The following is a 144,179-nucleotide window of genomic DNA, read 5'->3' on the forward strand; positions in this document are numbered from 1 at the left end:
GACCTTTGACCTACTGACCTCAAATCATTAGTGGTCATCTGCTGGTCATGATCAACCTCCCTCTCAATTTTCATGATCCTAGGCCCAAGCGTTCTCAAGTTATCATCCAGAAACCGTTTAACTGTTTCGTGTCATTGTGACCTTGAACTTTGACCTACTAACCTCAAAGTCAAACTTAACCTGTATTTCATGATGTTACACCTGTGTACCAAAATTTATGATCCTAGACCTATGCGTTCTCAAGTAATCATCCAGAAACATTTAAATATTCAGGGTAATTGTGACATTGACCTTTGACCTACTGATCTCAAAGTCGAACTTGACCTGTATTTTATCATGTTACACCTGTGTACCAAAATTTAAGATTCTATGTCCAAGCGTTCTCAAGTTATCATCCAGAGACCGTTTAACTGTTCAGGGTAACTGTGACCTTGACCTTTGACCTACTGATCTCAAAGTCGAACTTGACCTCAATTTTATCATGTTACACCTGTGTACCAAAATATAAGATCCTAGAGCTAAGCGTTCTCAAGTAATCATCCGGAAACCGTTTAACTGTTCAGGGTCACTGTGACCTTGACCTTTGACCTACTGACCTCAAAGTCGAAACTGACCTGTATTTTCTGATGTTACACCTGTGAACCAAAAATATTTAAATCTTTCATGAGTTATCGTCCGGAAACCATGAAAACCAACGGACCGACCAACAAGCTCACTCCTATATACCCCCTAAACTTCGTTTTGTGGAGATATAATAAGGTTCAAAATGGCTAACAGTCAAATAGACAAACTGGTTTAAATGAGGCTCGATTGACATACACGTTTCAAGCAGAGTAAGTATTCATCTCTTGCTTTTTAACTACAATACTATGATATTAATTCAATACAGACACTTTTATTCTGAAATGCGTTTATTATTGAGAATCGGAAATAAACAACTAAATTAAATCTTTTCAAATTCAATATACACAGTAACTTTCAACGAAGATCCATCAACGTAATGCAACAGATATGTCACAAAAATGTTCCAATCAATAGACATAATGTAATGAATATAATGTAACGAAAAGGTTTCAATCCATTGGCATAATGCACTGATAATATAAAACACCTCCGAATTTTCCGGCGTAAATCCTCAGTTCACATCTTCCTCGGCTAATATTTAAGCTGTAAAGAAAATGGTTAGAACCTGTATCAAGCGATCTTTATTTTTTTATGTTATGATATTATGATATTACATAAACTTATGTTTCTCCGGAAAAATCTGCAATTTTGCCAAACATTTAATGAAAATATTAAAGTATTAAAACTATTTTTAAATAATCTGTATGAATATACAACAAATGACTTTGATACTCCGGTTTTGAATTACATTGACACGGTGTATGTGATATTTATGCAGACTTTTTAAGGTTTCTTTGTTTGTGGAAGAGAATGAATTGCTTCCTGTGTGTACATGCACATATCATAGCAAGCCGGTGTAAGTGCAAGTTTATACTTTTTTACCCTCCTACATAAATACAGGGTTATCATGGCTAATTTGAAGAAAATTAGATGAGCTAGAAATGATCAAGTAAGAAATGACTGACTTTTAGTTTCTACTTTTTCTATTCCATACTAAAATTAACTAAATTAAAACATGTTTAGACATGTTTAGACTCACAAAGAACGCCAATTTCACAGATGTATCGGAAATATTGATAGCAATCAGTCACAATCCAGTAGTTTAAATAACCAAACGTCAAAGCAACACAGTTTCTATATTCACTGTTTGTTCCTTGTTGAAAATTGGTGAAAGATGCATTTTTCCTCGAATTAACCGAGTTGAATTGGCCCTCTTCATCAATGTCATTCAGGGCACTCCAGTAGTCATTAAAATCATCTGCAAAATATTAATCATATTACATTGTTGCAACTAATATGTTACGCATAAAAATGTGTTCTTTTTTCTACATATTACAATACTGAGATAACAGAAATTTTACTTTTAATTGAAATTTAGATTCTGTGTTTAAGTCTTTTTTTAACTTTTAACCTTCACCCTGCTAAATTTCTAGAATGGACTGGTCCATCATTCAATTTGGGCAGCACCACTTATTATCCAAAGGGGTGTTCACTGAAAATTTTCTGACAGGAAACAGTGCTCTCTGATCTAGGTCTGCACTGGTCGCAAAGGCAGAACCACTTGCCTCCAGCAGGCTAAAGGTTAACAAGAGATCACAGGGTGATCTTGGCGCCCACCATTGAGCCATTTGTGAATGTTCCAAATTTCAAGACTAGCCCAAGGTCAAAATCATTTCCGTACACAAAACTGTGCATGTGGCCCATGCATGTGGTCCAAATTTGAAAATTGTAGCTTGAGAAATGTGGAAGTAGGTCACTAGATCAATTTCAAGGTCAAAGTTCATTTCGGTACACAAAACTATGCATGTGCTTCAAATTTAAGCTGTAGCTTGAGAAATGTGAAAGTAGGTACTAGGTAAAAATCAAGGTCAAATTTCAATTCAGAACACAAAGCTATGCAGGTGGTCCAAATTTGAAGACTGTAGCTACAGAAATGTAAAAGTAGGTCACTTGGTCAATCTCAAGGTCAAAGTTCATTTCGGTACACAAAACTATGCATGTGCTTCAAATTTAAGCTGTAGCTTGAGAAATGTGAAAGTAGGTACTAGGTAAAAATCAAGGTCAAATTTCAATTCAGAACACAAAGCTATGCATGTGGTCCAAATTTGAAGACTGTAGCTAAAGAAATGTAAAAGTAGGTCACTTGGTCAATCTCAAGGTGAAAGTTCATTTCGGTACACAAAACTATGCATCTGGTCCAAATCTAAAGGCTGTAGCTTGAGATATGTGAAAGTAGGTCACTAGGTCAGAATCAAGGTCAAATTTCATTTCGAAACCTTAAACTATGCAAGTGGTCCAAATTTGAAGCTTCTACCTTCAAAAATGTGAAAGTAGTTCACTAGGTCAATGTCAAGGTCAAAGATTATTTTAGTACATAAACCTATGCATGTGGTACAAATTTGAAGTGTGAAAGTAGGTCACTAGGTCAAGATCAAGGTCAAAGTTCATTTCGGTACACAAAACTATGCATGTGGTCCAAATTTGAAGGCTGTAGCTTGAGGAATGTGAAAGTAGGTCACTAGGTCAAAAGCAAGGTCAAATTTCATTTCGGAACACAAAACAAAATGTGGTCCAAATTTGAAGCATGTTCCTTCAAAAATGTGAAAGTAGGTCACTAGGTCAAAGTCAAGGTCAAAGTTTACTTCGGTACTCAAACCTATGCATGTGGTTCAAATTTGAAGGCTGTAGCTACAGAAATGTGAAAGTAGGTCACTAGGCCAAGATCAAGGCAAAGCTCATTTCGGTACACAAAATTATGCATGTGGTCCAAATTTGAAGGCTGTAGCTTGAGAAATGTGAAACTAGGTCAAAATCAAGGTCAAATTTCATTTCGGAACATAAAACTATGCACATGGTCCAAATTTGAAGCCTGTACCTTCAAAAATGTGAAAGAAGGTCACTAGGTCAATGACAAGGTCAAAGTTTATTTGGGTACACAAACCTATACATGTGTTCCAAATTTGAAGACTAGCTACAGAAATGCGGAAGTAGGTCACTAGGTCAAGATCAAGGTCAACTCATGTCAAGGTTCATCTAGCCATTCAAAACTATACATGTGGTCAAAATGTGAATGTTGTAGTATATATGGACAAGAAGATTTTCAAAGTTTTTCTCTGTATAAGTCTATATAAACCATGTGACCCCCGGGTCGGGCCATATTTGACCCTAAGGCAATAATTTGAACAAACTTGGTAGAGAACCACTAGATGATGCTACATTACAAATATCAAAGCCCTAGGCTTTGTGGTTTTGGACAAGAAGTGTTTCCCTATATAAGTCTATGTAAACCATGTGACCCCCAGGGCGTGGCCCTATTTGATCCTAGGGGAATAATTTGAACAATCTTAGTAGAGGACCACTAGATGATGTCACATACAAAATATCAAAGTCCTAGGCCCTGTGGTTTTTATACTTCTTAGGCAAAATCAAGTCATAAAATTTATAAAGAAATGAATATTCCTAAAATTTTGAGCTATTACTAAAAATATAATTCTACGTTTGTCTGCCAATTTTTAAAAAGAAGTATTTATATTTAGTATGATTTTGGAAAAGAAAAACATATGTATACAGGTGTTGATTTCGCCTATCATTTCACGGAAAACTCAAGTGACAAGCAAAATGAACTCATAACTTAAAGTATAGAATTATTTATTTTTAAAAATCTAACTTTGACCCTCATATTTCTACAATATTTCCGTGCGCCGCCATTAATATATCGTTTAAGATTATACTAACCCAAAATGACGGACCGATAACACAAAGTAATGCGACAGGCATTAAAAATCGCTATTTTAAGTGAAATAAGTATGTTTACAACACCATTTATGCATGTCATAACATATATTTTATGCCTCTTAAATACTTCGGTATTCCTAGCCTATCCTCATAGGGTTGTCTAGGAATACGGAACTTCCGTAATACTAGAATCGGAAGCTAGGATTACGGAACTGTAATCATAGCCACTGCCACACAAAAAGTAGGAAAAAACTGAAGGTTTGCGGATAAAAATGTAGGAAAAGTAGGAGGTTATTAACATAACATTTGCAGCCCTAAGGACAGGAACAACAAAGGGAAGAAATTCCAAAAAAATTCTAAGTCCACAAAAAAATCCTTACCAGGTACAGGTATGTCAAAATACACCTAAAAACTGGAGGTATCATCCATGTTGTACCACAGAAAATTGGTCTCGGTTTTTCCCTACGGCCGATAATAAAAGTTTCAAAGTAACATTAACGGGAAGTAATTCATTTTTTAAATTGTAAGTGAACAAAAAAGGGATCTGCCAAATAGAAACAAGTGCACTGCAATGCAGAGCAATATACACAAAGAAAAGTCATATATGACATCTGACCTCTAAGTGTGACCTTGACCTTGAAGCAAGTCATCCAAACTTACGCTTTGCACGTCGTCTCGGTGTGCTTAACATTTGTGCCAAGTTTCTTTGAAATCCTTCAAGCAGTCCAAGAGTTGCAGAACGGACACTAAACAAATTTATATGACCTTTGACCCCTAAATGTGACCTTGACCTTCAAGCGAGACATCCAAAACATACGCTCTGCATGTCGTCTCGGTGTGGTGAACATTTTTGTCAAGAATCCTTCAAGAGTTACAGAGCGGACACGAAATTGCTAACGGACAGACGGATGCAAAGACGGACACCGGGGGTATTATCAAAATACGTCTCTTCGGGTGTATAAAAAACAAAGTCTCATAACTCTGCAGATTTTTTCCTGAAAGAACGTAACATGCACCATGTACAACTACTGTTGTGACTGATCATTTGTGTAAAGTTTCATTACATTCTATCAAGCGGATAAGGAGAGTTGGTGTGCACAAGATTGTGTCTACAGACAGACGAACGGACAGACAACCTGAAACCATTATCCCCCCTCCCCACCTTACAACTTTGTTGCCGGGGGTACAATAAAGATTATTGTACTATTTATTTGAATTGTCAAAACATGTTCCCGCACCGGCTTTCATTATATTCTGTTCACACTAATATAAGATTAACATGAAAGCCAGAAACATGTTTTGACAGTTCAAATAAATAGTAAAATACATAGAAAATGTGGCCTCCTGACTGTAAACAATGGTTTTCTATGACTATGGACATCATGGCCCTCTTGTTTATATTCACTTTCTTTTGAATTCGTAATCATTACAGCAACATATCTGGGTATGGAGGTAATCCGTAGCTACAGTCCGTGTCTGATAACTTCGGAGTGATGTCACGTTTGTTTATGTTTTCTGGACTTATAAAACTAACAAAATAGGTACTAATCCACCGACAATTTTTGACAGTGACGTCATTTTGTCAACAAACTATAAATAACCACCGTATATCCCCAAACGGACGTATACCTATAATACTTATCCACCGACAATTTTTGACAGTGACGTCATTTTGTCAACAAACTATAAATAACCACGGTATATCCCCAAACGGATGTATACCTATAATAGATGGAAATATGTATTTATTTTCGTTCGTATAAGATTCTGTCAGTACAGAACGGGTTTCTCGTGTTTTAATTTAAGTAACGTGGTTACTATATATAGCGTAACGGTTCTTTGTGGTCATTCGAGGTTTTGACTGACTACGTACAAGATGTATCAATCAGCTGTGCTAAACTAAATCTCTTCTTAGCATTTTCGTTTTTAGCTCATCTGATTTTTTTGAAAAAAATATGATGAGTTATTGTCATCACTTGATCGGCGTCGGCATCGGCGTTGCCTGGTTAAGTTTTATATTTAAGTCAGCTTTTCTCATAAACTATGAAAGCTATTGCTTTGAAACTTGGAACACTTGTTCACCATCATAAGCTGACCCTGTACAGCAAGAAACATAACTCCATCCTGCTTTTTGCAAGATTTATGGCCCCTTTTGGACTTAGAAAATATCAGATTTCTTGGTTAAGTTTTATGTTTAGGTCAACTTTTTCTCTTAAACTATCAAAGCTATTGCTTTGAAACTTGCAACACTTGTTCACCATCATAGGCTGACCCTGTACAGCAAGAAACATAACTCCATCCTGCTTTTTGCAATAATTATTGCCCCTTTTGGACTTAGAAAATCTGTTTTCTTGGTTGAGTATTATGTTTAAGTCAGCTTTTCTCATAAACTATCAACGCTATTGCTTTAAAACTTGCAACAGTTTTTCACCATCATAAGCTGTCTCTGTACAACTAGAACCATAACTCCATCCTGCTTTTTGCAAGAATGATGGCCCTTTTTAGACTTAGAAAATCATGGGTAGAACAATATTTCTATTATACAAAAAAATCAGATGAGCGTCAGCACCCGCAAGGCGGTGCTCTTGTTGTCTATGGCTTCTTATGACGATTGTGGATTGGAGAACACTTCTCAGACTCAGTCAGCTGTAGAAGATGACCACCAGCGTTCTGTTGAAAATTCCGACGATAAGCGTTTTCTGTGTGGTTCAGATAGAGAAAGTGCCGGTTCAAGTTCTGCACGTGTTACAGACAGCCTTCCTCAAGGTAAGCCCCCGGGGAATTCTCAAGGAGAAGTTTTTGAAGCTTTTGGCTTATTCAGAACTTACTTTGATCAACAAATTAAAGAACTTAAAAAAGAAAGTGAGAAGGATAAACCTAAAAAGCATCAGCTAAAGACTTTAACACATAAAATTCAAGTTGAATTTAATCAGGAAATAAAAGAAGGTTTGAATAAAGTAGCACGCATTGGTGGTGCTCGTGTGCAAGAGCCAGTAAATGACCTCATAAAGAAGATACGTCATAGAAACAAATTAATAAGAATTGCAGATAGTTCCCCCGGGGGCTGGACCACATTAGAAGAATATGAAACTCCCTCAGTCTGTGGAAGTGATAGTGAAGATGAAAAAAGGCTTTAGCAAGCCGAGACACGTGCTATCAAAAAACTCAAAACTAACAATATTAAGTCTTTTATTCCTGACAAAAGTTCTTCTTTTTTCATGCAACGTTCGACACCTGGATATCAAAACTAGGGGTTACAAGATCCCCAACGTTCAGCTGCTGTTTCTACACCTGCCTTCACAGGAGAACAGTCCTTTTGTGGAAGAAGTGCCTTTCGTTGGCCAAGACAAGCCGGTGCCAATGATACCTGCTTCGCATGTGGACGGAAAGGGCACTTTAGAAAGGATTGCTACCTCGCCACCGGTCGTCTGCCGCCCCTGCCAAACAGTTCAGAGCCCAGTTTCACAGGAGGATTCTATTTCAAACGAGACAAGATCAGTAGAGACTCTACCAGCAATAAATGATAAGTATTTATTTCTTACTGATGATTATGAATAGTTTTTTGAATTTTTTTGACAAAGAAATTCAAAGTTCATTTGAATCTAGTAATGATAACGTCAAAGGCAGACTACGTCAACATGTTGATTTTTGGGAAAAAATAGGCGCAAATCCTGAGATTATTGATGCTCTTAGGAATGGTTATAAAATTCCCCTTTTAAGCACACCGGAACATTCTATTTCCAAAAATAACAAATCTGCATTAGAAAATATTGATTTTGTTCAGGAATCCATTTCAGACATGTCAAAATACAAATACATTGTCGAAACGCCTTTCATTCCCCATGTTGTCAACCTGTTGAGTGTTTCGATAAACAAACTGGGTAAAAAGAGACTTATTTTGGATTTGCGTAAGCTTAACAGGTTTATTTGGAAACAAAAAATAAGATTTGAAGACTGGAAAATAGCTATCGAATATTTAGAAAAGGATTCTCATTTTTTTCGTTTCGATCTTACGAAAGGCTATCATCATCTGGATATATTTCCAGCCCACCAGATATATCTGGGATTTAGTTTCAAGGGGAATTACTATTGTTACACTGTGGTACTTTTTGGGCTGAGTTGTGCCCCTTTCATTTTTACAAAAACATTGAGGGTAATGGTAAAATATTGGCGTTTCAATGGAATCAAAATAGTTATGTTTCTAGATGATGGATGGGGATCAAATAAGAATTACACCCTTGCTTTAAAAGATGCAGATTTTGTCAAAAATTCTTTAATACAGGCGGGTTTTATCATAAATGTTAATAAATCCATTTGGATTTCTGTGCAAGAGCTCGAGTGGATTGGGTTAATGTGGAACAGTTGTGGTTTCAGTATTGCCATTCCCAAACGTAGGATTGGTGAATTTCTAGGTAACTTGACCTTTCTCTTAGACAATGGTCCTTGGGTCTCGGCTATGCAATTAGCGGTATGTACGGGAAAATTAGTATCTATGTTACCGGTTCAAGGAAATGTTGTACGTATCATGACGCGTTTTCTTCATATGGAAATTGCAAATAGAAAATCTTAGGACAAGTTGTACTGCCTTAGTGCTGATAACATGTGCTGGTCTGAACTACAATTTTGGAAGACAAATTTACATTCCTTGAATATTAGAAAACTATCGTCTTATTCCCTAGTTCGTACAAAGGTTTTCTCAGATGCTAGTAGGTTGGGCTACGGAGCTTATATAGTTGAAACACAAGGAAACATTTTTCATGACAATTGGTCGGTAGAAGATTGAAAAGCTCTACTTTTAGAGAGATTAAAGCTGTAAATCACGCTTTAAAAGCCTTTGGTACCTTTCTTACTAATAAATCTGTAAGATGGCTTTCAGATTCCCAGTTATGTGTTCATATTGTTAAAGTAGGTAGTATGAAACCTGAATTACATCACGAAGCTTTAGAAACGTGTTTAAAATTGCACATTGATCTAGATATACAGTGGGTTCCTAGAGATAAAAATCAAATTGCAGATAATATCAGTAAAATAGTAGACATTGATGACTGGGAAGTATCCTCAGACTTCTTTTCTTTCATTGATTCTTTGTGGGGACCACATGATATGGATAGGTTTACTAGTTTTTCCAATAGAAAATTGAAACGGTTTAATTCCAAGTTTCAAGATTATGAGACCGAGGCTGTTGACGCATTCACACAAGATTGGTCAGGTTCTAGAAATTGGTTAGTACCGCCGATCTTTCTTGTGTCCAAAACTATATTTCATTTGTTAGCGCGTAAAGCACACGGAACACTCATATTTCCTAAATGGCCAAGCGCTGCTTTTTGGCCCGTTCTGTTCAATTCCGAATTTGAGAAAAAAGATTTTGTGGAAGAAGTGATTGAGTTTCACTCTGGTCAGAACATTTTCAAAAACAATATAGTGACAGCAGGCATTTTCACTAATGAAAATTAGTAAGATTAAAGTAAGATTCTTGCAGTAAAATTGTAAAATAATAGTTCAGTATAGAAATTATAACTATATTTTACACGTAACAAGATATAAAAGCAGGTAAAAGTTGTATAGCAGAATAGCTCAGTCGGTAGAGCTTTTGCCTTAAGAACCTGGGTTCCATGGTACGAACCTGAAAAGTATATATATTTCTTATTATTTTTTTTCTGGACATATAAATATACTTATGTATAATTTGCGCATGATAAGTTTTTAATGAAATTTCGATGATGATGAGAAAATATTTTGAAGCTATAGTTAGCTTCTTTACTGTGCTTCACAGTTGAAAGATTAAGTTGAAAGAATTAAATATTATATAATTTGTTTACGTCTTATGAATTTATTCATTTAGGCTAAATTGTAAGTTTTTGGATAAGAGTAATGTGGTATTTAATTTTGTACATTTGACAGATGCTTTTAATAAATTCCGTGCTGCACGGAAGAGCAAATGATTGAAGGTTTTATTTATATATACTATATATATATTATAATGTGCCGTATGCACCTTGTGCATGACGAAGAACTGTGCTTCACAGTTGATAGATCGAAAAAAATAAAATAAAATTGATGTATTCTTTTGTTTTGCAAGTTTTTGGCTAACAGGATTATGTGGTATTAAATTTCTATACATTTGACAGATGCTTTTGAGACTGGATTATGGAAGCATTTAGAGAGCGAAGCTGTACCGGAAGATTTAGAATTATGTCATCAGAGGCTCAAAACACTTGTTAAAAATCTAAATCTGAAAACATTTTTAAGACTTATAATTCAAGTTTTAAAGCTTTTTGTTGTTGGTATAACAAATATAGTTTTAGACCTTTACCAGCAAGGGATTTCCATGTTGGTCTTTATTTATCTTCTTTAAGAAATTCTAACCCTTCAGATGCCAAGATAAACAATACTATTTATGGAATTTCCTGGGCTCACAATATTTCTGGTTTACCAGATCCTTGCAAATCTTCTTTTGTACAACTCGCTAGAGAGGGTTACTTAGAGATACAGGCAAACCAGTTAACCAAAAGGACAATATCTAGAAGATATTCATAAGATTGTTGCTCATTTCAGTTCTGATACTAATCTTTCAGACTTAAGGTTTGTTACTATGCGTTTGCTTTCTTATGCAGGTTTCCTAAGGTTCAATGAAGTAGTTTCAATTAAACGCCAAGATATTGTCTTAGCGCCCGATCAATTAAACATTGTATTTCGCTCAAGCAAAACTGATCGATACAGAAATGGAAAGTCTGTTGTTATTTCTAGAACTGGCAAGGTGACATTCCCGGTTATGCACTTGGAAAAATATTTACAGCTAGCTAATATTGATACGTCTGATGATGTATTTATTTTTCGCAAACTTTGTTTTTGTACAAAATCCAGTAAGTATGTATTAAGAAAAATTGATCATCTGTCTTATACCAGAGCAAGAGAAATTTTGTCAGAAAATTTACGAAAAATCGGTCTTGACGAAACCAAATTTGGCCTGCATTCGTTCAGATCAGGTGGGGCAACCACTGCTGCTTCTAGTGGTGTTCCTGATAGACTTTTTAAAGGGAATTCCGATAGTTTTTTATGCGCATCTTTCTGCGCAGCCGACACTTTCTATGAAAAACTGAACTGAAATCAAAATTTGTTAACACATATTACAGACAGTCTTAAATATGAGGAATCTTGAATGAAATAACATTTTTGATAAGTTTTATCAGTAATAAAATGTTGATACCGGTTTATGTTGTATTGACAAGTATCATGCCTGACAGGTGTCTTGCTATTTTTGTGGTTGTGTTTTCACAATTCGCATTTTAGTACAAAGACAGTGTTGTTCATATAATGTAAAATAATTGACTTAGTACTGATAAGACATTATCACCTTTCAGATTATTTAGTATTCAATTATAGAAAGAATTAAGAATTTTTAAAACTTTTTTTAACTTCAAGCAAACATACATGTAATCAATTTGGCCAGTTTCGCGCCATTTTCCGTCCGAACAGGTGTTGTATTATAGCGGTCTTAACATTAAAATTAGCCTGGTGACCCATATATTTTTAGCCATTTTTATGCTCACAATAAAATTGTCTATACATAAGAAAAACAGGAAAAAATTCTATGAAAGAGTTTTTTCAAAATTTAAAAAAATGTTCTTCACTATGGGTATTTTTCACTGAAAAAAGTTCACAAAATAAATATGAAACAATATTTTTTTTTCATTTGTACCCATTATTGTAAGGATAGAGTATTACAAATATGACTATGATATCAAATAAGTATATGATAAAATCTGTAAAAAGAAAAAAAACTTATTGTGCTGCCTTGATGTATATTTTGGTTGGTATTTTTAAAAAAGCCGAAAATTATGAAAATGTTGAAAAATCGCTAGCAGTTTCAGCAACAGTGGGTGTGTTCAAAACAATTTTTCACAAAAACAAGCCTAATGACCTATTGTTTTTATTTGTTCATTGTTTTCAGCACAACTTTTCCTATCATATATGTGAATTTAAAAAAATTCTATGAAAGGAAAAAAACTATAGGAATTCTCTTTAAGAAACATGGAAGATGGAAGTCAGAAAATTGTAAAGACCGATACGTAAGATAATCAGACGAAGTAAGAAGAAGTGTTTCGAAAAACTTAGGCATTTAAATTATTAAAAAGTATAACCAAACTGCATATATATTATAGTATAACTTTGGTCGCAATTTACAAGTTTGCCCGTTCTTTTTCTTTTCGATGAAATGTTTATGAAATACAAAGTAGTCCGTCATACCTCTCCTAATTGTGTTCAGTTGTTTTTCTAGTAGAATCTGGTAGTAAAGATATTAAATAATTTATGTTTGGCTGAACGCAGTGAAAGAAAACATAAATGTATTTTTCGTTCGTATAAGATTCTGTCAGTACAGAACGGGTTTCTCGTGTTCTAATTTAAGTAACGTAGTTACTATATATAGCGTAACGGTTCTTTGTGGTCATTCGAGTTTTTGACGGACTACGTACAAGATATATCAACCCATGCACCCACCCTTTGTGCTTTTCCTTATCAGTTGTGTTCATATTTTAACTGTACTTTTTCTTTTGCATACTGGCGATTTTAATTACCTGTTTCATGTTTTAAAAGAGAGAAAGAAGTGTGCTTTGCGCAGGAATTTCACAATGTTTGTTAAACATAGAACATAGACTGGAGAGTGTGAAGTAGTTCCGGACAGTTCAATAATTGGAATATCATTAATTCCAGTTATGCTTTTTCAGTGTATAATGTTTGTGACTGTGAATGTCCCAAGTTAATAAGGGGCTATAATTTTTTTTGTGGAACTATCTTGTGTGATAGAGTTCTTATTGAAATGATGTGTTATGAAATGTTTATGAAATACAGAGTAGTCCGTCATACCACTCCTATATTGTGTTCAGTTGTTTTTCTAGTAGAATCTGGTAGTAAAGATATTAAATAATTTATGTTTGGCTGAACGCAGTGAAAGAAAACATAAATGTCCTTATCGTATGAGAAACTTATGTAAGGTATAGCCCAGTGGATGTGTTGGCTACTTGTCACGCAGGCGATGTAAGTTCGAAACCAGTGATAGGCGATGTATATTTTATGTATTTTTTGTAGCAAAAAAAAAATTGTTTGAAAGACCAGTTACATTTGCTTCCTTGATTTGGAAAAATGTTGTTTTCATATATTTTTTTTTGTTAGTATTTTTTTAATTATCAATCATTTATTATAGTATGAAGTTTACAAAATGTTAATGCAACATAAGCCTGTCTCACCGTCCGTCTATTGTGTTTAAGAATGGATATTGCTTTCTCGTTATTCTCCAAAGGCTCGTTACAGTTAAAAACGTGTTCATAGCCATTTTGAGTGAAATAACGAACGTTTTCTACACAATTTATTCTGTACGTATAATTCGTGATGCACTAGAAAATGAAGATAACTATATAATTGAATAAAAATATATCGTGCGGGAAAAAAAGTTCCGCCGACCAGATTCGAACTCGGTATTTTTTGGTTATTACGACATCGCCGTTATCCTCTGGGTTACGTATCCATGCAGGCTTTGGGTAAAGAAACATAATGATATATGGTAAACATCGAAAAGTAAACACAATATGACGTCACTGTCAGGTATCCCTGGTCGGATAGTAGAGCAGCTTACATAAACAATAATATTGGGTATATTTTATTGCAACACGTCTGTCAGTCCCAGTAGCTCAGTGGTTAAGCATTGGTGTTTGAATTTTTGTCGAATTATGCGGGCCGTAGGTTCGAATCTAGGTAGGTGTGTTTTTTTTTTCTCTTTCAGGGTAAACCACCATAATCATTCATTTTTCCTGCAATATATTAATATATTTAGATAGAAATATTATTAAATTAACTTCTGTTTAAATGGCGACCAGCCATCAGCTCTGTGTAAACACACCGTATTATGAATGCATAGTCACGAAAACACTCGGAAATTTCGTGCAGGTTAAATTCCTCTCTAGTATATTGCCAGTATTAGTGTAGTTAACATGTCAGAGGCGTCCACGTCTGTTGTTGCAAAGAAAAACTTTGTTCAGTATAAGAATGATGATAAATGCATACTACAAAATATTCTGAAGGTTATTTCAAGCAACATCATTTTTCCATATTTCAGTTGTCATTGTATACCGTAGTGCTGTATTACTGCATTTTGAATATTTTCAATTGTCTTTCAAACAATGTAATTAAAACATAAATAAAAAACAAAGATTTAAAAAAGTATAAATCACAGTGGGATTCGAACCAACGCGACAATGGAAATAAAAAGAATCGCACATGTATGGCTAACGCTCTATGTACGGCTGGTACTAATCTTCTACTTCAAAGTAATTGTTGCAGTTAGTATTATTATATAAAAGTGTGTACTTAGATAATGATAATTATCGATGACACCCCCTGACTTGGACTCGTCCAAATAGTCACTCCGAAGTTATCAGACACGGACTGTAAAATGGATGATGGATAAAACATTTTCCCATAGTCACCTACATCTTTTTGTATTGATTGGGACTGATCAGTTTTATTTTATAAATCTGAAATACAGGTTCAGAAGATGTTGTTTAAGGATTTTTTGTAGCTCTAGTGGCCATGTTTTTAACAAGTTGGAATCATTTGAATAATCTTGGTGTCACCAAAGAATCATTTGAAATTGGGTCAGCAGTTTCTGACAAGAAGATTTTTTAAAAGTTCTTACAAGATAATTATATACATTTGTGTATTTAGGAAAAGGTGACTTCTGGTCGCAATGTTTTCTAATGAGTCAGCTTAATTTGAATATTTGTAAAGGGTCACCTACTGTTTATCCACAAAATGTGTAACAGGTTTTCCTGCGTATGGGTAGTGTAACAGTAGGATCTTTTTATGATATCTTTTAAAATGTCAATTTCATGGCATATTGTATTTAAAACAGAGTAACAAAAGTGCCTCCCTTACAAGGCTGATTGAGTGTCATTTCCAAAAAATTCTGTTCTGCCTCATCATGGACCTCCACAAGACCTCCACCGGCAGCTAGGGTTCTGCAGGCATCCTGTGTAAAACATTAATGTTAAACATCAAGTTATCAATTTGATAACTTTGGAAAATCAGATATGTCAAATAAGCATTTGTTTAACATTTCTTAAAAGAAGCATTTTACGAGCATTTATTTCAATATCTTATATTGTGTATTATATAACACACTAAAGTTACAATAAAACATAGCTATAAAGTTGCAAAATCCATTCAACTATCTACAATTTCTTACGACATAACTTATGTTGATTTACATATTCCAGAAAAGATAGTTTTGTTTTTTTCCTTTCCAATACCAATACTATATATATACTGCACAATAATCATACAGCAATTTAGATGTAGAAGAAAAACTTATGTGTACAGTACTATTTATTTATTAACTTTTTCATCATAATTGTTATGTACAATTTATTTAAATGCAAAATACAATGCATAATGCTTCGTCAGTGGTATCTGTAGTTTGTCAGCTACTAGTACGTGTCTGTGCAGTCCTGTGGTCACATTCCACAGTCACAGTGAAAAGCATAAATTTTTCTAACCATTAGGCCACACCAAATTGATGTCTTTGTCATAGGACGCCATTTTAACAGTACATACACTCAACTGATATTTTGTTATTTTCAGCGTTCTATATGAACGTGTAACCACCAATGATATACCAATAGTCTAAAATCATGAATAACTGCTTAAATCCTATATTTGCCCTATATGTCAGTCCATTATTTTCTCAAAACCTTGCTCTTTGGTCTCCTATTCATCATTAACAATTACTAACCTGTCACCCGTAACTAAATCTCCAATGCTCGGATACTATGTGTAACGCTTCATTACACATGATACCTGGTCATTGTAGTGATTTAGTTACATGTTACTGAGGAAATATTATATATTTGAATAATAAGTATTTAGGATATTTATACTTGTTTCAGGTTAGTACAATTTTCCTATATGATAAAGTAAAGTACATTAATTATAATAATTCATAGAAACTAAACTTAGCTTTCTATAAAGTATACAGTTGCACTGAAATCTCGAGTAACAGATTTTTAGTCTGAATAGATACATGTATATATGAACTTTGACCTCGTTTGATACATAATTTATGTTTACATTTTACTATCATCGTATATTTATTAAGATCATAACGCTTCATTACACATGATACCTGGTCATTGTAGTGATTTAGTTACATGCTACTGAGGTAACATTATATATTTGAATAATAAATATTTAGGATATTTATACTTGTTTCAGTTGTCTATCTGGCATTGACACTCTACAAAATAAATCTATGCCGACTGGGCTACGTCGACATTGGTGGTTAATCTGTGAGGAACTAAGTCGTCTTGAAGAGACACCAGTTTCCAGTGATGCCACTAGATAGTCAGCTTTGATTATTACAAACATGGAATTCTACACGTATATTACGTAGATATTTCTATTTGGATGTTTACAACATACATGTAGTGTTGCAGTGAATTTGAATGGTTAATCGCAGAGCGGCATTTGAATATTACCAATGAATCTTTCTTCCCGCCATAGTGTACACTACTGATTGGATGTCACATGTCATATGAATTACCTGACCTTGGAGGTCACACCTGTTGATTGGATATTATATCCGCCATCATAACTGTTTATAAACATAGACACGTGTTTACATTCTTACCTTACCGGACCGGTCCATCTTACGTTACGTTTTCCTAGGAACGTTCAACTCGAGACGTCGAGTTACTTTGTACGTTTTCGTCAGAAAAGCTAGCTTTCTTCACGAGGAGGATTACGTTTTTCATCTTCGTTGGAGTATGACACGGATATATGGAACTTTTACTTAAAGTAGAGCCAGGAACTGACATTTGAATTACCAGTGCTATATAAGTTAGTTTATAGTGTGAGTGTTTAGTTTTATATGGATTAATTGGATTATTATGCCGACTGGGCTACGTCGACATCTTGTTCTTCGGATTTTTTTTTCAAAAATATTTGGGGCGAGCGAGCGAAAAATTTTTTTTTTTTTTCAAATCATCATTTATTGAAGCGAGCGAAGAGCGATGAATTAAAAAAAATCGCTTGTGTCATTTTTATCACCAAATCAAGTGTATTTCTATTCATAAGCCGGAAAAACAAATGTGTGTGAAGTAACATTCAGACTGCATTGCTTTTGGAGTATTGAATGTTTAATGTGTGATGCATACAATAAAAAGTAAGAAATATATCAGCGCTTTTATTATTCTGAAATATCTTATTTATCCCATATCATTTTACAATTTTCTCTGCTCGTGACATTAGACCTTTTAACCCTTGAAGTGCTGGACAACATGTATCTATTACAAATGCAGATCACACAGCACTCTACTGAACCTGTTAATCTGTGGTGGTACTATTCGGTGCCAATTAAAGTCTGCATGCTGGGTTTTACTGTCAGAAATCAAATGAAAATCCAGCACTTTGAGAGTTTGACTATACAAAGTAAACAAAAACAAATGTTGACACTTTTGAGTGAAATATAAGCAAATGTCTAGAATTCCTGATGTATTGTCATGTACCATCTTTAATATCACTCAAACCAAATAAAGAATTGTATCTAACAATCAACAAAAACAAAAACCTGCGTTTTAGAAACACACATAACCCCGGCGGGTTTTACACGACTGTATCTGCGGAAAGATTCACCTTATTGTATAGTGCAACAGCCCTAACATCTCTGTAAAACTGCAGCTTGGGGAAATCTCAACAGCTGTTGCTGAAAATACCTGCCGTTCGTCATCTCGACATGAGATAAAAAAAAAAAGACATAGGGGCTGCCATTTTGTTATGCCCGATTTTTAAAGTAATCGAATATTACAAAATTTAATCGAATAAACTCATACTACCGGGGTAGGTATCCCTTCTGTGCGGTAGGGAGACTACGTAGTCGGACCAGTGACTTTATTACATGTTCTTCCGTTGCTCCGATAAATTACAAGCAAGGTGCGTTTAAACTTCGGAATTTCCACTTTTTTTCGTTCCTACTGATTTCGACCCAGCGCAAAAAAATACGCCAGGTGTGGGCGGTCAAAAAAAAATTAAAATATTTTTTTTTCATTTCCTTTCAAATTGGTGCGGGAAATCCGACGAACAGGTAATCAGTTTGGTGTGGCCTTAGCATTAGATAATTCTTTTTTATCTTATTTGCATATGTATACAGCATTCTGTGTGCTGTATATATATAAACTATTTTCAACTTGACAAGAATTTGTAACAGAGTTACTAAGGTCCCCATCTCCTAAGGACATACTTTCAAAAAAAACATACTGCATGCCAATACTGCATCTTCTAAATAATAGGGCAACATACTAAAAGTGTATGTAAAGTCGTAACTATATAGCATATCATTTATGAAGTTTGAAAATGTCTGGAAATCTAAAATAGGTGAATGCTTTCAAATGCTAATATAATGTATCTGTATTTTAAAGATTTAATTTGATATCATTTTCAAATTGGTAAAGAAAAACAAATAGATTATCATAAAAGAGGACCAAATGGTTCTAGGTCACTCACCTGAGAACAACTTGATCAAATTTAATGAATATCCTGCTTAAAGTGCGACGCCTTTTGCATAGGCAAGGTATTTCTTTGATTTGACCAGGTGACCTTTTGTTGGGTTTAACGTCGCACCAACACAGTTATAGGTCATATGGTGACTTTCCAGCTTTGATGGTGGAGGAAGATCCCAGGTGCCCCTCTGTGCATTATTTCATCACAAGCGGGCACCTGGGTAGAACCACCGACCTTCCGTGGCTTCCTCACATGAAGAATTCAACACCACGAGTGAGGCTCGAACCCAAATCGGTGATTATGGCAAGTGATTAGAAGTCAGAATCCTTAACCACTCGGCCACAGAGGCCCCTCCAGGTGACCTAGTCTTTGACCCAACATGACACATATTTGAACTCGATCTAGCTTTCAACAAGACAAACATTCTGATCAAATTACATGAAGATCCACTGAAAAATGCAGCCCCTATTGCATACACAGGGTTATTCTTTGATTGGATCAGGTGACCTAGTTTTTGACCCAACATAACCCATATTTGACTTGACCTAAATTTCATCAAAGCAAACATTTTCATAAAATTTCATGAACATCATGCCTAAAATGTAGCCCCTATTGAATTCACAAAGTTTTTCTTCGATACTACTGTGTGACCTAGTTCTTGACCCCAGATGACCCTATTTGAACTCGGCCTAGATTATATCAAAACAAACACATAATGCAAACCAAACCTGCCTAGTCATTACGGTCTAGTCCTCTGAAAAAGTTCACCACTGCTGAACAAAACCGGTCAGGGAAGATATCTAAACCAACAAGTGAGCATGTCTTCCATGGCTCACGCCCAGCCACATCATACTAGAAGCAACCCTACTTGGGCCATGGAGACATGCTCCGCAGCAACTCCAACTACGAATCCCACCTCTGGGAGTAACTCCAGCATCGGCAACTATCTATGCAACCTTACACTTGCCTCTAGCTACGCCAGCACGACAGTTACCGCGGGCACTAACAATACAGCTCCGCACAACAGAGAGTGAAAGTGGAACAACTCCAAATATGAGGATAACCTTAGACATATCCAATATATGTATGTTTCTTTAAAAATAAGCAACATAGATCCTAAGTATACATGTAAAGTCTCAAGTCATTAAAGACTACACACAAAACGTGAAGTAATAGTATATCAAATAAAATCATTGAAATCATGCAGAATGACCCAGAGACAGCAAATAACACAAAAATATAAGATGTAACAGGTAATACTCTTGGATCTACGAGCTTCGTACTCAACCCAGTAGGGATCAATATTTACGGATAGAATGGGAATACTTAGCCATTTTATTTATCTTATATCAAAAGAAACATTCTGATCAAATTTCATGACGATTCACTGAAAAATGCAGCCCCTACTGCAAACACAAGGCTATTATTTTATTTGACCCGATGACCTAGTGTTTGACCCAACATGACCCATATTTAAATTTGACATAGATTTCATCAAAGCAAACATTGTGATCAAATTTCATGAACATCCTGCCTAAAATGTAGTCCCTATTGCATTTACAAGAGGTTTCTTTGATTTTACTGGGTGGCCAACATTTTTGACCCCAGATGACCCCTATTTGTACTCAACCTAGGTTTCTAGATTTCATCTAGCCAACCATTGTGATCAAATTTCATGAAGATCCGGTAATGCAGCCCCTATTGCATACTCAAGGTTTTTCTTTGATTAGACCTAGCGGCCTTTGTTTTGACCCGAGATTACCCATATTCAAACATGACCAAGATTTCATCAAGGCATCATTCTGATTAAATTTTATGAATATCCAGTGTAAAATGCAGTCCCTATTGCATACACAAAGTTTTTCTTTGATTTGACCGGGCGACCTAGTTTTTGATCCGAGATGACCTATATTCAAACCTGACCTAGATTTCATCCAGACAAACATTCTGACCAAATTCCATGAAGATCAGGTGTAAAATGCAGTCCCTATTGCATACGTAAGGTTTTTCTTTGATTTGACCTAGTTTTTGACCCAGATGACCCATTTTGGAACTTGACCTAGATTGTATAAAGGCAATCATTTTGACTAAACTTCATGAAGATCAATTGAAAAATACAGCCTCTATCGCATACACAAGTTAAACGTTGACAGACGACACACATCGAACGATCACAATAAAAGGAGGTAATTAATAAAAAAATGAAATGTAAGACACTTATGTAGTACTAAACAACAGGGCCATGAAGGCCCTACATATTGCTCACCAGAGTTGATCTGGCCTACTGACCTTGTTTTTTAACCAACATGTGCCAGTTTCTAATTTAACCTAGAGATCATCAGGACAAACATTCTGACAAAGTTTCATCAAGATTGAGTCACAACTGTAGCCTTTAGAGTGTTCAAAAACCCTGTGACCTAGTTTTTGACCCTAAATGACCCAGATTAGAACTTGACCTAGCGATCATCAAGACAAACATTGTGACCAAGTTTCATAAAGATTGAGTCAAAACTGTGGCCTATAGAGTGTTCAAAAACTTTTCATTTGATCTGGCCAACTGACCTACCTTTTGATCCCGCATGATCCAGTTTCAAAACTGACCTAGAGATCGATCATCAAGGCAAACATTCTGACCAAGTTTCATAAAAATATTGGGTCACATCTGTGACCTCTAAGAGTATCCACAAGCTTTTCCTTTGATCTGGCCTACTGACCTAGTTTTTGACCCAACACGACCCAAAATTCAACCTTGACCTAGAGATCATCAAGACAGATATTCTGACCAAATATCAGAAAGATTGAGTCAAAACTGAGGCCTCTAGAGTGTTCACAAGCTCTTCCTTTGATCTGGTCTACTGACCTACTTTTTGATTCAACAAGACACAGATTCAAACTTGGCCTAGAGATCATCAAGACAAACATACTGACCAAGTTTCATAATGACTGGGTCACAAATTTGGCATCTAGAGTATTCACAAGCTTTCCCTTTGATCTTGCCTACTGTCCTAGTTTTTGATCCCACATGACCAAGTTTCAAACTTGACCTAGAAATCATCAAGACAAACATTCTGACCTAGTTTCATAAAGATTGGGTTACAAATGTGGTCTCTAGAGTGTTCAAAAGGTTTTCCTTTGATTTACCCAGGTGACCTAGTTTTTTACCCCACATAACCCAGATTCAAACCTGACTTATAATCAAGACAAACATTCCGACTAACTCTAATGAGTTTCAAACTTGAACTGTGGTCTCTAAAGTGTTGACAAGATTTTCCTTTTATCTGGCCTACTGATCTAGTTTTTGACCCCACATGACCCAGTTTCAAATTTGATCTAGAAATCATTAAGGCAAACATTCTGACAAAGTTTCATAAGGATTGGGTCACAAATGTGGCCTATAGAGTGTTCACAAGCTTTTCCTTTGATCCTACTGACCTAGTTTTTGACCCAATATGACCCAGTTTCGAACTTGACCCAGATATCAAGACAAACATTCTGACAAAGTTTCATAAAGACTGGGTCACAAATGTGGCCTCTAGACTGTTCACAAGCCTTTACTTTGATCTGACCTACTGACCTTGCTTTTGACCCCACATGACCCAGTTTCGAATTTGACCTAGAGATCACCAAGACAAACATTCGGACCCAATTTCATAAAGATTGGATCACAAATGTAGCCTCTATAGTGTTCACAAGTTTTTCTTTTGATCTTGCCTACTGACCTAGTTTTTAACCCAACATGATCCAGTTTCAAACTTGACCTAGAGATCATCAAGACAAATATTCTGACCAAGGTTCATAAAGATTGGGTTACAAATGTAGCCTCTAGACTGTTCACAAGCTTTTCCTTTGATCTGGCCTACTGACCTAGTTTTTGACTCCGCATAATTTAGTTTCAAACTTGACCTAGAGATCATAAACACAAACATTCTGACCAAGTTTCATAAAGACTGGGTCACAAATGTGGCCTCTAGAGTGTTCACAAGCTTTTCCTTTGATCTGGCTTACTGACCTAGTTTTTGACCCAACATGACCCAGCTTCAAAGCTGACCTAGAGATCATCAAGGCTAACATTCTGACCAAGTTTCATAAAGAGTGGGTCACAAATGTGGCCCGCTAGAGTGTTCACAAGGCAAATGTTGACGGACGACGCACGACAGACGCCGGACAATGACCGGTTTAATTCTACTGTAGGTCAATACATAGCTACACTACATATCAACCTAATGTTTTGCAACCACAGTAATGCTGCATTACCTATATATATCATTAAGTTAAAACTTGTGTCTGGGTTTGCTTTCTACAAGTCTACAATTGTTAATAGCTTTTTATATCTATCAAATTATCAATTATCTTACTTTGAACATAATTTCATTTTTAAATTAGTGTGAAAACTGATTTAAAAACACATGTATTGCACTTTATCATATAAAAGGGAGGTAATTTCATGTACAAAACAAGACAGTTAACTTGAGTGCCTGTTACCTTGACTTTTGCACATGCCACAATGTCTTGTAATGGTGAATATTTATGCCAAGTTATTTGAATATACAACAATGCATAAAAAAGTAACGGAACAGACAAAACAAGAGCTGTCACTAATGGTGACAAATGCCCCCGCAGCACCTTGACCTTTGACCTGGTGACCTTGACCTTTGACCTGGTGACCCCAAAGTCAGTAGGGGTGGTGTACTCAATAAATACTATCAGCATGTAAAGTTTGAAGGTCCAGGGTGCAGTGGTTCGTGAGTGAAGTGCCTTCATGCAAAAAGTTAACGTTGTGACGAACGAACGAACTAATGAAGAACGAACGGATGGACAGTTGAAAACTAATATGCCTTTCTTCGGGGGCATAAAAATACCGATAAATGTCCAAAGGTGACCTTGACCTTGGAACTAGAGGTCTGGGTTTTGCACAAGATAAATTATCTCATTATGGGGAACATTTGTGCCAAGTAATTTAAAATCCCTTGATAAATGGCAGAGTTATGGACCAGAGAAGAAACAGACCATGTTAACCTTTGACCTCTAAGTATGATCATGACCTTAGAGCTAGGGATCTGGACCTTGCGCACGACACATTCTCTCATTATGGGGAACATTTACGCCAAGAAATTTCAAAATCCCTTGATAAATGGTAGAGTTATGAACCGGACACAAAACAGACCCTGTTAACATTTGACTTCTAAGTGTGACCTTGACCTAAGAGCTAGAGGTCTGGGTCTTGCGCAAGACAAGTCAACTCATAATGGTAAAACATTTATGCCAAGTTATTTCAAAATCCCTTCATGTATGGTAGAGTTATGGACCGTACACGAAGTGTTGCAGATGGGAGGAATGAAGGAAGGACTCAGCCTATTATGTTCCCCTAATTTTCTTTGAAAAAGGCCTGGGACAAAAAAAAATATAACAATACCCAACTGACTTCTATATCTTTTACATTTTACCTCTCATAAGTTTATACAAAAATGTATTAAGTTACACAACATTATGTTAAAGATGAACATTCAAAGACTAAACTACATGTATTTATATATTTATTTAGCTTTAGTGACAAAAATAAAACCAGGTAAAGTGTGGGAGAAGACCTTATAATGATGCTACGGATCAATTTTGAAGAAGATCTATCAAGTGGTTCGTGAGAAGATGTTCTACTTAAATTAAATTTCGAGAGGTCCTTCTAATTATGCTAAGATAAAAGGTTGATGAAAATCCACCATTCATTGTTTAGTTTTGGTCTAGGGCCAGTGTAGATAGAGTTCTGGGACAAAATATTAAAATATTAAATTTTGCTCCGAAATTTTTTGTCAGATTTTTTTCATATCATTTTTAGCTCATCTGATTTTTTGAAAAAAAATGATGAGTTATTGTCATCACTTGAGCGGTTGTCGGCGTCGGCGTCGGAGTCGGCGTCGGCGTCTGCGTCGGCGTTGCCTGGTTAAGTTTTATGTTTAGGTCAGCTTTTCTCCTAAACTATCAAAGCTATTGCTTTGAAACTTGGAATACTTGTTCACCATCATAAGCTGACCCTGTATAGCAAGAAACATAACTCCATCTTGCTTTTTGCAAGATCTATGGCCCCTTTTGTACTTAGAAAATATCAGATTTCTTGGTTAAGTTTTATGTTTAGGTCAACTTTTCTCCTAAACTATCAAAGCTATTGCTTTGAAACTTGGAAACTTGTTCACCTCATAAGTGACCCTGTACAGCAAGAACATAACTCCATCTTGCTTTTGCAAGATTATGCCCCTTTTGGACTTAGAAAATCAGTTTCTTGGTTAAAGTTTTATGTTTAGGTCAGCTTTTTCCTAAACTATCAAAGCTATTCTTTAAAACTTGCAACACTTGTTCACCATCATAAGCTGACCCTGTACAGCAAGACACATAACTCCATCCTGCTTTTTGCAAGATTTATGGCCCCTTTTGGACTTAGAAAATATCAGATTTCTTGGTAAAGTTTTATGTTTAGGTCAACTTTTTCTCTTAAACTATCAAAGCTATTGCTTTAAAACTTGCAACTCTTGTTCACCATCATAAGCTGACCATGTACAGCAAGCAACATAACTCCATCCTGCTTTTTGCAATAATTATTGCCCCTTTTGGACTTAGAAAAATCATTTTCTTGGTTGAATATTATGTTTAAGTCAACTTTTCTCATAAACTATCAAAGCTATTGCTTTAAAACTTGCAACAGTTTTTCACCATCATAAGTGGACACTGTACATCAAGAAACATAACTCTATCCTGCTTTTTGCAAGAGTGATGGCCCTTTTTAGACTTAGAAAGTCATGGGTAGGACAATATTTCTATTATACAAAAAAAATCAGATGAGCGTCAGCACCCGCAAGGCGGTGCTCTTGTATTTAACTTACCGTCGAAATATTAATATGAGAATTTGTAAAAATGATACTTCATTCCTTCATGAGCCAATCATCTGTATTAAATGACTCACAATGTCATCAACATTAAAAAAGCTGTGAAATAATGGTCAGTGGGGGTATAACATTGTAGAAAGTTACATTAATAGTTTTATGAAATTGGTCAAACAATAACAATATATATATTAAAATTTGAACTTACATTGGCTTCTATCCACAATAGAACTGTTTCACTAAAAAAGTAACAACTATCTTTGTTGAGGATCCATCCTGGCGGGCATGGTGCAACAGCTTCTATAAATAAGGAAAGAAAACAAACAAATGACAATTATGCTCTTAAAGTTACTAATTACAAATAACCGTATATGTCACCACTAGTGAAAACAGTCCAAGTCATTTATAGTAGATAATGCATTTAATTTATGAGTTAAAAGGTTGTGTATAACGCTTAATTTAATTTTATTCGCTTAAATAGTCAAAGCTATACATTTAGGAAAGGTCATCCAAATCAAGGCCAATTATCTTGCCTTCGGTGGTTGCAAAACTGAGTACTATTAACTTTCTTTTAGTAGTTGCAAAATTGAGTTTTAATATCTTCCCTTTACAGCTGGCAAAATTTATGCCTTTTATCTTCCTAAAGTCAAGTCCTACTATCTTCCTTTCATTGGCAGTGATTGACAAATTCTTTGAAAATAACTTCTCCTGCAGGACGAGCTGCCTAGAATTTTCAATCGTCCTGTTACAGTTTTTATTTGTCCTGCAATTCACTTAGCAAAAATGATTTTTACAGACATCGACTTTTTCAATGTCTATTAAAATGATATATGCTATAATCTTGTTCGAAACTATCCGGTGTCTAGCTAATGCGATCATAGTGCAGTACAGTAAGGTAGCGAGAGGAATTTTAGAGTTGCAAACAATAATCATCTTTAGCTACACTTCTTCTGCACAGCTCCCGTTCTTAGATCTGATTTATTACATTTTTTGTTAAACAAGAGTTGTCGGTAAGACAGCCAATGCTTGACTGTTCGAATCGTTGTCCCAGAGGCAGGAATATTACCCTAAATGTTAAAATATCTATAGAGTTTCAATTCAGTATCTGCATTAGTTTTAGAAATAGTAACTTGCATGCAAAACTTTAAACTGAAGTTTTAAGATCAAAAGGGGGCATGATTTGGTCAAAATACATGTCAGAGTTATGAAACTTGATGCAACCATCTAGTTTTATAACCCCGAGGACACATGTGAAGTTTCAATTTTATATCTGCATTTGTTTTACAGATAGTAACTTGCACAAAAAAACTTTAACCAGAAGTTCAAAAGGGTGCATAATTTGCCAAAAATACATGTAAAAGTTATGTGACTTGACCCAGTGTGGTTGGTAATTGATCTAGAAAAAGAAAAAAATAAGTTTCATATCTATATGCCTTTATTAAAGTAATCGCTATTTGTACTTGCACGCAAAACTTAAACCGGGATTTTCTAAGGCCAAATGGGGGCATAATTTGGCAAAAATGCATGTAAGAGCTATGGGACTTGATGCAATCAACTAATTTCATAACCCTGAAGACACATGAGAAGCTTCAATTCAATATCTGCATTAGTTTTGGAAATAGTAACTTGCATGTAAAACTTTAACTAGGATTTTCTAAGTCCAAAAGGGGGCATAATTTGGCAAAAATACATTTCAGATTTATGGGACTTGACCCAGTGAGGATGGTAATTGATCTAGAAAAAAAAAATAAGTATCAAAGCTATATGCCTTTAAATGATAGCCATATGTACTTGCATGCAAAACTTCAACCAAGGTGTGACGCCGACGCCAGGGTGAGTAGAATAGCTAGACTATTCTTTGAAGGTTGGAAATTGATCTAGAAAAAGAAAAATAAGATTCAAAGCTATATGCCTTTAAATGATAGCCATATGTACTTGCACGCAAAACTTTAACCAGGATTTTCTAAGTCCAAAAGGGGGCATCATTTGGCCAAAATGCACGTAAGAGTTATTGGACTTGGTGCAATCAACTAGTTTTATAACCCCAAAGACACATGTGAAGTTTCAATTCAATATCTGCATTACCGGTAGTTTTGGAGATAGTAACTTGCACGTAAAACTTAAACCAGGATTTTCTGATTTTCTGAGCCCCAAAGGGGGCACAATTTGGCCTAAATACATGTCAGAGTTATGAAACTTAACCTAGTGAAGTTGGTAATTGAACTAGAAAAAGCAAAAATAAGTTTCAAAGCTATATACCTTTAAATGATAGCCATCTGTACTTGCACGCAAAACTTTAACCAGGATTTTCTAAGTAAAAAAAGGGGGCATAATTTAGCCAAAATGCATGTCAGAGTTATGGGACTTGATGCAATAAACTAATTTCATAACCCCGAAGACACATGTGAAGTTTCAATTCAATATCTGCATTAGTTTTGAAGATAGTAACTTGCATGTAAAACTTTAACCAGGATTTTCTAAGTCCAAAAGGGGGCATAATTTGGCCAAAATACATGTCAGAGTTATGGGACTTGACCCAGTGAAGTAAGTAACTGGCACAGAAAAAGAAAAAAAAAAAAAAAACAAGAGCACCGCCAAGCGGAGCAATATACACCCGAAGGGTTATATCATAGGATGGGAGCAAAACTTAAAGAACTTGTCTGTTGTAGCCCAAAGGACTGAAACAACAAAAGGAATACTTCAAAAAACAAATCTAAGTCCACCAAAAAAATATTCAAAGTCCACAAAAAAATCCTTATCAGGTACAGGTATGTAAAAATACACCTAAAAATTGGAGGTACCATCCATATTGTACCATAGAAAAGTGGTCTCGGTTTTTCCCTACGGCCAATAATAAAAAAGTTCCAAAATAAGCTATTTATAGTAACATAAAAGGGAAGTAATTAAAAAATAATTATATTAAGTGAACAAAGAAGAGATCTGCCAAATAAAAACAAGAGCACTGCAATGCAGAGCAATATAAACAAAGCAAAGTCATATATGACCTTTGACCCTTAAGTGTGACCTTGACCTTGAAGTGAATCATCCGGAACAACGTCGTCTCAGTGGCGTGAACATTTCTGCCAAGTTTCTTTGAAATCCTTCCAGCAGTTCAAGAGTTACAGAGCGGACACGGAACAAATTGATATGACATTTGACCCCTAAGTGTGACCGTGACCTTGAAGCAAGTCATCGAGAACATGCCCTCTGCATGTCGTCTTGGTGTGGTGAACATTTGTGTCAAGTTTCTTTGAAATCCTTCAAGGGGTTCAAGAGTTACAGAGCGGACACGAAACAAACTGATATGACCTTTGTCTCCTAAGTGTGACCTTGACCTTGGAGAGAGACATCCAAAACATATGCTCTGCACGTCGTCTCGGTGTGGTGAACATTTGTGTCAAGTTTCCTTGAAATCCTTCAAGGGGTTCAAGAGTTACAGAGCGGACACGAAATTGCTAACGGACAGACGGACGAACAGACGGACGGACACCAGCGTCATTACATAATACGTCCCTTCGGGCGTATAATAAGTTTCAAAGCTATATGCCTTTAAATGATAGCCATATGTACGGTACTTGCATGCAAAACTTTAACCAAGGTGTGATGCTGATGCCAGGGTGAGTAGAATAGCTAGACTATTCTGCGAAGGTTGGTAATTGATCTAGAAAAAGCAAAAATAAGTTTAAAATCAAGTCAAGTCAAGCAAATTTTATTTACAAAGTCGGTGCAAATATAACAAGTAACATAAGCTCTAGTGAGCTTTTAAAACCGACTTAACATAGCACATAATAAATAGCTGGCATTTAAAACTATTATGCAGGGCATACATTATATACATACATCAATACGAACAAACTAAAAAATAAGAGATCAGCGAGTATTAAAAGTCCATCAGTTAAATAAGTAAAATACTGGTTTTTAAATTTAAGATTAAGAAAGATCTAATTATCATAGTATTATCTATTCTATATTCAATATCACAGAGAGTACCATCACATTACACATGAGTATCAGTTACATATCACATAATTATCACAGAACATTATTTAAGTATTGATAATCTAGACTCAGTTATTACTCTAGTGATAATATTTATAACCGAGAAATCCATATCCATAAAAGTGCTGTTAAATGTTAAAATAATGACCACAAGCATACAAAGGATGGCACAGTATGCAATTTACAATTTAGCAAAGTAAGCTTAATTAAATACATAAAGTGAGCACCCGTACATGAATTCAGACATCATGACTGCTTATCTACCACAAGAACTGCACGAACAGTCAGGCCCATCCCAGCTAGTGATTAGGGAGCGGAACTGAGTAAAACTTGACGTATCTCTGAAATCTTGAGGTAGAGAATTCCATAACTTACTAGCACCAAATCTGAATGATTTTCTACCGTAACGTTCTGTTTTAGGTTTTGGAAGTGATGTCATATTTTTATGCCTAAAATTAAATGACGAGTGTTTGAACTTTACTAGATCATGCAAATAACTTGGATTTTGGGCATAAAGAATTTTGAATGTTGCCAAAGCAATATTCCTCATTCTACGAACTTTTAACGTTGGAAGTCCAGATTTGACTAAAAGCTCCTCATATTGACTATGATAATCTTCATAAATGAACCGGAGTGCACGCTCCTGATTTTTTTCTACTTTTTTGGTATTACTTTCCCTAGTGAAATGCCACGTTAATGGATAATAGTTAAAATTTGATAGGATAAATGAGTGGTACATAGTTAATCTACCTAATCTGTTCAAATATTTGCCAATTCTCTTCATAATATTTAATTGCCTTGAAGCTTTCCTACAGATATTAGCAATGTGATTATTAAAACTTAACATAAAATCAAATGTGACTCCAAGTAATTTAACTTCATCGACTTCATCGTGACAGTGAATTTCTATGTCTTGAAAGTTAAAAGTAAGATTTAGCGAATGCGTCTTTTTGCCTAGAGCAATAGCCTGAAACATTTCAGGGTTTGCTTTCATATGATTTTTTGAAAACCAGTCAATAAGCACAAGACTTTCCTCTTCCAACGTTTTTACAAGGTCACTTTCTGAGTTACTTGCATATGAAAGAGTATTATCGTCTGCATAATTGTACAGACTACTTTTGTGAATAAAGTTGAAAATATCGTTTATGAATATCGCTTAAAAATACGGGCCTAAGATAGAGCCTTGCGGAATACCCTTAATTAATTCTTGAAAGCTACTTAGGTTGTTGCCTATTTTGACACATTGGTTCCTGTTGGACAAATAACTTTTAACTAATTGTAAAGCCTGCTCAGACAAATTGTAATGTTTCAGTTTAAGAAGCAATAAGTCACGAGGGAGACAGTCGAACACCTTCGACAAATCCATTAGAATAGCAGCTACATATTTATTGTTATCTAAGTAGTACTTCCAGTCTTCAGTGATTTTTAAAAGAGTGGTGTTACATCCATAGCCTGGTCTAAAAGCATTCAAAAATGGATTAAAAATAGTGTCAAAGTGTGACAATAGTTGTTGATAGATTGTCCGCTTATAAATTTTGGATAAAATGGGCAAGAGACTAACTGGCCTATAGTTACTTTTATCCAGAGTACTGCTCTTCTTGTACACTGGGACAACCTGAGCAATTTTTATGTTGCTAGGAAAAACATACTTCTCAATTGATTTATTTACCAGCTTAGCCAATGGTTGTGAAATTGCAGGGCTAGCTAGTTTAACCATCTTAAACGAAATCTTATCAAAACCTGTGGCTTTTTTAACATTCATTTTATTAATCTGCTTGGACACAAAACTATCATTTATTAGTTTAAAACACAATTGATCTGGAATATTCATTTCATTTATTTTTAATACTGTCATGATTTTCATCAAACTTTACACAAAGGTCCCCTATGTTTTGGGCAACATTAATGTAAAAACGATTAAAAATGTCACAAATTTGTTTTTGATCAGAGACCAGATTTCCTTTTTCCTGTAGAACAAAGTTTTTATGGCAAAAAGAGCCCTTATTTGTAATAAATGGTTTGATCGTTTTCCAAAAATCTGTACTCTTTGGACCACCAGTACATCGTTCAAGGAAATAGTTTTTAATGGACTTCCGTTTTATAGAAGTGACGTAATTGCTAGCTTTCCTGTATTTTTCATAATGTTTAGAGGTTTTGAACCTTTTGTAATTGTTGTGTAACATACGTTTATGAAAAATTGCTTTCCTAAGAGCATTATTCATGAAAGGAGCTGGACTCAGTGGTAATCGTTTCTTTTTTATAGGTGCATGCTTATCAAAATTTTGAAGTAAACAATTCGTCAGATTTTCAGAGGCAACATTTGTGTCTTCTTGACTATCAATATTGTCACTGAGATTGCAGCTCTCTTAATCTGTCAAAAAGTTTTCAAGGTTAAAATGCTTAAAACTTCTATAACTTATCCATCTAGCCTTAGTAGTTATTACAGATAGTTTTAACTGAAAACCTATCATATTATGGCAGTCACTAATGCCGCAATCAAAATTGAGAGTAGAGCTAAAAATATCAAACTTATTTGTCAATATTACATCAATAAGACTAGGTGTTTTGTTTAACTGAAAACAGGTTGGAGTGTTGACAGTATTAGTTAGATCAAAAATATCTGAAATTTCTGACAAAACGGTACATTTTTCTGGTACAATACAATTGTAATTCAAGTCTCCAATAAATATGAAATTATCATAGTGAAAGTGATAGTGACAGCTATCTGCCTTTAAATGATAGCCATATGTACTTGCACGCAAAACTTTTACCAGGATTTTCTAAGTCCAAAAGGGGGCATGAGCTAAAAATGCACTCACCCTGCAGGACAAGTATTACAGTAAATTCCAGTCGCCCAGAGCCGATTTCCAATCATATTTACGAGTGGACGAGTCAATTTGTCAAGGCCTGATTTCGTTGCAAAATCATGTCCTACAATATTCTCTTTTGTGGTTTGCAAAACTGAGCCCTACTACCTTCCCTTTGGTGGTGGTAGTTATTGAGTTATCTTCTTTTCAGTGACTGCAAGGTCGAAGCCTATTATATTCCCTTCATTTGCTGTAAAATTGACACCTATTATCTTCCCACCAGCGGTTGCAAAATCGAAACCTACTATTTTCCCTTCAGTTGTTGCAAAATCAAACCCTATTTTTTCCCTTCATTGGTTGCAAAATCAAGTCTTATTATCTTCCCTTCAAGCCTTATTATCTTTCCTTCAGTGTTTGCAAAATCAAGCCTTATTATCTTCCCTTCAGTGTTTGCAAAATCAAGCCTTTATTATGTTCCTTTTAGTGGTTGCAAAATCAAGCCTTATTATCTTCCCTCGTTCATGCCTTATTATCTTCCCTTCAAGCTTTATTATCTTTCCTTCAGTGGTTGCAAAATCAAGCCTTATGATGTTCCTTTCAGTGGTTGCAAAACTGAGACCTTCTACCTGCCCTCCAGGGATTGCAAACTTGTGCCCTACTATCTTTCCATCACTGTTTTACAAAATCGAATGATACTTTCTTCCATTTGTTGATTCAGAATCGAAATTTTGTATCTTCCCTTTAATTGTTGCAAAATCGAGTCCTACAAGCTTCCAGAAAGTTGTTGCAAAATCTAGTCCCATTATCTTCCCTTCAGTGGTTGCAAAATTGAGTCCAATTATCGTAAAATTGTTGGCTGCAAAATTGAGTCCTGCTATCTTCCCTTTGGTGTTTGCAAACTGGATGGCTACTAACTTCCCTCCAGAGGTTGCAAAATCATGTCACATTAAATTCCGTTCACTACTTGCATTTTTCTAAGAGTGTCAAATTATTTTATGGGAAGAAGCCATCCAGCTAACTTACAGATGGTCAGTGGTTCTACAAAGGTGTCTAAAATAATGCTTGAAGGGAATCTTTGGGTCTTCATCCACTTTCGATAATTGGAAATTCACTCTATGACATATAATTGTGTCAATGTGATGCTAAGCCAAACAAAAATATAAAGTTCTTATACAGAGTTCTTGTACAGATGAAAATGCAAAAGATTGTGTGTAAGAAGACGGACATGATTGCCCCAAACCGCTCAATTGATCAAACAGGTAACACTTTTGGTAGATATTCAAAATAAACTAGTTTTAAGGCAGAGTGGAGAGCCAAAACTGAAAATTATATCAACACAAGCATGGACGTAAATTGATCTGCTTGACACAAGTTATCGAAACATACCCATCTTTTCTTTTTCTTTTTTATTTTTTTGGTACCTTGCAGAAAAAATAATCTAAAATTTTTTGAAAATTTACTGAAATTCATTATATGAACAAGAGCTGTCACTAATGGTGACAAATGCCCCCGCAGCGCCTTGACCTTTGACCTGGTGACCTTGACCTTTGACCTGGTGACCCCAAGGTCAATAAGGGTCGTGTACTCAATAAGTACTATCAGCATGTGAAGTTTTAAGGTACTGGGTGCAGTGGTTCGCGAGTAAAGTGCCTTAATGCAAAAAGTTAACATCACCCCCTGTGACCTTGACCTTTGACCTGGTGACCCCAAAGTCAGTAGGGGTCGTGTACTCAATAAGTACTATCAGCATGTGAAGTTTAAAAGTCCTGGGTGCAGTGATTCGCGAGTAAAGTGCCTTCATGCAAAAAGTTAACATTGGCCCCTGTGACCTTGACCTTTGACCTGGTAACCGCAAAGTCAGTAGGGTCGTGTCCTTAATAAGTACTATCAGCATGTGAAGTTTGAAGGTCCTGGGTGCAGTGGTTCGCGAGTAAAGTGCCTTCATGCAAAAAGTTAACGTTGTGACGAATAAACGTACGAACTAACTAACGAACGGATGGACAGTTGAAAACAAATATGCCTCCCTTTAGGGGCATAAAAAGAAGTCTAGACTGAAATTTCCTTTCCTCAGGACGTTATGTGTGTAATTTATTTTTTTTAAAAAATTGTTTATTACAGTGACATGTTCATTAATAATACAATTATAACAATATGTATAAATACAAAAGAGCATCAGACACAATCGGGCTATAAGTCGCCTTAATTCATTAAGCATGTAAAATGTAACTGATAATATATATACATTGTATGTATATAAATAGATATGGCAGAATTCATTGTATCTAAACAAAAGACGAACCAACAGGTGCGTTCAAAACATGTGAGGAAGCCATCCGGCTAGGTCGGTGGTTCTACCCAGGTGCCCGCTCGTGATGAAATAATGCAAGGAGGGGCACCTGGGGTCTTCCTCCACCATTAAAGCTGGAAAGTCGCCATATGACCTATCATGCTGATAGCTACTCGGAAAAGAGTTAATTTTAAAAGTCATCTGACAACCTGTCATACTGGCAAAGCTCATTAAATTCCTTTACGTTTCAAAGTTATTGTTGGATGAGAATGCAATCAATTTATACTGAAAAGCGTTATTTAAGCTAAGTTACGATTCTTATACTTTGCACCGATATTCATACATCATTTGTTCTATTTCCTTCAGTGGTTTCAATTTTATTGTCCACAATACTACATGTATATGATTCTATTTCACCCATTTTTTTCAAAATTTAAAATCTGTTTTGATGATAGCACTAGTGCATAATTCAAAATTTAGGATTAGAAGCGTATTAATTTCATAATAATAAATCCTGATCCCTACCTCATCACATGTGGAAAGAAACTGATGTAAATTGCAAATGAATATGCTTGCTTTTAAAAAGATATTTAACGTCACATCAGTGCAAAAAGTGGATAACTCCATAGACTTAAAGGACGTATTAAATTTTTACGCTAAAGTGACAGTTAGATACAATTCTAACAATAAAATCAATACCAGTCAATACCCAGTCAGTTAAATAAAGGTTTCATAAAAGACAAATACCTTCAAAGTTTAAGCCTCTGAAACCATCAGTACAGATGCATGTGTAATTGACTGTCCCGTTTATACATGTGCACACACAAAATCCAGAAATCGTTTAAGCGAGAAAAAGAAATATAATACCATGTTGGATGTTAACTGCAAGTGAATCTATTTGTTTTAAATTTTATAAAGATATTGCACAATTTTAACAATACTACATGCCCATGGGCAACATGTCGAGCCCACCAGCTGTCAACATCTGACATGACCTTTGACCTCCAACTGTGACCTTGACTTTTGAGATAGGAACCTGGGGTTTGCACATGACATTCCGTCTCATTTCATGCCAAATATAAACAAGATTGCTCCTCGCATATCAAAGTTATGGTCCAGACAAACAAATCCGGAGGGACGCATGTACACGCCCATAAACCGAACAGCCATTTGGACAATTATGTCTTCGCTTCCGCAAGCGGGCTCGACAAAAATGAAGTATATCTCATCCAGACCCCGTCAGTAAATTAAATGTTACATAAAAGTACAAATACCTTCACAGTTTCGGCCTATGAAACCATCTGTACAGATGCATGTGTAATTGTTTGCCCCATCTATACATGTGCCGTTATTTCTGCAAGGGTCTGTGCTACATCTGTCAAATTCTACATGACAGAAATGAAATATTATTTGATTACCTAGAAATTGGAATTATGGATGTTTATAAATTAGTAAGTGTCAGGATACTGGTTATATGACCCAGGGAAGTGCCCACGCCTTTAGTATCTTGAACAATGGTTTGGTTCCAATCGCTAAGGTGACTATGTCTTAGACTAGCTGACAAACGATGTAGAATGTCCTTTGTTAAAACGTAGAGCTGGTGAGACCAAATATCTCATAATTTTCCTCTGGCTACCTTGCCTAAATGATTCGTGTACCTATGATTCGTAAATGATTTCTTATCATGAGCTAGACAATTTCAGGGATCAGGCAAATCACTAAATGTTTCAAACTAACAATCTCCAATTAAAAATGATTAGCTCAAACTGCTCTATACTTGACTAGTCTTTTTGTTGAAGTTCCCGTCAGACAATGTCTTTGAATCAACAACATACGAGTCCTATCGCATAGATGCTCGGCCTCTGTCCTCTCAACTCTATATGATTGCCCTGACTCCTGGATGCTCAGCGCCTATATGCTATCATATGTAGCATTCAACTACCATATAGGTATATCCCCGATGCCTTGGCTGTACTTCGCTGAACCGTCTATAAGCTGGAACTCTCTTAATATCTCAGTAGATTACCAAACTCTGGGTCTCTGTCTCAGCTTCCCGATGCTCAGCCTATATATGATATCGTATATAGCATTCGACTACCCTTAAAGTAAAACTTCTATGCGCTGGCCCTATAACTCGAAACCTGGTTGAAATTCTGCAACTCTTCTTTAGTCTACGAACTTCCAAAGTCTTCTTTTTAATAATTTATCCGCCCTGACAGGGTAACTGCAATAGTCTCCTTATCAAGGTACTGGGATAAATTATTAGTTGAATCCTCGATGTGTCTTCTTCAACCGCTGGATACCGAATGAGCTCTCTGTCATCCATCTACCTATTTATACCCCAGCAGACGTGCTATTTTTAGAACTTGTTTCTGATTGGTCCAAATTTAAACATAACGTTTTACAACAAGTACTTGCTCTATCAAATATCTGGTTCCCTTTAACTTTTGTATATGACATAATGTGCGAAGCTGGTACCCAGTCATCCACATAATGAACCCAAATCAGCCACAAATGACCCAAATTCTATTATTAACAACAATTCAACAATAATTATAGCAATGATAGCATAGAAAGGGAGTCAAGCACTATCTGTGCTTAATGTGTTACGTTATCAATAAATCAAACATACAAATTATTCTGACAGTAAGTACTTTATATTTTGTTAACACCATATGCATACAAGCAGGCATGGATGCACGCACACACACACACTGCAAATTGTTTAAGTGAGTAAAGATACAAAATACCATGTTGGATGTTAACTGCAAGTGAATCAATTTGCTTTTAAAAATATATTAGACACAATTTTAAAAACAAATGCAGTATCTAGACCCAGTCTTTTGTTTTGTTGGGTTTAACATCGCACTGATACAATTATTGGTCATATGGCACTTTCCAGCTTTGAAGATGGAGGAAGACTCCGGGTGCCCCTACGTGCATTACTTTATCAAGTGAGGGCACCTGGGTAGAACCACCGACCCTCCATAACCAGCTGGATGGATTCCTCACATGAAGAATTCAACGCCCCAAGTGAGGCTTGAACCCACATCGGTGAGGGGCAAGTGATTGGAAGTCAGCGACCTTAACCACTCGGCCTAAGAACCCATTCAGTAAATTATCTGTTACATAAAAGTACAAATACCTTTAAAGCTTGAGCCTCTGAAACCAACAGTACAGGTGCATGTTATTATGCCATAAATTAACCTTCAGCCTGCTAAATTTCTAAAATGGAATAGCCTATCATTCAATTTGGGCAGTACCATTTATTATTCAAAGGGTTCACTGAAAATTTACAGACTGAATAGCAAAGAGTACAGACCAAGACGAGCAGGCTCTTCCTGGTTTACTCTGGTCGCAAAGGCAGAATCACTTGCTGCCAGTAGGGTAAAGGTTAAAAGTTACATAAAAGTACAAATAACTTCACAGTTTCGGCCTCTGAAACCATCTGTACAGATGCATTTGTAATTGTTTGCCCCATTTATACATGTGCCGTTATTGTTGCATGGGTCTGTGCTACACGCATCCAATAATCCTTAATCATACAAATAAATTATTAGCTGATTCCCTTTAAATCGAGATTTACGGATGTTGATGAATTAGACAGTATTTCTATATTCTTTTATTTGCTTGTACATATAATGATGTCAAAGTATGTAAGAGACGCTATCCAATTCCTGGTCAAAGTTACTATCTCAATATAGATTTCAATGTTTCCATGAAAATGAGAAATGCAAAGAGTAGCAATAACACGAGCTGTCACTGCAGACAGCACACTCGGCTATTTCGATGTGGGATAGTGAAACTGGGCACATCTGAGGAAGCTGGAGCTGTCACTGGAGTGTTTAAGGTTCATTCTATCGGAAAAAGATTGGGTCTAAATAATTTAGATTTGCGGGTTTGTTACTGAACAAAAGTTATAAAAAGTATATACCAATGGATTTGTCTTGGAACGAAGTATACGTTGAGATAGTCAAACTACGACTACGACTCTTACATAAGTCGTACGATAACGAATTTGATAACAAAATTGGTCATGGTTTTTCAAAATCAAGGGCTGCTTCAAAATACGTGCGGAGTCCGTTTAAAATGTATTTACAGACAGACAAGACATGTACCTAGTTCCTGCCACCCTTTAAATTACCTTAATTGTTTTCAAAAGGCTGACGATTTACGTTTAAAAAATACACTTTAGAATGCTTCAAACGATTGTTTTCATTGTCCTTTGTTGACATGACAGACTGCTTTTTAGTTGCTATAAATATGAAAATTGCACGGAGAAATCGTGTTCGATTCCCGCCAAATATAATAAAGGATAGTTCTTCACGACATTTACCTTAAGGTAGAGTTCTTTATCCCGTTAATCATTCTCGACAGGTGTGAAAGATCCAATAACACTTTTCAAATAGTACAGTGAAAATGAAAAAGAATAATTAACATTTTTTTAAAAACATTTTGTCAAAATATTCTACAACCTCAATTGAAATCTAAATCATCTGCTTCATTGGACTATCTTACTTTTTTCAAACGGTCTGTTTAATTTAATAAAAGTGTTATCGTTCCAAACTTTGTAAAATTTCTTACTTTCAAGACCATTAGGTCCTTTGAATAATTCGACTACCAGACTAGTCATTAAAACCTTTAGTCTGTACACAGAAATACATATCGCAGCCATTTAAACTATTCAAACGTGATGGAGCTCTATTATTTCAAATAAATGTAATTATGTCAATAAAGGTCTTCATTTAGGGGTTTTAGCACGCTTGAATCTTAAGCCTGACAACAGATTGATTTTATGATCTCCGCTAACTTCGTTGATAAGCTAAAATGTTGTAAAACTTTGCTAGATCCCTCGTCCGAGTTATATGAAGGAGTGTCTATCTGAACATTTTGTGTACAGTTTAGTGCACCTTACGGTTGGATAGCTTCTTCACAGGAAATATATTGCAAATAACGTTTCCGACACTTGAGGTTATGAGAAGTAATTCGGACACTAGACAGCGACCTAAAAGACCTTAGTCATGCCTCAGGGCAGGTCCGGATCCAGAAATATCTTTATTTGGTGGGGTTAGGCTCTAGTTTATAATGAATATGCCACCAGCGAGATACATAGCTCCGATCGAGAGTAGGTTTCAGGGTGTTCTCCCCCGGCAAAAGTTTGAAATATAGATATGTAATGGTAGCCTCTGGTCTAAATTTTGAGAACATATTATTGCCAAAATAGCTGGGTGCAACTTTGATGAATACAGGACACTCCGCTGTTAAAACATACGCATTACTTTGGACGGTTTTTCAAGGCCTTCGGGTTTATCTCAGAAATTTCACTGAACACTGACAGAATAAGTTTTGGGAACCAATATCGTTAATTCTTTAGCTGTTCCTCTACATAAACAAATACTGTCGAGAAGTCACGAAATCGCAACATTTATAAACTACCGACAACTGAACTGAAAATACTTTTTGCCTGACTGCCTAGCTGTGTTCCTCTTTGTGAATTTGTAATACTTTGCATTTCTGTTTGTTTGTTTTGAGTTTAATGGCGTTTTTCAACAGTATTTCAGTCATGTAACGGCGACCAGTTAACCTAACCAGTGTTCCTGGATTCTGTACCAGTACAAACCTGTTCTCCGCAAGTAACTGCCAACTTCCCCACATGAATCAGAGGTGGAGGACTAATGATTTCAGACACAATGTCTTTAATCAAACCGTCACAAAGAAAATATGCCTCGCGATCCGTAGACCAACGCTCTCCCTACTGAACTAAGCGGACGGCCTTGCATTTCTATACAAGACTGATGATAGACACACTGATGTAGGATTTCTATTTACACAAGGTCTTGGAAACAAGATTACCTTTTTAATAATTAGGTAGAACATATTCACAAACAAAAAAGTGTTAGTATATAGCATCTTCTGTTAATGCCTGTGCTATTAATGATAAAAAGAATGAAAGGGACAACAAGTTAGGTAATTTATGACCACAGTTTTATTTTGCAGCATACCAAATTCATGCATGTCCACACATATAAAAGTATATATTATCAATACACAATCATGCATAGGAAGTTGTGCTACAAAAGGAACCGAACTCCAAAACAGTGTTACTTCCCCTTATCTCTACAGTTTGACAATATTCCTTCATGGAGGTTGCAAAAGGAACTAGAATGGTGTTGAAAGAAAATGTTTCATTCAATCATGCAGTATACCGACGGCTCAATAATATTACTTAGTAAAACTGACACAACTAAAACAACTGAACACAAAACAAATGCACATGTCTACATAATGTCCATGATGCTTAGCAAGTTTTAATTAAAATGAACAGAAATGTAGAAAACTACAATGTAGTTGTCATTAGTCGTCAAAGAAGGGCCACAACTCCAGACAAAATAATCGATCATAAAAGTCAGGACAACATGTACATATCCACTTCATGCCGTTGATATATACCAAGTTTCAATTCAGTTGGATGGAAACTGTAGGACTTAAGTTTACTGTGTGATGGAATTATTTCGAGGTCCAAAAGGGCAACAACTCCAGAAAAAAATAATTAGGCATAGAAGTCCCGTTGCATTCATGTTGATGATGTAAACAGAGTTTTATATGAATTTGATGGCAACTATATGAGTTAAGTTCTTTGACACCGTAGACATAAAAGGAGTTTATTATATATCTTGGAATAAGTATGCTTTAAAAGTTTTCATAAAGTAGTAAGCTTGTTTCATTTTAACCTAGTTTAAAAGGAGCTTCAATATATATCACTAACCTAGAGCTAGAAGTCCGAGTCATGAATTTTACATACATGTCATCTTGTTATGATGAATATTTGTGCCAAGTTATGTGATCTGCAACACATTCATAACAAGAGGGCCCTGAAGACCCTGTATCACTAACCTGAAGAAAGTAGGTCAGTAGGTCACATACATGGCCACTGAAGTCAGTTTTAAGATCGGTGTGCAAAACTGAACACGTCATCCAAATTTCAAGGCTGTATCTTAAAAAACAAATAAAGTAGGTCAGTAGGTCACAATCCACATGACTCAGATTCAAACATGAACTAAAGTTCATCAAGATAACATTCTGATCAAGTTTCATGAAGATACAGTGGTCTCTAAGGTGTTAACAAGCTTTTCATTTGATTTGACCTGGTGACCTAGTTTTTGACTCCACCTGACCCAGATTTGACTTTGACCTAAAGATAATCAAAATTAACATTCAGACCAAGTTTCATTATAGTATGATCATAAATGTGACCTCTAGAGTGTTAACTAGCTTTTCCTTTTATTTGACCTGGCAACTTGTTTTTGACCCCCTGACCCAGATTTGACTTTGACCTAATGATCGTCACGGTTAACATTCTGAAGTTTCATTAAGGTATAGTCATAAATGTGGCCTCTAGAGTGTAACAAGCTTACCCTTGATTTGACCTGGTGACCTAGTTTCTGACTACATACTTGAACTAAATTTAAACTTGACCTAAAGATAATTAAGGTTAACATTCTGACCAAGTTTCGTGAAGATACAGTCATAAATGTGGTTTCCAGAGCTTTTCTTTTGATTTGACCTGGTGACCTAGTTTTTGATCGCTCATGACCCAGATTTGACCTTGGCTTAAAGATCGTCAAGGTTAACATTCTGACCAAGTTTCATTAAGGTTTAGTCATAAATGTGGCCTCTAAGAGTGTAACAAGCTTACCATTGATTTGAACTGGTGACCTGGTTTCTGACTCCACTTGACCTAAATTTAAACTTGACTGAAACAATATCAAGGTTAACATTCAGACCAAGTTTCATGAAGATAAGTCATAAATGTGACCTTTAGAGCGCTAGCAAGCTTTTCCTTTGATTTGACCCAGTGACCTAGTTTTTGACTTCACCTAACCCAGATTCATAATAAACCTAAAGACCATCAAGATTAACATTCTGACAAAGTTGCATGAAGATATATTCATAAATATGGCCTCTGGATTGTTAACAAGCTTTTCCTTTGATTTGACCTGGTGACCTAGTTTTTTTACCCCCAGTTGACCCAATATCAAACGCGTCCAAAATTTAATTGAGCGTAACATTCTGACCAAGTTTCATTAAGATTGGGCCAAAATTGTGAGCTCTAGAGTGTTAACAGTCAAATTGTTGACGACAGACGGACGACGGACACAGAGGGATCACAAAAGCTCACCTTTGAGCACTTCGTGCTCAGGTGAGCTAAACGTTAAAGACAGAAAAAGTTTAGTTTTTGACTACTTAATTGTGACCTTGACTACCATTTGAATCTAGCATGTGTCATATCGAAATATAACATTTAATAACCCTGCCAAGTAATTTGAAAATCTACCCAATCATGGAAAAAATACTGACAATGAGAAAAACATTATTTGAATCTCACTTTCCACACCGCAGAAAAAAGCAATAGCACATTTACATTGAAACAACATGAAACGTTTTCTATAAAACAGGTACGGATAACTTATACATTTTCAAAGACTAGATTATTAAGTTAATACATTGTTTATGTAGAACTATGCTCAGTGAATTGAAAAAAATAATGTGCCAGTAGATGATTTATCAAAATGCGCGTTTCTAATCTTCCATATGTATAATATCATTAACAGTTTTGAGGCTTCAAAGTATTTTGTAAATTTATATAAAGCAGGTTCCTGGTGCATGACAGATATTTCTTTTTCCCTAATACTTGATATTTCTTCTCTGATTCTCCAAATTTGTGTCTGGAAATATGATTACACGTCTTGTATTATTCATGTAACCATGTTACAATTTTTATGTATAATTATTATGAAGAATTATGCTCAGAAAATTAAAAAAAATAAACAATGTTGTTGCAGTATTGTCTGGACACATATTTTCCAGAAGAGTACACCATTCTTAACTTCCATTAGCAATTGTGAGATTTCAATGTATTTTGCAAATTAATCTAAGGCAGGTTCTTCATGCATGATGCATATTTTCCTATCTCCCTAACACTTGATACTTCTATTTCTCTGATTCTGGAAATCTGATTGTACATTCTGTATGATCCATCAAATAGTTCAGTTTCTTTTCTTTTTGTTGACCAATGCTTCTAACACTTGCGGCCCTTTAGAATCTGAAATGAGAAAAATTAGTGATTTTAACACTTAGTATAAATCCTACATGTTTCATTTGTTCATAACAACTATAAGTTTTAGAATACAAAATCTAAAATGTTATATCTTAGAATTATAACAATATCAGTCTGACAGATATTATTAAGAAAATGTCATGACTTTATTAAGAAGTGGTAAAACAGTACCCTATACAAGTAATGAAGACTAAAACCTATGAATTTTAACAGATGATATATATTTGTCTATAGTTATATCTTCATACACCTTCATTTTCATCTAAATCTATGCACATGATCACTTCATGCTGATAATATAACTATTTCTTTTGAATTGTTTGAAACTGTGAGTAGGCATACACAATGCACAAGTGTATTTGTGATATTTTGAAGATAAAGGACATAACTCAAGAAAAAGTAACCTGAAATTGTAGTCTGGCAATATGTGCATGCCTACTTCATGTTGATAATTTCATTTCAACTTACATTTCCATTGTGACACAGTATGAAAACTGTAGGAGGAGAGGAGTACATTAAATACAAATATAACTGTTATATGTTAAAAGGGGGGCATAACATCCTTGAAATAGATAAGAGCCCTGACATTTATGGTAAATATGTATAACAAGTTACAAGGGTATTGGATAGAAAAAGGGGGAGGAGCTGAGTACATACTGTAGAATGTATTTAATTCAAAGTCCAAAAAGGGCCGTAAGTTTAGAAATGGGTCACCAGATGTAAAATTCACTATAGTACGTGTATGTCTGCTGCCTGGCCATGAAGTATACCACGATTCATTTGAATCTGACTGAATTTGCAGAAGGAGTTTTAATACACAAGGTATCAAGGTAGCTGTGATATAATAATTTAAAAATAAACAAATGGCATATTAATTGAAGGAATAAATAATCAAATTTGATAGCCCTGTCCGCTTAATGCTGATGTTGTGTACCATGTTTCATATGAACTGATAATTAGTATATACATGAAAGAATTTAATAAAAGCAGCAACTATCCTGTACCTTTTTGATGTCTACTGTTCATGGTATAGCCAAAGCTCCATAAGGCTGCATTGAGGTAGTGTTGTTATATTTTCTGGTCCTTCGGGATCATTGATTTCAACTCATTTAGATTTGAAGATTGAATACTGCTTAAGCCGGTGCTAGGTGGCGTGGGCAGTGTTGCATTTTCCATTACTGCTCATGAACAGACTCAATCAAACCGAGTCTGCAATTTTCACTGTTTGCCTTGTTTTCGGTGCTTCCGAGGGATCTACTTTTCAGATTTTATTTTTTTCAACTGCAATAAAAGACCAACATGCACATTTATGTATACATAAATTTTACTTTCACAATAAATGTGCTTTCTCTTAAAAATTCAATTGTTGACACTTTATATTAAAACAATTTTGAGAAATATATACATCTAAAATCAATTATTATAATTAGTTTAATACATGCTTTAGTAAATGTCACATTTATTTTCAAAACACTGACACATACCTGTATGATTGCAGTCTTCTTCTTGGTAATTATAACATTCATTGTCCCATTGTTTATTTGGATCAATTTTCTTCTTCATCTGAAAAAAGTACAGTATAACAAAACTATGAGTATAATGCAATTAACAATATATGGCATCTTGACAAGTGTGAATTTATGTATTTTGAAACTACTCATGTAGCCTCACTTCTTTAATTAGGCCTACATCACTGTTGATGTACAAACTTTAATGTAGTTGTACAATTCATGCATGCCATATGAAAAATAATTATTAATAATTAACATTACACTCAACAAAATTCCTAACCGGTCAGTTTTATTGTATTACTATTTTGTTAATAATGCATGTATTTACACGAAATTTCACATACCGACATTTGAATAGGTACTGCAGCTAATTAGTGATTTATTTTTGACCGACTCACCACCAAAGTAACCGCATTAGGCGTTTTGACCAATTTAGCGTATTTTGCAAGTGCAGAGCAAGTGCACCAATATTCACGTGTTAATGAACACTCTTGGCTTTACTGATGAAAGTCATACTAGAAAAACACATATTATCGTGAAATTGACACAAGAGCAACGCGTCCGGGCTGTCGGAATTATACAACAAAATTCCAAATCGGTCACTTCAATGAATTGTACTTGGGTTAAATTTCGCCAAAAGAGCGCGGATGGTAGATAACCATCGATTGAAAGTTTTTGTTAACGGAAATAAGGTTACAAATGGAAATAACCATCAAAGTAACAGCTACAAATAAATTACAGCAAAATTCTTTTGAAATTGCAAAAATAATTACACACGTGTCGTAAATGTGTCCCAACTAGCAACATTCCGACAGCTCTATCGAGTTGCTCTTGTGTCAATTTCACCATGATATGTGTTTTTCTAGTTGGACTTTTGTCAGTAATGCCAAAAGTGTAAACGAACACGTGCATGTTGGTGCACATGCCCTACACGTGCAAAATATCCAATATTAGGCAAAACGCCAAATGCGGTTACTTTGGCCAATAGTCGCCAAAAATAAATTAATATTTAGCTGCAGTATCTATTTAAATTTAGGCATGTGAAATTTCGTATAAATACATGCATTATTAACAAAATAGTAATACAAATATAAACTGACCGATTAGGAATTTTGTTGGGTGTATATGGAATCTTGACAAGTGTGAATTCATGTATTTTGAAACTACTCGTGTAAATCTAGCTTCACTTCTTTAATTAGGCCTACAGCACAGTTGATGTAATTGAACAATTCATGCATGCCATGAAAAATAATTATTATTCTACTAAATCTACTTATTAATCTGGTGTAATCTATGTTATTGTCAGTCAGCTTGTATCAATTTGTTAATATTTAAACCATTCGTCATTCAGACCTTTGACCTTTTCAGCTATGCAGAGGTATCCTTTCGTTTGCTTACTTACAGACATCGTTTCTTTTTCATACAAGAATATTGTAGACTCTATGAATATTCATTGACATTTACCTTTCTGTACTGTTGGTCTCCATCATGCATTCCTGTTGAATAGGAAATGTGCGAGCCGAACACAGGTTCCACGACAGTTTACAAATTAGATCTACAATATTTCCATGGTGCAGGTATTCATCTGAAACAAACATAAGACGTCATAGCTAACCGTATGATTTAGGCTCACGTCCAATCATACATGTATTAATTTACGCAAAGGGTTTCTGGCCGTCTTCTTTCTAAGTTTCAAATTATGTCAATTTGAATGCAACAAGTGCATAAACGTTTTATTTGCTATGGCAATGACCCAATCTGATCGATTTAAAATCTATGAGTATCATAAAAAAATGGGTCAGTGCGTTAATTCTGCATCTAATGACTTATCTGTAGAAACTCTGGTGACAGTAGGTTGCATGCATATATATACCGGTCTGCTATGTTCTCCACCCGTTTAAATGACTGGGCAAATCGTTTCCAGGACTTGAAATACAGACAACTGATTATCATCCTTGTTTTGTACTCGTTGCAAAATAATTAACTTTATAAACTTACCTTATCGTCGTTCCAGCAAGAGCAACTCGACCCGTCAAAATAAGTAAACATACGGGAGGCCTTTTGACAGCACAGTCATGTAAACATCCGAAAGAAATAGTCCAGATTTATTCCAGTTACTTCCATATGCAATACTATCGTGAACTAAATTCATATGCATAATGTATCGCATATACATTTAAGCATAAATTGAATGTTTGTGAATCTTGTCCTTATTATGTAATCCATAAGGCCATGTGCTCAGCCTGATCACATTTCTACGCAGAAACACATTTTTGTGTGAAAAAATATGCTGAAATTTACATTTAATTCTGGCAATTACTTTGTGACCGCAACCGTTTTTAAAAATAAAATTGACACATCTGACTTTTATGTGTATTGGCCTTTTAATGATATTATGGATTTTTATCATAAATACACAATGTCATGTTTATTTCAAATCAATAGTGAAATGACGATGTCTGTATGAAAAAAAGAGAAAATAAAAATTATCTGAAATGATCGACTCTAACAGGCCTTTCATCAAATTTATTTAAAAAATGATTGCTCGCAGGAAGTAGATCTTTTATCTAGGTGGGTTCTGGTCACAATTTTAAACAGAATACTGCTTGCGTGTAGTAGCTGTCGATTTTGAAAAAACATGACCTCCTAAAAATATTTTTTTCTGTCTTCTGTCCGGATTTTCAGGTAAAAGTTGGCATCTATTTTTCAAGATATATACTTCAAAAGAGAGCTTCATCAATTTCAATAGGCGTTTCATTCATCAAATTGTGAAATTCTTCAGTAAAACCTCACAAAATGGTAGTAAAGAAAAGCACTTAAACGTCGATATTTTGGCTATAGAATGTACCTTAATGACTCTAATATGGATGAAGATATTGGGAGTTTGAGTCTGTGTAGTAATATGAGAGATAAAGTGTATCAAAATATTAAATAAGTATAAAAGGGACATAAAAGGGACATGGTGAAAAAGCATCAAAAATTGAAATTTGTAGCAAAAAGGGGGCATGATTCATGAAATATTGGTGCATAGAGTTATGGAACCTGTGCAATGTCAGTCAGTTTATCACAGTGAATAAGTGTGTGAAGTTTCAATCCATCCCACTAGTGGCTACTGTGATATCAGCTTACATACAAAAACTTTACCAAATCGGGACGCTGACACACAGGCGAGTCTTATAACTCTACCTATTCTTCAAATAGTCAAGTTAGAAATTCATTTTCCTCTTTGGAAATTAATCAGTTGCATACCATTTAAATACTTTCCAACTATCTCGTTTGAGAAAGCATACAGCTTTTGAAACATATATTTCTGAGTTCATGTCCTCTTTTATGGTATGCTTAACAACCTGGATTATAACCGGTTCTTTCCAACAAATACAAAGCAGTTCATATTTGTTAACATTATAATGTTAGAAACATCAGCTTACCATCGTCTGACTCTCCATTTTCATCACTAGATGCACTTCGAGGGTTAGGCACTATTCTGTGAAACATTTTCACAAGTTTTATTTAGTAGGCTAGCTTTAATTATCTATAAATCTTTCTTTTAATAAGACTTAAAAATGTTTATTCAGTTTGTTTCTAGCATAATACCAAGTTCGCGGCTGACAGACCAAAGGCGGAAAATAAAAAATAACATTAAAATATCATCTACATCTAAAGATGCTCACAGTTACTTATGTTTCATTTACAATGAAACTAGACAATAAATCCAGTCTTGATTAATAAAATATTTGCTTCATATGTTGGTCTGCACTGGTCACAAAGTCAGAATCACTTGCCACCGGTAGGCTAAAGGTAAACCAGTCCAGAAGAAACAAGAGCTGTCAGTGGACAGCGCGCTCGACTATTCTCAGTGCTTGATAGTATAATATAAGCAATGAGTAAAACTTTAACATTACAATAAGCATATTCTAAGTCGAAAAGGGGCCATAATTAAGTCAAAATGCTTGATACAGTTGCCTCCTCTCTTTACAGACTGGGGTCATGATGGTAAACAAGTATGCAAAATATGAAAGCAATATCTCAATGGACTTCGAAAATATTTTGGATGATACGCAAACTTTAACATTTTTTCTAAGTCGAAAAGGGGCCATAATTCAGTCAAAATGCTAGATAGAGTTACCTCCTCCTTTTCACAGACTGGGGTCATGATGGTTAACAAGTATGCAAAATATGAAAGCAATATCTCAATGGACTTTGAAAATATTTGGGGTGGTACACAAACTTTAACATTTATTCTAAGTCTAAAAGGGGCCATAATTCAGTCAAAATGCTTGATAGAGTTGCCTCCTCCTTTTTACAGACTGGGATCATGATGGTAAACAAGTATGCAAAATATGAAAGCAATACCTCAATGGACTTTGAAAATATTTGGGGTGGTACGCAAACTTTAACATTTGTGTGACGCTCACGCTCACGCAGGGGCGAGTAGGATAGCTCCTTTATTCTTCGAATAGTCGAGCTAAAAATATATGTTCACTGAAACTATGTTTTGGAAGATTCATCGTGCAGCAGCTGTGACATGATATAGTAATACCTACCCTTTCTTCAAATGTTCTTAAATTTTTATATACTGTTTTGTTGGAATTCACACTGTCAAATGATTATCAGGACTGGGAAAGAAATCAAGGTGCTAGAGTGAACATATTTTTGATAAGTCAGTCTAGACATCCTGGACCAAACAGGCTTATAATTAACTTTGACTATATTGTCATATGGACTGATGAAAAAATGTTGCTTGCATGCACATTCTACATAAATTTTTGGTTGAAGAACTGACTTTGTCATTAAAAGAATACCATTGTTTGTTAAAATTTTCATATACTTATTAGGATAAGTAAATATTGAAATGAATAATATCTATTGGAATGCCCCTTTACAAGAACTCTGAAAGTAAGGCTCCTACAAAGCAGTGCAGATCACATTTTTCCTGGATATTCGTTTTATACTCAAGTTAGTACTTACTCGGGAATACATTGTTTCAGACTCCGCTCAGATTCCTGGAAGACCAGCCTCTTACAAATACGTCCTGCTTGGCACTGAAGTATAACATAACATAAGGAGAGTTAGTACATTTGAATCATGTGATAAATAGATGATATTACATAAGAGTATTTATTCGAGGAGTTGAATGTAATAATAAAGTGTGAAGCTCTGCCAAGCATTTCTCAACGTTATTATTCAACCAGTTTAATAAATACAATGTTGAAAGACACAAATGTTATATTCTTTCTATCACTGTGAAAACTTTTTTTGCTGAAACATCAAATTTTCTCCTTTCCATACAAATTACAGACCGAGTCAATTCGATCAGTGTCTCCTATCCTTAAAACGACAACATCAAAGTTTTATTAAACTAGTGAAATACCATATTTATGTTATGGCTTTATTTTACTCCCACAGCATCAAATGTGATAAATCCATACTTTATTAAAAAGTGTCTAAATTAGTCAATAGTAAAAGTTTGTCTTTTTAATAGCAATATTTATAAAGATGTTATTATGGTTTAGACCATAATGCCAATCTAATTATATATTTTATTTTGTTGGGTTTAATGTCGCACAGACACAGTTATAGGTCATATGGCGACTTTCCAGCTTTGATGGTGGAGGAAGACCCCAGGTTCCTCTCCGTGCATTATTTCATCATGAGCGGGCACCTGGGTAGAACCACAGACCTTCTGTAAGCCAGCTGGATGGCTTCCTCACATGAAGAATTCAACGCCCTGAGTGAGGCTCTAACCCACATCGATGAGGGGTAAGTGATTTGATATTGCCGATCTAAGTAGTCTTATTGTTCAAGTATATTGTAAATACATACCTCTTCATCTGAGACACAACCTCCATGAAACGACGGCTTGGCATTTGTAACAATTGCAGGCCCTTTGATAAATGAAGTAGAATATGCTAAGCATATAACCTGAAATATAAATAAATATATATGAAGCATGGAATAATGTAGTGTGTTTGTGCTTTTGTGTGCACATGCCCATGTGCATATCTGTCAGATATGAAAAGCCTACTCAGAAGAGATATCGTTATCCCTTTCCATGCTAAATTTCTATAATGAACTGTTCCATCTCCCAATTTGGACAGTACCATTAACTGTTAAAAGGGGTGCTTACCAAAAGGATACTAACTGATTAGCGAACAGTGCGGATCAGGATCAGACTCCACAGATGTGCAGGCTGATCATCATCTACACTGGTCGCAAAGGCAAAACCAATCGTGTCCAGCATGGTAAGGATTATTTTGTAATTTCAGTAGTTTTCTGGTCATTTATAATCATACACTTTTCAGTTTCATTTGAAAACGAGTCAATACCAGTATGTAACCGATTGAATAATATTATGTAACCTTCAAATTAACAGTTTGTAGTTTCAAACTTTGTACAAGGCATGTGTTTTCAATGAGGACTGACATAATACGTGCAAGAAGATTTGCTCTCAGTCTCAAGTTATTCTCCCGCATTGAGTGTACGCATGAATTGAATGTACACTATTAAACCCATGTTAAACCTAATCCTAACCTTAAGTCAGTATTTTGTATACTCAATACGTGCGTACATCCAATAGGGGTGATTTAATGTTGGCATCAGTTAATGGCGGGTGGGCTGTGATAATGACATCCATAAAACAAATAAACTCTGGTGAGTAATTCAAGGACACTGAATATTACAATCCTCAACAAGCTGCCTCCACAGAGGATCTGCCTTCATTCAACTGGTTCCATACAATACTTTCATCATTTTCTAAATGACTAAATGCTAACTACATGTGCATTTAGTGCAAGTATAAAGAAAATGTGTTGCAACATCAGCACAATTAACTCTATAAGACCTGAATATTGATAAAGCAATGCCCAGTTAATTTTATTCAGATATTTGTTCATTAATCAAATTATATAAACAAGAGGGCCATGAAGGCCCTGTATCGCTCACCTGACCTATTGACCTAAAAATCATCAAGTTTAACATTCTGACTACGTTTCATGAAGATACAGTCATAAATGTGGCCTCTAGAGTGTTAACAAGCTTTTCCTTTGATTTGACCTAGTGACCTAGTTTTTAACCCCACCTGACCTAGATTTGAATTTGACCTATAAATCATCAAGATTAACATTCTGACCAAGTTTCATTAGGATATGGCCATAAATGTGGCCTCTAAAGTGTTAACTAGTTTTTCCTTTGATTTGACCTGGTGACCTAGCTTTTGATTCTACATAATTTAGATTCAATCTGAACCTTGAGATTATCAAGATTAACATTCTGATCAATTTTCATGAAGATACAGTCAAGTCATAAATGTGGCCTCTACGGTGTCAACAAGCTTTTACTCTGATTTGACCTGGTGACCTAGTTTTTGACCCCAGATAAACCAATATCAAACTCGTGCAAAACTTTATTGAGGATAACACTCTGACTAAGTTTCATTAAGATCGGGCCAAAATTTTGACCTCTATACTGTTAACAAGCTTTTCCTTTAATTTGACCTGGTGACCTAGTTTTTGACCCCTGATGACCCAATATTAAACTCTTCCAAGATTTTATTAAGGGTAACAATCTGACCAAGTTTCATTAAGATTAAGCCGAAAATGTGACCTCTAGTGTGTTAACAATCTTTTCCTGTGATCTGACCTGGTGACATAGTTTTTGATCTCAGATAACCCAATATCAAACTCGTCAAGATTTTATTAAGGGTAACATCCTGACCAAGTTCCATTAAGACTGGGCTAAAATTGTGACCTCTAGAGTGTTAACAAGCTTTTCCTTTGATTTGACCTAGTGACCTAGTTTTTGATCCAAGATAACCCAATATCAAAATCATCCAAGATTTTATTAAGGGTAACATTCAGACCAAGTTGCATTAAGATTAGGCCAAAACTGTGACCTCTAGAGTGTTAACAGTCAAATTGTTGACGATGGACGGACGACGGACGACGACGGACGACGGACACAGGGCGATCAAAAAAGCTCACCTTTGAGCACTTCGTTCTCAGGTTAGCTAGAAACACAACTTACAGCAAAATATAATGTCAATTTCATGTCCGATTGTGAACCACCAACTTCAGAATGTAGGATAGCTGCCAAATGATGTACAGCTGAAAAAAGAATGCAAATTACCATTTATTGCAATTTTCTTCTTAAAGGTATATTGAAATAGAAACATGAGCTTAACGCATTTTATAGAAGGTACGTATACATCGTCCTTTATCAATGTGTGTGTGAAATTTTCATGATTTTGCTAACAATAATATATCGTTAGTAAGGATAGTTCCTGCAAACTACTACAAAATATGTTACTTCCGGAGAACATGTTTGTACTGATACAGAATCCAGGAATACTGGTTGCCGTTACATAACTGAAATACTGGTGAAAAATGGCATTAAACCCAAAACAAACAAACAAACTTTTCATACACCTATGTATTCTACCCAATGGTGTTATTTGGAAACCTGCCGTTAAAATAGTTAAAGATATCAAATATGTGAGCCTTCCTCAAAGCCAATTTTTTATTAGGTTGTTCTTAAGAACTATAAATAAATTTGGCCTGGCCTTAAAGTAACGAGTATTGATCAGAATATTTTGTGAAAATGTCAGGTCTGCAGGTATAAATTTTGCAATCGTGCCTGAGGTTAATGTTTTAGCACCATTTTTTTTGCTTTGTATAAAAGTCAGAATAATATTTATTTCAGAACTTGAAGTCTATAATTATTTTTCAGAGTAAACCAAAGACATTCATTTTTTTTTCTTCAAAATATGCTTTTTACTCAAAAACTAATAAGCAAGGCAAATTATACATTGCATAAAATTCACCACTCAAATAACGTTGCAACCACTTATTTGATAAAAGCTACGGCCAGTGTGACATACTGCTTAATCTTGCACTCTTCTTCAGCAGTGTTTAATATTTTATCTCAGTCAAAATTTAATTTTACATTAAAAATGCCAGGCATTCGACCTGGTTACCCCGTCCTCAATGCAGAATATTAAAACATATATTGTAAATCAAAACTGTTTTATTAGCATTTATATGTGGAAAAATGTTTTCAGCAAGCCAAAAACTGCAAAATAATTTACTTTATTTTTTTGCCAAATTATGCATCAAAATGCATCTTCAGTAGAATCTGTTTATTTTATTTTTACACTAGAAATTGTTTGGATTCAGGCAGGTCAGAGATGATTCACCTACAGAACAAAGTTTGAATTCATTTAAATTTATATCACATTGAGATATATGCCACTCGAATTCATTTAAATCTACATCACATTGAAATATATGCCACTCAAGTTCATTTAAATCTACATTACCTTGAAATATATGCCACTCAAATTCATTTGAATCTACATCACATTGAAATATATGCCACTCAAATTCATTTAAATCTACATCACATTGAAATATATGCCACTCAAATTTATTTAAATCTACATCACATTGAAATATATGCCACTCAAATTCATTTAAATCTACATCACATTGAAATATATATGCCACTAATCTATTCCGATTTACTCATGTTTAATACAAGATATTTCCTAAACTGAACAAAAAGAAATATTTACCATCTAAGTAGCTCATAAACCTCATTTGCAAGAAAAGGGAAAATGATTTTTTAAAACTATATCTTCTTATCTAAGCATTTTATTACCTTACTTTTAACATTTATTTATGTTCTTTAGTTTTCATAATCATGACACTTTGTCTATTTTTTCTGTTTAAAAGAATATCAATGACATTTTTTACTTCTTTAAAATGGTACTTTATCTTGTATTTGTTTGTTTTTCTACTACAAACTAATATACATTTATATTTAAGATATATTCACCAGAATCTTAGGTGCAGTTTGGCAAATGTTTAGCAAGGTATTAAGAGAGAAGACAGCATTTTCTCCGTCATCCCTAGGAACTTTCTTAGTAATCAGTAAGATTGCAAATAATATTTTGTACAGTTTGTATGAGTTTACTAACTCTACTGATGTTACATTGTATGAAATATAATAATATAAAACATACTGCTTTTTCCCCATTGAACTTTCACAATATTTGTACTGACTGTATTTATGACATGATTTACATGAATTAGTTCTTTTTATCATTGGATATGATTTTTCACATATTTTTGTGATTAAAATTCTGACCCATCCTGGGTTTTAAATGGCAAAACTTTGTTTAAAGGGATTGGCCTCCAGATCGTTCGACAACAAAAAATAAATATATTTTTTTTTACAGATATCTGGAAATAAATGCTATATTTCTGAAGAAGGCTTTAAAACTTAATTACTGACGAACTATATATTATGGAAACACATGAGAATTTGCAGTTTTTACTTCTTTTTACGATGAAAGTCGAAAAGCGTTTGTAATGTTTCGATTATAAATATCTATATATTTCGAAGTCGTAATTCACAATTCCGCTATGGCGCTATTAGTTACGATGACAGGAAAATGTCTTTATTGCCATTGTGGTCCTGGGTTCGATTCCCAAACCGGTCATTCTTCTTGATTTGGAATTTTTAAAATATTTAAAAAGCAAAAACTCATAATCTAATGTTCATAATATGACCAAACAGCAATTTGAAAGAAAAATTATTTTTAGCCAAATCTGGAGGCCAGTGCCTTTAAGAAAGCTTTCAAAGCAACAATTTTCGATTGCCTTTCATTCAGTAAAATGGTGAAGTTAAAGCCAGTCACATTCCTGTTAAACTTCAAACCTATCATTCACATACTGTTTTCCATTTAATGATATATAATAAACTGGTGGATTTGACTTTTGAATTTGTCATGCATTAATAGCCGCTGTCACATTCATTTTCCAAATTCTATACCATATGCTTGCTTAATTATTTGCATTTCAAATTTTGTTTTACTTAAATTCATTTTTGGTTAAGAAGTGACTTAATGTCTTTGATGCCATTATAACATAATGCACAGTCTACATTATTCCTTGAATATCTTGTTATTTCGATTTGTTGGTTAAAGATCCATGCATAAAATGCAGATTATTTTTACACTGTCAATAAATAATCTTTAATGTACAGATTAAAGGGAAAGTTTTAAACATCTTAATTTGTATGCCCGCGAAGGGAGGCATATAGTTTTTGAACCGTCTGTCAGTCTGTCATTCTGTCAGTCTGTCAGTCTGTCCGCAATTTTCGTGTCCGGTCCATATCTTTGTCATCGATGGATGGATTTTCAAATAACTTGGCATGAATGTGTACCACAGTAAGACGACGTGTCGCGCGCAAGACCCAGGTCCGTAGCTCAAAGGTCAAGGTCACACTTAGACGTTAAAGGTCATTTTTCAAGATAGTGCATTCGTGTCCGGTCAATATCTTTGTCATCGATGGATGGATTTTCAAATAACTTGGCATGAATGTGTACCACAGTAAGACAACGTGTCGCGCGCAAGACCCAGGTCCGTAGCTCAAAGGTCAAGGTCACACTTAGACGTTAAAGGTCATATTTCATGATAGTGCATTGATGGGCGTTTCCGGTCCATATCTTTGTCATTCATGCATGGATTTTAAAATTATTGAGCATGAATGTGTACCACAGTAAGACGACGTGTCGCGCGCAAGACCCAGGTCCGTAGGTCAAAGGTCCTAAACTCTAACATCGGCCATAACTATTCATTCAAAGTGCCATCGGGGGCATGTGTCATCCTATGGAGACAGCTCTTGTTTTAATGTATTATGATTTTCAAACAGATAGCAAGTAATATTAGATATTGGAAATAATACAGCATAAAAATTTGGTTGTTTCCAGTATATCAACCTATCTTAAATTTTTTGCCCGATCCTAAATTAATGTTTTTATGGCCTTGGAGAATTTTTTTTCAACAATTTAACAAAAAGTTGCAAAACTGCACTTTCTATGCTTTAAACATGGTAAGTGATGTTAGAAATCAACTTACTGATGCTCTAAAGGCATAACCCCCTTATTTGTATTCGTTTTTTGACACAAAAAATATTTCCGAAAAGTCTCACTTAATAAAAAAGAATCCCCCCACTCTGAAAATTTTCCGACCTACCTACCCTATTTTTTTTTAGCATGTTACCGGAAACAAAGAATTTTATTAGTCCTAAACCCGTATTATTTAAATATTCTAATGTGAATGATAAAAAGTACGGCTAAGTAAATTCCTTCTATTTTGCAATAAAGTTTTAGTAGCGTGACTTACACATATTTTATTGACTAAAATAGTAAGCAGTAAGACCAAAACTTCCCATAACATTCAGAATCTTTTTATAATCATTATAAAATATATTTTAATTTTACATTTGAGCGGGTTTCAGCTATTTGTCTGAATGAGCATTATGACTGTATTTTTGTTGGAAACTTTGCATCTCTTTGTTATGAATTATAACTGTATTAAAATTTTGACTGTTAAGAATCATCTGCCAAGTTTGTTCAAGTTTTGATTATAATTTTAATACATTATAATATATTATTTTATGTGAGCTATTTGATTCATTTCATCATATGCGTAACTTTTATTAAAAATATTTTACTTTAAATTCCTTTGAAAGAGGATGACTTAAATTTGTTATCTATCCTTTATAAAAAATTTAATAGTTTACACTTAGTACACATAGATAAGCAAATAAATTACAAGCTTCTATATTATACTTTTGTCTATCATCATCATTATTAATTGCATTTGAAATAGTTTTTATATTAAAATATTAATTAATCATAATTAAAGATTCTGTCAAATCATTAAAATAGAAACTCGCGATAGGATTTGTAACTTTTCTTTAGACTGAAGTTTTTTAAATAAAATAATATAAATCCTGAAAAAAGGAATAGTATTTATCTAAATAAAACTTTGAACAATTGAACACAAAAAAAAAAAAAAAAAAAAAAAAAAAAACACAAAAAAAAAACACTTATCCGAGTTCTTAAACACAGATATAATTAAAGCAGCTTAAGCAAAATAAATATTCCAAATTTTAACCATACTCCTGTTCCTACATATTTTCAATATAAAGACTTATCACATGTTTGACGTCGCGGGAGTGTAATAAAGCCATTAAATAAAAATGATGATACACTAGGGTAATAAAGCGTTGACGTCGACGTCGTTTATAGTATAGGAGACGTTGGTCAAATTGACTTGTTTATATAGTAAAAGAAAGTAGATTTTTTGATGTTTCTACATAAAAGGCTAACAGATAATAAAAAGAATATTACATTTGTGACTTTCCACATTGATTTTTATTAAACTCGTTGAATAAAATTGACATAATGCTCGGCAGAGCCTCGCATTTTATTAGTTTATTCAACTCGTTTAATAAATTCAATATGAAAAGACACTCATATTATATCCTCTATATAGTTACACATCAGCTTAATAATCCTCACAACTGCAAATGAAACTCTAACCTATTAAATCGATCAAAGTGAAGAAAAAAGACAATTTTTTTTTCTCCAAATGCAATGAATTTATAGCAAGAAAATGTTAATTCATATGCAAATGCGCTTGGCTGGTAAAACTGACAACGCATTTCCGTTTCTTCAATCCTAAAAAATCCAAAATCGACCAATTAAAAAAAAAAATTTAATAAATAATTTATTAAATTTTTTTTTAAAATGAAGAAAACATTTATTTATTTATTTATTTAAAAATATTTAAAAATAACATCCAGAAGGAAAATTTAAGAGATTCTATATTTAAACCCCACACTTAAAATAGTTTAAAATAATTTATAATTGTTTGTTCATTTACTCTTTGATTGTTAACTTTTAGTATTCTATACAATAAATCATACAACGGTACTTTGTTTTGTAACATTTTAATGAAAAATAAACAATAATAACCACAGAGTGTACTTGTTTTATCTTGATATTGGACATTGTTGTACTTTGCATTTGGTATATATTCAATTACCTCCTTCGGCGGAGGAAGTCCAATTGGATCAAAATACATATTATTTAAGAAACAACCCAATGTGTTCCAGGCCCAAACGAGTCGTCCAATTTATAATTCCACATTCATATTCAACTTTGATTTTAATAAAATATTTCTACTAAATCACCCCCAAATTTTTAATTTTTTTTTTTTTAACCCATTGTTCAATTTCAAAGTTAGAAATGGTTTTTATAAAATTATTTTTTTTTTCTAAGGAATTCGTCTGTACGGCCTCCGTTGGGAATCAATCTGTAATCCTTTCCCACTTAACAAAGATGTAATCAAAGGTATTCCTAGACTAGCAGCCAGCGTACCCAAAAAACCACCTTTTTTGTCTCTGTTTTTGTTTTAAATTTAATCACCCCGGATCCTACTAGTTGCTTTCTTTGATTAGGTGTAAGTTATGGTGATATCATATTTTTTATCATTAGCTACTGAAGTATACCATTCCAAATAACTTACTAACACGGTACTGGCAAACCCCAGAGAGGGCCCAATCCCTAGAGGGGTAATATTTTTGGAGCTATTTTGCTGCCATTGGAGAATTTTTTTTTCCTAAAAAAACCAGCCAAAGCTCCTAAAAATCCACCATTTTGACCTTGACTGGACATTGTTTTTTTGAAATTGTAATTTCTAACCTCTTATTATTTCTAATAGATTTTTTAATTTGATTAATTTGTGTTTTTGTTTAAAAGTAAAGAAGTTTTTCATGTAGTTGTTATATTTTAATCTAAAAGTATTTTGGAATTTTATTATTATAAGCTTGTGCTAAATTTTTCTTTTGCCATCTGTTAGATTAACCTTATATTCAATATAATTTGATGACATTATATACTTTATATTTATTTTATTTTAATTTTATTTTATTTAAACAATAACAAGTTCATTTCCAACAGTATTTATTTCAACTGTTTCCTCATACAATACAATTGCATAAACACGAATATTAGCTCCCGGGTGCAGCATTTAACTTAACTGTAATGTAATTAGCTTAGGATCTTCTGTTTTTACTTCCTTTTTATTTTCCCAAATTAAAATGAACCAAATCCAAATAAATATTAAAAGTTTGATCTATTTAGCAGACTTCCAGTGGTCTTATATTTTGTTTATAATAATAATTAATTACATCATCATAATATCTTGATTACTTGTGTATTCTGTTTGGATAAAAAAAACACCATTCCCAACTTCAAGCAAACAAGATTCTAATGTACAATCATCATCTGCTGCATTAGCTTTAAATGTATCTAATAAATGTGGGTTATGTTCTTGTGAATTACTTTTGTCAGGTCGTTGTAAATAAACAAATACATGCTGTGGTTTTGTTACACCACTGTTATTCTAAATGTTATATTATTTTGTTGTGTATCAGTTGATTGTGTTATCATTTCCCGAAAAAAATGACCATCTTGATTTTGTAACTTTCATAAATTAGATAAACCTAAATTCATAAAAATTAAACGTGGACCCCATAGAATTATTTTGTTACAATTACTCTACCAGCACAGCAGCATTAACTCAAAAAATTTAATTCTTTCATCATCTGTCAGCTGCAGTGTTATTGAATTTGACTTGGAGGTAAAATATTAGTTCTAAACCCGGAAAAAATGATAAATTATTTAGTGAATTTTAGCATTTACCTCATTCCCACCCTGGATTGATAACTTTTAGAAGCAAAACCCTTTTATTATATCCGCTTGGTCATCCCTACTTTCGGCAACAGCAGTAGTGTCTAAATAGATAAAATTCATTTTTTCCCAGTTGATTCTGCATAATCATTAGTTTAATTCAACTAAATTTTTTATATTTATTACTTTGTATAAATTAATTCAATCATATACAATTTTCCCATTTTGTTTAACCACTAACTGATCAATTAATGAAGCTGCATTATTAATTAAAGCAATTTGATCTCCGCCGGCAAAATTTAGCACCATCAGCAGGTTATTAACTTTAAAACTTACTTCAAAAAACCATTAAACCAATCAAAATATGAGCTTCTGTCATAATTGTAAAGTGATATCCGTTTTTTGTTGCTTAACATTATTTCCAAGACAGATATTAAAGCTGTATCTAATTGAATAGGAGTTAGTTCGAATCTTTCACAATATTGTTTTGTTCTAAACATGTATATATTATTATTATTTTATTTTTTATAAATTAATCTGTTAATACGTTTACGCGTCCCCGATCCTGACAATATTCTTTTATTCTTATATTAATATCCTCCTTCTTATTATTTTTACTGTTATTCTTTTCTTGTAATTCCTTGAAAATTTAAAATTACCAACTGCCGGAGCAGGTTTCTTTTTAAATTTTTCCCCAATTTTATTAGCAGCAAAATTTCCAATTTCTGTTCCAACCTTTTTTGTTCCCTTCTAACGCGGCTTTTCCTGCTGTTTCCAGAGTTTTTTTCCCAGCTGTGCTAATTGAAGATGCAACTCCCTTGAAAAACATTTCGTTAAGTGTCAAGATACCGAACCAGTATATTTTCTTCTCCCGTGTGACAAAACAAAAAATAATATTCCTTTATTTTTATCATAAACTTTCTTGTACATTATATAAAACTAAATTTTAATTAATTTCTTAAATATTAATGTAAAACTTGTTCAACCTCATTAGAATTATTATTCTACCAAATATGTCTGTAATATATATTCTTATCGAATTTATATATTTTATTAATTTCAGAAAAACCCAACTCTTGTGGTTCTTTTGTAAACGGATAAGCTTTTGTTAAATCTGCAGTACTTAAAGCATAGATAATATCACTGAAATTACCATCAACAAGTGAATTATCAATAAGATCACAATGAATATAAATTGTATCACAGAGTTAGTTATATTTGGTGTTGTAGTTCCCCATTCAGTATTTCCAATGCTTTTTCTCAAATCCAAGCAATGTATGAAAATTTGACATTTTTTTTAAATCCAACAAAAAAATTATTTTTAACTGAAATCAAAATCTAAAACTATTTAAAAATCAAATTCCAAACTTATGGAGCAATGTCTGATTTATCAAATTCATAATCATCTTTAAACTTATTAATGTTTCCCTTATGTAATTATTAATATCAGTGTAACTGTAAGAACCATTTGTAAATATAATATTTCCCAAACCCCTTACCATTATTATAACGAATTCTTTTATTATCATATTCATCACTAATATTATCCCAAGATAAGTCATAGTGTTAATACTATCCAAACCAACAGCATAAGATTTATTTTTATCTAAAATTAAGAACGACCAAATCTGATTGTAAAATCACTCGGAGTATTTTTATTATCATCTTTAACTGTTTCAGAACTTAATACTATTTTTTGTTCCATTTATTTTTTCAAGAAAAATATTTTTTATATAACATTCATGTTGTTCTGGTAAGAGTGAATTCATTTTTTAAATTGATCTACTACCTAATACCTTCATTTTTTAGTTCTTCATTATTAGTTCCAGCATCAATCGACCACAAATTAACTCCAAGTCATTAACCCAATTCTTTGGATTACATGGACAAACGTCATAACCCTGTCCCTAATTACTTTTTTAAATTTCATAGATCTTTTATTGATAGGCAATCCTGATTTTTCTGTTAATTCTTTAAATATTTTTCTAGAATGAATTGAATGTTTTTTATTATTATTATATCTTTTATTAATCAAATCAATTAAATCATTATCCACTTTAGTGTTAATTACTTCCTTTCCAGTTATTCTATCCTTAGCAACTAATTTGTTTTGACCATAAAGTTTATTTAAGTTAATAATTAAATTACCATATTGTCCATTTGGTGAAACTTTATATGAATTATAATATCTTATTCCCTTTCCAAATACCTCTGAGTCATTAATCATTTTTGATAAGCGTTCACCATATCTTTTAAGATTTTCTTTGTTTGTTTTTAACTCCGAAACATACTCACCTGCAGCCATAGGTTCTGCATTTGTTAATTCAATTATTTCATCTGGATTTATTTTACTGTGTTCATTTATTTTACGAGTACAATTTTTTAATTTCCTGGTAACCTCTTTTCTTGTTTCTTTCCAATCATCTTTATCTTTGTTTATTGCTAACTCTGGTAATGCGGGCAATCCATATTCTGTTAATACATCTTTATCGATATTTGTATCTAAATTTACCGCAAATTATTCAGGAAATTCTTTTTCTCTACTATAATCCTCTTCTATTTCTCTACTATAACCCTCTTTTTCTATTTCTCTAAGATAATCATTATACTCTTCGTATGTTATTGGTGCTGGTTTTTCAGTTATTTTCATCTTTTCTCTTCCATAATCTTCTAATTTCTTAAATTCATCATAAGAAACCCATTCAGCAGGTTCATCTTCATTTTCCCAATCTATCGATGAATAAGGAGTCAATTTTAAAGCTTGTTGTTCTTTAGTTAATTCGGCAATACCTTGTGACAGATTTTTTGTTATACTTTTTGGAAGTAACGCTAATTGTTCCTTAATTCCAGGTAATGTTTTTTAACTGACTTGCAATTCTTCTTTTTGACTTTTTATTCCTTCAGTATTGGCTTATAAATTTCAGTGTACATATCCGATTTGTAGCTTTTTTAATTTTTTCTCTCATTATTCTTCTAGACCCCTCATCTTTTGCCCGCTAAGTTTTTTCTTTTCTCATTTCATTAAGTTTTGATTGCATTTATATAATAATGTAAGATAATATATAATAATGTAAGATAATGTAAGATAATGTAAGATAATGTAAAATAATGTAAGATAATTTTAATAATGTATTATTATATTAAATGGAAATTCAAATTATGATACAAAAAGTAATAAACCAATACTTTAAACAACGTTATCCTTTTATCCCGGATTCATGTTTAGAATGTAATTGTGGATCTTGGATTGGAAAACAAATACATAATGCATATAATACGAAAACCCTCTTATATATTATGATAAATTATACTTATATGCAAAAAACCCTAGAACAATCTAAATATCAGGATTTAATTAAACTTTTAAATGAATTGCAGAAAAAATAAAATAAATCCAAATGAAATACTTGAATATTCAGCTGACCCCAACCAAATGAACCTTGTGAGAATCTTGAATCAAAAAAACTAAAAGTAGTAATATTGATGATTTGTATGTGAAGATAAAAGGTTCAGAATGAAATAACAAAATACTTCATTCAAGGACGTCACAAAAACTGTTGTGCTATTTATTTAAGTAAAGCTTACTATAAAACACCAAAAAATTCGGATTAACTGTTCACATTATATTTATTTGAAAGTCCGAGTAAACGAGAAATAATATGATTTGTAATGAACAAAATATTAACCCTAACTCTTTTGCTAATGCAACAAATAAAAATATGATTTCTTATATATTGAAAAACCCAAGGAAGTTTTTAAGAAAAACTTTGCTGGTAATATATAGATGGGAGTTTTTAATGATGTAAAAAAAAATTAATAAACCCTGACAGTATAAGTAAAATAAATTTGATATTGATTTAAGTGATTATGCTACTAAAAAACAATTCAAAAAATTTAAAAAAAGAATCGGAATCATATCTTCACAGAAATAAGGAACTTGATAACACAATGAACAGAGCATTGGATTATGGAGGTAATAACCTTTTTAAAACCTAGGAAATCCAGAAAAACCCCAAACGATGCATTTTTCAAGACGGTTATGTTTAAAAAAGTTCAAGGTGTAATAGATGATTATAATCTTGAAGATATTAAAAGTATAAAACAAACATAGAAACAAAAGCAAAGAATATTAAAGAATTAAAAAAAGTTTTTAAAAATAATTCATTATTATAGTTCAATTACAAATAAAATGAAAAGAAATGAAGCTATGGTTGATTCAAATTAAGAACTGAAGAGAAATCTGATTTGACAGCGAAAACATAAAAGAAGTATTTCGAGTCAATTTAAACATTTTATTCACTCAAATTCAAGAATTAAAAGATAGTATGATTAACATAAAGAACTAAAAGCAAGTATTAAAGGGCCGAGAAAAGTTACAAAATATGTATCAATTAGAAATCAGAACAGAAAAAATAAATAAAATATGAAACTGAAAAAAAAGCATAAAGATTTAAATTAGAATTAATTTAAAATAAACTTGCAGAATATAAATCTAAATGGAAAAGGCAGTTTCACAAAGAGGTGTAAATCATGACACAATATTAGATAACCTTAAAAAGAGCTTAATTTAAAATAGATGACTTTAAAAACAAATTCGCTTGGATTAGTACTGTTGACAACCGTCAAAATTTTAAAGTATGCAGACTTAAGTAATATTACAAAAATTTAAAAGAAGATATTAATGAATTTAAACTAAAGTTGAAGAACATAAAATGAACTGGACCTTGTAGTTGAAAAATCAGTTAAACAAAGAGAAGCAATTAACACAAAAATGATCGGCTAGAAAATTTAAAGAAACAACTCGGATCTTGTTTATACTGTTGCCCACACGCAAAATTTTAAAAGTACGCGGAATTAAGTACACTTACAGAAATATTACAAAAGATATCAACGAATTTAATGATAAAATTAAAAAAATAATAAATGATCTGGATCTGTAGTTGAAATATCAGCTAAACAAGGAGAATCAACCACTGTAATACCCAAACAATTTCTACTAATGCAGAAGAAATTACAAAAGTAAAAAATGTTTTCCTAAACAAGAAACACCATTAACCAGAACAAAGGGGGTTGTTGACAAAGGGTCTGCTTTTTAAAGTTGCTAAAACCCAAACGGTTGATGATTTGCTGAAGTAATTCTCGAACATGAAAATAAATTTGTAGAATATAAATCTGAACTGGAAAAAGTAAGACGTGAATTGTTTCTTTTTGAATATAACAACGATTATAAAAAAGGAGAACCAACATTTTCATTTATAAATATGAAAAAGTATTTTGATCGCCACGGTGTCTGGATATATTCATTATATGAAATAATAAATAGAAGTGATGAGGGATATTTTAATGCATTTAATTTGGAATCTGGAAATGTCGTAGATTATAGAGATTTTATAAACATAAACCAAGAATATAAACTAGCTGTACCGGATGTACTATTAAAAAATGTGTTTTCAGCCAAAAAGGCTGGAACTTATATAATAGATATTATGTTTTATTTAACGCCGGTTATACAGGGGAAAAAATGCAAAATATCACATTTTCTTTTTAGGTGGTGGCAAGATGGTTTTACAGGTACATTTCCCGGTGGGAGTGTAAATATAACATCCGGTTTGATGAAAAAGGGTCCGTTTTTGAACAATATGTGTGTATCAGAAAAAATTAAATTCATTAAACAGAAAGGGACAATGTTTGACATTCACCCTTTTATGCGATTCATCATCTACAGAAGTATCATTTATTTCTTAGGGAGGAGAGTCATGTCAAATTCTACATATTGGAGGAATATAAAAATTTATAAAGAAAGTAAACTTTTGAATTAAAACTTTAATTTACTGTTTTTTTATTTAACTGGAATAATTAATATAATGGGAATATTTAATAATATAATAAAAAAGTAAGTAAAATAGAAGAAAAATTTAATAAGAAAGCCCCTTGTTCTTAACATGTTATACCGAAGATACTGATAGTGGATTATTTCAGTGGAAAACTGTAAATTGCTAGTCCTGGTTTAGTTCAAAATGGTAATAATGTAAGAATTAATTTTAATTGTATTTTAATTATTCTTGTTGATGCAATTAAATTAGATAAAGGAGAAGCTAAATTACAACTAAAAAACAAAGAAAATATAATTCTTCAAAGTTACGATGTAAAAAATAACAGAAAAAATGAATCTATTTCTATTAATTATGCTAATAAATTTAACATGAATGATGTTATTTATATTAATTCTTTGAACGTTAAAATATTCAATCAACAATTTATGGTTCTATTATTTAAGTAGAAACTTATGTTTCTCCTAAAACAATTATAAAAAATCACATCATAAAGATGTTTTAAAAATAAGAAACTATGTTCTTTATAAAATTAAAATTAAATCATAAAGATGCTTAAAAAATCAAAAATCACATCATAAAGATGCTTAAAAAATCAAAAATCACATCATAAAGATGTTTTAAAAAATAAGAAACTATGTTCTTTCTAAAATCACATCATAAAGATGTTTTAAAAATAAGAAAACTTTTGTTCTTTCTAAAATTAAAATTAAATCATAAGATGCTTAAAAAATCAAAAATCACATCATAAAGATGTTTTAAAAAATAAAAAACTATAAATTTTTGTAAAATCACATCATAAAGAGCTTTAAAAAATTACATCGTAATGATGTATAAATCTTTTTTTATTTGTAGGCTTGGGTAGTAACCCCGTCCTCGAGGATATATCTTTTATCATCATAACATGATAATGATGTTTTATTTATAACATAACTAGAAACATTATGTTTTTTCGATTTATAACTTTAAATTTATGCATACTTTGGTAGTTTAACAAGTATCTTTGTAATCTTTATAAACTATTGTCCTTTTTAACAACCACTTTTTAATTCCTTTACATTTTTTAACATTAACTTCGTTTTTTAATAGATATGAATACATTTACTCCGCAATCCAACAAACTCAACTATTGGAATGCCGGCAGCTTCATCTTTAAATTTTCCTATTACTTTTTTATTATTACCGAAGTAAAATTTTGAATTAGTTTCGTAATCACTATTATCAAATAATTCTTTATCTTTATAAAAGTCTTTATACGCATCTTTAGTTTTAATTTCATAACACAATGAGTCTGTGTCAGTAAATAATAAATTTGCTGAATCTCCATACTTTTCTTTAATGTAATTATAATGGAAATCATACATTAAATATTTTGATAAGTCAGAATGCACATTCCGCGTAACAAGGTCTATCTAATAATAAAACTTTCTTTTATCTATGAATCCCAAAAAGATTCTCGTTAAATTTTGTTGCACTAATAAATGATGGTTTTGGCAACTGTTTTAATAAAATATTTTCGTCATGAGTTAGATTAATATTAACCCTCTTGCGTAAATTTCCATCGTCTTACCGAATACAGAGTTGTTCATCAACTTAAAAAAGTCCTTTTCAAAAGAAATTTTTGCTTCAGATCTTTTTGTGTATTAAAGTCAATTTTTCTTTTAACCAGGGACTTTTATCAAAGTTAATACTCTATGTATTTTGGTTACTTTTAAACCGAGTTGTGTTACAGTTTAAGATTTCTATAATGAACTACATAATTCTTCTTTTTCATTAAAGTTGGAACCAACTTCTTACATTGCTTTTTCCTATTTCAAATTTTTTTAATATTTTTACGTAATTAGATAACCATTCATCTGGTATTTTAATTTTTTCTGGAGCTAATGATAATCGCTGTGAACAGAATGTAATTCTTCTGGATAGTCAAGATCACACTCAACTATAAAGTTAGTTTTACCTTTTGCAATTAATTTCTTATATTGTTTTTCGGTTTACCCCTTTAAAATTCCCAGAGGGCAAAGGTCGCGACATGGCCCAACCGTAAAGGTTTTTGGCGTCAAGGTACATAATGTATTTTCTTTTTTCTTTTGGATTGTAATCTTTCATATATTTATTATTTGCTTTTGCTATATCTGTTCGAAATATAGCTAATTCCCCCTCTAAGGCCCCTTTTTAATAAAAAAATACATATCGATATCAGTTATTAAATCTAATTGAATTCGGTCATTTTAAGCATTGCATCCAGGCTAACCCAGGATACTAAAATATGGCACGGATTAATTTATAATATGATAAACACAACCTTCTAAATTTTCAAATACCCTCTGCTAGAAGCAGTACGTCAGTTTTTAGGTAGAGATCATGGTAAACTCCCATTGTTTTTATTTTAAATTTTTTCCAGATATTTTTAGCATTTCGTATTCATTATCAGAAATATTAGTTTCATTAACACTGAATAAAATTCTTCTTTTGGTGGTAATTTAGTTTCTTTGAATTTTTTGAATGAATCCATGTAATCTATGGATAAACACCTTTTGTTTTTAATAAATTAGTTTATTTTTAGGAAATTCTTGGGGTAATATTTAAAATCTGGGATGTTTTTTACTAAGTTATCCAATGACTGCGACATAAATTGGGAAAAATGAATAAAATTAAATCAGAAATCATAAACGCCATGTATTTTTCCATATTGTTTGGAATGACGTTAATTTCTTTTTTGAATTTCCCCATTTTTTTGCATAATAAAGTGGGAATCATAACCTCTTAAATTATGAAAAATAACAGGAATTTATGTGTTAATCTAAAAATTAAAATTGCTCTCTGAATGAGCACTTCCTCTGAATTTTCCAGTTATATGACAATGGTCTCTTACTGGTGTTTCATTTTTCTTATATTCTTTACCACAGATGTGGCAAGATTTCTGCTTTTTAAATACAATTTCGTCTTTTTTAGACATTCTTAATTCTTTGTTAAAGTGCTCTTTAAATATTTCTTTACAATATTCCTCTTCCTCAAGCATTTTTTTCTATAAACTTATAAACTGCGTTAGGTCCTCTGTAAATCTGAGTTGGTTTAGTATATTTGTCGTCATAACAACAAACAACTTTATAACCATAGCCGCAGTCTATATGTTTTTGATACGGCTCGGTAAATGAAGATTCTGGGTTTGGTTGGTACTTGAAACTTTTTTAGTTATTGCTTCAAAATCAGCATAGAAAACAAAGGGTACTTCTAATTGTTTGTGGTAGTTTTTAATTCTACTTACTACCTTCGGTGGCATTTTAACACCCTTTGGGTACCTTGATAGCTAAACAATTTTCACATGTTTTTTAAATTTTTTTTGGGAAAAATTTTGTAAGCTGATTTTCAAAAATGTTTTTTTTCTTTATGTTTTGTTTTTTTAAACATTAAACTATTAAAGTCTTTTATCCAAACTAATGTGATTTTTTATCATTATTAATTAATAAAAATATCAGTGTTCTTCGTATTGATATTTTGATATGTACAATGGATAAATTCCCCTAGGTTCTTCATAACCAAATATATTAAATGATTTTTCATTTAAAACTTCTATTTTAGGTATTTGATTTAATGTAAAAGGAAATTTAATTCCAGTATAATCAAGATCGTTTATATGTTTTTTATAATTTGAAACTCTCACAGAATGTTTTGTTGCAGGAAATTTTTAAGCTAAATGACACCATCTTAAAACATTCATTATCATCATCTTTATATTTATTAATCCTTTTTTTGGATTCTGTAATGGTTTTGGTAATTTTAAATAAATTGAAGCAGCTAATGGACTATACTTATATTATTCATATAATGAGCATCAACTGACTCTATTCTCCAACCCACTTCCCTTTTGAAATCCAATTACCAATTTTTATTTATTATTTCATCAAAAGCTTGACGTTTAAAAATTTTTTTTTTTTCGTTTGTGTTAATAATTTCTAAGCTTTGATTGAAAATAAGCTGATTTATATATTGTATCAGTTTTATCCATTTTTACAAAAGTTATTTTTAAAACAACGTTTATTTTTATACCTTTTAAAGCTTTAAGTTCAGCTTTAAGTATTTCATAAGAGTCGTTTATAGTTAAATATAGTTGATTTTTTGGATCTTGTCTATATTCAATTTTAATTTCAAATTTCTGATAATATTGTTTTGTGGATCTCTCGGTTTCCATCTATATATTATATTTAGAAAAAAAATCTTTGGACAAAACGCACACGCGGTAAAAACTTATATATTAAAAATATTTCAATTTATATCTTTCTCCGTTGTTTTTTGATTTTTCCAAAAATTTTTCCCTACCTCTACCTTCACACAATTTGATATCGTTCTGAATTAATATTAAGATTTTTAGATGTTTGATAATAAATTTTATATATTTTTTCCTCGTTTGTTTCTACAATTAATTGCAATAACATTTTTAGGATTGTTTCGATAATTATTTGGTATGGGACAATCACATAACCTTTCAGTATTTTTTTCTTCAGTTAATATACAACCACAATCCCATTCAAATAAATTCCTTTCTAATAGATAAGGATCTCTAACATTTTGTAATTTATCAATGACATGATTTTTACATTCATCACCAGCTATTTGATTAAGTTTTGATTTAATAACATTTCTTCTTTTAAGAACTTTTCTATATGAATTTTTATCTGGATTTTCTATTTCTCCTAAAACGTTAGATAATTTTAACATAACCATTCTATCTACTTTTCTATTAACCATTTATATAATACTTATAGAAAAAATCTTTACACAAAAAACGCACCTAAAGAACATTTAAAGAACGAGTAATATTATCTATATCTTTTGAATAAGATTTTAAGGTTATTTTTTCTAAGTTGTTATCAACTGTTAAAATTTTAATACCTTCTTGAGACATTCTATTTAACCATTCTTCGTGCAATTTGTGTGTTTTCTAAAAAAATATAAAAGAACTTTGTTTTCTTCAGTTCTGTTTCTTTTTTGAAGTCTTTGAAGACATATTTTTAGGATCGGTTTTAACATAAATAAAAGCATCAATCGGGTTTTTCATGTATTTTAATAAATGATCAATTAGAAAAGATTATTAAATGCCCATTCGGGGTCATTTATAAAACCGTTGTCATGATATTCATTTGTAAAAACGTTGTCGTTAGTTAAATTAAAATCGTTCCCAAAAAAAGAAACACCCAAATTTTTTAGCAGAATTTAAAAATTTTTATGTGACTGTTTTTTAAATTTTTAATTGAAAAGGAAATGAATATTTTGGAGGTTCTTGAGCAGCAAGTTCAAAAAGATTATATGAATTTCCGCTTGGGTCCATAACATTTTGCCATTCATGAATTGGTTCTGGAATTATTAAATTATGAATTATTATTATTAAAATTAGGATTATATTCTTTAATAATACCTAAAAACGTACTTTTTCCTGAAGCAATATTACCTTCAACTGATATAATTTTTCTCATTTATATAAAATACGTATAGAAAAAATCTTTAATTAAAGTTAAAGTTAATTTAACTCTTCTTCTTTTTTACTTTTATATCCGTTAAGTTTAAATTCTTTCATATATCTTTCAAAAGGGGATTAAATAAATTTTTTTCTTTCTGCCTTTCTAACAGTATTGTAAAAATATCTTGAATAACTTTTTTCTCTTCTTCTTTTCTAGGATCATTAGGATTATGAACAGCTAAAGCCGCAAACCGTGCTTTTTTTTATTAGTTGTTTTATTTTGTGGTGATGCAATTTTAAAATAGCTTTCTTGTCGTTAAGTTTTAGTCTATTAATAAATATGGTAATTACTGATGGAACAACACCGAATAGCTGCTACAAATATAGGAATAGCCGGAAAAAAGTGCTAATTTCAGTGAACAATAAAGATATGTGTTGTAATTATAGAACCCCGTACTTACTCTCCCCAAAATTTTTAATTTTTCTGTAAGCAGCAGCTAGTTTTAGTTAGGTGAATAATTAATTTTAAACTATTGTTTCTATTCCATTATTAGAAATTAAATTTTATTACTCATTTTATTTTAAAATATTTTCAATTTAAATTTCTTCTAATTCACTAAACGGAACCCAACTATTAAATTTTTCATTGTAACCTTTCCTTTACTAAAGCTTGTTTTTCTTATAGTCTCGTCTAATAACTTTTTCTATTCTAAAAAACTTCTTGTGTAGTAGGTAAAAGTTCTTGTTCGTTAAAACGAACCTTGAACTATTTCATTATTTAATCTTTAATAGAGTATGTTCTTGGGTTTTGTATTATTATTTTATAAATTATAAATATTTCCTCTGTCCAGTTTGGTGTATATCTTTTTCAAAATGTCTTTTCAGTTTTCTTAAGCGAACACGATCACCCAAATTTTTAAAATTTTTTCTTTGCTCTTTGGTATCTTTAAATTACCAATAAGTTAAAGTAAACAGTACCTTTATTTAAGTTTTTACTGGCTTTGGTTGGTGTCATTTTTATACTAGAGTGTTTTGTTTTGTTATATTTATCAATCATAACCTGCAAATTATTTAAATAAGTATAAGTATTATTTTGCTGTAAAATATTTCCAATTATTCTTTTTAAACTTCTATTAAATCTTTCGATTACTACAGCCTTACCTTCTTTTAAATGTATGGTACATGTTAATTTTATATTTATTCAAAAATGATTCAAACTTTTTATTATAAAATTCTTTTCCTTCATCTACCCCTAAATTTTGTGGAATCCTTGCCGTCCTTCGGGGACTTTGTCCCTGTTCTATCTTTTAAAATTTTTTTTTCAAAATGCTTCAGTAACAGATTCTCCGGTTTTTTATTTTTTTTTAATGGAATTTTTTAACCCCCCGCATATTTACTAAATATATCAATACGGTTAACAAGTACTTTACTCCTTTTTATATTTTGAAAAAGCTTGCATAATCAACTAAAACGGCAGACCAAGTATCATCAATATCATTGACAATCACTCTTCGTTTAGAAATTTTCTTTTAATTGGTTTGTGTAATTCTTCTGCTAATTCATCACTCCAGTTTATTTCGGGGGTAAGGTATACCCCTTTTCCCCTTTTTGACTTTCGTTTTTGTCCAAATCAAGTTTATATTTCGTTTTAATTATAGGTTTTACAACTAAATGTTTTGCAATCTTTTCTCCAAATGTTTTTGATTTTTGTGTTTTTTAGTTGGAAAGCATTTGTTTGTCACAAAATACCTTTTTTACCCGCCGTCTAACAAAAGTCGTGGGTCTTAGATACTGCGTCCAGTTCGTCGACAGGAGGTCCATTATCTAAAGGATTTCCTGGTCCACAATAGTTATATCCTGGAAGTGTTAACCCTTTTTTAGGTAATAAAGGCAAACTGCTTTATGGATGTCTTAATTACTGTTGTCATAGTACTTTTTTAAAAAACTTTGATTTCATTCTTTCCGCAAGACGAAAGTAGCCATTATCATTTTTCTCCCGTTTTTGTTGTAACATAATGAGGATTTATATTATCAGTAAATCTTCTTTTTTCAAACAATATATTTTATTTTGTAAATCATCTATATAATGTATTTTATTTAAATTTACAAAATATCAAGTCAAAACAAGTACACTCTGTGGTTATTATTGTTTATTTTTTATTAAAAATGTACAAAACCAAGTACCCTTGTATGATTTATTGTAAAGAATACTAAAGTTACAATCAAAGAGTAAATGAACAAACAATTATAAAATTTTTAAAATATTTTAAGTGGGGGTTTAAATAAAGAAACTCTTAAATTTTCCTTTTGGATTTTTTTTTAAATATTTTTAAATAAATAAATAAATAAATGTTTTCTTCATTTAAAAAATTTTTTTAATAAATTATTTATTAAAAATTTTTGTTTTTTTAATTGGTCGATTTTGGATTTTTTAGAAGAGGGTGGCTAACTAAAATTGAAAAAAGTGGCTCAGAACCCCCATTTCTTATACTACTAACAATGAAATGAATTTGCTGGATAGTCAAAATAGTGAAATATGAAAGTGTTGATAATCATGAATAGTAGACAACTCTAAAACTAGGGGGTAGATCCGGGGCCCAGTATCAAATTCCTAAATGATGACAAAGATATACATCTTCTGTATAATTATTATGAGCATTGGGTAGGAAATGAGGCCGCCAGAATTTAAACATTGTGAAAAAAGCAATTCTTCTTATGAATCAAAGGCAATAACCTGTTCAGAATCTAGTAATTGTTTATGAACTGTTCAGGGTGTGTGTGTGTGTGTGGGGGGGGGGGGGGGGGGGGGGTGTTGTAAATGTGTAAATGGTGGGTAGAGGAGGTCAGAATAGAATACTGTAAACCTAGAAATGTTCGCGGATACTATATTTCGCGTTTTCCAAAACATGAACATTTTCGCGGATACAAATCTTTGCGGAATCATATCCATCGCGAATCCCGCGAATATGAAGTCGCAAGTGAACATATTTAGTATTATAAGGTAAGTATCACTACATAGTTGCATTTATAGTATTCTCGAAAACATTCAGTTTTATTGTATCCTTCAATTATAAATGAACCCTAATCCTTTTCATCCATATCAACGGTTATTCACACCTCCAATTATTGACAGTCAGTAAATTGCTGTTATTACACTGTCATTTGTTTGCCATTTAAATAGGCGATTAATCCACACTTTGCAGAAATAGACACAATATTTTACTTACAAATAATATATCGTATTGGCTGCCGACTGCAAATTGCATGTTTATGTCGTTCGATAGATGCATATTGTTTTTGTTTTTATCCCCTGTTTGTCTTACGGATCGATATTGAAAATGCTGTTGCTTCATAAATAAGCAAATTGTAAATCAATTGAAATAATGTGGATTTCTGCACTCATGTTATACAATTACGGTGCTAGAATATGAATTATTAATATCCAGGTATGTGTAAGCACAAAACCATTTTATAGCGATCTATATAAGCTGAAGCTAGAATCTTTCGCGTTTTTGTTAGAACAGAGTTTTTCGTGGCTATTTAATTTCACGGAAATATACTACCCGCGAAAGGCGCTTATTAAAAAAGCGCGAAAACAATTCTAGGTTTACAGTAGTAGAGGGCATTTCAGAAGCAGTACGAGATATAGAGCTACATAAGTGTGAAGAATGTAAAAAAATGTTTTAATATTTGTGTATGTTTGCGTGTGTGTGCATGTGTGTGTGTGTGAGGGGGGTGGGGGGGGGGGGGTTAGGGTAAGTGGGGGTGTATGTGAGAGATACTTAGAAGCCATCTGAGAAATATGATATCAGTAATTGTATGAAAAGTAAAAAATTAAAACCACCAACTTCCAGCAAACGCAAAACTAAGTAAACTTTTACATTACCTTGGGGAGGGAGAATGATGATGCATGCATGAGCCATCAGTGGGGTGGGGTGGGGTGTAGATAGTACAAAACAACATCAAAAAAAGTATGAGAAAAAACTGTCATTTTGGAGGAGTGGGGGTAGAGTTTGGAAGTAGGAGGGGTAAAATCCCAAATTAAGACCCCAGGGACAAACCTTCACATCCTGAACAATATTCCTATAGTTTCTTGACACCAGGTCAAACACTTTTTAGATATATGCAACACAAAATTTTAAGGCCATTATGCATATTTTGTACCAAGTCAAGAACCACAACACCATGGTCTGGCAGAGTGAAATCCAAAACAGAGAATCTGGTGCACAACTTGACATGCTACATAACAATTCCCTAATGTTTCATGTTTCTATGTAACATACTTTTAGAGATATAAGTGATACAAAATTTAAGCCGATTAGGTCAAGGTCTGTAACTCTGAACTGGCTGAATGAAAACTGAAACAAAACCCCGGTTGCACAACTTCACATGCTAATAAACAATCAACTGATGTCTGATGACTCAAGGTCAAATACTTTTTTAAGACATGCATGACACAAATTCAGAAGGATGGAACTATGTCTGGACAAATCTTATTGAACTCCAAAACTTTGGGGACATTTAAATATGGGGAAGGGATGTGGGGGGGGGGGGGGGGGGTGCTGGTGGCAGCGGGTGCATGAGCGGATCTAAAAAACAAACAAATTCAGTGAAATGGTATCTCCCGCCAAACGTGGTAACAGTTTAACTCTTGAAAAAGCATTCTCTGCCTACAAAAAGCACGTAAATACAATTGAATTTGGGTCTCCAAAAAAACTTCCCATTCTTAACTAAATTACTGATCAACAAGAGCTGTCACTAATGGTGACAAATGCCCCCGCAGCACCTTGACCTTTGTCCTGGTGACCTTGACCTTTGACCTGGTGACCCCAAAGTCATTAGAAGTGGTGTACTCACTAAGTACTATCAGCAAGTGAAGTTTGAAGGCCCTGGGTGGAGTGGTTCGCGAGTAAAGTGCCTTCATGCAAAAAGTTAACGTTGGCCCCTGTGACCATGACCTTTGACCTGGTGACCCCAATGTCAGTAGGGATGGTGTACTCAGTAAGTACTATCAGCATGTGAAGTTTGAAGGTTCTGGGTGCAGTGGTTCGCGAGTAAAGTGCCTTCATGCAAAAAGTTAACGTTGGCCCCTGTGACCTTGATCTTTGACCTGGTAACCCCGAAGTCAGTAGAGGTAGTATACTCAATAAGTACTATCAGCATGTGAAGTTTGAAGGTCCTGAGTGAAGTGGTTCGCGAGTAAAGTGCCTTCATGCAAAAAGTTAACGTTGGCCCCTGTGACTTTGACCTTTAATCTGGTGACCCCAAAGTCAGTAGAAATGGTATACTTAATAAGTTCTATCAGCACGCGAAGTTTGAAGGTTCTGGGTGCAGTGGTTCGCGAGAAAAGTGCCTTCATGCAAAAAGTTAACGTTGGCCCCCGTTACCTTGACCTTTGATCTGGTGACTTCAAAGTTAGTAGGGGTAGTGTATTCAATAAGTACTATCAGCATGTGAAGTTTGAAGGCCCTGGATGCCGTGGTTCGCGAGTAAAGTGCCGGCGAAAAAAATGGTTTGCAGAAAATTATATAATATTTCAAGCTCTTATTGTTGATATTACCGATTAAAAGTTTGCAATTTATGGTAGTTCTAATAGAAGAAACATTATAAACCAATACAAATTTTAAGCCATATATAACCCAATTTTAGACCATGATTTTAAAAATTAGGAGACAAAAACTCGCACCCACTTTACATTTCGGCAAAGATGGTCATCGGTTTTTACTAAATTATTTTTAACTTTAATTTTAGAACAGAATTCTAAAGATATTTTGGTACAAATAAAAGTCAGAAATCCGAGTCTTTGTGTTTCCATTATTTTTCGTAAAGCCTTTCGGCTTTTCGCATGTATATATAGCATTCCATTCTGGACGTTTAAACCTTATCTCAAATTAAAAGGTTTCAAATATACCGCCTGATGACGTCGTAACCTGAGCATGCGCTGCTCATCACCCACAATACAGCAAATCCCACGAGATTCAATTTCCATTTTGCGGCGTGTTAAAATAGACGTGTTATAAACAGTTTTAAAAATTTCTATTTTTATGACCGTACCTTTCGGTCTTTAAGTAATTTTCTGTTAACCATACATATATGTAAGTATGTCTGATGATGACCGTACGAGTCTACACCCCTCTGAAGAAGAATTTGAAGGGTTTCCAGCCGATGACCCTCCCCCACCCACTGACTTAAACAACAACGAGACTAAGAGTAAGAAAACCCAGGCTTCTACAAAATTGAAGTCGGTAGTGATTGATACAAAAAAAGGTAAGGGTCCTGTAAAGGGAAAGGCTGCTGTTAAAACAAGTGTTAAACCTTCGGGCTCTAAAAAATCAAAACCCTCGGGTTCAAATAGAGATTTTCAGCTTACTTCGACGCGTACTGCGGACCATGGACTACGGACTTACTATAGGGGTTTTCTCAAACTGTATATGAGGAAGTTATGCATACCTGAACAGTTGCATAATTAGCATCCGGTACGAATGCCTTAATACTGTTTTCATTTAAAATATCTGAGAAAAGACAGCTATAAGATTTATCAATATCCGTTTTATTGTATATGAATTACCAATATTTCTTAACAGTGTGGGGACATTTTTAAAATTGTTCAACCTTTTACCTTTTATATCGCTTTTTGATTAATGTATATATTCAAATCTTTCGACTACCGTATTTATGAACAAAATCTGTATCGCAAACTTCTTTTTATTTGAAGTGCTGCAACTTATTTATATGCTTGCTGTCAATTTCGTGAGGTTCTAGCTAGTATTCGCTAGCAGTGAAAACGGCTGTTGATTCAACGATTAATATACCCTATAAACCAGAATTTGAACCAATGACCTTCTGGTGAGGAGAAAGACGCTCTTCCCCTGCACCGCAAGAGGTTCACCGACCCTTACGGTAGGGGATCACAACAACATTTTTGGTATCAAAAATGTATATAGTGTATATGGAGCATGAGCTTTCGTATTATAGCACGCGCGACGCTGAAATGCTATTGTACGACGCACAATTTTGAATATGCACGATACGATGCGTGACATTGTAATGCATCGCGGTAAAAATATGCCGCGCGTGGTATTATATATTCTTAACCATTTCAAACCCTACACATTCAAATTTATACGATACTGAATTCATTCAGTATTCCCGGTCACCCTACCATGATATTCATGATGGCTACATAATAAATTTTTAAACCAATATATACCTTGAGTTTTCATGAGTTTAAATCTTTGTTCAAGTTCCCTGAAGACAAGTATCTACACATACCCCTTTTTTGCATGTGTTCGACTAAAAAGGCTTTGTAAATAATGATAAAAGGCTAGTCTCGACTTCAAAGCTTGTTGTATCAAATGACCACACAGAATTGCTCAAATGGCGTCATAGGAGTTGACTAATTCAAAAATATAATCTCGTTGACAATTCTATGGATTTACTGGCCATAAAACATTTTTGGAATATGATCGGAATTTTGACCTTTGACGCTTCACAGGCCCTTTCTTCACAAAACAATTTTCGGTCTCAGCTGGGTTTTAGATTGAAATGATGACAGCTAGTTTTGATGGTACTTAAAGATTAAATTCCATTTGAGACTGACAATCCATACTGAATAGTCACTTGAAAATAGTCATAAATTTAAATCTTAAATTTTAACATGCAATATTGATATCAATGACAATGTTTCATTATCAAACTCAACTGAGACCCAAAATGTTTTGAAAACAGAAGCCCAGGAATTCAGTCTTGGCGTGATCTCAGTAATCAAGATCGAGCCTGTCTTGATCATTTTTCAAAATCTGATATCAGATTATGTTAATATGAAGTGGATATTCTTTTTTTAATTTTCAAACATGCTGATACATAACTAATTCAGGATGTTGCCGCTAAATTATGGTAATATATCGGATCTCGTTTCGACAGGGATGAAAGATGCATGTATGAGAACTTCCCGTATGTTTTGACAAAGTGTTGAACTAAATCATTTAAGATATTTCATTAAACTTCTCATGATTTTATGTAACATTCTACAGTTATCAAAATTAATGAAAAACAATGACTTTTTCAGTACAGAAGTCTACGAGAACACGGTAGTTATACTATGCAACAAAAATTAAACGGACGTTTGTTTTATTCAAAATGTATCAATTTTTTCACAATAATATTTTGTACTGCCTTTTTCTTATGTTGTTGCTAGGAAATACAAGTCTAGGAACCGTATGGACGGACACAAATTAAACCCAAACTGTTGTTTTTTTGATAGAACGCGTTATTTCAATCATGTTTATGACTTTTAATGCATGAACAATTAAGTGAATATATCGTTGCATCGGATTCGGAAGTCTTAGGTCGGCAGAGAAATGTCTAAAGTATCAACAAAATTGTTAAAGCTACGATATTTGAAGAACATGCTAAAGGCAAGTAATCGAAGATCGTATAACTAATCTAGAGGCATCACATGTAGACATTTATGTGCCGACTCGTTTAAATGTGACATTGAACAAAAAGTAATAGGTATGACATCTGAAAATTGCGATTACGTGTTAATGTAGCCTTTCACTATCCATATATTTCAAGATCCTGTTAGCAATAATTTATCACAATACACTAATTTCTAAATGAAGGCAAAGTAACACACATGTAAGAAAATTTACAAGCATGTCCGCACTTAATTTGAAACCCCTACCTAGTAAGTAGAGCAGTCCGCTTCCGCAGTCCGTCGAAGTAAGTTGAATGTCTAAACAAGTGGGTACTGGACCACCTGGTGAGTCTACAGAGTAAAAATGTAATATTTGACATTTCCAAGTTGTCGTCAGAAGATTAGGGACTTCGTCAGCGCTAGGAATTGTGATCAAAATGACCATTTGTCGTATGACATGAAGGTTTATGATGATGTATTTGTTCTATGAAAATTCAGGTAGTCACCTAGTGACAGTAGATTTAACGATATTTCTTCGGATGAAATAGACAATTTTATCTGATAAAGTTAGATTCCAAATAGCATCCAGATTTGATAAAAATTCTGTTAGGGGATACTAACAACACCGACAACTGTGATTGTGGTGATCTTAGCCAAGTAATTAACATGCGTGTACACAACATGTGACACACCCTTTGTTCTCAAATACCATTCGCAAATTGTGAAAAAGCATTCGCTAGTGATCAGAAGTTGGCGGTTTTGATAAGAAAGGTCATTAGTACAAGCATTGGTAATCAGAACTGTTGATACTATTTGTGCTCTCATTAAGTTGGTGACTTCAAGAAAGAATAATATATGACAAAAAAAATAGTATTTCAGATGTATTACTGGCTTAGGTCAGTTCAGTACAGTCACTGAAAGAATACCATATAGACCTACTTGGAAAAGAATATCCCCTTTGCAACATACATCTATCACAACTAAATGTTCGTGATGATACTTCACAATGAAGTCTTTGACAATATTCTTAGGAAAGGACCTTACTATCAGTATTTCAAGGCTATTCGTATAGAGGTAGATTTGTTCGTCGTGGATGTGTAACTTGGTTCGACCGCAGGACTTAATGTCCTCATATGGTGTTATCAAGACAGATATCCACACCTACCCTACAAGGTGTTCGTACGGTACGACGTCTGGACGAAAAGGCTCCTAGAGACGTCCACACTATGTTACATCTGCGTCACTAGTCGTGACCCAAACGAGGATAACTAAAGGTAAGTCCTGTTGAAACGAACAAATTTGTTTAGATACAGGGACAAGATTTACATCTGATCCTTGGTTTTAGGTGCAGTTCAGTACAAGATGATTTGTGACACTGTTCAAGATAAATTCCTACAGAGATTCATTGTTGATCAAAAGATACTTGTAAACATGAAGTTATGGAACTTTGAATAGGGTGCGATTGTAGAGTTTGAATGGAAAAAGATCAGTATATTCTACCATTTTTATGCGATAACGCGGAAATTAAGCGCATTATTTAAACCCTCGTAGCCTAGTGTAAGCTCCGCTTCGAGAGCGGGCTCGATGGGTTCGATCTGGCCGCGTCATCCCAAAGACTAAAATGGACTAAGCAGCTTCCTCCTTGGGCTCACATTGAGATAGTGCAGGACAGGTTCATCCGGTGTACAGATAATGTGACAAATGGGATGATATTCCATGAGGCAGCACTTTAAAGTTGGCATGTGCTAACTGTCAAGTAGAACCGTCGTTTATATGACTGAAAAACTGTTGAAAAAGACGTAAACCGAAAACACACAACACACATCTACCATTCTCTACACTACACACACACACACAACACACACAACACACACGCACACAATCTTTTGTAAGTATATATTTAGCAGAAACATTAAATGTACTTGCTGTCCAACAGAAATATGACAAGAAATATTTGTCAGATGCATATTTTCAATCCAATACATCTTCACACAGAAGTATCTGGAATTCTCTTGGACAATAAGTTAAATTCGTTGTTTGCCTACCATTTGGCTCAAGATGACTATCTGTTTCAAAATATTACGTCGGAATTTTTGGCTTGTTCAGCCCACAAAATATTCGTTCGTCATATATATAAGATTCAATTAATCTAAATCAAGAAAAGCTTTTGTCAAATAATTGCGTCCTATTGTAGACATTTAGAAGCTAGGATTCACTTTAATCGCAAAAAATCTGTTTTGATACCATGTCAAAGATTAGTATTCTTTGGTTACATTCTTGTAAAAAGTGTATTTTTGTTGCCTTTAAAGATGCTATATATACATGCGAAAAGCCGAAAGGCTTTACGAAAAATAATGTGCCCCCATCCCAGCTTTAGTGCAGGATGGAGGGCATTATTTGAGTAAAGCCGGAGGCTGAGCATGTATATACCCTGCCCTTAGTGTAGTGAGTTTGAGTCACATTGTGATGGAAGCTTTTTAGATTTTGTGTTGTTGTATGCCCTCCCTTTTTGTATTATGTTTTTAAGCAACAAAACTTTTCTTTAAATTGTGAATATCGTGGGATTTTGTGTATTGTGGGTGATGTGCAGCGCATGCGCAGGTTACGACGTCATCAGGCGGTAAATTTGAAACCTTTTAATTTGCGATAAGGTTTAAACGTCCAGAATGGAATGCTATATATACATGCTCAGCCTCCGGCTTTACTCAAATAATGCCCTCCATCCTGCACTAAAGCTGGGATTGGGGCACATTTTTCGGCAAAGGCCGACTTTGATTGTATCAAAACTTACCAATTTTATCGAACTTTACTCAGTTTTAGCAAATTTTAAACAGTATAATCTTTAATCTAAATAGAACTAATATAAATGGCTTCAAAATAACTTTTTGAAGGACACAATTAAGAACATTACAAAATAAACATGTGTGTATGTGTTAGGGACCTATGGTGGCATACAAGTGCACGGTCCGGGACACCGGTCACCATAGGAAAGTCCAGTAGTGATGATGTACACACCGCAAAATTTCGGCGTTACTTACACAGTGATAATGTATTCATTATTTAATATTATCACCTGAAACGTTCAGCACCGCTAGAAAATTTAAGGCAATTTTGATAAGATAATAGCAGAATGTTAAGCAAAAATAAATAGAAACAACCGATTTTTTTTTATACAATTTCCTGTAAAATTTCATATAGCGCGATCGTAAATAGCTATTTCGTTTTTATAGTAAATAAATGTAATACATTACGGGCAGAAGATATCAAAAACAGAATAGAAAAATCTTTAATAACTAAAAAATGGCAGCATTTTAAAAACATAGAGTGAACAGTGTTGTCAAACAAATTTCGGTTAAATTACCTATAGCTGCATCGTGCGTGTAAAGTTTATAGCGGATTTTAATGAGTTTTAAATAAATCTTTGTTCTTAATTTTATTATGTTGTTTTTAATAATAAAAAGTAGAGTATAGACAGTCCATGGCCGTGGCTGTTGTCCCCTTGGATGTATTGTGTGTAAGTCAGGAAGGGAAACCGCGGGAATCCTTGTGTTTGAATTCGTAAATTAATAACTTGCAGTATAACAGTATTAAATCATTTTTGTAACATCTATTTGAAATTTGAAACTCTGGAAAGTAACACCTAAAACATTAAAAAAAAACACAATAATACCACCACCAATACCCAGACATCATAGCATGGCCGTAGCGACTACTGAGGCAACCGAGGCACTTGCCTCGGTCAATTTTTCTGCCTCCTCTGCCTCGGTCGATTTTTTCTGCCTCAGTTACCTCGGTGGATTTTTTAAGGCGTCTATTTTTGGTAACCAAGTTTTGTTTTGCCTTAGCTGTATGAATTACCAGCCGTTCTTCAAGAATCTGATCTCGGTTTGGAAAGTATTATTCGAATAGATGTGTTATAAAAACTATGGAACAAACTATAGCATATATCTACGACGTCACAACTGTGTGACGTATACATGTGAGATATGTCAGTATCTTACTATGGTTGTTCAAAGTGCGCATTTCAAATTAGTGTTTTCAATATTCCCAGGCTCAGCATCATCCGAAAATACCAGCCTGTAGAGGTCACTCCCGGATGCGTAGCGTGGCACACTCACTCTGCTCATTGCGCTTATAAATACGGGTATAAAGTACATTGGGACTTCCTGCAAATTCATGAATCACACAAGCGATACTTGGCCATCCAGTGTGGTTCATAACCATATGAACGCACACAAAAATAGCATTCAATTCTTATATTTATATTTTACGATACCTTGCTACAAAAATAACTGATTTGCTTTCTAGAAGTATCAGAAAATCAAAAGAAAGATATCCTTCCGTCATTCTATAACAGAACAGTTAAAAAGGCCCGCCCACGTTCAACGATAATTCGCCTTCCGATAAAAATAGTTCCTGGTTTTGGTTTGAAATATATTAACTCCAGTGAAAATTCATACAGTCGTGTTCTATGATCTTTGACACCAGAAATATTAGTTAAAGCTATAATTAAATGTTCTTTTTCAAAGTTTTGGCGTCCAATTTTGAAATAATTTTTGGAAAATGACCATTCTGTTCATTGGTAAAGTATATTGATGTTTTAATGTATTAAAAAGTTAATGCCTTATGTAATACAAAATTAATGATGCTTGTTCTACAGAAATTAGCCTTGAACATTATGCCATTCTGTTATAAAACTTCCATTTGGCAAGTGATTTGAAGTCAGCTACCTTATCGTAGAATAACCCGAGTTTTTCGTTCTTATGCGTAAGAATATATCACTCAGGCCGTAGGAATTCAATCATAATCACACATTAAACTCGAATGCTAACTAAGTTAATTATAATAGAAAAAAAATCCCGAAAATTCACAGCTCAAAACTAGCCGGGACTTCATTTTTCTATTATAATCCGAATTATAGGCCTATGTGTTACTTAAGAAATAATAAATCTGTTCCTATATTTTATCAGTAAATAAAATATGGGCAGGAGTTTAAAATTATTGGAACATATTTATTATTTCGATTCTAACAACGCAAATTATTTGCATTTTACAGTACTACATTTTCAGCGTAATACGTCATTCGGAACATATGCTGTTATAATTTACCCCCTATGGTTAGAAAGAGTTGCATAGCCAATGGAACGTATAGATATTTGCTATATAAATATATAGCAAAATCGCCTATAAATGAATCTACGATAAAATATGGTTGGCTGTTACATTTCACCCCCTATGATTGTGGCATAAGAGATTCTACTTCAGTTCCATTACATACAAATTATTTAAGGGCCAAACGGTTGAAAACAGCATTTCAAAAACATAAATATGATAAAAAGTCATACTGACTTATGTGTAGGACCGTAAAACACGTTTCGATCTCTACGAGCGAATTCAATGAGCTTAATTAAGATTCAGCGGTGACGTCATAAATGTATGACATAAAGTATGACGTCATAATGATGTGACGTCATATAAAGTTAAGCTCGTAACTTGTAACACAGGGTCAACTCGCCTAATTTGATGATTCTCTTCATAATTAGCTTGCGAGCTGTTAGATTACTAAATTGTAAATACTTCTCAAAATTCTGATAAAAAGAAACAAATATCTATACGTTCCATTGGCTATGCAACTCTTTCTAACCATAGGGGGTAAATTGTAACAGCATATGACCCGAATGACGTATTACGCTGAAAATGTAGTACTGAAAAATGCGAATTATTTGCGTTGTTAGAATCGAAATAATAAATATGTTCCAATAATTTTATCAATTAATTAAACATGGGCAGTCGTTTGGATGCTACGCACTCGTGATTTAATTATTACGCATTCAAACTCCTGCCCATATTTTATTAACTGATAAAATATAGGAACAGATTTATTTTTTATTAAGTATATGCTTTCATTGAACGTATATTTTTACGATAAAATGTCGACAACTTGTACAAGTTTTCCGAAATCGTCCGAAACTTTAGCGTAACTTTAAAAATACCACCAAATAACGTCGCATTTTAGCTCGGGGTGGGGAAACACAATCGGTCGTACTGAAAAAACGAATTCGGTGACATGCAATTTTTTGTTAATCAAACGCAAGTAAATATACTTGCGCATTTATGATTGAAATTTACACAAAATTCCCCGACCAAAAAAATGTTATACTAAAAAAAACGGACAATTTTCCAGCTAAACTCTACGTTACATTTTGTGTAAGTCTGACGCTTTAATGCGTCATAATCTTAAGGTACGTCATAGATCATTCACGAAATCTATATCACAGGAAAGGGAATTTTAAATCTTTTAAAAATATATAAATTTCATTCGTGTCCGCTTCCAACTGAAATAGGGATATGCTGAAAACCTTACAGAAACAATGAAAATGACACAAAGAAATGACGCCCAAAAGTGCCGTTAGTGGCCAAGTTTGACAGCGCACCAAACAAATGTGGCTTAAATAGGAGCCAAACGGATAACGGGAATAAATCAGAAATATCCGCAATTTTCTTTCGTTAATTTTTCATAGATGTATTTTTCTTTTTAAATTAAAGGTCGCACTCCACCTTAAACTAAAAGCAACCATAAAAGAATATTTACAATGAAATTAAATGTTTCATTCAATTTTAAAACAACCAAAACAACTACTACTGTCTCCAATATCAGCTCACATCTTGATCTTCAGGTTGCATTCAGTCATTTTTCAGCTGTATATCGCCTCGGTAGCCTAGTAGTAGAGCGTCAGCTTTGAATGCGGGAGGTCTTGGATTTGATCCCCGGCCGCGTCATACCAAAGACGTAGAAAATGGTACTAGTAGCTTCCTTACTTGGCGTTCAGCATTAAGAGGATAGTGCTAGGACTGGGCAGCCCGGTGTCAGTATAATGTTACTGGGTGAGCTGTCATGCCACATGTCTACGGCGTGATATTCCAGTGAGGCAGCACTATAAGGTTGGGCATTGTGCTCACTGCTACAAGTAGACAACGTCGTTTATATGACTGAAAAATTGTTGAAAAAGACGTTAAACCCGAACACAGATACACACACACGCACGCACAAACACACACTAGATTAATGTAATATGCCTCATAATCATGGCATCATGCATGTTTTAGTGTTGTTATATTTTCTGGTCCTTCGGGACCATGGCGTCCATTCAACATATGTGTCATAGAGTTCCGCTTAAGCTAGTGCTAGGGGGCGTAAGAGGTGTTGCACATTTCATTACATCTCATGAACAGACTCAATCAAACCGAGTCTGCTATTATTCTTCTTGGTTGCATTCTATGCTTCCAAAGGATCTTTTAACGAATTTTATTGTTAAAAATGCAAATATTGAAAATTGAATTTTTTCAAAATTAGTTTGAATTGTCTCAAATGATTAATTGCAGTCTTCCAAATCCCGCTATTGTATAATAATCTGAGAAGAAATCGTACGCCAGTACGTGAATATTTGGGGACAAAAACACCGCAAATCTGCCGGCGAGTAAAAGGCGAAAATAATGTTTCTTTCGAACTAATTATACCCTTCAATGATAGGTCAATCACAGACACCAGATAGAATGTAACGTTAAATTAAACTGAAGTGTATATGTTCGTATTTTCGAGAAAACAGGTACGAATTTTTCGCCCCATTTCTAGCAGGAACTGAGTTTTTATTTACAAAAGACGCATCCAATGGTTTTAATACAGATTATAGATCCGGTCTAGATCTAAGCGGATGGTACTATTTTTGTAGGTTATTTATAGTTTATTTTGGTTACGTGATGAAGAATTGTTTTGGTCATGTGATCAAAGCAAGCATGCTCATTTTCCTATGCGTTGTTTTTTGTTATAAAATATAGATTACGACAAATATGTACTTAAGCAATGCATTCTTTGATAAAATTGAATCTCAGAATCTTTCTGAAAGTATAACAGACTTGAATTACGCAAAACTTATGGAGGACGTGGAACTACTTGTTCTTTGGTTTCGGATAAGCTTTTTGTAAATTTGTGGTATGGTAAATCTGTGGTCACGCTTCGCTGTCCACAAAAATGGTTTGCGTATTAAAATAGGCACATCTAGATAAACTTTAAGACTTAATTGGATTGAATGCACATTTATTATATTAATAATTATTCAGGGTTTGTAGAGTACAGAAGTGTTGAAAAAGTGCATCGTTTGTATCAAATGATATATTTGTTGCCCAAGAAATCTTACGAACTAGAAATTAACCTCTGTTACTAATAAATATTCATATCTTTGGAACACAGAGTAGTAACATTTTGAAATAATAGTGTTGGTATATATATATTTTACAAAACTGCAGACCATACTTTTTCGAATTTTTAAATTCTGAAATGGGACGTTTTCTTTTGAATCGCTGTTAAGCCAAACAAGCTTTTTAAATGTTCCAAGTAGTGGTCAGCATTATAAAATGAATTTGTGTATTCCAGTAAATATGTCTCCCACCACACAGTCTGTCACAAATTTTGTCCGCACTCTAAGTCGAACATTTCTCACCCGATCTTCACCAAACTTGAACAAAATGTGTTTGACCATAAGTCCTGGGCCCGATTAAATAACTAGCCAAATCGGCCCTGGCACTTTGGAATTATGGCCCTTGAATTACCGAAAATCGGCTTGTTTACTCTTTTCCACGCTCTAAGTCGACCAATTCTCATCCGATCTTTACCAGACTTGAACCAAATGTTTGCCCATAACTCCCTAGCCAAGTTCATTAACTAGCCAAATCGCCCCCGGCACTTATTATTGCAAATATTATCACAAAAATCTTGTTTCGAAAACGGGTTTGTTCTGTTGTCCGATTTCAATGTGGATCAACTTCATACATACAGTTGTCTGAATAGAATCTTCATCAAACTATAAAAAGAGGGGTTCCAAATTATCAGGCGTGAAATGTTTGAAAAGCACTTGTTGCTACGCTGTCCATTCGCATATATTGCATCCACAAATTATTAGAAATCACTGACCAGTGTTTTAGATCTACATTTAGGAAACAAATGTTGCTGTACTAACGAGAGCTTATATTCCATCCCTTCTCTAAAGAGATGGTAAGTATAAACCTTTAAAAAGCCCTAGTTCTAGACTGTTGGCAGTTTGAAAATTAAACATAGGGTTTCGAGAATTTCTATGTTCAATGTTTTTCTCTGTTTAAATCTCTGAATAATAACTTTTTAAAAAATTCTTGTTTTGAATTTCTTTTCAGATAGAATTTTGATTTTCTTCACAGGAGTATCTAACACTAGTTAGAAAAGTTGGTCAGGCGTTATTTCTATTGTTTGATGGTCGCATCTGATAACTTTAGCGAGATCCGTATCCGTACATAAACTCTCTAAAGCTGAAATTGTATTGTTCTTGCACTGTATTTCTAAAAGAAGTGTTTGTTTGTCTTGGGTTTAATGCCGTTTTTCAACCGTATTTCAGTTATGTATCGGCGGACAGTTAATCTAACCTAAGAATAAACCAGTGTTCATAGATTCTGTATCAGTGCAAATTCTTCTCTGAAAGTAACTGTCAACTTCCCCACATGAATAAGAGGTGGACGACAAATGATTTCAGATGCAATGTCTTTCATCAAATCGTCACGGAAAACATACGTCCCGCCCGAGGATCGAACACTCCGTAGATCTGCGTCATCCCAGTGCAAGTACAAAACAAAAATGTGCGCATTATACAGGTTATATAACAGCAAACTTACAAAAAAATACGTCATCTTGAATATTGCGCAAGTTTTTGGTCCAAGTTTCAGCTACATTTTATCTGTAGTCCCTATCAAACTTGCACCGAGTTGCAGTCATATTTGAATGCTCCTGGTAAAAATTGTTTTTTATTCCATTTTCTGTCTCTCCGGTCCTAATTCTGAGACATGGTTTGAAGGATTTTATTAAAACATAGTTATCATGTTAATTGTCATTGGGAAATATAGTCCCGCAAATTTCAGGAACACTTGAGTTATGGTCCTTAGTACTTATATAACTTTTACTTCTAGGGTAAATGGCATTTTAAAATCTATTTTTGCTATGGGATATTGTGACCAAGCTTACTACATATGTAAATTGTCTTGGAGACTAAGGTACTGTGCGTTCTGGTCACTGGGGTCAAGGTCAGTGTTACGTAATAAATAGCAGGCGCGTAGCTACCTATACGCCAGTACGCCCGTGAATCCACATAATTTTGCCATTTTTTTTATTATTTTTTTTACATCTTTATCCTAGATCTAGACTGGATGTGTTCCAAATCGTAATAAGTGTACTATATATGATAAAAGGGGCCTTAATTCAAAGCCCGGGTGTTAGTTTTAGAACATGTCCATGGCCGTAGCGAGAGACTAAATTTTACCGAGGCAATCGAGTACGCGCTTTTGTTCATGGTTATTGGTTAAATTTGAGTGGTAAGGCACAGCAACGACAGTCAGAGGGGTTAGTTAGGGAGGTTGTGTCCCCCCACCCCCCATAGGAGGGTTTGTGGGGGATCTTCCAAGAAAAGTATGATATTTGATAGAAACAAACTTTGTTGCGCTGTTGTTATAATTAAAAGAAAAAACATTACCCTTTACTCCGCGATCTACCCCGGGTACTTATACCGATTTATGGTTCGTTTGTAATGTGTCTCTCTGGCGATGGAGGTCACAAGACCTACTTTTTGGGAATTGTATGAAGAATATTCTTTTTGATGACGCTTATTCGAGTAAAATTAAATGTAAAAATGTTCAAACCATTTTCCCTATAAAGTTCCATCTAATGTTGCTCTCATGCTGAAAAGGACATTAGTTTTATCTAAAAAAGTTCTTCTTTCATACAATGACAAGGTGGATATCATTATAACTCACAACAGAGATAAGTGCAAAATGCGTATAAAATCATCAATACATTATTTGTGACGTTAACTTAGAATTAAACCTCATTAGGTTGAAAAGAACATTCAAATAGATATTAATTGATGATTACAGCATAAATGAAGTTCCATCAATTGATCATGAAACCACATAACCCCGCGGCATTACCTATCGTCTGCATATAACGCTTCAACAGCAACTTAGCGCTTAATATTCTTCAAAATTAGTGAAAATAAACCGCACCAACAAATTCGTCGGTTTATTTTGAATCTAAACCATGCTTTGAAATCAGATTAGGTTTGGGAAAAAAATGAATTTATATTGTAGGAAATTAAACAAAATCGCCAGAAAACGTAGGATGTAAACTTTTCTTGTGGATGTTTTTGCTCCGGTTGTAAGTGCCCAAGTACGAAATGACGATGCGAAGAGCGCGAATTTCAATTCGGGATCCGAATGTTACACGAATGAAAAATGCAATCCTTGTGAATGTTTGGTAATAGCTGTTTGGTACGTTTTAACACGCCTATTTTATTACATATATAGGGGGTCAAGGCGTAGCGCAACCAATTCTGAAGCTATTCAGCGGGAGAATGTGAAAAAGGGAATCCACTTCCCTTTGGGCAGGTCAGTTAAATCCCCAAGGGTGAAGATTCTGGGAAAAGAAATAGAACTTGTAGCTTCTTCTGAAAGCGACTGGCCAGTATGACCGGAGTGGATCTATAATGCACATGGCAGGCACGTAACTCAACATACTACCATGCGCACAGACAGATCGTCATTTTTCGACAATAAAAAATTTAAAAAAGAAAATCAATAAATAAAATTTAAAGGATGAAGATGAAATAAAGTTTCAGAGACTTTTTGTCACGCATTTAATGTTAAACTGCGATAGAGGTATACATTACATCCTGCCGTAGCGGTCACCTATCGGTATTAATTAAGCAGCTAGTCTAGTATCAACTTTTTATTAGTATAAAATACTCGTACAGTTTTGAAGGAATGGTAAGTATAAACGTGCAACAAGAAGTATCTGTCTCTTAATATCATTAGAAAGCAGCTGTCAACAGCTCTTTTTCTCATTTTGTTTTACAAATGCAATGACGCTGCAACTTAAGTGCATATAACATAGTAATGTGATCCAAGCAACTGAAACGCGAAATACTTAGTTTGCAGCATTCATTTCGCTTTTTACATTTAAAAGCAATTTTTCCATTGTATTGAAAAAACTTTTTTTTTGCATTTAGCCGCAATGTTTCGATCGTGATACAAATATATCTGATATGATATACTGTCATTTTTACACAGTAAACATATTTTGGACGCCATTATATCTGATAAATCCTTTGAAGATTACTAAAATTTCTTCATTGACGTGTCTGAATGATGAAAGGATCATGAAATGATATCAAATTATGTTTATCTGCCATCCACTTGCAATAGTGGTAAAACTTATTTTGACATAAACCAGTACGGCATCATCTATATTGAGACGGTGAAATTAGTGAAAGTAATGCGCTACATAAATTTTATTGATAACAGGGTATTTACTAACTGTAGGATTAGATACAATCTGCATAGGTAATATAGACATTTTTGACGAATAGTCAGATATGCATTTGAACGATGTTTTATCACTCACTGAACTAGCTTATAAATAACATTAAAAAGCGGAACATTTTAATTGAACGACTGAAAAATCGAGATCTTATATTTTTTTTTAAACATGTCCTGGTAAGTAGGATTCCGAAATAGATGCAATAATTTACGCAATGATTTGTAACAGTTTTTATTGAGGGGAGGAGATTGAGGTATGTGGTATTTAAGGTCACAAACAGGTAAATAGTTTTCCTTATATATTCTATATACAACTGACATTTTTTAAAGAGCTACCAAATATAGCTAGACCCATTTCAGAGAACAAATCGATCTTACCTCATTTCAAAGAGTTATGATAAAACTGATATAAAATGAAGAGAAAAGTAGGGTCCTGTATCTTCTAAGAGAGATTTCTCTGGTCACATTTGCTTACTGTAAACTGACATCAAAATCACACTGCTGTGACCTGGAAGTACTACAAATACTAAAATTGAGCTTCACTTCGCCAAATACAACCTGCTCTCCCATTTTTCCTACCAAAATGTCAAAAATACATCCACAATGAAATTCAAACAGAAACTAGCTTTAATTTAGACCTCTGATGCCATGCCAAGTGAAAAATTGGTGTTCAAATACCTGGCAGCCATTACGCGACTAGACCAGATGGCTCCCATGTTGGTTCCTTTAGTTTAGTTAGGCCTATAAGAAAAAATGTTTTTCTGTAATAGTCTCAATTTCATTTGTATAGTACCAGTAACATATCTGCATGAAAAATACCAATTTCCAGCTTGATTAAATCAGTTTTCAAGGTTTTATGGCATTTTCAGTAACGCAGGTCCCTGCGCCAATTTTCCTTCGAAATTGATGTCGCGACATAATTTTAACCAGTTCTTCTAGCCAGAGCTGGTTTTTGCCCTATTTCATAAATTTTTACCATATTTTGCAAGCAAATTACACACTAACACTTTGAAAGATACCAAATGTCCCCTCTGAAAAGTATAAATGGGCAAAATTTAGAGTGTAAATGTGCATTTTTTTAAAAAAAGAAAAAATACACCCTAAACAGTGAAAATGTGATTTTTTGGTTTTTATCTTTTTTTTTGCAGCAAAATTTCTATGAAATGCTCATTTTTACCAAATCTGACCAAACTAGTCCATTTATATCAGTATCTGGACAAATCTCAATTTTTGCCCATATTTTTCTTTAAGATCAAACAAAGTAGTCACGCTACAGCCTTGTATTTACTTCTGAAATTTACAAATCTACAAAAATACAGTTTACTAATATATGTGCAAAATTGAAACACTGGCACTAGCTTCATACCCTCGCCTGATCTTATCATTGCTTCTTTCGATCTTTTATCCCCCATTTTTAGGCTTTGATTGCAAATGTTACTTTATAAACGCACAGAAATTATTATTCAATTCTTAAATAAAGTATACATGTGTTCATACGTGTTACAACAGAACATATGCAATGTTCCTTGCAGTAAATACTCTAGAATGCCTATGAACTAATCAGACTGCTGAGGGCAAACTTTGACTTATGCACAATTTAAAAACAGACAAAATGATGAAGCTATTTCAACAGATTCTTATTTCATTCTTCACCTAAATTTACGGTATATCCTCTTTTAAATATTGCAGTTAGGAAAATGTTGTAAGCATTATATTGATTTCTAGACCAAGTTATTGTTTGCCAACTGTTCCATGTTTTTGAGATCACAATCGTCTTCCTTTCAAACCTTCAAAACAGTTTCAGTGAAATGAATCACTACGTTATTGGAAACCATCAAGTAAATAATTATACAAAGACAAAAGTCTTGTGACAGGTGTTTAGGCTGAAATATAAAATCTATATCACTAAACAATGATAAAGGAATTGTGCAGACGATATTAGTAATTAAATATTAACTGGTTCTGAGTATTTATTGCACAGATAGATAGATAGATAGATAGATATAAAGAGAGAGAGACAGAGACAGAGAGAGAGAGAGACAGAGAGAGAGAGAGAGAGAGAGAGAGAGAGAGACAGACAGACAGACAGACAGACAGTTTATTCAAACAAAAGGCAATATGCACATATGTATATCCTAGGTTTCTAAATTACTTTCTGTTACTTATAACATGTGTAAAAAATGTTTAGTTCTGATCATCTCGGGGCTAGAGGGCTTGCACTTCCACTACCGTCAATCAAACCGAGCCTGCAACATTTTCGTTTATGTCGTGTTGGGTGACCTGTGGTTTTCCACTTTTTTATTTTAAAGAAATCGAGGTATTACGTATAATCTTTTCGCGCGTTACATGCCATGAATATACTATCATTTTAGATTCCATACAGTTTGTTAACTCAGCGCCAGGTTATAGTGATTAGTACAGCCAGTCTACCTAACCCTCTGACCTGTGACATTCCGTGCAAAGCATAATTGTAAAGTCGTATAAGTACTATAGCCTACTTATTAACGGTTAATAATGTTACACACTGATAGCCGCACGAGAACTGTATGCAGATATAGACATATCATAGTGCACTACTGCGGGAAATATAAAGTGGAAGTATTGGACTGGGAAATTCATGGCATGATTAATTTTGATTGATGTATTTTTTTCTGCAATAAATTTTGGGAGATGAGTGTAAAGGCATAAGAAGAAGGTGGCTGGAATTGAAATTTGGTTTCTTTATACTAACCCCTCCCTCAACGGAGTGATGTAGGGTTGAGTAAGTGCTTTGCAGTATAATGACATGGAAATATATAGTCATAACGGTATGATTTCCATGTAGAAATTAATGAAGTGATAGTTTATATAGGCATAGGAAATAGAGATCAATATAATTGCACCTTTACTAATCCTACCAGGTGTTCTGTATTACAAAAGTGCTTCTATTGTGACATTTTGATACAAGCAAAACTGTATTATCTGCACAATCATTTACTTACAGGTACTTCTTTTTATTATTGGCTTGTTAAACGTTAATTTTTTCAATATGTAAGTTGACAGAATCATTGGAACCATGTTCTGAGGGGTAAATCAAACACAAATGAATAAATCCTAAATGTTTTATTGTGCAATAAAGTATGATATTGTGTCTAAAACAGTTTCCATTTTCCACTCAATTGTGTAATTGCAAGGGAAGTAAACTAATAGATATCTCTGCTTATAAGTACTAGCCAAAGGCAAGAGTTGTCATTCTTTGTGGATCACAACTTTAAATTAAAAATTAAAACTTCTGTTATTGATAATAACAAAACTATCATAAACTTCGCATTTGTGAAATCATTTTTGGTTATTTCAAGGACTTGGAAATCAATTTCTAGACTTTACTTTATGTATTACTACCATTGAAAATTTAAGGGTCTATCTCTAGTTTATATGAATGAAATTGAGTGTTATACTATGGCAATTAGGATAACAATGTCTAAATGTTAATTTATGATCTGTTCTTTTTGCTGTCGTTGATTCTCTTTGATTATGGGATAGGTAACTTGTATTTATTTAGGAAATAATGCTTTGGAATTCATAGTCTGTTGTTACAGACACGGTTGCTTATCCTTCCAAATTTTACTAATGATGGACAATTGCCATTAAGCAAATTGTTCTTATGGTCAATAGCAGCTATAGCATATATGCATCTGAAATCATGTATGTATTTAGAATTTTAAGTGTATTTAGATTTAAATATGTATTTACAATAACAAGTGCAAGTGGAGCAAGAAAAATAACCAACAAAATTTATAAATTTTGATCGAAATGCTGATAAAAGAGCAATAGCAATCTCCCGACACAAACTTTATTAGTCAATGAGCAAGACAATAACATACTCATATGCTATGACATTGTCCCTACACCCATAACCATTCCTGATCAGTTTTATATTGCTTCTACGGAGTGCGATGTTAACCCCAACCAAAAAGATATATATATATATTCTACGATAAATCTCACTTGGGAACTTCTTATTTCGATTCTTACACGATGCATGGGTCCACTATAACACATATTCACATCAAATACTAATAATGAAGATAATACAAAAATTTAATGATGCGCTTTTTGACAGAAGTAATTTCATTAAAATCACGTATTAAAATCGAATGCTAATAAAGGGATATGCTGAAAACCTTACAGAAACAATGAAAATGACGCCAAGAAATGACGCCCAAAAAGTGCCGTTAGTGGCCAAGTTTGACAGCGCACCAAACAAACGTGGCTTAAATAAGAGCCACACGGAAAACGGAAATAATTCAGAAATATCCCCAATTTTCTTTCGTTAATTTTTCATAGATGTATTTAAAAAATATTTAAAGGTCGCACTCCACCCTAAGAACTATTCTGAAGTGTCTTTTATCTATGTAATTTATGTATAATAGTTCATAGCCTGCTTTAACCAGGATGAGATCTCATTTGAAAACAATTAAAAAACCACCTGTCAAGGTCACAGGGGCCTGAACATGGAAACCCGTTTCTGATCAATAACTTGAGAACCACTTGACCCAGAATGTTGAAACTTCATAGGATGATTGGACATGTAGAGTAGATGACCCATATTGATTTTTGAATCACTTGATCAAGAGTTAAGGTCACAGAAACCAGAACTTTGAAAACAGTTTCCAACCAATAACTTGAGAATCATCTGACCCAGAACCTTCTATTACAATGATAGGAATTACAGAGTAGATGACTCTTAATGTTTCTGGGGTCACTTGACTTAAGGGAAAGGTCAAAGAGGCCTGAAATTGGAAAAACTATTTCTGGATCAATAACTTGAGAATCACTTGATCCAGAACGTTGAAACTTCACAGGATGATTGGACATGCAGAGGAGATGACCCCCTGTTGATTTTGAGCTTACTCGATCAAAGATCAAGGTCACAGCGGCCTGAACATGGAAAACGGTTTACTTGAGAACCACTTGACGCAGAATTTTGAAACTTCATAGGGTGATTGGATATGCCAAGTAGATGGTCTCTATTGCAGCCAACCTTTAGTGTCTCTTTGTCTTTTGCTCCTATCTTCTATTGACTTCTTCCCTATTACGACTGTCCATTGGGAAAGACATTGGCATCTTCTAATTTGAAAATTAATTGCCCTCCTTCGAAGGAGGAGGGGTATATTGTAAATATTATTGTTTGATGATGGATGTTGGTCGGTCTGTAGACCAATCAGTTTCCGGATGATAACTGGAGAACGCTTGGGCCTAGGATCATGAGATCAGGAGATTTGTTATGACCAGCAGATGGCTCCTATTGATTTTGAGTTCAGTAGTTCAATGGTCAAGATCACTTTGACAATAGAACTTTTTTGCCAGAAAACTAGATTATGTTTTGGTCTAAGATCACATTTGATAGGAGGTCATTTGAGACTGGTAAATGACCCATAATTATTAATTTAAGGTCAATACGTCAAATGTCCAGTGGGCAGTGACAAATAATTTCTGTTCCTTGTCAGTTACTTCATGCAAATGTTCTACAGGCTCTTGTTATAACTAAAATCTCCAAACATCACATAATTATGAAATAGTCTATAACCTTTGCTCACATTTACTGTTATTCCCCTTGTTCTAGTAAAAGCAGTGTTTTCCCATTGATTTGTTAAAAAAATGCTTATTATTCAAAAAAGATTTTGGGTAAGATTAACCAAACCTCACAAAATTTTCAATAAGCACATGAGCTTCCTCATATATTATTTTATCCCCATTGACAGAGTAAAAGCAGAGTTTTACCCCTTGATTTGGTAAAAAAAAAGGTTGAAAAAGCTTATTAATCAAAAGAAGTTTAACTAGAATCACCAAACTTAAGGTAATTGTTCATGCCCATTACCAGAAGCTGTCAACCCCTGCCACCATCAGTCATCTCAGTGCTTTTATTATTTTCTTCTATTAATTCTTTGTTAGCCAGATGAAATTATTTGATATAAGGTACAAAATGCTAGCATGTATTCAAAAAAGGTGTCAAATATTTCTGATATTTCATCGAATTATAATGTAACCTTTTGTAAATTTCAAACCAGGTGATAAATAACGGATGTTATCCTGTGCATGAAGTAGCTTTATATTGTAATAGTCTAACCCTTACTCTGCTAAATTTCTGTAATGAACTTGTCCATCTTTCAATTTGGACAGTACCATTAACTTTTATAAGGGGTGCTTACCAAAATGATACTGACTGAATAGCGAACAGTGCAGGCTGATCATGATCTGCACTGGTCGCAGAGGGAGAATCAATCTTGACCAGCATGGTAAGGGTTAATATTATAGGTTACACAACCTTTTTAATCCCCCGCCACAAGTGGTGGGGGTTATAGGAATGGACTCCGTCTGTCCTTCCGTCTGTCCTTCCGTCTGTCCTTCCGTCCGTCCTTCCGTCTGTCCGCTCCATATTTCCTAAACCCCTTGAAGGATTTTCATGAAACTTGGGTCAAATGATCACCTCATCAAGACTATGTGCAGAACCCATGAGCCAGCATTGTCGGCTCAAGGTCAAGGTCACAACTCGAGGTCAAAGGTTTGAGCCTTCCATTTTGTGTCCGCTCTATATCTCCTAAACCCCTTAAAGGAATTTTATAAAACTTAGAAGAGATGATCACCTCATCAGGACAATGTGCAGAACCCATAAGTCAGCTATGCGGCTCAAGGTGAAAGTCACAACTTAGGGTGAAAGGTTTGAGTCTTCAATTTTTGTCCGCTCTATGTCTCCGAAACCCCTTAAGGGTTTTCATCAAACTTGTGTCAAATGATCACCTCATCAGGGCGATGTGCAGAACTTATAAGTCAGCCATGCCGGCTCAAGGTCAAGGCCACAACTGAAGGTCAAAAGTTTGAGCCTTCCATTTTGTGTCTGCTCTGTATCTCCTAATTCCCTTGAAGGATTCATATGAAACTTAGGTCAAATGATGACCTCATCAAGGCGATGTGCAGAACTCATAAGTCAGCCATGCCGGCTCAAGGTCAAGGTCACAACTCAAGGTCAAAGGTTTTAGCCTTCCATTTCATGTCCGCTCTCTATCTCCTAAACCCCTTGAAGGAATTTTATAAAACTTGGGTCAAATGATCACCTCATCAAAACTATTTGCAGAACTGCTGAGTCAGCCATGCCGGCTCAAGGTCAAGGTCACAACTTAGGGTCAAAGGTTTGAGCCATCCATTTTGTGTCCACTCTGTATCTCCTAAACCCCTTGAAGGATTTTCATCAAACTTGGGTCAAATGATCACCTCATCAAGAACTCATGAGACAGCCATGTCAACTCAAGGTCAAAGGTTTGAGCTCTGTATCTCCTAAACCCCTTGAAGGATTTTCATGAAACTTGGGTCAAATGATCACCTCATCAAGACGTTGCGCAGAATTTATGAGTCAGCCATGTCAGTTCAAGGTCCAGGTCACAGCTAAAGGTCAAGTGTTTACCCTTTCACTATCCATAGCAGTGGCGGGGAATTAGCTGTCTTTCAGACTGCCTTGTTGTTATCATAATGCAACTGTAATGATTTGGCCTTGAAGTCTGTAATTTAAATATTGTTTTTTTTTAATTTCTGGTTATGTTTGAAACATAACATTTACTAGGATTGAATTCCATATCCGACATGTGTTCACATTTTGCCTATTTATCAAAATATTGTAGTGTTGATTATCTTGTACATTGTTGATTGCTAAATGCAGTGTAGTGTCCTCTGTGAACAACCCCTGTCGTAAGATATCAAAGTTTTAGTAAAACGTTGATAAAAAGAAGAATAAGTAATGCCTGAAAACAAAATTATTATTATCATTATTGCAAATACATGTACTAGGGGAATCGGGAAGATTTTGAGACTTACTCACTTCAGGAGAAGTTATTACAGGTACAAAAACGATATTTCCATAGACTTCTAGGCGGTTTCAATAGTCACGTTCACTGAAAATTTCTACACAATTGGTTAGCGTGTTAACACACCACATTCGTATACACTGGTGTTATTTTATCGTAAGTATGCATGCTTTCTGTATTAGGGAAATTAGTATATGGCGACTTTCCAGCTTTGATGGTAGAGGAAGACCTAAGGTGCCCCTCCGTGTCCCTCCGTGAATTATTTCATCACGAGCGGGCACCTGGGTAGAACCACCAACATTCCGTAAGCCAGCTTGATGGCTACCTCACATGAAGAGTTCAATGCCCAGAGTGAGGCTCGCATCCCTATTGGTGAGGGACAAATGCTTTAAAGTCAGCGACCTTAAGCACTCGACCACGGAGGCCCCCTTCGGGAAATTAAGTCCTTCTTAAAAATACGCTGTTCTTTGAATATACCAGGTGAGTATATTCTGCCAGAATTTAAAACTGTTTATTGTGATTCGTCCCTATCAAAAGCCGCTTTTTATAGGTGGGTAAGGGTATTTGTTGAGGAAGAGTATAAATTCCAAAATCTACCTAGTATAGGGCGTCCTAAAACGTCAGCACCTTCTCATAACTTTACAAATGTAGCAGGCATCGTAGCAGAAGACTCAAGATAAACAGTTTCCAAAATATCTGCATCAGTGGGTATTTCATTGGGAAGTAAAATAACACTTTCAAACTCAAGATTGCAAACTTTTTTATAACTCCAAAGACCCTGTTGTGCAAATACCGAGTTAAACTGGTGTAAGGGACATCTGCTTTATTCATGACCATGTATCTGCACAAAAGAGCATATTAACAGGACACACAGGTCATGCATATGCCGACCCTCAATATCTACCCGTCATAAGTTCAAATCATTTTTTGCTCTTTCCTTTGCTGAAAATGCTGTTTGGGCGTAATGGCTTCTTAGTTGGGTTGAAGATACTCAAGATTGTCAAAGAAATTTTCATTGCCTGGACCGTTATTCTAACACTTGACTTCAAGCGGTTACCACAACCATAGGGTCAGCCAGAATCCTGTTGGGCATTTGATGCTACTGGTACCTCTGATAATAATTCTCCATCAAATAGTACACGTTGAGATTCTACCTATAAGAATTGACTTGATTTAAATAATAAATCTATCAATATTTTACTAAACTCAAGCAATACCAGACATGTTTATTTGCCTTGTATTGTATCATATTTCGTGCCAGGTCGTCAGTGACCTGTAAACGTCGCGTCTCACAGGAACGGCATTCTCCGAAAATATGTTGTAAGTCATAAAGAAAATTGTTTGTTTAGGTAAGCTTTTACATTGGATAAAACAATAAAAATTATGTTCTAAACTTTACACAGACTCCGTGTCAAGGAAATAGCTCTATTATATGATTTGCTGGATGGTTTGGTATTACATTAGCTGGTTTCCACAATTTTAGGCAGTACTCCTGTTTTGAAAAACGATTTGACTTTTAGGTCGAAGTTTTGTTATTTTAATACTACTAGAGTTCTTTTAATATTAGTAGTTTAAAACTGTCCGTTCCTGGAGCTTTGTCCGGTGTAAGGATAGACAGGAACGTCTACGCGAATCCCGTTGACACTGACTTTTAATTTTCTCATTTAAAGACTGCTGCAACATTATTCAAAGTTATCTCCGTTCCAATGTTTCTGAGATTGAGAAAACTTAGCTGTGACATTAGCGTATATTTGCCACTGACACCAGCTCAGAAAGAAACTACTGTGGCATATTTATTATACCCAACCCCTATACTACGATGAAAGCCGTCTTCAAACGCGTATTTCTCACCTAACGCGCAGTTCGATATTCAGTATGCAAGTGAATCAACGATACTGAGCCTCAAACACAAACCTTTGAAAATTTAGATTTTTCTGAAGAAGAAGCAGAAGAAAGTTGATATAATTGCATGACGCATGCGCAATTAGTTGTAGGTTGGATTTAAAACACGATTCAAGAGATTATAACACGTAATTAATAATCAAAATAACTAGATGAAAATAGATTAAAGATGTTTTAAAATAATTTCCATGATTTTCCTTCAATCTTTTTCAGAAAATCGACCAGGCCATCATTTTTTATCAGTTAATTATGTCTCGCCCAGGAGACATATTGTTTTTGCCCTGTCCGTCCTTCCGTCCGTCCATCCGTCCGTCCGTCCGTACGTCACACTTCACTTCCGAGCAATAACTGGAGAACCATTTGACCTAGAACCTTCAAACTTCATAGGGTTGTAGGGCTGCTGAAGTAGACGACCGCTATTGTTTTTGGGGTCACTCCATCAAAGGTCAAGGTCACAGGGGTCTGAACATTGAAAACCATTTCCGATCAATAACTAGAGAACCACTTGACCCAGAATGTTGAAACTTCAAAGGATGATTGGTCATGAAGAGTAGATGACTCCTATTTATTTTGGGGTCACTCCGTCAAAGGTCAAGGTCACAGGGGCCTGAACATTGAAAACAATTTCCGATCAATAACTAGAGAACCACTTGACTCAGAATGTTGAAACTTCAAAGGATGATTGGTCATGAAAAGTAGATGACCCGTATAGATTTTGGGGTCACTCCGTCAAAGGTCAAGGTCACAGGGGCCTGAACATTGAAAACCATTTCCGATCAATAACTAGAGAACCACTTGACCCAGAATGTTGAAACTTCATAGAATGATTGGTCATGAAGTGTAGATGGCCCCTATTGATTTTGGGGTCACTCTGTCAAAGGTCAAGGTCACAGGGGCCTGAAAATTGAAAACCATTTCCAATCAATAACTAGAGAACCACCTGACCCAGAATGTTGAAACTTGATAAGATGATTGATCGGAAAAAGTAGATGACTCTTATTCATTATGGGATCACTCCGTCAAAGGTCAAGGTCACAGGGGCCTGAACATTGAAAACAATTTCTGATCAATAACTAGAGAACCACTTGATCCAGAATGTTGAAACTTCAAAGGATGATTGTACATGAAAAGTAGATGACCCCTATCGATTTTGGGGTCACTCCATTAAAGGTCAAGGTCATAGGGGCCTGAACATTGAAAACCATTTCCTGTCAGTAACTTGAGAACCACTTGACCCAGAAAGTTGAAGCTTAATAGGATGATTGATCATAAAGAGTAGATGACCCCTAACGATTTTGGGGTCACTCTGTGAAAGGTCAAGGTCACAGGGGCCCGAACATTGAAAACCATTTCCGGTCAGTAACTTGAGAACCACTTGACCCAGAATGATGAAACTTCGTAGGATGATTGATCATGCAGAGTAGATGAACCCTTACGATTTTAGGGTCACTCTGTTAAAGGTCAAGGCCACAGGGGCCTGAACATGGAAAAGCATTTCCAATCAATAACTTGAGAACCTTTTGACCCAGAATGTTGAAACTTCATAGGATGATTGTTCATGCAGAGTAAATGATCCTTATTGTTTTTGGGGTCACTCTGTTAAAGGTCAAGGTCACAGGGGCCTGAACATTGATAACCAGTTCCGATCAATAACTTGAGAGCCACTTGACCCAGAATGTTGAAACTTCATAGGATGATTGAACATGCAGAGTAGATGACCCCTATTGATTTTGGGGTCAGTCTATTAAAGGTCAAGGTCACAGTGGCCTGTTCATGTAAAATTATTTTTTGGAAATAACTTGAGAACCACCTGACCTACAATGTTGAAACTTAATAGGATGATTGGACATGCAGAGTAGATGACCCCTATTTATTTTGAGGTCACTTGATCAAAGGTCAAGGTCACAGGAGCCTGAACAGTGACTTGAGAACCACTAGGCCACGAGTGTTGAAATTTAGCGGGATGACTGGACATGCCAAGTAGATGATCCCTATTACAGCCAACCATCAGTGTCTCTTTGACTTTCGCTCCTGACCCCTATTGACTTCTTGCCTATAGGACTTTGCATTGGGGGAGACATGCGCTTTTTTACAAAAGCATTTTCTAGTTAAACAAGGTTACTAGATTATCTCAAGCTGGCGTGTTTAACCGTGAATTGAAATTCAACCACCCTGAATTGATAATTAAGGTACACTTTTTTGTAATTTGTATGATTTAAACTTGAAAGAAAATTTAGTCAGACCGGATTGAAAATTAAGGTAACTTCTAAGTTTAATTACATTTAAAGTATCATTTTCGGACAATCAACCTTAGTAGGGACTTTCGTCGAAAGAATCGGGATCGATCCCTCTGCGGTAACATGTGATTTACCGAATGAGATATACTATCGAATTTAAAAAAACGTGTACTTCCGGCACGTGCACAGAGCGCCTGACTTTGGATGTTTTTGGAAAAATACGCTTTTTCTTTGTGCATAAACGTTCACATAACTTGTCAGAACCGCAACCTCTTGCACATCAGTACAAAATTTGACAGGCCTATGTGCAGAGATGCTTTTTATTCCAAAATATATATTTAAATTAATATAAAGGCATATTTGTGGGCAAGCTGACGGATTGTGATGACTGAAAAGAAAACGAACGACTTAAGCGGTAAACACGAGTTATTTCCCGGCAATACTGAAACTAGCAATATCTTCGACAATACTCAACATAAGAAAAGAAGAAGAGAGGGCGCTACCGTGTGTTGTGTTGTTGCCGTATGGGTTGAAGTCGGATCGATTCCCGATTAAGGCAGTGCCTTATTTCATATTATGTCTACAATAGAAGTGAAATATTCACTTTACAGTCGTACTAGGAGCATATAAATGCAAAAAGTTTTCCCGTTTTTATGCACCCGGGTGGCATACAGTGTTTGAACTGTAGGGCCATCTGTTAGTCCGTCCGTCACTCTTTCTAGTGTACACGATTTCTCAGGACTACAGATTCCATCCAACTGAAATGAAACTAGGTATACATTTACAAAATAAAGTGGACATTAACATATTATCGAATCCTTTATGTCAGATTACTTTTTTAAAAAGTTATTCCCGGCTTTATTGCAACTATACATGTACATGGTGTAGACAACTCATCCTAAACTTTCCATCTAATTCATGTGAAACTTGAAATACGGTATCGACATGAGGGAGGTATGCGCATTTTTCTAGGACTTCTATGTCGAAATATATTTTCCTGAACTATACCCCTTTTTGGACTAAACAATATTACAACTATATATGTACCGTGTGTACTCAACCCCTACAGTTCCGGTCCAAGTGAAAGGAAACTTTGTATACATCATCGATTTGAAGTAGACATGCGCATATTGTCGGTACGTTTATGACTGATTTTCCTTATATTTGAGCTTATAATAATTACGAGTACATTTGTGCTTCTACAGTTCCATCCAATTCAAATGAAACTTTGTATACATCATCAAATCGAACTGGCTTTGTGCGTACATTTTTTTGTAGTTTTATGTCTTAATTTTATGGCTTTTTCTTAAGTTATGCCTCATTTTTTACTTTACTATAAAGCAACATTTGTACTTTGTGTACTCAACTTATGATAATTGATCTATATTTGTACCTCTTCCTACAGTTTCCGTCGAATTCTAATGAAACAAGGTATACATAATAAATATGAAGTGGACATGCGCATATTATTGAGAGTTTTCTGTCCAGTTAGCTTTTTTGTTAAGTTTAGTTTCTTATTAGACAGTACAATAATCTGCGAAGCATTGTCATACGGTGCTGAGATGCTTCAAGTTATTTTGTAATTTTGATAAAATTCATGTATTCAGCCACTACGCTATATTGAGGTAGTGAAGATAGCCTGTAGGCTCCATTACAAAACAATTGTTCTTTGAGCTTGTGCTAAAATCCCGAATCTCCAAAATAGACATAAATATTTAAACGGTCACACAAACTCCAAAATAGACATAAATATTTAAACTGCCACACAAACTTAAACATAGACATAAATATTTAAACTGTCGCACAAAATTATCAGTTTTCTCGTACATACGTATACTAGTGGTAACAAATAAGTGATAGTAATTTCTATTTCAACTGCAAAATAAATATTATAAGCCGGGCCGTAAATTTGTCAATATTACAATTTGATATTTCAGTTTGATTTGATTAGAATATTTTTTGACATTTTTGGCAGGTTGAATGCACCTCGCTTTCCACTCTTAACTTTTTGAAGACGCTGCTGCGGAAGTAGTGAAGTTACAGTGTCTACATATTAGTTCTGGATGAACTTCCAATCTTGTAATATAACTTACCTAATAATTTAGGAATGGAGAAAAGATGTTGACTTATGGACTTTCGCTTAATATAAGTGGTTTTTAAAGTTTTTATTCACTTTAAAACACTTTAAAATTGACATCTGATAATTTATTTGTGTGAAATATTTTATTCATAACCTATACTTTTGTTTCAGTCCCTTTATCTAATCTGTATTGATATAACCCTATGATGGTATTTCATTATCTTTATTATCGCAATAAATTTCCGATTACGCCCCAACACATGTCACATGTAATTGTAATTGTACTGCGTAAACTCATTTTGAACATGTAGACGTTTTTTTCCATGAAAATTAACATCAACAAGTCATATAAAGAAACAAGAGGACCATGATGGTCCTGAATCGCTCACCTATCCCCACAAGACCCAGTGTTGAACTGAGTATGACGTCGTTATTTCTTTTATTTGACATAGTGACCTAGTTTTTGAGCACATGTGACCTAGATATCATCAAGATAAAAAATTCTGACCAATTTTCATGAAGATCCATTGAAAAATATGACCTCTAGAGAAGTCACAAGGTTTTTCTATTATTTGACCTAATGACCTAGTTTTTGAAGGCACGTGACCCACTTTTAAACGAGACCTAGATATCATCAAGGTGAACATTCTCACCAATTTTCATGAAGATCTCATGAAAAATATGGCCTCTAGAGAGGTCACAAGGTTTTTCTATTTTTCAACCTACTGACCTAGTTTTTGATCGCACATGACCCAGTTACGAACTTGGCCTAGATATTATCAAGCTGAACACTCTCACCAATTTTCATGAAGATCCATTGAGAAATATGGCCTCTAGAGACGTCACAAGGTTTTTTAATTTTTAGATCTATTGACCTAGTTTTTGACCGCATGTGATTCAGTTTCAAACTTGACCTAGATATCAACAAGCTAAACATTCTGATTAATTTTCATGAAGATCTCTTGAAAAATATGGCCTCTAGAGAGGTCACAATGTTTTTCTATTTTTAGATCTACTGACCTAGTTATTGACCGCATGTGACCCAGTTTCAAACTTGACCTAGACATCATCAAGTTGAACATTCTGACTAATTTTCATAAAGATCCCATGAAAAATGTGACCTCTAGGGAGGTCACAAAGTTTTTCTATTTTCAGACCTACTGACCTATTTTTTGATCGCACGTAAACCAGTTTCAAACTTGACCTAGATATCATCAAGATGAACATTCTGACCAATTTTTATGAAGATCCATTGAGAAATATGGCCTCTAGAAAGGTCACAAGGTTTTTCTATTTTTAGACCTACTGACCTAGTTATTAACTGCACGTGACCCAGTTTCAAACTTAATCTAGATATCATCAAGATGAACATTCTGATTAATTTTCATAAAGATCCATTGAGAAGTATGGCCTCTAGAGAGGTCACAAGGTTTTTCTATTTTTAGACCTACTGACCTAGTTATTGACCGCTCTTGACCCAGTTTCAAAATTGACCTAGATATCATCACGATAAACATTCTGACCAATTTTCATGAAGATCCATTGAGAAATATGGCCTCTAGAGAGGTCACAAGGTTTTTCTATTTTTAGACCTACTGACCTAGTTTTTAACCCCACGTAGGCCAGTTTCACAGGTGACCTAGATATCATCAAGATAAACATTCTGACCAATTTTCATGAAGATCCATTGAGAAATTTGGCCTCTAGGGAGGTCACAATGTTTTTCTATTTTTAGATCTACTGACCTAGTTGGTAATTGAACTTGACCCAGTTTCAAACTTGACCTAGATATAATAAAGATGAAAAATCTGACTGATTTTCATAAAGATCCCATGAAAAATGTGGCCTCTAGAGAGGTCACAATGTTTTTCTATTTTCAGACCTGCTGACCTAGTTTTTGATTGCACGTGACCCAGTTTCAAACTTGAACTAGATATCATCAAAATGAACATTCTGACCAATTTTCATGAAGATCCAATGAGAAATATGGCCTCTAGGGAGGTCATAAGGTTTTTCTATTTTTAGACCTACTGACCTAGTTTTTGACCCCACGTAAACAAGTTTCAAACCTGACCTAGATATCATCAAGATGAACATTCTGATTAATTTTCATGAAGATCCATTGAGAAATTTGGCCTCTAGAGAGGTCACAATGTGTTTCTATTTTTAGACCTACTCAACTAGTTTTTGACCCCACGTGACCAAGTTTCGAACTTATTCTAGATGTCATCAAGGTGAACATTCTGACCAATTTTCATGAAGATCTCCTGAAAAATATGGCCTCTAGAGAGGTCACAAGGTTTTTTGTATTTTTCGACCTACTGACCTAGTTTTTGACTGCACGTGACCCAGTTTCAAACTTGACCTAGATATCATCAAGATTAACATTCTGACCAACTTTCATAAAGATCCCATGAAAAATGTGACCTCTAGAGTGGTCACAAGCAAACGTTTACGCACGCATCGATAAATGTAGGATATTCTTTTGCAAATGGGTTCCTAGGCTATACAAAGGAAATATGACCTTGCTTTTGACACAGTTTAGTTCTCATCTGAGATTTTGAGGGGAACATTCTAGCCAGTTACCATTACAACTGGGACACACTTGTGACCTCATGTATGTTAACAGTGACATTGTTGGCAGACGATGATAGATGAATGGTGATCTCAAAAGCTCACTTTTGGAATTTTAGGGTGAACTAAATTACGTTGTTAGATGTTTCAAAGACAATATGACAATTTTCTATATGTATATAGGCAAATATTTTCCTATAGACAGAATTTCTTTAAACTTTGTGTACTGACTGAGAATCAATATCAAGCCAACTCCTATACCAGCTTTAATGGGATATGAAAACACACGGCATGTTTAGGGATATTCCCTACAACAACAGTCGTATATACTATGAGAAACGAAGCCAAATCCAATATGCATGAACGTAAAGTAAGGTAATAAATAAATATGTTCAGCTACCAATTTACAATAGAATTATTTTATATGGTGTTCCTGCATGTATAATAACGCATGAATTGAATAAAACCCCTAATGGTGATTTAATCATATTTTGTTTAACAATTTAAATAGCACCTCAAGCTGCTGGCGTATGCTATTTTTCGAAAAATTGTATATACTCATAATGCCTGTAAACGAAGAAAGATTTGGTTCTGTAGTAATTTCCTAGCATGTTGACCTTTTATGTATTGCGTTATGTTATTATTATTATTATTATTATTATTATTATACCAGATTTATATAGCGCCCTTTTCATGATCAATTTCACGTTCAAAGGCGCTTTACATAGTTCAAATGCAGCCACACAGGGCGCATAATTCATCCTCTACTAGTACAGACACAGAGCGATCTGACCAGAGGGATAGAGTGAGACAAAGCCCCCACGACAGAGAGATCAGAAATCAGATACAGGCTTGTCCGGCTAACTTAGCCTAGCTCGTTGCGAATAGACAGCCTAGTTCTTTAACGTGCCCAGTGTATAGCACTGATACACGCAAGGATTGCCTGGGTTCCTGACCAGTACACCTCTAGTTGGGTGGGAAACACTGAAAAGCGTTTCTGAAAATTCCCGAGTAGCTGCCGGGGATCGAACCCCCGCCCTCAGGATTGGAAGGCCAGTGTGCAAACCACTGAGTTATCCGTCCACCACCACAGATAGCACCACCGTTATTAATGAAACAACTTTTCTTCCACTTATAGCTTGAACAATATCGAAAATGGCTCGAAAACATACACCAGAGGAAACCTCATCCGACTTTGTGGAATCATTCAGGTAATCAATGTCATATACGTAATAATTTTAAATCCTTTTCATATACAAAAGCTGTTCATATTTCATACAGATGTTATTTAATGGCGGTGTAGTACGCTCTTGAATATATCATCTCAGTGAGCCGAGCCATTGAAACTGCATTCATACACAAATCAAATAATTTCAGATGACACAGTGTTTATACCTATTATATATCTTATGCTAATGGTACTATTTTAAGCTGAAAATTAAGAAGCTACTGTAAAAATTATTCTTATGTCATATCTTCTTGCTAATCTAATCGAAGACAATGTAGACTGTTTTAGTCTATATTACTTCTGTTGAGTATTCTATTGTTAACCGGTTTGATTCAATTGGTATACTCTCACTAGATCATGTGACGTTTTGATAAATGCAAAATTTAAAATGCTTAAAAAGAAATTGCGAAGAGAGATGAAAATATTTTGTTAGAATGAGTGTAAAAGAAAAAAAACAGTTTCGACATTTCTTTAAGAAGTATTACATATCAATTTCTAAAAAAGGTGTTTTATGACCAAACAAAACTGGTGATTTCTCAGGCATGGCTGGGCTGGTCAAATCAAAAACTACATGTACAATTTAAAAGTCTATACACAATTTATGCTTTTTAGGACTGAACAAAACATAACAGCAAAAGAAATTGCATCACAGGATATATGACTTATTTCATTTTTGAAGCTCTTTGACTAGTAAGCGTAACTCCGAAGTCATAGCTCTGTAATTTAAATATGTGTGCTTAAAACAACATTAAAACATATTGAAAACTGTTTAAAACGACCAGTTTTATTGCTGTTTAAAAGATAGAAGCTTGATCCTATAAGGAGATGATTAGAAATGACGCAATGTGAACATCAGCTGAAAGGCAAATATTGAAGTTTAGCCTTACATTCTTTGATATTTCTTAACCCTTCAATAAGCTTAATAGAGATGCAGCAATTTCTCGGATGGCGTAGCCATGAAGGAAAATGATAACTGGTCACAAGGAAAAGAATTTTTTATCGTACATTTAAAACAAATAGAATTTCTGTTAATTTAATGGTTTTGATTAATAATTAATTTGATTTTTTTTCACAGTGATGTTATCAGACATATTGTATTCTAATATTTCAATAGGGGACATAAAAACATAAAAAATATAAATATTGCGCTCTTCCGTGTAGAAAGTGTCTTATTTCAAATTCTTGATTTTTTATGTAGAAATGTATCAAGCTTTACAGTACAATACATTTTCATCGAAATGGTATCTGGTTATGTTGTACGAGTATAAACACAACAGATTGTTGAACTATGGCGCACTATTTGGGTCAAAAGTAATTATAAAATTTTACTTGTTTATATTTATATCTGCCGGTACAAAAATATACATCTACACAAATTTCATATTTGCAAGTATATATTTCTGAAATACTCAACAATGTCTGAATTGCACATAAATGTACCGGCCTAAGTTTTTAATACTACATATTGAATCTGCTTACTGTTGATCCAAATGGTACGCCATAGAGAAAATGTTGATTCCTTACTTAACAATCTATTAAAAAGGTAAACAAATCTGTCTATAATATAAGAAACTAGTCTAAACCTTATGCAATTTCCGTTTGGATATTAAATGCAATGGTTTTGTTTAATTGTTTAATATATGCGCCATTGACATCCGAGCACTTTGAAACACACCTATTTAATGCACAACCAAACTGGAACCAAAGTGGGAACAACAAACGCACGCTTTATTCCCCAAATATATAGTTTTAACTGCACTTGATCATTCTAGGACCAGAGGATTGGGAAGTGCGAGCCCCGACTGGAGATATACAGAGACGGCGAGTCAATGTTTAGATCACCTTTGTTTATCTAAACATCTCTCTGATGTAACTTTGAGATTCAGTAAAGAGCCATCGGTGAAGTTTCCAGCGCACAAGTTCGTCTTGAGCATGTGCAGTAGGGTATTCGAGGCCATGTTTTACGAAAATAAAGGTTTGCCTGACAGTACAGTGACGATTGATGATATTGAGTCTGAAACCATGCGGGTACTTATCAGGTAAAATTAGATTAAGGCCAATACAATTTTGATTCAATTGTTTCGTGTCAATAAAGTCTTTCTTCTTCTTCTTCTTGTCGTTCGCGTCTACACTGTCAGACCAGTAGCCTCGATGAAACTTGTGGTTTGCCGAAGATCCTCAATGCCTCCATACAGTTTCTGGTGGATTGAGGTATCTATCGGCCAAGTCGCAGCTCGCTCCTGGTCATGCCTTTTACATCTCTGAAGTATATGCTCCGCAGTCTGATCTTCTTCACCACATGGACAAGTTGGCGATGATGTCAGTCTGTATTTCTTGTACATGTGAGCATTGAGCTTGTTGTGCCCTGAGCGGAGCCTGACCATCATCACTTGTTCAGACCGACCAAGGAGATGAAAAGCATCTTCCTCCATCCTTGGTCTCGTTAGTGCCTTGATGATAGTGACTTTCTCCTTGTAACTCACAGGTTCTGTTGGTTGTTCTGACTGAGCTCCTAGCTTAGCCAGTTTGTCTGCCTCTTCATTGCCTGCAAGTCCACAATGGGATGGAATCCACTGAAGTGCTACTTTGCAGGTTATACTCAGGCTCTGCATTCTCCTGGCTAGCTGCGGAGCTTTATTGTTGATCAGAGCTTCCATGACAGACAGTGCATCTGTGAGAAAGACGACTGAGGAGCTTTCTTCTGCCGAGTTTTCAACCATTGAGACGGCCTTCATGAGTGCTTCAGTATCTGCCTTGTAATTGCTGCAGTGTTTTCCTGTGGCTGCATGTAGTGTTTCTCTATTGCCAGATGGGTATTGAATGAAAACCCTGCTCCTCCAACTTGATGGCGCATGTGGCTGATCCGTCTGTATAGACATGAGTCCATAATTCCGGAGGATTGTCTTCATTGATCATAGCAAGTGTGAGGCTCTTCCGAATGCCTTCATCCTCTTGCTTCCCGCGGTCAAGACGAGGAACAGCAAGTCTCACAGTCACTGAGGACAGATCATTCGCTAGTGGGTTTATGATGTCTTCACTACCTAGGGGAGTCGTTGGTATGCTCAGCTCAGTTTTGAACTATCGGTTGAGTTTCTTTGCCACATGTACGAAGCTGCTACGTTTGATCCGATTCTTTGTGTAGCCATCTAGCTTGGCTTTCATGGGATTGTCTTGAAAAGACCTGAACTTCTCTGCTTGAAGCAGAACCTTTGCATGTCTTCTGTCCTGTAACGGCTGTGTGCCTGTTAGCTTCTCCATGAAGGAGATTGGTGTAGACTTTGTAGCACCTGTCATGATCCGCAATGCTTGGTTTTGAACCTTGTCAAAAGCCTGTGGGTAGTTTTGGCAGTAGTGGACCAGGCAGTTGAGCTATACTCTAAATGGGTCTCACTGTTCCCTGATATACTGTCTTGAGTATTTGCTCATTTGCTCCCCACGTTGTTCCAGCAAGTTTGCCCATCATGGCAAGCTTCCTACGGGCCTTCCCTTCTGCTTGACTAATGTGGGGCTTCCAGGTTAGCCGTTTGTCAAAGGTCACTCCAAGGTATTTTGCCTCGTCTGCTTCAATCAGCGAAGTATTTCCCATCTTGATTTTACCCGCCCTCTGCTTTGACGACAGGGAGAATAGTGTGGTAGACGATTTCTCTGTATTGATCGATACACACCAATCTTCAGCCCAAGCTGAAAGCTTGTTGATGGCTTCTTGCATCCTGTATGTGGCTGTAGTGGCATGTTCTTCCTTACACCATAACACCAGATCGTCAGCGTAGAGAGCAGCCTTAACTCCTTCCGGTAGTTCAGACACCAGATCATTGATGAAAAGCAAGAAGAGTGAAGGGGATAGACTCCGCCTTGTGGGACACCATGACGCAACAGGAACTTCCTACTGCTGGCATGTTCTAAACTGACTCTTGCTCTCCTGTTGTGGAGGTATGACTTAATCCACCTCAGCATGTGACCTCCTACTCCAGTTCTCATCAGCTTGACGAGGAGTCCATCAGTCCAGACTTTGTCAAACGCCCTCTGCAGATCAATCCATGCTGTAAGCAGGACTTTCTGCTCTTGGAAGGCTTCCTCTATCTCTTGCGATAGATAAGTTGTCTGGTTTTCAGTGGAGCGGAATTGTCTGAAGCCAGCTTGTTGCGTTGCAAATAGGTTGTTAGTCTCCATGTACCACTTCAGGCGTGCATTCACAATCCTCTCCATGGTCTTTCCAACACAGCTGGTTAGGCTGATTGGGCGGTAGCTTGCAGCCTTCTTTGGATCCTTCTCTTTCTTGTGGATGGGGATCATGACTGCCTCTTTCCATATCTGTGGAGGCAGTCCTTGTGTCCAGCTGTAGTTGTAAATTTCCAGGAGTTTGCAAATTGCTTCAGTGCCTAGATGGGTCAGCATTTCATTTGTGACTCCATCTGGTCCAGGTCTTTGTCTTCAACTGCCTAAGAGCTGTCTGTAGCTCATGCAGTTTAAGACCCTGCTTCATGCATTCTGGTGTCACTTGGCTTGTCTGCCTTTCCCTTTTTTCTCTTCGGGCTTCCCTTTGCCGTTCCCTGTTGATGGGGATGTTGGAAACATCTTTGTAGTTAGAAGTGTTTCGCGCTTGTTTACCCGTGAACAGTTCACCATTCTCTTCCAAAGTTACTGAGCCTCTTCCTGTTTCTTCATCGTTCAGCTGTCTCGTCAATCTCCACAGCTTTTGGCCTTCTCGCTCTAGGTTGAGCGAGGCTGTTTTATTTCTCCAGCTGTTCCTCTGTGCTTCCCGTTTGTGCCTGAGAAATTTGGCCTTGGCTTGCTGTAGAGAGAGGTTATTTTCTTGTGAGGGATTGTTTTCTGCTTCCTCCCTGGCTTCTGATAACTTTGCCTGTAGATTCTCCAACTCATCACTCCAGTATGGCTTATAGTCCTTTCTTGCTCCCCTTGGAATGGCGCTGTAAAGCAGCCTTAAGTATACTGGCGTTGAAGTCTTTGACAACCCGGTTGATGTCTCTACCTTCCACTCTGATGTCTTTACAGAGCTCATCACTCAGACTTTGGTAAAAGGTCAACCTGGCCTTCTTGTAGTTCCATCTGGGGATGTTAGGTGAAGTAGAGGCTATACGGTCCATAGTAAGTTGGACTGGGCGATGGTCGCTACCTCCTAGGTGTTCATTGACTTCCCGCTTGACATGTCCATGTATGTCATCAGTACATAAAGCAAGATCAGGGGTTGATGTTGTTCGCCAGCTTCTGGAGTAAAAAGTTGGGGGATCATCTAGCTTGTTGATGAGGTTTAGCTTGTTATCATCTTGCCAGGTCTCCACTTCCTCTCCACGTTTATCCAGGTGGTCATATCCCCAGCTTTGTGAGTGACTGTTAAAGTCTCCTACAATGATGAACCTGGTTTCATCAGTTGTAACTTTGTCAAGGGACAGAGCTTTGTCACTTGGAGAGTATATGTTCACAAGTTTCAAACTGAACTCGTTCTTTCTGAGGCTCAGAACTTGGAACTCGGAGTCATCCATATGCGTGTTGGTCTGGACAGCGCTGATGTTGTTCCTGACCAATGTCATGATGCCTCCTTTTCGTCTGCCAATTCTGTCACAGCGGAAACACTGGTATCCTCTGACTTTGAAGGATTTCTCTGACTGTAGGTGAGTTTCCTGATGCAACAGACATTGATGTCTTTCTCATGGAGGATATGCTCAAGTTCAGCTTTCTTGTTGAAGACACCCTCCGCATTCCAATGCATCAGCCTGAAAGGTTGATGCGGATTGGTTGTTCTCCTTGGTATGTTCCTCCTTCTTCTCTTTGCATGTTGTGGATTGAAGGAGGGACCCCCAGTAGCTGTGGGTGGACTCTGTCGAGGCTCAGAGCCCGGCACTGAATCCCCCTGGAGGGACCCCAGAAATTCAGCACCACGTTGTTGAATACCGGATGGCTGTGTAGACATAGCGATATTGCATGGTGCTGTGGTTCGTTAAGAGAGTGTCAATTGCCCAGCACCTCTGTCTTCAACTCTCTAGGTTTCTTTCGGGGTTACCTCACCCTTAGTTCCGAGATAACACCCTATCCAGGGAACACAGGAGCTATTTGTCCCATAGCTGGGGGTCTTTTCATAGGCATCAGGGCGTGTCCACACACCGGTGGGCCTGGCATGCCACATGTCTGGGGGCAGACCTCCTCCGAGTCCCCTGCAGTTCTGCCTGAGGCCGCAAGGTGCTCAGTTACCGTGTGGCGCCAACTCGGAGGCACTGCAAAAGGGCTTGTCTGCAGAGAGGCTATGTACTGGCAGGGAAGACTTACGCACTCGGCTCCTTTTTCACCAGAAGGCTAGCCAACGGTGGAGGCTGAAAGCGGAAGGTGACAAGCACACAACACACAGCACACCACACTTGACGCATCAGCAGACCAATTGCCACACAATAAAGTCTTTTAATGCATTTAGAATATAGTGGCCTCCGAGGCCGAGTGGTTAAGTTCGCTGACTTCAAATCACTTGCGCCTCATTGATGTTGATTCGGGTCTAACTAGAGACGTTGAAATCTTCATGTATGGAAACCATGTAACTGGCTTACGGAAGGTTAGTGGTTCTACCCTGGTTTCCTCCCGTGATGAAATAATGCAGAGAAGGGTACCTAGAGTTTTCATTTACCATCAATGCTGGAAGGCCGTAGTATGACCTATAATTGTGTCGGTGCGACGTTAAATCCATCAAAACCAAAATGCATTCAAAATGTATCTTTTTATGCAAGCGTTACACATATTGTTTTCATGCATTTATGCTATTACTCCCTCTTTTCATGTTCCAAAATAGATCAATATAATTATACCACTACTTACATGTGAGTCTTGATTGCTCTTTTTCCTACAGGTTTATGTATACTGACAAGTCTGACATAAATGGAAAAATTACTTAAAATGCCTACAGGCTGCTAGGCAATACGCTGTTGCAGGGCTCGAAACCATCTGTTCTACGTTTCTGGAAAACCAAATTAGCACCGGAAATGTTTGTACGATTTATGAACAAGCCATATGTAACAAAACAAAGGAACTGCAAACTAAATGCTTTGAATTCATGGTAGAGAATGCAAGCGACGTTTTCAAGTCTGATGGCTTTCGGAGGATTTCGAAAGCAACATTAGTTAGTTTGTTAAAGAGCGACGACTTGGCCGAAGACGAGGAGAACATTTTTACTGCTGCATCAACTTGGGCTGAAGTTCAGTGTAGTTCAAATAAAATAGACGTGACTCCTGACAACAAGCGCAGATGTCTCGGAGAAGCGCTTAATGAAATACGGTTTCCAATCATGTCTATAGAAAACTTTGCAAAGTTTGTCACCCCAGCTGGGATACTCACGAGTAATGAGTAGATCATGTTGTATCAATATCTTGCATCCAAAGGTGCCTCGCCATTAAATAGATTCGTAGCACGTAAAAGAAGTGGTAACGTGGTGACAATTGATATGAAAAAGTACCAGAATCAACAAGGTAATTACAGTGGATATTGTTTGCAAATTCAGTTGCAACGAAACATCGTATGGAACTTTCAAGAAAGTAGTTCCGGTGGTTTAAAACTTAAGTATGTTACCAGTGAATTTGCAGCTAACGTGAAGAGAGTATACATTGGTTCCAACGAGTTTTACGATCAAAGGAAAAGTTATGATTTTAAAGTAAAGTGGGATAAAATCATCTTTAATCCGCCGCTTCAGATCTCCGACCGTCGGATGAATGTTGAGTTTGAAACAAAAGAAACGAAACCATTTGGTACTGTAGATGAATTTTCCTGTAATGTTATCTGTTCGAAGGAAGTCAACCATACGCCTGTCAATATCACTAGAATTCCAGTAGGCATGATCAGCATTTCATTTGAAAAGTAAGAGAACCGTGCATGAAGTTTCTAGCAATCTTAACGATTTTTCAACAGAAATGTATACTTTTTATGCTTTATATTTCCATTGAAAATATGGACGAGTCTCTTAACATAAACTACTATGTGTAATATTGTACATATTTTACAGGAGTTTCTTAACATAAAGCACTATGTATAACTGTACAAATATAATTGATCAAGTGTGTAAAAGAGTTGTTTATAAATTGAGGTTAATTCGTTTCAAGAATAAAAGACTCAAACACAATATATAATCATATTGTAACAATTTCTTTCACTGAATTACGTTATTGATAAACTGTTATAGTCATACAAACTGGGTTTGGACCTCAGTAATAGCAGAAGATGTCATAATGCATTCACACATGAAAATAATTGCTTCTGCCACTTTACTTGTACATGTATGAAAAACTAGATGTCTATTTTGGCTTTTATTATTTCTGATGTTGTCATGTTTACTGATTTCATTTACTGCATTCAATTTCTTAAAAATACATGTATAAAAAAACAAACAAAACCCCCCCAAAAAAACAATACCAGGTTAGCCGTCTAGAACCTCATTAAATAACATAATTGCCAAAGTTAAGCCAGACCAAACGGCTGTCACGAGAAAACGCTTGCAATACTGAAAGACACTGTGTCAAGATAGACTCACAGAATTTGTTATATTAATTTTGACAGATTGAAAGTAATATTAGGGGGCTGGATATTTTGCGATATCTGTCTCCGCTTTCCCTATCTCAGACATATCGTTTTTATGATTGATGGCAAATGACATCAGAGTTGTTTCAAAGGGAAGTTCTCAATGTTCTCCAAAGTTTTCATGTTGGACTCGTATGCTGATTGAAAATGATATTTAAAGTTTTCTTGCTAATATTGAAAAAGATATGTTATCGTTACTTATCTTGCTTATTGATAACAAAGAGAAATGGCATGACATATCTTAAATTGTGAGTTTATCTTAAATAAAATCTGTACAAAGATCCGCACTGAATCTAAGTACGGGGATACTTTTTACAGCCGCCACACTGCACGTATAGATTGCTGTTGTGATAGTAAATAAAATCTGTATTAAGATCCTTTGGAAAAACAGCACGCAACCAAGCAGAATAATAGCAGACTCGGTTTGACTGAGTCTGTTCATGAGAAGAAATGAAAATATACAACACTTCTCACGTCCCCTAGCACCGGCTGAAAGGGAACTCTATTACACATCTATTAATGGACTCCATGATCCCAAAGGACCAGAAAATATAACAACACTGAATCCACGTACGGGGAGACTTTTTACAGCCGCCACACGTAATGATGTGATAGTAAATAAAATCTGTAGAACGATTCTTTGGAAGTATATCATGCAACTATAGTGACTTAAGAATCTAAATGTCTTTTGAGACTTGATGAATCGATTAAAACAACAAAAACAGCATGACAGATAAAGATTTCATTTCTTTTGTTGTAGTTATGTGTTTTTGATTTCATTTGATTATTGCTTTTTACAGGAGTTCAATCTGCTGTAGGCAAAAAAGTGTACAGTCAACTTTAAATTGTATGTCTAATGTCAAATCCTCATAGCCGTTTGTCTCATGGTCCCCTAACCAGCTAACAAACAGATAAGAGAAGATGGTAACTAGCAGGCTCCGTTTTCATCAAGGTTTTGAATCTGAAATTTTGACTGATACTGAAAAATTCTTATTTTTTCTTTTTGTTCCGTCATGTAATGCGTTCCTGAATAAGCGGTATGGTTTGAGTGTTATGAAAATTTGCAAAAATATTCTTATATATGTAGGTCTCACCTGACGATATTTTTCATCGAACGCGAAGGCTTTCCAAGTGCTGAGATTTTTGTATTCAAAATGTCGGACGAAAACCCCAAAAATTTTGGCCTGATGTTAGTAAAAGTATAATTATTGTTATATAGTGGACGGCTTACTTGATACTGTGATATATCAATAGAATATTTTTTGTTGCTCATGTAATTATCGTATAAGTGGGTACATGTACTTTACCTTTGCTTGCAATGTGACTGTAAACATACATTCGGAACTGATAGTAACACCATTTTTATTTTGGTTTTCATATAATATATACCAATCGCAACATTTATCTTTCAAACTTCTATTATCTTAAAGCTATCTTAAGCTATTATTCAATTACTATATTCATTTATTAAACCTCACTTTTGTCTACAATAATAAAATCCCATTACCCGAGAAAGAGATATTTTGACCTATTTTCAACCTTTTTGACACGTGACCAAGCGAAAGTGAATGTCAGGTCATGTGACCGCGTTGATATTTTGAATGTCATGTAAGGGCAAATAACTGCTTAAATATTTTAGCCAAATCATGAAATGATTGCCTCCCTTGTACACATATAAGGTAATGACGTCACTATTCAATGTGTACAAGCTAAAGATGAAACTGTTGAATTAAATAAATTAAAGACATTCTTTAATGCTTTTATGTACTAAATTTTGTTCGGTATAATAAAATAGATATCATATGACAACGTGTGTGACATTGATATTGTCAACCTTGGAAACAGAACGGATTACGCCTCGAGTGACATTCTTCCCTCGGGTTCACAGGGATCCGTCACGTGCTATGATACAGAGGAAAAAAATATGATAGAGAGGAAAAAATAACATGTTTTTAGATGAAATTCAAGAACTTATATGTAAAAAAAAATCACACATAAAAACATAAACAGATATCGCGCCACATATTGGTAATATCCGACTTTTAACCACTGAACTACACGAGCAAAGGATGACTCTAACAGAAAATGTATACTTTTCCCACCTTAAAATGTACTATGTACAAAGTCGTATATTATAATTTTCTATATGCTGACACAGCCGTGTTTACATAACAGACACGATCGCTTAAAATATTTACACAATCCTGTATATAAATCCGGTATAATAATAATGTCCAGGTGTAAACTGCAATAAATTACGGTTGAACTTGGTGAAACAAGTTATGATTGATAAGAATGTTAATAAATACAATAACTACAAACATTTCAACACATTGGAAAGCTCTATCGGGGAAGAATACGTGTATTTTTATCATTACTGGCAAACGTTTCTTCTTTTCCGGCCATGACGCAAGAAAGGTCACATGATCATTTTTTGTATCGGTTATCTAATAAGAAAACAGGTTTCATCAACAGTTAGACGGCTGTCAACATCGAGAGAAATGCAAGAAAGTAAAGCCAGCAGGACAAAATACACGAATCTTCCACTGATAGAGCTTCCCGAGGTGTGTAAATTTTTGTAGTTAGAGTTTTTATTAACAATCTTATGAATCATAACTTGTTTCACCAGATTCTACCGCTATTTATTGCAGTTTACACCCGGACATGACAGTGTAAACATGTACGGCTGTGTCAGTATATAGAAAACTATAATTTACGGCTATGTGGTACATTTCAAGGTGGAAAAAGTATACATATTCTGTTAGAGTCATCCTTTGCTCGTGTATTTCAGTGGTATGAGTCGGATATGACCAATATGTTGCGCGATAGCATGAGGTACAAGAGCGTAGGGGTCAACATGGAAATTGACCATGTTATCCTCCTTTTGCCTCTGTTTATGTTTTTTTATGGGTGAGGTTTTTTTCACATAAGTTCTTGAATTTCATCTAAAAACATTTTAAAACTTTTTTCCCCTCTATCATAATTTTTTTCCATTCTATCATAGCACGTGACGGATCCCTGTGCTCGGGTTGACACTATCAATGTCACACACGCTGCAATATGATATTTATATAATATTTAACTACTTCGTATTTCACAAACTAATACGTTTCTCCTAATTAAGTCATAACCTCCTTATTAGCTGTTGTACATGTGATCAGAATTGATAGGAAACGTGTCATTGAACATTCAAAAGGTCTTGTATATTCTCCTTATGGATGGATATGAAATGTTTCTCCTTATTAAAGCTACTGGCCTCCAGATCGTTCGATAACTAAAAAATGTTTTTAGATATCTTGAAATAAATGCTATATTTCTTAAGAAGGCTTAAAACTTAATTACTGACAAACTTTAAGTTACGGAAATACATGTGAATTTGCTGTTTTTACTACTTTTTGCGATGAAAATCGAAAAGCGTTTGTCACGCGTTTGCTCCAGGTAAAATGTCTCGACTATAAATTATTATGTTTTGAAGTCATTATTCACTACTTCAGCTATTGCGCTGTTGGTTACGACGACGGTAAAATGTCTTAATTGCCGCGGCGGTCCGGGGTTCGATTCCCGAAGCGGTCACCGTTCTTTTTCTTGATTTGGAATTTTAAAAATTTGCTCTCGTGCTTGTAATGAAAACCGATAGATAAAGGATTACTAAACATCCAGAAGGAATTGTGTCTTTTCTTTTTCTCCTCTTAAATGTAATAAAACATTTATATAACAAGTTGACATATGTTCTTTCCATTCCAGTATATTTGATCGTTTTTGTGTAAGATGTAATTTTATGTTCAGTGAGCTTCTAAAATAGTATTCTCAAGAGTGGCTGAGCCATGGTCTAGAATACTATTTTCAAAGCATACCGAATGAAATTCATCTTCAACAAGAAAAAGCAGAAAAAAACACAAACAAACAAATGAAAAACAACAACAACAACATAAAAACAACAACAACAATTATTTTTATTTCATGTTTTCCGAGACAAAAAGACACATTTACAAGCACGTTTTATATAGTCCAATAGCCCCCATTAGTAACCCAAAATACGCACCAAAGCACAAGCGTTCGAATATCATTACGCAAAACAAAGTTTGCTAAAATCATATCTGCAACAAATGTTTCTCAGGAATTTTTTCTATTAAAATTCAAGATTAAATCATCTTTATGTTTGATATGACAGTTATAAGAGTTGTAAAATAATACTTTCCTACAACAGACCAGCAGAGTTATATCTACATCTATATTAAGTACAGATGCGACCGCTATACTGAAAAAAAACATGCGAATCAAAGAAATGAATTTTGTGTCATTTTGGAAACAAATATTAGCTTTATTTCAATTCACGACTATGGTAAACTGTTATTGTTATTTTGTTTATCCGTATAAAGAGAAACCCTTTCTTGTTCCTGTTGACAAGAGCAAAGTAGATGCAGATAATTTTTTATTGAAAGTGTAGTTGGAACAGGACAGCCGAAGAGAACTGACTGCTACCGACATATGCACTAAATGAGAAAATGGGTTGTTTGTTTACCTGCCTGCAATTATACTGATTTGTGATTTATCAATTCAATGACATTCTTTACTGGACTGTACATGAATATACCGGAAAATTTTCAAATTTAATACAGGAAGATTTAAAGAATAGAGCCTTTCTCTAAATTACAAAAAAGTATTACGTCAATAGTTAGGTCTCACAGTAAAGAAAGAACAGAAACGAATATAATGCTTATTTAGATTTAAGCATTATAACTTATCACCTTATCACATATTAACAAATAGCATGCAGAAGAAAATGAATGGAAAGTATATATACATCATCAACCTGAAGTGAAAATACGCATATTGTCGAAGCCTACCTGCCTGTGTTTTCATGGGTAATGACACTTTTTATCTTCAAAATATCACAACTGCATATGTATATTGTACACTCAAATCATCCTACAGATTCCATCCAATTTAAATGAAAGTGTTTTAGAGAACATTTGCATATTGTCGGAACTTACATGTCTGATTGTTTTAGGCACGCGCCCTTTCTTGGCTTCATGATGTTATTCTATGGCCCACTAACGTGTGTAGGACTTCGATTCCTCCTTAAGTTTTCTGCCAATTCAAATGAAACTGAGTACGCATCATCAACATCAATTACTCGTGCGCATACTATAAATTATTTCATGCCTATGCGTTTTGAAATTATGCCCCCGTTTTGAAATTTATGATATATGAATAAGATGTTCAACATAAAGATTTATTTTTAAAGGTCAACGTTAGTTTAGTGATATCTGTTACCATTACAGACTTAAATTTAGCAGCAACTAAAGTTGAAAATCAGCTCAAAACTGCTACATATATTTTTAAAAGTGGAAACAAATGTATTACCCCACTTTTACTTGTTTAGAACGATGCGTGATATAATAAGTATTGTCTAAGAAAACCAACATAGTGGAAAACGTTTAACTTTTATCCTTTAGAGAATTGTAATCTGACTATTTTGGCCAATTTACAGAAGAGAATGTAAATGGTTAAGCATTCATAAAGTACAGAAGGTAAAATTGTTTTTTCTAACAGATGTAAATATTTAATCATTAATTTCTGCAGGGGACTAATTTTTGCGTTTGAGCATATCCACGAAATTAAATCCCAACGAAAAAAGTGAAATATGAAATTAACGAATCGATATCTCCAAGAAATAGCCATATTTACCAAAACCGTCAAATTTCACACCAACAATATTGAATAATTTTATAGTAATTAAATTCATTGATAAAAAGTCTATATTTATATTATCATAAAAAAGATGTAAGTTGCTATCAGTTAGAAATATACATTACTTAGAGATTTACTGACATATATTTCATTTTGTGTTAAGGATGTCTTATCGTAGATGAAACATCGTCCTTCATGCTATGTGAAGTTGATACCCATGGACAATGCGTCTTGAAATAAATGGTAACGCCATATCTTCAAAGTCAAGGTAATATAGCTAGTTTTTTTTTCTCATTTTCTTCACTTTGTCATATCTAGGCTCTGTTGTATATTGGAATTAATACTTTTCATACTTAATACAATTTATGTCCTTCATAATACAGTGTGTGATGACAGTATTAAAGATCAAAAAGTTAAGTTCAAGTAAGCAACTTGGGTAATTACGACCCTCTTGTATCTTAATGCAAATATATCCCGAATTGCACGCACTTGACAGTATTAAATAACCGTATTCAATAGTTGTAAAGCGTACCAGGCAGATACGTGTGACCGAAACGACTGATACAAAAACATTGATACTCTGGCACTCATGTTATCAATACAGGGCAATCATGACACTGGTGTTTTTATTTTTCATCAGAGCAATAATTGTGCAACTTTCAAGAAAACCCAACAATATACCAGTACGCATCAAATTCGAATATAGGTGGGCCGGTGGTCTAGTGGTAACACGCTTGACTGTCAATCCAGAGGTCCGGGTTTCGAATCCCGGTCCAGGCACTGGAAATGCCTGAGATGCTCTTGAGTGTCTCTCACCTAACTTAGAAGTTCCCAGGAAAGACGGTTTCGCGTGTATCGGTGATATACACCGGGCACGTTAAAGAACCAGACTGTCTATTCGCAAAGAGCTAGGCTAAGTTAGCCATAAAAGTCTGTATCTAAAAAGGATTTCTCTCTATCTGTTCTATGGGGCTTTATCTCACTCTGTCCCTCTGGTCAGATCACTCTGTGTCTGTACTAGTAGAGGATGAATTTCGCGCCCTGTGTGGCCCTGTGTGGCTGCGTTTGCTATATGTAAAGCGCCTTTGAACGTGTTTATCATGAAAAGGGTGCTATATAAATCTGGAATAATAATAATACTTAATACTTAATACTTTTAAAACTTATCTTTAAAGAGAAAATGGACATCACAATTAATAGGAAACCAGTGTGAATTTAGTTGCTATCTAAAAGGCAGAGTTCTCTTGATAAACAGTGCCCCATAAAAATAAAAGAAGTTGTGTTATCATAAATTAATGGCAGTACCTGGTATTACAGATTCTTTTTATGAAGTTTGATGTTCTATTAAGTTATTAACACAATGTCAATTGTTTGCATTAATGATAATCCATAATTCCTGAATGTAATCAGTTTGTTATGATTCTTAGGCTACAATAAAATCACAATTCATTTTGGCATTTTTTATTCTATTAAAGAAAAGGAAATACGTCTTCTACAGCACAAGATGAGGAGAATTAATTATAACTAAAATATTTCTGTTATACGGTTAATCCAGGAAGGTCTAATACAGCGTATCAGTTGTTCCAGGGTTAATCATATTAGTTATGATCATAGAAGCCAGTTAAATAGATTTGTCTCTTTTCGGCTGGATATTAGAAAAAAAAGTGATTTAAATTTTTAATGTAGATATCTAATGTTCTTCCAACAAATAAACTTTTGAACTTACGTAAACCTGTTATCCTAAACACAGACTATTGCAATTCTTTTAAATGTCATTCATCTTGTCAAATGACATCTTTCAGGACAATTTTTTTCCTATTAATTAGCTATGGTAAACCTCTTTTGTGGGAGAATGACAAACAGCCATTGACATGATAAACTCTTATTTCAAATTCATTCTAAGAAGTTCTTGACTAGAATTTTATCAAGAACACAAACTTTGTTGGTCGAAATCCAATTTAGTTTACCAAACTCCTAACAGACTAGGGTTGTGAAAGGGAGATAAGCAACACATGGTTTTCCATGCCTTTGAATTTGAATCTCAAAAGGTTTGTTCAAAATTTACAGAAAAAAATGCGTATGAGGGAATTCGAACTCCGGACCTCGCGCATGTAAAGCATGTATGCTGGACCATGAGGGAATATGACGCATTCCGTCATAAAATTGTGTATATAAATAAATTTGATAACGCCAGTGTGTCTGGATTCGTTTTGCATTGGCATTTTTTTGTTTGTAATTACTTGCTTTTTCTACATTAAAAATTAAACTGGCGGTGATTTTGTTCTTCAAACACTATTATAATGCACACTATTATCCAATTTGGAAACTTTAAGCGTGACGCTTGAATCATCAAAAAAAAAAAAAAAAAAAAAAAAAAAACAACAACAACAACAACAAAAAAAACCTTACACAAAGAGACCGCGAATTTTCAACTCGTTAGAATACGACAGAATAAGAATAATTGTTTTCTTTTTCACATATCTATATAACGGTATTTCGGCGCCGCTAGGTCTGCTGATGATTGTTCATAAGAAACGTTACTTTGTCGAATGTCGTCCTGAAAATTATTCACCGCGGCGCAGCAGGTCCGGGAATTGTGGGATAGAAAACAACAACAACAACAAAAACCTGTGAAGGTATAGAACATATTCCCGAGTTGAACGGTATATAGGTTTACTTTGACATATATACACGTACACATTATCTATAGACGGAAAAACCTTCGGTTTCCCGTATGATTATTAAATATATAAAAAATACATAGACAAAATAAAAAAAATCAGACAACGGGGATGAAATGGACAAACGAAAAAAGAAACACAGTTAACCTTTACCCTGCAAAATTTCAAAATCGGCCTAGTCCACCTTTCAATTTGGACAATGCCATTTATTATTCGAAGGGGTCTTCACTGAAAATTTACTGACTGAATAGCGAACAGTCCTGACCATAATCAGCATTCACAGATGTGCAGGCTGATCTTGGTCTGCACTGGTCGAAAAGGCAGAATCACTTGCCGCCTAAAGCGGTCGGTTGCAAATATACCACTGGGAAGTTTAAATGTATCCTAATATAAAACATAAACAAAAACTACACAGCATCTATGTAAACACGAAATTAACAGGTTTGAGTGTATCAGTAGTATTGTAAATTGGTAAAACTAGTGTACACTACATAAGCAATAGCTAGACTCAGTGTCAATGCGTACTTGAAACTGGCAGATTATAAAAAGAAAATGACCGTAACTGCATGACATTTAATTTTAAAAGCATATCTACGTGCACGGTAGGTTTTTCTATCTTATTCAAGTAAAAATAGCTGATGAGCATTTTCTACATTTAACGGTAATAGTTAATGATATGATATTTGAGTAGAAGATGCACATAGTATATTTTTAAACCATTCAAGTGTGTACAAATCCAATTTATTTATTTATTTTGTTGGGTTTAAAGTCGCACCGACACAATTATAGGTCATGTGTCGACTTTCCAGCTTTGATGGTCGAGGAAGACCACAGGTGCCCCTCTGTGCATTATTTCATCACGAGCGGGCACCTTTGTAAAACCATCGACCTTCAGTAAGCCAGATGATTTCCTTACATGAAGAATTCAACGCCCCGAGTGGGGCTCGAACCCACATCGATGAGGGGCAAGTGATTTGAAGTCAGCGACCTTAACAACTCAGCGTACAAACCAAACCATGTTCTAACGTTACATGACAGCGTAGATAAAAGCCTTGTTTGAATGCAATAAATTGCATTGTCTAATAAAATGCAATGTTTTAGTCATGAATTGCAAATTTTTATTAGTTATTATCTTATATAATTCCTAGATAAGGTACCTGTTTGCGTCGGAAATATTGCATAATTGGGAGTCACCTAGGTCTTTTTCTACCATGAAAAGTTAAAAAGTCACCAAATAACCTAGATAATGCCGGTACGATTTAAAACCCAACAAATTAAATCGGATTTTATAGTCTGTTAGATGAAGTTATTTTCTTGTTCATTGACACGTTCATAAGTTTCTGGTAAGAAATGATTACATTGTGTCCTAAATCATTTGTCCTCCACCTCTGTTTCAGGTGGGGAAGTTGGCAGTTACTTGCGGAGAATATGTTTGTACTGGTACAGAATCCAGAAACACAGGGTATGTTAACTGTCGGTCGTTACATAGCTAAAATACTGTTGAAAAAGGCGTTAAACCCAAAACAAACAAACAAACAACAATGTACTTTATCTTCTACAAGGTAGAATCCCCCCTTTAGTTAGGAAGTCTTCAAAAGAAATATCCACAACAGCAAACAAGAATTAACATATTTTACTTTGTGTTGTTTAGTATAGGTCCCTTAGACAAAAGAAGCTACTGCGAATGCCGGTCAATGTTTTATATAGAGCTACATATATTCAATATAAAAATGATCAAGGTCAGGCGAGGGCCATCGTGGCCTTCTTTTTACATAATTGATATTTTTCAAGTTGTTCAGTCTCGATCAATAATGATGATTTTGCGTTTACTTTATTTCATGTTTTATATATTTTAATTTTTTAATGATCAGTTCCCAAAATGGGTGAATATATTGTCCCAGTTTTATGATCGATTGTTGTGTATCATCCGTAGTCGTCAGCCATGCCAAATTCGAACAAACTTCAGAGACATTATCCTTTGGAGATTTTTTACTTAAAACGAAATTAATTTTACGGAAGGAAGTCGAGATTTTTTTATATTGAGAAATAAAAGAATTAGGTACGATGTTTTCTGTATAGACATTAGTGATATTACATACCGAGGGTTTAGCGCTATACTGCCGTAACGTCTGATAAATAAAGAAGGAGTCACGGCAGTATTGCGCACAACCTTCGAATTACTAATACTACACAGTTTGATACGTGTAAAATATTCTGAAATACCTAAGCAGAATAATAACAGACTCGGTTTGATTGAGTCTGTTCATGAAAGGTAATGAAAATGTGCAACATCTCTCACGCCCCCTAGCACCGGCTTAAGGCACCTTTATTACAAATCTATTACCAATTAAAGGTCTCTTGAGACATGAATATGTAATTAAAACGACACAAATAGAGATTTCGTGCATTTCTATTGCTGTAATTCGTTTTTCTTTGAGTTGCGTTTTAGTTTTCATTTGCTTATGGCTTTTTACAGCAGTTTAATCTGCTTTAGGCAAAAAAGCAATGTACAACTTGAAAATAAAGTTCATTAAATTGTATGTTTAATGACATATCCTCATAGTTTCTTGTCTCATGGTCCCCTAACCAGCAAACAAACAGATAAGACAGAATGGTAACTAGCAGGCTCCTTTACATCAAGGTTTAAAATCTGAAATTTTGACTGATACTTAAAAATTCTGATTTTTTTTTTGCTCCGTCATGTATTTCGTTCTTGAATAAGCGGCATGATTTTAGTGTTATGAAACTTTGCAAATATATTCTTATATTCTCAGACGTTGTTTATATATTTTCCATCGAACGCGAAAGCTTTTCAAGTGCTGAGCTTTTTGTAATCAAGAGAACCCCAACACTTTGGTCTGATGATAGTAAAAATATAATCATTGTTACACATAGTATTAAGTAATACTTGATATTGTGACATATCAATAGAATATTTTTGTTGCTCATACATGTATATGTTGTCGTCATATAGGCGGGTATATGTACTTTCCCATTGCTTGCAAGGTGACTGCAAATACCTTCGAAAGAAGTAGTAATAGCATTTTGATATTTTTGTTTTGTATAATGTATACCAATCGTAAAAACTATCTTTGAAAATTTCTATCGTCATAAGCTATGATAAAATTACTGTTTTTATATATCTATCCCCAGTCTATCTCACTAACCTTGAAGGCAATTGATACGTTTCTCCTAATTAAGTAATATAGCAAAAAATCTCTTCCTAATTATCTGATATACAATTTATCAAAATTGATAGGACATTCAAGAGAACTTGTCTCTTCTAATTAATGCGTATGAAACGTTTCTCCTTATTAAGTAATATTGGATTTTTTCTTCCTAATTTGCTCTCGTGCCTGTGATGGTAACCGATACTTGAAACAGTACTCATGATCAACTATAGCATCTACTGAGCTTTGACTATAAATACAATGTTCAACTGAACTATCCTGAATATTGTCACTGTCATTTGTGTACAGTAAAATGATAAACTAAAATGTCTAATCCGCTATGATTTACATCAGTATTACAACTGTTTTTCTTATAATGGTACTCATGATCAACTAAAACATCAACAAAGGTTTGAGTATAAGCACAATCCCGAGCATCCTCGGGAAATTGATCTGAAACATTTTCACTGTCAGTTTTGAACAGTAACAGCTCCCTGTTGTATCAAAGTTAAATGAAAAGTTTGTAACATGACCATCCTACAAAGTGTCACCGATTTCATCCTCCTGCCTGTCCTAAACATAACTAACAAGGCCCAGATCCTTCAGCATACTATTAGTAACTTCAACCCCTTAGACCTCAAAATAATTATCAGGCGATGTAAGTTTATAATGCTTGTTTTTGTGAATACAGTGGGTATTTCTATCTCGGATATAAGTTTTCACCACTCCTGAAATGTAGATAACCACAAATTTAAGTGTCAATATCAACATTGTGAAATCGTCTGTTATGTATACAGACTGACACTCTGGTACTAGGACTTTCTTTAGCTTTTTCTTATGTCTGTAGATCATCCTTATCGACAGCATAGACACAAACCGAACAATAATCTGCCTTGGGATTAGTAAAATGACAATCACTTTTGTCCTTTCTTGAGAAGGAAGAATCCAGAAGTATATCCGCCTTTCTCACATAGGAATCTGGTTGACTGATTCTTGGATAAGCCCGACTACTGAAAAGTAACTGACTAAGGGTGTCATCTGAAAAACTGTGATTCACATCTCCATCACCATCAGTTAAGCTGACCATATAACTTAACACTTTCACCACAGAATAAGCCAATTCTCCCTCCGGAGAGAAGTTACCAGTGCGAAGATTCTCACGTTTCTGCTACTGTTCACTGTTTTCAAAGGTAATATTATCGAAGTAGCCAGTTCATCCTCTAAATATTAATACTATGTGTTGTTTTATCTATTCAAGTCGTGACAAATTAAATATGTTTGTATATATACTCTGTGTACATGTTATTTAACGATGTACATGTTTTGGAAGTTAATAAAGATTCTGTTCTGTTCGGTTCTGTATCAATTTTGTTTCAATTATTCACTAGAATATTACACTTTGCTATATCAAAATCGGCATTCATAGCATAGTCAGACACTATAGTCTCCAAAGAGTTAAATCTTGGTTACAAAATAGAGGCTGTGGCCTGTGCAATCTGATCGATTTAAGACTAAGAATTCTTAGGCGGCATCCCTGAAAAATGCACATGTGTAATTTACTATAGGTATAGATAATAACTTGAATAAAGTTGTTATAGCTAAACTGTGCCGCAGACACATGGGGTCAGGACACCCCCTCCCACCCACTCCCCTCTGCTCCTGCCTAAGTTTAGCGAATATTTGTCAGCATTTTGATATGTATCGAGCCTAGGTGACGATCATAAAACACATTGTGTAACATTTCAGCGTGTTTTTTTTTAAAAAGAATTTTTCCATCAATGCTCCTTATATAAGAAGATTTGCAACTGTGAAAATGACACAGAGAACACTTTCTTGCCTCTTGAACCACCGCTTTGTACAGTGCGTATGATAAACTGGGTACAAAAATTTAATTTATACCCGTTCGACTAAACTATAACGGATCATCACTTCCTACAATAAAAATCCAAGTTTGGTTTCCGCGTACGATATGCGCAGTGCAAAGCAGGGATCTTTTCTCAGGGAACTGTTCCATACAAGTATGATTGATCGATTTATAAGTATTAACTGATTTCTCGTCGGAACCCGAACGGCAGTTGTCAGGACCGGTGTCATTTGACAGAATGTTTGCAGAATCGCCGATTGATACCAGGGATTCATAGGTAGGTGATTATTTAAAAGTTGAATCGACTATCGGATTCTAGTGTCAATTTTACAGTTGCAAATCTTCTTACATTATGAGCATTGATGGTAAAAATGCATTAAGAAAAGACGTTGGAATGTTACACAACGTGTTTAATGATAGACATCTATACTTAATATATGTACAAATGCTAGAAAATATTCGCTTAATTTAGGCAGGGGCAGAGGAGAGTCGGGTGGATGTGTCCTTACCCCCAAGTGTCTGTGAACTGTTCTTCTGCAATGCAACTCTATAAAGTTTCAAATTTTGCTGACCACGTTATAAAGTTTTTATTCACGGATTCAAAATGTTTCCCAGCCACGTTTAGTCATTTTCAGTTGAACCGGAAGTTACCCCCCCCCCCCCCCCCGAAAAAAAAAGTACATGATCTGCCCACGATTTCAGAAAATCGATCAAGCCAGTTACTATACTGAACAGCAAAAGAAACTATCCAGATGTATAACTGGGGTAAATTTTAATGAAACACTTAAAATTTATAAATTTCACTTGTTTTCTTCATACCACATTCCACTTGAAGAACTTAACGTCTTAAATTTAAGAAATAAGTCAACCGTGAAGTGAGTAGTCCCACATTAGCCGATTTGCACGGAATTCTGGCTATATCTTCTGCGCGTCTGTTGCATTGTAACATCCCAATTGCGCGCTCGCGCTGAATTTGATTCAGTCGTGCCATGCAACCAACAATATTTTTTTTAACTTTATGCTGTTTTTCGAGTGAGTCAATCATCAATGTTTCCAATGACAATAAAATTTCAAAAAGAAAATCGTTAATTACACGCGCGCGTGAATTATGTGCAAAACGGCTATTGTGGGACTACAGACTTCACGGTTGATCGGTTTTTTAAATATAACACTTGAAGTTCTTCAAGTGTAATGTGGTATCAAGAAAAGAAGTCAAATTTATAAATTTAAGTGTTTTAATAAAAAATATCCCAGTTTTACACAACTGTTCTATTGTTCTCTGTGGGTTAATAACCAAAATGAATACCTACATACCATATCTGCGCACGTGCACAGGTACCATACCATACCTGAGCACGTGAAAAAAATGTTAGATGAGTTCGAACTGTAATGTTTATTTTACGCCATGTTATTAACCTGACACTCATGTGTATTCCGTATATTTTTCTGTAAATTAATTCTCTGTGTCTGAAGCTAAATAGCGATATGAATATTGCATATTTTCACAATGTCACATGTGCAAATAGCTGTGCGGTCAAAACGTTTAGCTGCTAAACTGTATTTTTTTTTGTTTCGATCCCTACGTACGGACCATTTTCCTCCCAAATTTTATCAGTAGAAATATTGTTATACTTATCTAATCAAACCCTATGGTATATAAACGTTATGGAAAATGTTGAATAAAACATATTTAAAAGTATCGTAGATAGAAAGACAATGTATTTCTCACCAGCGTTTCCAGATGTGAATACTAGGTCTACAAGAGAAAACAATAAATATTCGTAAAATATGTTATGCAGGTATTGTAAGAATAAAAGTAACATCGATAATAACATTACATTGAATTTGATAAAAATGGTCTGGGGTGATTTTGAACGCGTGGTATCGTGCGTGGCAGTCAGACAGCTACCACTATGCCACCGTGTCATTTGTTATTTATATTGGATGATTTAGGATACACATGTCATAGGACGCGAAACGCGTTTTATTTCTTTTGGCCTTGTAATTGTTGTCACATTGTATTTGAATCTATTGAATAAAATATGAACTCTAAATATCAGATGTACTACCTGTTATTCATTCTTGACCTTGACCAAGAGTCCCGTTATTGCCCTATATACTTACCTCTACTTCTGCCTGTACTAACAATTACTAACCTGTCACCCGTAACTAAGTCTCCGATGTTCGAGTATGTTGTGCGATGCTCCATTGCACTTGATATCTTGACATTGGTATATATATTGATTACGGTCTTTGGTTATCTATAAATGAATAACAATATTCACATGAATTATTTGTTAGGGTTCGTGATGCCGTCTGGCCGTATAGATAACTGCAAATAAGTAAATATCCTAGATATTTATTATCATATATATTATGATACACAAACGTAACTATATAATCCAATGTCAAGATATCAAGTGCCCTCAAAGAATATATAAAATATTATACATAAGGTTAAAAAACATGTATATATGGTAATGACGTAACAAATCTAGGCTTTGTGTACAGATTCCAGGTAAACAGGTACGTATATGAAAAATAGCTTATGTTTGAGCCATATTACTAACTTAAACTCTGAAATGATACTTTATGGTTAACAGAATGTAACAAAAGTATAACTAACCTGCAAATAAGTAAATATCCTAGATATTTATTATCATATATATTATGATATACAAACGTAACTATATAATCCAATGTCAAGATATCAAGTGCAATGGAGCATCGCACAATATACTCGAACATCGGAGACTTAGTTACGGGTGACAGGTTAGTAATTGTTAGTACAGGCAGAAGTAGAGGTAAGTATATAGGGCAATAACGGGACTCTTGGTCAAGGTCAAGAATGAATAACAGGTAGTACATCTGATATTTAGAGTTCATATTTTATTCAATAGATTCAAATACAATGTGACAACAATTACAAGGCCAAAAGAAATAAAACGCGTTTCGCGTCCTATGACACACATATTTCGTTAAATAATGGAAGCCCCCGAAAATATTGACGAAGATTAATGAGTGCCAGGTCAATATTTATGGACAATAGACAATACCTGCGTCAAGTAGCACTTAGTTTTTAAATATTGTATATTTTGATCTTTGAATTACGATCGTCATGTTTTTATCTACAAGATACATTCACGGCTCAGTACTAAACAGGGAGGAGTAGAAGAAGAAGATAATCATTTTAATTATTATTTTTACATGATGATGATGATGATGACGACGACAACGACGACGACAAAACTGTAAATGGAAAAAAAACAACGATAACAATCCCCCCCCCAAAAAAAACCCAAAAAACATTAACAATGAAACAAATTGCGGACTTTTCAATAAGTTAAACAGATAAAACAGACGATCCATTTCCGGATACATAATTGTTAAATATCACTTCATAAGAATGTGAACTTCAGAATGTGAAATATTGAAGTTACAGAGAATATACAGGTGCGTTGTATGTTTTTCTTTAAAATGAAACAAAGAGAAACTCCCAACAAATAATCGGCTAACAAAATGAATTTACATTGGCATATTAGCAGAACTCTCATAAACATTTTTAAGATCATTTTACGTATTTCAATTTACATGCTGAAGTTAAAGTAATTCCCACTATCATTTTTTTTCTGACTGGGGGAAGGAAAGACGTATAAATAAATAAATAAATAAATAAATAAATAAACAAATAAAAACTAACATATTAAAATGACGTTGTATAAATGAGTTACTTACCTCTTAGATCAGTGTTCATGAATTGAAAATACCCGCGCTCGTGCGGTAACATCTCTAGCGCTACGCGCTCTCGGTGTCACGATTCGCACGAGCGCGGGTATTTTCAATTCATGAACACCTCCTACTCGGTTAGTAACCTACACATACATCTGGATAGTTTCTTTTGCTGTTCACTATAGATTTCCGGCTGGCGTGTTTAACCTTGACATCCTCAATTGAAGATAAAGGTAATTTATATTAAACAGAAAATTGGTTTAAACTTAAAAGGTATTTTAACCAGCCCGGATTGAAAATTAAGGTAAGTGTTATAAAACGATTAATTTGTTTTTAGATTTTACTGCTTTTATGTTATATTTTTTCCTCAAAGGTAAATGGTGGTAACACTCTTTATAGAAAACACAACATGTATAGATTGAATAACGGGTATTTATTAAAAGTACCAAGATCTAAATAGATCTAAAAGATCTAAATTATACATGGTTTTCTATATCTGGGCGATAAAAACCGCCACAAAGGAACGGCACTACGTCCGTCCGTCGTCTGTCCGTCCGCAAATCTGGATTCTGCAATTCATCCAAAGAATTTCTAATGACACACTAATGTTCCCCATGATAAGAAAATGTGTCATGATTTTATGCCTGTCGAATAAAGGTCAAGGTCACTGTTTAAGGTCAAGTAAAAAGTTGTTTTCACTTCACTACTTTTAATTGAATTGAAAATTGTTCTATTAATTGAATTGAAAAGTGTTCTATTACAGCACAGAAATGTTCCCCATGATGAGAGTATGTGTTGCGGCACATAACCCATGGTTGCCGATCAAAGGTCAAGGTCACTTTTGAAGGTCAAGTACATTTGTTTCCGCTCCATATCTTTTATGTGCATTGACATATTATCTTAGAACTGCACCCAACTGTTCCCAATGATGAGACAATGTGTCGTGTACATGATCAATACTTTTTTGCTTACTTATTGGCTCGTAGATGCATTGTACCATTTTAGTCCTAACACTGTTGCCAACGGCCACAATGGACGAACACTATCAAAGTTTTTCACCTGTAGGGGACTGCAATACTCGTTTGTAATTCTAGGTATGGATATTGATTGACCTATCTGGTTCTTATAGTAGGGATGTATGGCAACAGATTAAATTTCAGAGTGTAATGGGTATTACCCCATAATTTTGGCATGAATTTGGTATTGGATCAACTGATCTTGGTATTCTAAGACTCATTACCCCATGATTTAATTGTATGTCCGTGCATTTCAGTGGATCTAATGGATTGTTTATGCTTTCAACACGGATGAAACTGCAGGACAAAGAAATAAACAAAATAGATATAACTCGATCACTATTTGTATTGAGTTGAACTTTTCATATTTGCTGCACACATTTTTGAGAAGCAACGAATCCTTGCTTGTCCAATTACTTAAACGTTTTTGATACGGTACAATCTCCGGAATGTGCTACTTTCTAGTCAACAATTCATTGAACAACTCGATAAAATGTTATTCAATATACCTTTTACATCCTCATAATAGATACTTTTCATTGAAATTTGGTATACATATTCTTTAGCATACAAACAATATTTTTGCACTTGTGTGTTATGTACTTATTGTGCTACAGAAAAAAATATTTTTACTTTCTGCTTGAATTCAAATGTCCCAGTAACTGCTAAGCCCGGCCTACTTGAAGGTCATGAACTTCTCTCAGCCAATAGATAGTGAATGACTCAGCACAGCTTATACACTACAGTCTGAATGTTATCTGACAGATGGCGGGAACACAATGTATACAGACTGAAAATCACCACGAACATCTAACAGTTTTAATCCATATTTACAATCCATTTTGTACTAAAAGATATGATGAAACAAGACTGACATGATCGATTCCCATAAATGGCCCATGTATGGAATGTTGGTGGGTTTGGCAACCATTGTCGAACTAATTCAATACACATTTCTTCTGTGCCACTCATATTTTTAACATCGAGGGTCTTTTTAATGCCTATTGCTTTTTTTGATTTATATCGTTCATCATCCCATACATTTCTGTGGTGCATCATTGTCCAAAATCTTTTGTATTTTTCTTTTTTCTTAATTCGGAATTTCTGTCACTTGCTTCAAAATTCTCTTCCTATCACCAGCTGTTTTTTTGGACTTAACGTCGCACCGACACATGATAGGTCATATGCCGACTTTCCAGCTTTAATGGTGGAGGAAGACCCCAGGTGCCACTCCGTGCATTATTTCATCACAAGCGGGCACCTGGGTAGAACCACCGACCTTCCGTAAGCCAGCTGGATGGCTTCCTCACATGAAGAATTCAGAGCCCCGAGTGAGGCTCGAACCCACATCGATGATGGGCAAGTGATTTGAAGTCAGCGACCTTAACCACTCGGCCACGGAGGCCCCACCAGCTGTCTCTGTCACTGTTTCTTTCATTTGTGATACATGGTCTACAGTAAGAGTAAGGACATTCATCTGCAGATCCATCTTGTGCAATATGAAAATTTGGATAATTTTCACCATTTGCGGGTTGAACATTTTCACATATCCGTTGCCGTTCATCACACTGAGTAGCTATTGTGCTGAACTATTTATCCTGTGTATTTTCATTCCATTTCTAGTCATTGTGGTTAAATAATTGAGTTATTGTGTTTAACTGTAATTCTGATACATTGATATCTATTCTTATGTCTTGATCCTCTACATTCATTTTTAACAAATGCACAAAACTTTCCTTCCTTTTTATCAAATTGTGATAAATCACATTTGTGTTTAAGTGACTGTAACTCTGATACATTGGTATTTATTTTTATTCTTTGAGCCATATCATTAGGACCACATAGATGTGAAAACTCTAAGATAATAGCTAGCAGTAAAGTGGACTGACCCTTTGTGCACAGGATGCGGGGTAGGGTGGGGGTGGGGGTGGGTGGGTCGTAATCATAATACTAATTAAGGATTTAACTGCTAGTAGGAAATACAACATATGTACAGGTATTGTAAATACAAGTTAATCTTTATCAAGTGAAACTGCACACCTATATTCTGAATTAAGAAACACAATGGTTTATATTGATTATTTACTGGAAGAACTTATTTACCTACAAAATGCAAAATGGACTGGACTTGATAAGGTCCAACTTGGCAATTTTAGGTCAAATCTTAGTTTTATATACATTGTTTTACAGCTCATTATTTCCATATGGATCAACATACACGTAACAGGAATCCTTCCTTTAAAATGCAAGTTCCTGGTGGTGAAATTGTTAAAATATCTGTACAAAATAAATAACAAAACATTAAGGCAAAATTGTCTCAAACGAGAAATTGCTTTGTAACAAATACGGAGGTGATAATTACTGTGTTTGATTTTTGGATATCAAAGAATAGTGAGGACATTCCGTGTAATGGTGCAATAGGATCATACCCAGAGGTTGAGCAATGTGACACTACGCAGGATTTATTCCTTACAGCATCAAGTTCGTTGCTGTTGATTGTGTACAAAAGATTCTACCACTCGCGTTATTGTAACCATTCATGTAAGATTACTAGACTTGTTAGAAGAGGACACGTAGTACCAGTAACAACAACAATAAAATGCTCAAATCGTGAATTTCCTCACACTTTCTCTTGGTCATCATCACCGTACCTACCTAACAAAGAGTATCTGGCTAACCATTGGGTCTGTCATGCCTAGATGTGCAGTGGAATGTTGCCAGTACATTACACTAGATTTGCAAATGCAGCAGGAATGGGGTGTGTTTCCAAAACAAAAGAAAAAATCATTTAATTAGAAGTACAAAGGAAGTGTTCAGAATGCTCATGACAAGTCGATTGAAGAGGCATTGTCAGAAGAAATTGGATCTTATAAAGACTAAGATGGCATTGAAATCTTTAGTGATGCTAGACATGGATGGCGGAAAAATGCCAAGGACACAAGTGTTGTTGCGATAGGTGAAAAGGCACACAAGGTTCTAAAATGTGAGCATGTTACAAAAGCCGATGGCAGGGTGTCAAAGCGTCATGAAATGAAAGGAACGCAATAAATATATAATTACTTTGCATCTAAAGATTTATCTATCAGAGTACATACAGACCGGAACATGACTGAATAAATTTGTGAAAAACTCGGCTTTCACAAAAAATCCAAATGATTTTGGCATGGTGTGAAATCAATGAAAAAACCCTCAAAACAATTTCCACAGGTCCACGATATAAGGAAGGAGTAACATGGTCAAGACAGTTGGAGGACAAGGCAGAGCAGGTGGCTACCCACGTACACTGGGCGATGAAAACCCAGAGGAGCTGCGTAATAGCTTGGACAATGTGGTAAAACACTATAAAAATGAACATGAAAATTGTTCAGACTCTTCCAGGTGTAAACAAGACAAGAATTACGAACCATCAAGGGAAGTACTGACCACTCCAAAATCAGAAAAAATGCTCCAGACTGCCATCCAAAGTTCTGTGATTTATAAAAGTCCAGAGGATTATCTGCTGGGCCGTAATGCATCGTACGTTGAAAGTTTCAATAATGTCATGAACATAATCCAAGATAAAAGGATAGCTTTCAGTGATATGCAATACAACATGAGATCCCAATTTGCAGTTCTGCTTTGGAATTAGGATGTTGATAGAGACTATACTTCCATTTGGATCGACCGGGCACCACGAAGACAAAAGGGAAAGAAAAACCACAAAACTGTAGGTTACAAGTACAGAAAATACTTTGGGACTGTTATATGAACTCAGTATTTGAAAACAGACGACGCAGGCGATAAATGCACAAAAACAAACAACAACAACAACAACAAAAAACCATGACATTCTAAATTTATTTTCTAGATTTTTAGAAGGTGTTTTTTTATTTTTTTTTAAATCAATCACTGGTATGAAAAATGGATTATATAATATAATTATCATTCCTGAATACTACCCTTTGGATATACCCATTTGATATGCAAGTGTTCCCATCAGACTGTTACAGTTATAAAGCAAGTATTTATAATTTACAACATATTGTAAGTCTTGAGACATTATTACACACTTAATGATAATTGTTGATCAATAATAATGAACATCATCCGTACATTCAAACTGCACAGGTTAATGCATGTGTATTGACTTGATATAATAATTCCAAATTGTACCAAATTTATGTCTGCTCAAGCACATGTTTCTATTATGTTTGTAAGGTTATCTACAATCACTGTCAGATAAGCCCAGCCCTACAGTCTAATCTTTGTTAATTGCTTTACCACCGCTGTATCAGAGAAGTGGGACCCGGTGTTTAAGACGATAGTGTGTTACTACGTTTATTAGGTAACTCCTTATTTTGAACAACCCGAATTTAATGTGCTCATCCTCGCGTGACCACAACACCAGATGATGGACATTACAGCCCAGCCGCATGCCTTCACATGTCGCATTGTCATACACCGGCATACATACAAACACAAAGACGCATAAATCAAGATGAAAATCCCGAAACATTCAGACACTAGATAGATCGATTTTAACTATGTGTTGCGTACAACATTCTCCGTTAAATGATATTACCAAATGACTATGCATGCTTGCCTTATTTTCATTACGTAGCTGCGTATCTGCGTACAGGCAGCTACGCGCTTGATTGTAGCAAAAATAAAATGATCCGAACGTGAAGAAATACCTTAAACGATCACGACTTATGGGATTATTACACACTTAATGATAATAAATAACGAGATAAAAATAAATATAGATTTAAAAAAAAAAACGCACATGATCTACCAACGATTTTCAGAAAATCGACCAGGCCAGTTTCTAGATTATCTCAAGCTGACGTGTTTAACCTTGACATCCCGGATTGAAGGTAAAGGTAATTTATATTAAACAGTAAACTGATTTAAACTTGAAAAAGAAATTTAACCAGCTCGGATTGAAAATTAAGGTGATTTATTTAAAAATTTAGATTTTGCTGCTTCATACATGTATACGTTTTACTCATCCAAATGCTTGACGTGAAATCGACAGTTGAAGTTAAATTATCTTTATTGAGTGATTTACAGAAAACTCACTTATAGGGGATAATACGCAAGTGTCTTTTCTTATTGAATGTATTAAACAAATTGAACAAAATAATAAAACGCGAGGCTCTGCCGAGCGATTTATCAATTTTGTTCAACGAGTTTAATAATATTCAATGTTAAAAGTCACAAAATGTAATATTCTTTTTATCACATGTTAGCATTTCCTGCCGAACCATAAAGAATCTTCTTTCTATAACTAGTATAAACAAGACAATTTGACCAACGTCACCTATACTTTAAACGACGTCGACGTCAAAGCTTTATTACACTTTTATGTAATGGCTATATTTCACGCCTGTGACATCAAACATGTGATAAATATGTTTATATAATAATAATCATTATTCATTTTACAGTCGTACATGTACTATGAACACATACAATGTCACCATTCCATTGTGACTCGCTTTTATGCACCAGGTGTCGAAGACCCGGGTAGCATATATAGTGTTTGCACTGTCCGACAATCCGTCCGTCCGTCATACTTTCTTGTGTACACGACCCCTCAGGACTGAAGTAAAACTGGTATACATCATCAAACTAAAGCGGTCATGCGCATGTTATCGAGACTGTCATGGCTGATTATGCCATTTTTGATTGACCCGTAATACAATTAAATTATATGTACATTGTGTTGTAAAGTTTCCCTACAGTTTCCATCTAATTCATATGAAACATTGCATACGGCATCAACATGAAGTGGATATGCACAATGTGACGTACTATCTATGTCGAGTTTTATTTCCTTAAGTTATGCCCCTTTTTTAACTAAACAGTATTACAATTTAACTTGTACCTTGTTTACTCACTTTGACATTATAACAAAACGTTTTAACATAATAACACGCTCTTTAGACAAGATCACATGGTACTTTCACATAATAACTTCAGTTTTCATAATAGTCACTAAGAACTTTTATGCTGATTTACATAGCATTTCACTGTTTCATCTAACACATTCACTTTTTTATTATGATTTGGTTTGTACATGTACATATGGTTTTCAAATGTACTTTTCTTGTACATGTACTTCGTGTTTTTAATATACAATTTAGAAATTGTCACTGACCCTTTTTTTCTGTAGCTGTGCCTCAATTCCATTTAATCTCCAATCTAGCCTTGCTTCTATCTCTTGTAGAATATGCACCCGTGGTGGTATTTCATATTGATCTTGGTGAGACAGTTGGGGCTTTTGCTGATATGAAGACATTTGTGCCTGTTCTTATGGAATGTTTAAATTACTCATGTTATAAATTTATCTGTTCATATTATTCATTTTATTCAAAAAGCACATTTGACATACATTTGCGTTGGCGTTAGGCGTAAAAAATTGTTCATTGTTTGTTTCATGTATCCCGACCTACCCTAAATTTTTGGCCCGACCCTAAATGT

The 144,179-nt window shown here is 34.6% G+C and overlaps 2 protein-coding genes across 3 annotated transcripts in view; one reads left to right on the forward strand and one right to left on the reverse strand.

Annotated features, from left to right (window-relative positions):
• Window positions 1-893: 893 nt before the first annotated feature.
• On the reverse strand, window positions 894-75,889 carry LOC123539987 (snaclec A11-like). Of its 2 annotated transcripts, none has more exons than XM_053526737.1 (9): window positions 75,555-75,889; window positions 53,520-53,599; window positions 51,321-51,419; window positions 50,466-50,539; window positions 48,926-48,981; window positions 25,984-26,075; window positions 15,289-15,382; window positions 1,664-1,882; window positions 894-1,167 (listed from the first exon to the last, which is right to left on the reverse strand). In XM_053526737.1, the coding sequence occupies exons 2-9, from the start codon at window positions 53,541-53,543 to the stop codon at window positions 1,163-1,165; spliced, it is 663 nt and encodes a 220-aa protein (XP_053382712.1). In that variant the 5' UTR covers window positions 53,544-53,599; window positions 75,555-75,889; the 3' UTR covers window positions 894-1,162. The 2 variants fall into 2 exon arrangements, with proteins under 2 accessions (XP_053382712.1, XP_053382711.1); XM_053526736.1 differs by having other exon boundaries at window positions 75,445-75,889.
• A 66,671-nt stretch (window positions 75,890-142,560) lies between these two features.
• LOC123540272 (BTB/POZ domain-containing protein 2-like) overlaps window positions 142,561-144,179 on the forward strand; it is a 5,302-nt gene continuing 3,683 nt past the window's right edge. Inside the window, exon 1 of the mRNA XM_053525870.1 lies at window positions 142,561-142,648. The gene's annotated coding sequence lies outside the window, so the exon portion shown is untranslated. The remainder of the gene's footprint in view (window positions 142,649-144,179) is intronic.

The sequence above is a fragment of the Mercenaria mercenaria genome, chromosome 16, assembly GCF_021730395.1.
Source record: "Mercenaria mercenaria strain notata chromosome 16, MADL_Memer_1, whole genome shotgun sequence".
Taxonomy (NCBI): Eukaryota; Metazoa; Mollusca; class Bivalvia; order Venerida; family Veneridae; genus Mercenaria; species Mercenaria mercenaria.

Coding starts and splice junctions, on each gene's coding strand:
- LOC123539987 (XM_053526737.1), bottom strand. CDS start 53,543: ATGAAATTGACATTATATTTTGCT. Junction 50,540..51,320: donor GTTGTGTCTCAGATGAAGAG/GTATGTATTTAC, acceptor GTTATACTTCAG/TGCCAAGCAGGACGTATTTG. Junction 15,383..25,983: donor TATTGTGGATAGAAGCCAAT/GTAAGTTCAAAT, acceptor TGTTTTACACAG/GATGCCTGCAGAACCCTAGC.